Here is a 113,957-nt window from a genome sequence, read left to right on the forward strand (position 1 = left end):
GCACAAAAGCCCTGGACCAGATGGTTTCACAAGAGAATTCTACAAAGCTTTTAAGGAAGAACTAACCCCGATTCTTCACAGACTATTCCAAAAAATCCAAAAGGAGGGAGAACTCCCCAACTCTTTTTTTGAAGCCAGCATCATCCTAATTCCAAAACCAGATAGAGACACAACAAAGAAAGAAAACTTCAGGCCATTATCTCTGATGAACACAGACGCTAAAATCCTCAATAAAATATTGGCAAATTGCATCCAACAATACATCAAAAAGATCATGCACCACGGCCAAGTGGGATTCATCCCAGGGATGCAAGGATGATTCAATATTTGTAAATCAATAAATATAATACACCACATAAAGAAAAGCAAACACAAAAACCACATGATCATATCAATAGATGCAGAAAAAGCATTTGATAAGGTACAACACCCATTTATGATAAAGGTACTCAGCAAAGTGGGAATAGAGGGAGCATTCCTCAATATAATAAAGGCCATATATGAAAGACCTACAGCCAACATCATATTCAATGGGCAAAAAATAAAAGCTTTTCCACTAAGATCAGGAACAAGACAAGGTTGTCCACTTTCACCACTTCTATTTAATATAGTATTGGAAGTTTTAGCCTCAGTGATGATGGCAAGAAAAGGAAATAAAAGGCGTTCAAATTGGAAAGGAGGAAACAAAACTGTCATTGTTTGCAGATGACATGATAGTGTACATGGAAAATCCTATCGCCTCTACCAAAAAACTGCTTGAACAAATTAATGAATTTGGCAAAACAGCAGGTACAAAGTCAATATCCAGAAATCAAAGGCATTTTTGTATACCAACAATGGAACAGCAGAAGCAGAAATCAAGAAAAAAATCCCATTCGATATAGCAAAAACAAAAATAAAATATCTGGGAATAAACCTAACCAAGGAGGTTAAAGACCTGTATGCAGAAAACTACACAACACTGAAGAAAGAAATCAAGGAAGACACAAACAAATGGAAACATATACTGTGTTCATGGATTTGAAGAATTAACATCATCAAAATGTCCATACTACCCAAAGAAATTTACAGATTCAATGCAATACCTATTAAAGTGCCAATGGCATATTTCACAGATACAGAACAAACACTTCAAAAACTTATATGGAACCATAAAAGACCCCGCATAGCAGCTGCAATGTTGAAAAAGAACAAAGTATGAGGGATTACAATACCTGATATGAAACTGTATTACAAGGCCACTGTAATCAAAACAGCCTGGTACTGGCATAAAAACAGGCACATAGACCAATGGAATAGAACAGAGAGCCCAGAAATAAACCCAAATCTGTACAGTCAATTAATATTCGACAAAGGGGGCAGTAACATAAAATGGAGTAAACATAGCCTCTTCCACAAATGGTGTTGGGAGAACTGGACAGCTACATGCAAAAAAATGAAACTCGAGCACCAAATTACACCATACACCAAAATAAATTCAAGGTGGATAAAAGACTTAAATATAAGCCATGAAACCATTAAAGCCCTAGAAGAGAGCATTGGCAGGAAAATCTCAGATATTCCACGCAGCAATATTTTTACTGATACATCCCCTAGAGCGAGGGACATAAAGGAAAGAATAAACAAATGGGATCTCATCAAACTTAAAAGCTTCTGCATGGCCAAGGAAAACAGTATCAAGATAAAAAGAGAAGCAACAGTTTGGGAAAACATATTTGCCAATGACACCTCAGACAAAGGTTTAATCTCCAAAATATATAAAGAACTCACACGATTCCACTCAAAGAAGATGAGCAACCCAATTAAAAAATGGGCAAAGGACTTGAACAGACACTTCTCCAAGGAGGACCTACAGAGCATCCAGAGACACATGAAAAGATGCTCAATATCGCTAGCTATCAGAGAGATGCAAATTAAAACCACAATGAGATACCACTTAACACCAGTCAGAGTGGCTATGATAAACAAAGAAACAAACAACAAGTGTTGGAGAGGTTGTGGGGAAAAGGGGACTCTAATTCACTGTTGGTGGGATTGCAGACTGGTGAAACCACTATGGAAAACAGTATGGAATTTTCTAAGAAAACTAAAAATGGACGTGCCTTTTGACCCAGCAATTCCACTCTTTGGAGTATATCCTAAGAACCCTGAAGCACCAATCCAAAAGAACCTATGCACCCCAATGTTCATAGCAGCACAATTCACGATAGCCAAGAGTTGGAATCAACCTAGATGGCCATCGGTCAATGACTGGATCAAAAAACTATGGTACATTTACACAATGGAATTCTATGCTGCAGAAAGGAAGAAGGAGCTCCTATCCTTTGCAGCATCATGGATAGAACTGGAAAGCATTATGTTGAGTGAAATAAGCCAGGCGGTGAAAGGTAAATACCATATGTTATCACCTTTAACAGGAATCTAAATAACAAAACAAACAAGCAAAATGTAACCAAAGACACTGAAATACAGAACATGCTGGAAGGGTCCAGAGGGGAGAGGGGAAAGAATCACAGGGGAAAAGGGGAAGGACTCACATGAACAAGTATAAAGGACAGATGGACAATAACTAAGGTGGGGGGCGGAGATTCGAGGGAGGCAGGGAGCACTGGGGGAGGGGCAGGTCTGGGAATACAAGACAGAAAACTGTACTTGAACAAGAGTTGAATAAAAATAAAAAATAAAAAGAAAAAGAAAATCATTACACTTTTGAAACCAAGCTTGTAATAACTAGATAGATAAAAAAACACAAAACAACAAAATCTGCCATTTATCAAATTCCCACTCTGCATGGGTCCCTGAGTAAGGTGACTCAGATCCTCACATGAAAATAAATGGTAAGTGTCCCATTTTCTCTGAGGAGCACAAGGGTTCGAGAAGTATGTCACTCATCCACAATGAGAGAACTAAGATTCAAACCCAGGTTGGCCTGGCTAAAGGCCCATGTTTTCTCAATTGCTAAGACATTTTGAAATTTTCTTATCAATTATGATAAAAGGAAATGATAAGTCAGATACGTTTCAGCAAAATTCTATGTAGGATATAAATGATCATGAACCAATGAAACAGAAGATGAAGAACCGGAGGATCCTTACAGAAGTGGTAGTCAATTGAAGGTGTCTTCAATGCCTAAGGGAGAAGCTATTAGCAATTAGCAAGAACTGCATATTATTTGAATTCGTTTTCAAACACTTATTCTGTCTAGTTGACTGTAACTTGTTCATTCCATAGTGCTTCATCAATGATTAGCAATGTCCCATTGACTATAAAAGAAATAATCTGAGCTCCAGAGCCAAACTCATATTCACACACACACAAAACCAGTGTATGGTACACTGTCCAGGCAAGGAGTGTCTTTACTGAATGATAATCTGAATCTGATCTATGTTAGTTCTGCTGTGCCTTAAACTGATAGGTGTCATAAAGACCTTGTTTTGAAGGTATCTCTTAATAGTTATATTAAGATCAAATTTACTTTGTGTGAACAGATAATCACATTACAACTCCATAACTGCTAGACAACTCTCTTGTGACATCATTTGGGGCAGGTTTTATTTAAACTGCTTCATAAAAGTGAACTCTTGCATTTTGTATATATAAAGTAATATTTAAATTATAAAGAATTAGTGATGGAATTTTTAGAAAGACAGGATGGATATACTCTTTACAATTATTGTAACACCCCCCCCATTAGTGTTTTTAATAGCTATCTGGTGCTCCGTATGCAAATTTCTTTTGATTCTTCCGCATTAGCCACCACTCCCACTTTAGTACAACTCTAATATTTTCCATCCTCCCTTCAAAGAAACACTCAGTCATTTTGTTTTCTGTGTGGACTTTGCCTTTGTGGCTTTATCTTGTTCTATCCTGCAACTCATAAAAATTAGGGAAACGAGTGTAACACTAGAATAATTTCCTACCACAGAGCCAGTTTTAGTGTGTTCACCAAAAGAATATATTATTGTACAGTTTAGAGAGAGCAGATATTTACCTATAAAATCAGGGCTGTTCCCTGTAGGTTGTAGCATCACAAAAGCTTGTGTCTTCAATTACCCAGAGTCTGGTTTCAAATATGCTTTCCTTCCAGGCAGGTTTTCTGTAACAGATCCTGTGCCCACGAGACTCTCCCTTGGGCAAAAGCAAACACAAAGGTGCCTTTGTCTTCCTCTTGAACAGGATTCAAGGCAACAGCCCTAGTTTCTTTGCTTGTGGGTTTGCCAAGCTGTTCAGCATACCAGGAGGAAATAGAGTGTGTCTGTGTTCCTCCCACCTGCCAGACAGTTCAGAATCAAGTGGTAGTATATCTCTGGGTGCCCAATCAGGCCTTCAAAGTCCAGTGTAAAGCTCTTAAGAGGAGTTTCAAAGAACCAATTTTTTTTTTTTTTGGTTAGATTTCTATGGTTTACCTGGCCTTAGTTCCTGGTAAGTATATCATACAGTGAAGGCTCATTACATCTCAAAAAAGGACACATTAAGGAAATATCAATAAATACATAATAACACATTTGCACAGGTTAGAAGAAAAGATACTTTTTTAATTTTTACATATGTAGGTGTCCTATGTAGTATGCCTTTCTTTCTTATAAAATCAACAAATATTGATTGAACTCATAATAACACATAAACCGCATGCTTCATATAGAGAAGGCATTTGTTCTGTAAGTGAACTACAGCTTTTAGCAATTACTGCTTTGTTTGTGTGCAACTTGTGTTTCCTTGGTTAATTCTGCTTTACATCTGCTTTATATCTGCTTTATTGGGCTTTATATCCTCTACCTTCCAACTTGGTTGGCAAAAATTGTCAAATACTATGTGTTGTCTTCTTTGTGACTTTCTGAGTTTGTTTGTTGTTTATTTAATTTACATTATCCATCATGCTATCTGCCTTTTTCAGTTTCTCATTCTAATTCTGAGGCTAAACACTTTACAATGTCTGTCTCCTATTCTCACGTTTTTAAAATCTTACAGCAATTACTCCTAATTTTTAAAGTTTTTATCCCATGCTTAGTGAATTTCATCCTTCATTCCCTATTTTTTTCATTCTTGCTTTTGGGTTTACATTTCGAGACTCTGATCCTGCTGGGCAACCGCCTGTTACAAAACACAGCACGGGAATCTCCTGGGAACAGCCTGTCAAAATTGTCTCCTTGGCGATCAGTTACACTGCTTGGCAGGTGGCGTGTGACTGATCATTACTTGAACAGAAATGTATTAAATGAATATGTGGCCACATTAGAGTCACCTAAAGAACATTCTAGGTGCAAAGTAGCCACAGAAGAGAAAAATACTATTATATCAATCAAAAGCAAAATTATCAGTAAAATCATATAAAATAATGATAAAATGTCAAAAGACAGGCAAAAATACCCATGTTTTTGTTGTTTTGAGACTTACATTTTGGGGAGTTATGAAATAATTTTGTGTACACACGTGAAACAGCAGATAGTATGGATATAACTGTTTAAACTGTGATTTTTTCAAACTGTTTTCTAATTCTCATCATTGTGTTTCTCTTCCATTTTATCTCCTAATGTTCACTACAACTGACCTAGATACCCTACATCAAAAGTATTTAGTAGAAAAGAAAACATATGGCATTATGGGAGTCAAGTGGTAAGTGATGAAAACAACTAGGAATGTTACCCAGGCTCCTAATGAATGCTGGTGTTTCATTTACAAAAAGCAGGTCCCCATAGAGTAACATGGTGCTCTACATTTATGCCTTAATAAAACCAGAAACTATTTTTATATGCATTGAATGAAGAGGAGTAAGGAATTCAATTTTGAAAAGAGAGCAAAGCAATTATATGAAAAAATCCTTTTTTTGAGCAGTGATTCCCCTATAAAACCAATAATTATATTTAATCACACAAATGTTTGATTAAAAGACAGCCAAATGGAAAACATCAAGTGTTGGTGAGAATATGGAGAAACTGGAGCCTTCGTACTTTTCAGGGAGTAATGTAAAGTGATGCAGCAGTTTGGCAGTTCCTCAAAAAAATAAAAATAGAATTACCATATGATCCACCAATTCCATTTTAGATGTATAACCTGGAAAACTGAAAACAATGACTCAAGAAAATAGTTGTACATGATTGTTCAGGGAAGCTTTCTTTGTATAGCCATAAAATGATAAACGAATAAACACAATGTGGTATATACACACGACAGAATATTCTTAGTAATAGAAAGGAATGAGGTATTGACACATGGTACAACATGGATGAATTGCCCTGGCTGGTGTGGCTCAATGGATTGAGTGCCGGCCTGTGAACCAAAGGGTCACCAGTTTGATTCCCAGTTAGGGGCACATGCCTGGGTTGTGGGCCAGGTCCCAGTTGGGGATGCACAAGAGGCAAGCACACATTGATGTTTCTCTCCCTCTCTTTCTCCATTTCTTCTTTTCTGTCTAAAAATTAATTTAAAAATAAAATAAAATGTGAATGAACCTAGAAAACATTATTATGCTAAATGAAATAAGTCAAGAAAAAAGTCACATACTGAATGATTTCATTTATATGAAATATCCAAAATCAATAAGTCCATGAACTCAGAAAGCAAACTGATGATTGCAAGGGCTGGGAAGAAAGGAGAATGGGGTGTGACTCCTTAATCAGGAAGGGGTTTTCTTTTGAGATGATGGAAATATTTTGGAATTGGGAACAAGTGAGAGTTACACAACATTGTGAATATACTAAATCCTACTTGTTCTTCCTTCTCTTTATTTTCTGTTTTAAAACCACCAAATTCAATATATAAATTTTTTAATGATAGCTACAAAAATTTAAAATACTGTTTATGATATTATATAGGGTTTAAACATAGCTCCATGATATATTTAAAAAATGTTCCATTATTCTCTAGCCTAAGAAGACCAATGGTTTTCTAATTTCTTTTAGCACAGAATCCTGTTTTTAAATTGAATCTCAAGGAAACAGAGATCCAAGATGGCAGAGGGGTAAGTAGAAGCTACACTAACTTCCTACCAGGACCAAACTGGAATTACAAGTGAATTTTAGAGAAATCTTCTGCAATAAGCAACTAAACAATGGCAGGGGAGAAGCCTTATTACCATGGACAGACAGAAGAAACAGCTTCACCACAATGTGACTGGTACTGAGTGCAGAGGAGACACAAAAGATCTGGCTGAGCTCCCACAGGTGGTAGCTGATGGGCTGGAAGAACATTTCAGTGGCCAGGGGCGTCTGCTTGAGGAGTGTGGGGTCTAAACCCCAACCTAGGATCCTTAGCTTACAGTATCAGAGCCTGAAAAGAACCTAGATAACATCCAGCTGTGAAAAGCAGCAAGGCTTCTCTCTGACAGAGTCAGACAGCTGGAGACTCAGAGAGCCTTTAAAGGGACAATGAATAAAATCTTATTTTCAGCCAATTTACCCTGGGTTCTGGCAAAGGAGGGGCAGACTAGACTAGAGACACTTGAGGAGATACTAGGGATGGTGGCTTCGGAAGAGAACAAAATGAGGAGCTACCAGGATCCTGGTGAAGACTCATCCACCATACTGCAGTAGCCATCTCGCTCAGGCAGCTCACTCCCCTCCAAGTATTATCAGCCTGAGAGAAGCAATAGCTTTGCCCACAGAAATTAATCTGCCCCATCCTATGGTGTTTATGCCTCACTGCTGATTACAGAGTAAATAGATTAACAACTGAAGGAGTCAGCCATAGGTGGTAGATCACTGGTAGTCTTGAACATGCTGCCTAAGGCCAGGCTGGGACACCATCTGTCATCACCAGAGGCAAATCCAGGGGAAAAAAAACTGCACCTGCACAAGAGCATACAAGATATGGTAGGCAGAATGACTCTCAAGTCAGCAAGCCAGAGGGAAGGATCCACCAAAGAACAACCCCAAAATAATCAAAACCCAATTACAACCAAAGAGCAAACATAAACAGCATAAAGGCATCCCAAGAGCATCAGGTTCAGGAGATCGAGGAGGCTGGACAACTGAATCCCACAGGTCTTCTACCATAGAAGGTAACATGATGAAGATAGGGAATCAAAGCAGATCAATCTAAGAAGGACAGACAAATAAGAACAGTCTCCCCTAAGATGGAGAGACAAACAAACAACCCTCAATTTAAAGAAAAAAATCCCAGAAAGAGTTCTAAATGAAATAGAGGCATATATATGATCAGACATCGAGTTCAAAATAATGGTTATAAGGAACCTCAATGAGCTCAGGAGAACTACAAAGAACTATAGGTAAACTACAAGTAATTTGCTGCAAACTACATCAGCATGAAAGAGAACATGGAAGCTATCAATAAGAGCAAGGAGGAAATGAAGAATACAATTTATGAACTGAAGAACACAGTAGAAGGAATTAAAGGCAGGCTAGATGAAGCAGAGGATTGAATCAGCAAGCTGGAAGACAAAGTAGGAAAAAAATCCCCAGACAGAGCAACAAAATGAAAAAGACTCAAAATAAAAGAGAAGGGTTTAATGGAGCTGCAGGAAAACATGAAACATAATATCCATATCATAGGAATACCAGAACGAGAAGAAGAGGACAGCAAGACATAGAAAACCTTTTTGGAAAAGTGAGGATGAAAAACTTGCCAAATTTGATAAGAGAAAAAGTCACACAAGCCCTTGAAGCGCAAAGGATCCCAATCGACATGAATTCAAATAGACCCACTTCAAGACACATCATCATTAAAATGGCAAAATTCCAAGACAAAGAAAGAATCTTAAAGGCAGCAAGGGAGAAACAGGAAGTAACCTACAAAGGAGCCCTAATAAGGCTAGCAGCTGATTACTGAACAGAAATATTACAAGCTAGAAGGGAATGGCAAGAAATATTTCAAGTAGTGAAAAGCAAAAGCCTGCAACCAAGACTACTCTATGCAGGGAGGCTCATTTAAAATGGAAGGTGGAATAACAAGCTGCCCAGACCAAAAAAAAAAAAAGGATACAAGAACACAATCTACCAAGCCACCATTATAAGAGATGCTAAAGGGAATGCTCTAAGAGGATGGAGAAAAAGAGAAAGATAGAGGAGTACAAGTGCAAAGCATAAAAATGGCAATAAGTACCTATCAATAATAACTTTAAATGTGAATGATTAAATGTTCTAATCAAAAGACATAGGGTAGTTGAATGAATCAGAAAACAGGACCCACATATATGCTGTTTATAAGAGACTCACCTCAGAGCAAAAGATTTCCACAGGCTGAAAGTGAAGGAATGGAAAGAATATTCCAAGCAAACAGACCTGAAAGAAAAAGCTGGGGTACCAATACTTATAACAGACAAAATAGATTTCAAAACAAAGGCCATAAAAAGAGACAAAAGAGGATATTATATATTACTTAAGGGAACAATCCATCAAGAAGATATAACCCTTGTAAAGATATATGTTCCCAACATAGGAGCACCCAAATATACAAGAAAAATCTTAGAAGACTTCAAGGAAGATATTGATAGCAACACATTCATAGTAGGGGACTTTAACACCTTATTATCAACAATGAATAGATCTTCCAACCAAAGAATCAACAAGGATATTATGGCACTGAACAACACTCTAGAGCAAATGGACTTAATTGATATTTAGAGAAAATTTTACACCAGGGGAGCAAAATATATACTCCTTTGAAGTGTACATGAAGCAATTTCAAAGATAGGCCACATAGTAGGTCATGAAACAAGCATTGACAAATTCAAGAAAATTGGAATCATATCAAGCAGCTTCTGGGATTGCAGCTTGAAACTGGAAACCAACCCCAAAGTAAAACTCAAAAACATTCCGATTCATGGAGACTGAATAACATACTGTTAAATAATGAATGGGTTAATAATGAGATCAAGGGAGAAGTCAAAAAGTACCTGGAAACAAATGAAAATGTTTGCACAACAGCCCCAAATCTATAGGACACAGTGAAGGCAGTACAGAGAGGAAAAGTCATAGTATACAGGCTTACCTAAAAAAAGATATAAAAATCTTCAATAAACTACCTAACCTGACACCTACAAGAACTGGAGGAACAATAACAAACAAATCCCAAAGCGAGTAGAGGGAAAGAAATATTCAAGATCAGAGAAGAATTAAATGACATAAAGACTAAAGAACAATTCAAATGATCAACAAGGAGCCGGTTCTTTGAAAAGATAAACAAAAGCAACAAGTCTTTAACCAGACTCATCAAGAAAAAGAGAGGACCCAAGTAAAAAAATCAGAAACAAAAGAGGGGAAATTACAAATGATATCAAAGAAATACAAATGATTGTCAAAACTACTACAAACAACCATATGCCAAAAAATTTGACAACCTGAGCAAAACAGACAAATTCCTAAAAATATGTAATCTTCCAAAACTGAATAAAGAAGCAGAAAGCCAGAATAGACTGATAACAATTAGTGAAATTGCAAAAGTAATCAAGAAACTCCTGGCACACAAAAGCCCTGGACCAGATGGCTTCACAGGAGAATTTTATCAAATATTTAGAGAAGAGTTAACTCCTATCCTTATCAAAAGTACAGTACCCATTTATGATAAAAAACACTCAGCAAACTGGGAATAGAGGGAGCATACATCAATATAATAAGGCCATATACAACAAACCTACAGCCAACATCATACTCAATAGGCAAAAATTAAAAACTTTCCCACGAAGATAGAAACAAGACAAGGGTGTCCACTTTTACCACTTCTATTCAACATAGTACTGGAAGTTCTAGCCACAGAGATCAGAAAAGAAAAAGGAAGTGCACCCAAATTGGAAAGGGGGAAGTAAAACTGTCATTATTCACAGATGACATAAAAATCTTAAACAAGACAGCCCTGGCTGGTGTAGCTCAGTGGATTGAGCGCAGGCCTGCGAACCAGACGGTCGCGGTTCGATTCCCAGTCAGGGCACATGCTTGGGTTGCAGGCCAGTTTCCGGCAGGGGTCAGTTCCCTGCAGGGGATGCACCAGAAGCAACCATACATTGATGTTTCCTTCCTCTCTCCTTCCCTTCCCCTCTAAAGATAAATAAATAAAACATTAAAAAAAATCTTAAACAAGAAACCATATAGGCTCCACCAAAAAAACTACTCAACCAAATAAGTGAATTTGGCAAAATAGTGGGATACAAAGTCAACATTCAGAAATTGAAGACATTTTTACACATCAAAATGAAGTATCAGCCTGGGTGGTGCAGCTCAGTGGATTGAGCACGGGCCTGTGAACCAAAGGATCACGGTTCTATTCCCAGTCAGGGCACATGCCTGGGTTGCAGGCCAGTTCCCAGCAGGGTCCAGTTCCCAGCAGGGGATGCACAAGAAGCAACGATACATTGATATTTCTCTTCCTCTCTTCTTCCCTTTCCTTCTAAAGATAAACAAATAAAACTTAAAAAAAATTAAAAAATAAAATATCAGAAAAAGAAACTAGAAAAAAATTTACTTACTATATCCACAAGAAAAATAAAGTACCTAGGAATAAACTTAACCAAGGAGGTAAAAGACCTATCCTCAGAAAATTATGGAACACTGAAGAAAGAAATTAAGGCAGATATAAACAAATGGGAGAATATACCATGTTCATGTATTGGAAGAATTAACATCATTAAAATTTCCATAATTCCCAAAGCAATCTATAGATTCAACACAATTCCTATTAAAATGTAAAGGAGATACTTCACAGATTTAGAACAAATTTTTTTAAAATTTATGTGGAACCAAAAATAACCCTGGATAGCCTCAGGTATCTTGAAAAAGAATAAGAAAGTAGGAAGTATCATATTATCTGACACCAAACTATACTACAAGTCCACTGTAATCAAAACAGCCTGGCACTGGCATAAGAAGAGACACACAGATCAATGGAACACAATAGAGAGCTCAGAAATAAACCCATGTCTCTATGGTCAATTAATATTTGACAAAGAAGTCAGAAGCATAAAATGGAGTAAAAATAGCCTCTTCAGCAAATGGCACTGGGAGATCTGGAATGATATATGCAAAAAAAAAAAAATGAAACTAGACCACCAATTTACACCATACACCAAAATAAACTCAATATTGATAAAAGACTTAAGCATAAGCCAAAGCACCACAAAAGTCCTAGAAGAAAACATAGGAAGCAAATTTCAGATGTCCAACATAGCAATATTTTTGCTGGTTCATCCTATAGGGCAAAGGAAACAAAGGAAAGAATAAACAAATGGGACTACATCAAATTAAAAATCTTCTGCACCACTAAAGAAAACATCAGCAAAATGAAAAGAGAACCCACATATGGGAAAACATATTTGCCAACAATACCTTGACAGGGACTTGATCTCCAAAATATATGAAGTATATATACAACTCAATGACAGAAAGACAAAAAAATCCAGTTGAAAAAGGTCAAAGGACTGGAACAGATACTTCTCCAGTGACATACAGAGGGCCCAGAGACATATGAAAGGATCACTAGCTCAGCATCACTAGCCATCAGAGAGATGCAAATTAAAACCACAATGAGATACCACTTCACACTGGTGAGATGGGCCATCATAAACAAATCAACAAACAGCAAGTACTGGCAAGGCACCCTGTGGGGGCAACTTTGCCTGCAAAGTCCCCCTGTTTGCCACGAATGAAAGTGAAACTACCAAGATGTGATCTGCTTGGGGAGGAAAGGTGGCTAATCTCTCAAACAAGGGTCAAGAGCCCCTTCCTCAAGGGGCTTTTATTAGGTTCATTTGCACAAGAATACAGGTAAGGATCAAACAATAGATAGCATTCAAAGAACTCTGAGGGCTTCTTCTCAGTCAGAGTCAGATAGCTAAAGAGCCATAAAACTTTGAGGAACAAACTTTTTGCTTGGACCCTTATCATTTAAATGAGAGCATTCTAAACAAAGCAGGTTGCACAGGATTTTACACAGTCTTTCTTAGGCCTGATAACCCTAGATCCCACTCTAGTGGGCAAAGAGCTGCCCCGCTTTCCCCATCATACTTTTGTAGGTTTAAGTGGATTAAATTCAGGAAGCGCTTCTCTCAGAGGACATGGGGACTGGGGCTATGTCAGAATAGTTGGGGGGTGAGGGTCCATCATTCCCTTTTTGTTGAAGCCCCCCAAGTCCTTCTACGATGGCCTCCCAAGTGATCGTGTCTGGCTTAGGTTGTCCCTCCTCTGAGGGGTAGTACCCGTCTCTGACTAACCGACCAATCATTGGAGGCTGGGGAGAAGCAGAAGCAGCGCTTGCTGCCAGAGACAAGTTTTGTCTTCTTAGTGGCTCGCATTCTGGGGGGTCACTCACTCAGCCTTAACCATGAGGGCACTTACAACTCTTGAAACCAGGCAGAGCAGTTCCCAACAGAACCCTAGTGTACTGTTGGTGGGAATGCAGACTGGTGTAGCCACTGTGGATAACAGTATAAAATGTCTTTAAAAAAACCACAGGTGGAACTGCCTTTTGACACAGTAACTTCACTGCTGGGATTATTCTCTAAGAATCCTGAAACAGCAAATCAAAAGAATCTATGCATCCCCATGTTCATAGCTGAATTGTTTACAATAGCCAAGTGCTGGAAATAGCCTAAGTGCCTATCAGTAAATGAATGGATCAAAAAATTTTGGTGCATTTACACAATGGAATACTACATAGCAGAAAGAAAAAAAAGGAACCCCTACCTTTGGAAGAGCATGGATGGAACTAGAGAGTATTATGTTAAGTGAAATAAGCCAGGTGGCAAAAGACAAATACCATATGATCTCACCTTTTACAGGAACCTAATGAACAGAACAAACAAAAGAGCAAATAGATCCAGAAGCATGGAAATAAGGAAAAAACTGACAATGACCAGAGAAAAAGGGGGAGGAGGATAAGGGAGGAAAGAAGGAGAAGGGCCTAGTTATTGAACAAGTATAAATGACCCATGGACATGGACAACAGGGTGGGGATTGATTGTGGGAATGGGGGGCAGGGGAGAGCAAGGGAAAAAATTGGAACAACTATAATAGCACAACAGTAAAAAAAGTAAAATAAAATACAAAAAATAAATTTAATTTAATTTCATAGAGAAATCCAATATATAAAACAAATAAAAATAGAACTAATCTATTTGTATCTGCCTTTTTCCAAGTGTCCTATCACATCAGAACACAGTTTGAAAAGCACTACTTCAATCAGTTCCACAGAGTATTTATTGACATTTCTTGTTTTACTACTTCTACATAATTTGTTGGGCCTATTGCTACAAGAAAGGAAAACACTTCTTTTTAGTGATACATGGACTCAGGAGTTCCTTTAGAATACATTTAGTAAATTACTTCTAGAGAAGTAAATAGTACTTTGATGGCTCGAAAAAGACCATCTAATTAAAAAAAAACTATATCTTATTCAACTCTTCTGTTAGGTTTTGGACATTCTGTACACTTTGGTTCTTTTAAGTTTGTTTTTATGTCCATCAGGATAGGTCAGAAACCCATTCTTGGTCCCTTTCTCTGTTTTTCTCTATTTTTTTTCACTAATAATCTCACAGATCATCTGCCAGTGATATCTTCAACTAAGCACATATGACTGCAAAACTGTTGGGAAATTACCAGATAATACATAGTTAATTACAAGAGGAAAAGGCAAGGACTGCATCCACTGATCTAACTGAAGCCACCAGGAAGAATTCATTCTAACAAAATAAATCTCCATAAGGCCTGGAGGAAGACAAAAATTGAATTTATTGTAACTGTTTGCGTGAAAATGTATCAAGATGTCCTGCCAAGATACATCCTAGTAAAAAATTCAGAAGCTGACTGAAGTTTACTCTGGTGGGGTCCAGGACATCTAACTTCTGCAAGCATCAGAAGCTGCAAATCTTTCCAAAACTTAGTGGGGGCCAAGAAATTACACATGACATTACTTGCTGCCCACCTATGTTACGGTTAAGCCATAAATGAAATTATTTAATACAGAATAGTTAACTTTGGAGAAGTCTAAGTCCTTCCGCCCTCCCACTCTCTTTCCCCTCGCCCTTCCAGCAGAACACTGCTTTGATGAGTAACTCTGGAAAGCTTGTGTCCACATTATCCTCCTGTTGTGCATGCTCCTCTTCCACCTAGCTTCTCTCTTATCAGCATTCGTAATACACATATGCAATGATCTTTTCATTACATCCATTTGGCAAAGTGACAATCCCAGATCAACATAACTCCACCTAGTTTTTCCCTTATGAGAGATACTGAATTCTCATAATTGCATAAATTGGCAGTACGGCAAATTCATGGTGTCCAATCCTGATAGAACAAACTCATCGCTGACTGTCAGTCACTCTAAGAGTCATTCTCTAAATCTGTATCATGTGCCAGGGGACATTCCATGCTCTGTTGATACAGCTTTAAAGGAAAGGGTCCCCTCCCTCATGATACTGACATTCCAATTAAGGAGACAAAGTATAGTCAAGTGAACCTAGAGAAACAGGTATTTTCAGTTACTGTTGAATGCAAAAAATGAAGTCACCAGGATGATCTGGTAGAGACATGCGGAGACTGACACTTTTTCTCATGGTCAGGGAAGTCCTCCCCCTTTAGAGAAGGTGACATTTGAGTTCAGCTAGCAAAGTCAAGAACACACGGAAGCCACCTGTGAGAAAATAACCGGATTTGCAGTAGAATAGGGATGTGTAGGACGGGGAAATGAGGCCAGTGAACTCACAGTAGAGTATTCAACAGTAAGAATAGAGTGATCAGAAGTAATTACACAGATCTTGTAACCCATGGAAATAGTATTCTCAGTATAAGGTGTGAACCATGAGGACTATGAAGGGCTCTTGGTGGCTAACTGGACTCAAATTTAACAACAACAACAAAAGCAGAGCATAGCAGCCATTTCTGCATAGGAGTTTCGTGCAAACTGCACTTGCCAGCAAAGCCTCTGCACTAAACTCTGCTTCTGTCATCTGAGCCGGCCCTTACAAAGGAATTCCTGGAGACCTATTTCAACCAGTAGGATTGAGGCTTTTTCCCATCAACTGGAGCTGCACAGTTCTGGCCAATCAGAGCCAGCTCTTTTCTGATCGATCAGGGACCAAGTATGACGACTTTTCTCTGTACAAGCCTGCTCCCCTCTGGCTAGGAAGCACAATTTCCACTAAACGCTGAATACTGTGTTGCCTCTGCTGGAGCTGAAACACTGAGGACATCTCTGCAGGGTACATACATATAGTTCATACACATACTGTACATACATATATATCCTAGCTCCAAATACTGAGAGTGTTTGGAAGCAGTGATTAACTCATTATTAAAGAAGAAAACTAGGATTCAGATTTTGGTTTTTAAGTACATTCTTTCATTAAAGAAACCAGAATCTCTTGGAGAAGCTGTGATTCCAGGGCCATGACAGGAAAAATGCAAATGAAGCCTAGAGCATCTTGTGGTGCCAGAATGTACAATCATCTTAGAAGGAAAAAAGAAAAGAAAGAAAGATGGAGATCAGTTTGAAAAGAAATGAGATCCAACCTGAACAAATTTTTTATTGAATTTATTGGAGTGACAGCTGTTAACAAAAATACACAGGTTTCAGGTGCACAGTTCTACAACACATCATCTGCACACTCTGTGTTCCCCCCCTGAAGTCGAGTCTTGGTCCATCACCACTTATGCACCCTCTACCCTCCTCCACCCCCACCCTGGCAATCCTCACTCTGCTATCGGTGCCCATGAGTTTCATTTCTCTTTTTTTCCCCTCAACCCCTCCACTGCCCCCCTCCACCAGCTACCCACCCCCTCCTCTGACAGCAGTCAACCTAATATCCATCTATGAGTGTCTATTCTGCTTGATGGTTCATTGTGTTCATTAGATTCCATGTGTGTGAAATTATATAAAAGAATTTTTAATGGTCACATTTGGATGTATTTATTTCCAATAGAGCCACCTCTACTTATTCTGAAGTCAGAGAACTAGCCATCCATAATTTCTCACTTTTTAGAGTGTGAAATTTCTTGCTTTTTAGATCCTGACTCAGAATCTCCCCAAAGTTCTGGATGATACAAGCCAAACACTCAGCAGACTCATGGGAACAGGTCAATAATCTGATATCCTCTAGTCCTTTGAGAGAAAAGGGGAGGGGGTGAAAATGCTGTAGTACTTCACCAGCTTTTCTCAAAGAAACTCTTTCTTTCCTGTTCATTTATCTTCAAACCTTTAAAACTCAAATGAGGATGATATGGAGAGAGGTACTAGGCTAAATGTTCAGAACTGATATTTGATTACCAACTTTACTTACCCTGAATAGATATCTAACACACCCCTATGAAATGTGAAAATATTTGTAACCTGTTATGATCTCAAACTAGCAACAAGTTCTCAAACACACAACAAGTTCTAACACACCCCTATGAAATGTGAAAATATTTGTAACCTGTTATGATCTCAAACTAGCAGCCAAGTTCCCTTGGTTAAACTTGAGGCCCAAATAGTCCCATTTTCTTATTTAGCAAAAAAAAATAAACTTGCCTAAGAAGAATTCTTTTCTGTTTTCCACAACAGACCTGAAAACTTTCCAAAAATTATTGTGGGCCTCAATAAAGGCCCTTGCTTTATTGGAAAAATTAATCTACCAGAAACTACCTCAATTTTGCCAACTCAAATACAAATATACCTACCTGCCCCCACTTTCATTCTTCCTTCCACGGAGTGCCTAAACTATGGGATGCATGTAAACCATACCTAGATACATAATGACTATTCAGAAGATTACAGACAAGGAAAAACTTTTATAGGATTCCAGGGTGGGGGGGGGCGGGCACAGAAAGGAGGGATATTAACAAAGGATGAAGGGTCAACTTTGAGTTTCTCCATAGTCACGTTGAAACCTAACAAGGTCGTAGATAATTTTCTAAGATTGCTGAAAGAAAATTCTTTTAAAATGACAGTTTTAAATCAATCTGTACTTAAACAAGGGTGAGGGTAGAAAAAAGATATTTTAGTCATGCAAAGTAGAAAAGAACTATGTTCCTGTGTTCCTGTACACTTTCTAAGAAAGCTGGAGAAGGTGATCTATTAAAACAAATGGCTAAAAAAAATAATAGAAAACATGGAATAAATTGTTTGGACAGACATGAAGGTAATTCTGACCAAGAGAGTAATGAAACTAGATTGGAGGGAGAAAAACCCCCTGAAATTGACAGAATGATTTATGAATCTGATCATTTAGGAAAACATTTATACAAATGGCAAAGGGTTTGGGGCTAAATTACTGATGAATATAGAGAAAACTAAGCAAGCAAACAAAGATGATTTTTCACTCCAGAGAAAATTTGTCTGTGACTGGCATCTGCATAGTCATCATAATAAAAAAGAAATATTAATCTAATCAAACACATGACATAGCTGTCACTGTAGGTTTGATAGTGGGGTGGGTATGTGTCTGTGGGCACAGGTGAAGAAAGTTAAATACTCATCTTGCACAGTAATCAGGGATCAAATAATTCCTAAAACTGAAATATTTAGGAGTATAAACATGTTCTTGAAACTGGAGTTAAGTACCACAGTCATCAATTTAAAGTGACTAAAAGTGCCTATGGGGGAAAAAAAAAGGTGCTACAGGGGGCCGGGGAACTGCTTTTTCAGTGTCACCAAGCTTATGCATTTATTTGTCTTTCAAAAATTTCTGCAAGCAGATGACAGCTAGTGGGAAGGTGTTTAGTGGGTGGAGGGATTGAGCAGAAAGGAAAAAGGACTCATGGACATGGACAACAGTGTGGTGATTGCAGGGGGAAAGGGGGATATAAGAGGACTAAATGGTCATAGGAAAATATACAATAAAGATTAAATAAAAATTTTTGTATATGTAAAATTTTAATAAAAGTGAAAAGCAAAACATAATGAAAACAAAATATTACCGAAGACTTACAAGGTTTTACTCCTCATAGGACTCACAGGTAGTAAGGGAAACAGGCAAGTCATAAACATATAGATAACATAATGAAACGAGTTCTGAAAAACACTAGAGAGAAAAGAGTGTGTCTGATAGAGACCAACTCGGGGAGGTCAGAGAGGATTTCTCTATTTCTCTAAAGAGGATAAGTGTAAATTAAACAAAAATAAAAAGTCAAGCATGGAACATAGCTGGGGGTGGGGTTGGAGTAATACTCCATGCACAAAGAACTGTCAACTAAAGACCTTGAAATAGGAAAAACTTGATATTTTAGAGAAATTGAGGGAAAGCCTGAGTATTCATATTGGCTGTAATGGAAATTTTGAGATGAGTTAGGATAAACTAACTCAGGAAGAGATTATATAAAGCATGGATTTTATTTATAGATAATATTTACAATAAATTAGAAAGTTTAAGTAAAACTTAATGTTATTACCTGACCACAAGAGTAAAAAGAGCTTGGTACTTATTATCTTAATATAGATAATATTTAGAATAAATTAAGAAAATTTAAGGCAAGTAAATGTATCTAAAGACCAACCTGGTGGTCATGTGGAGGATGAATTGGACACAGGCAATACTGAGTTCAAGAAGTCCACCTAGGAGGTAGCCCAGGCTAAAGGCAGCAGTAGCCATGGAAATGGAGAGACATAAAATATGCTTGAGCCAGAATGTCCCAAGTTAGATAGTGGATCCAACCTGGTGGCTGAAGGAAAGAGTGTGTTAAAGAGAGCCCTCAGATTCAGGTTGGAGCAACGTGGTCACCATTTATTAATATAGGGAATGCTGGAGGAAGAATACCTGGGGAAGGGAGTGTGCAAGTAGAGAAACAGTCCTTTCTGCACCATTTCAATTTCAGATGCCGTTAGGTACTCAAGAGGAGCTTTGAATCTCGCAATTGAATTTGTGAATCTGAAGTTCAGACAAATCAGTCAGGGAGCGATCAGGAATCAGAAGGCATAAAAAGCCATAGGAATGGGTAAGATCTGCTAGGCTGAGAGTGGGAAGATGGAAAAGAGGACGACTCTGTTTGAGCTCTGAGTGATTGCGTAAATTGGAGTTCAGAAGTAGAAGGGGGTCAGAAGAAGACCACCAAGAGAGCACCGTGATGTGGGAGTCCAAAGTGGGAATTATTTTATGGTGAATAAAAGGGAACTGTTATGTCCAGTGCTGCCCAGTGGTAAAGTTAAGAAGAGGACAGAAATGTGCCCTTTGATTTTGGCAGTATGGAGGATCTTAGTGGCCTTGAAAAAGGGAGTTTTATCAGAGTGGTAGATGCAAACAGGTAGCCAGAACTAGACAGATTGGAGTGAGAAGGAGGTAAACAATTACAGACAATGATGGAACACAGAGAAAGAATGAGTTCCTAAAAAAATGTTTGTTGAATGAATCAGATATCCAAACAATCAACTGGTCCCTCAGTAAATGGAGAATGGTGAACAGGCCACAGGATGAGCTATGAGGTGGGCAATGACAAAGGTCAGGAAGGGCCCATGTCATAGGAGACTTTAGTGTAAGTGTCATCATCTAGACATTAGGTCAGTTGCATACTAGTAACAAATGTCTTGTTTTATTTTCTAAGTAAAAAAGTTTTATATAAAGTTAAAAATTCAGAGCCAATATCTTTGCTAGAGTTGGAGACATTGAAGCCCAGAGCTGTTAACACCTGGTTGTACTTTAGAAATTAAGTTTGTAAAAGCAAGTTATTCTGAGTGCTTCCTGAATTTCACATTTTCATTTGTTTCTGTCAGTCATACAATTTTAAAGCTGCAGGGGTCCTGTATTTGTTTCTTATGGCTGTTGTCACGAATTATCACAAACATGAAGGCTTTAAAAAACAAACTATATTTTCTCTGGAGATCAGAAGTCTGAAATCAGTACCACTGGGTCCAAATATAGTGTCAGAGGGCCATGATCCCTACAGAGGCTCTAGGAAAGAATCTGTCTTGCCTCTTCTAGCTCCTTGTGACTCTGGCATTCCTTGGCTTATGGCTGCATCAACCCCTGGTCACATTGCCTTCTTGCTCTTCTGTATTACATATCCCTCTGTGTTCCTCTTATAAAGATGTTATGATAGCACTTAGGGCCCTACAGGTAAACCAGGGTAATCGTACCCATCTCAGGACCTTTACCTTAATCACATCTGCCGTATTGGGTAACTTGCACAGGTTCTAGGATTCATGACTGGGGAGGAGGAGCATCATTTGGCCTACGCAAGTCCTCAGAGATCACTTTAAATAACTCTCATTTTTGAGCATAGTATGTAAGATAGTGGATTTTGGCATCACACATGGCTCACACCCCCACTCTGTCATCTAGTTCAGTGTAGTGAATAACATTTGTAGTGAATAACAAATGCAGTGATCTAACGTTTTTTAGTCTTTCAATAACTTGTTAGGTACAATAAGGGTGACAATGTCTACCTGGTAAATTCATTCCGAGTTTTAAATTGTTACTATATATAAAATGTCTTAATATATTGTTAGTGTTGATATGTCACTTTTCTGCCATGACTGGTGTGGCTCAGTTGGTTGGGCATCATCTCAGAAAGCAGAAAGTGGTCAGTTCAATGTCTGGTCAACATGCTTGGGTTGCAGGCCTGTTCCTGGTTGGGGCAACCGATAGGTGTATCTCTCACACATTGATATTTCTCTCCCTCTTTTTCTTTTTCCTTTAACTTCTCTCTAAAAATAAATAAATATTTTTACGTGTCACTTTTGTAAGCATTTAAAAGAAGTAAACTACGAAAATGTTTTTAGCCCGAACTATAGTAGAATACAGTGACCTTTCCTGCTGTCACTAAATATATGAATCAAAATGTCCTGCCCTAGCTGGTGTGGCACAGTGGTTTGAGTGCCAGCCTGGGAACCAAAGTGTAGCAGGTTCGATTCCCAGTCAGGGCACATGCTTGGGTTGAGGGCTAGGTCCCCTCTAGAGGGTGCATGGGAAGCAACCACACATTGATGTTTCTCTCCCTCTCTTCCCCTCTCTAAACATAAATAAATAAAAATCTAAAAAAAAGGTCCTTATAGCTATAAAATTAATAAATTCTGTAAATTCATATGAACGTGAGAATTACAAGGCACTATTCATGTGATGGATGGACAGTCACAATTTCACTTTCTAAATGACACTGAGGCATTTCATTTTTAAATTGCTTTTTTGAGAGATGAAAAATAAACTCACATATCATCAACATAGCAATGTCAACTAAAATATACCCTTGAGTCAACAATTCTGGAGCCACCTTTATTCAAGAATTATATTCTATGGGTCTTAATGGCATGTTTAAAATGAATAGGCAAATGTTTGGCAATACTGACAATAAGGTACTGTGTATTGCATGAGCAAATAAAAAATATATTTAAGGCAATAACACATACTGTATGAGAATGTGAGGGCCCATGACCAATCATGTCAAATACAACAGACAGGTCCAGCAATGGGGAAGTTGACAGCATACTGTTATCAGCAGACGTGTGCAAGTGACTGTATAGTAGTACTCAGAAAGCGGCAGCCATCATGCTGTGTGAAGATCAAAACACAGAGAGAAAGTTCTCGTTAAGGTTTTTATGTTGGAGGCAATTGTGCAAGTGTGTTATCAGCGCTTTTAAAAATGCGCTTGGCTAGAGAAGGCAAATTGCTTGGTAAGAAGGTAGAATTACACATTCCCCACAAACTATGCATGAGGAATGATCTCTGCATGATATTTTTTAAAATCTGTAGTAAGTGTTTTCAAATATATACAAATATAAAAAATTGCTTGCCTATATAAATAAGTTATATTGACTCTAATATCATCTCTTCCAAGGAAATTCACCCTCTTGGAACAATTATAAGTAGAGATAATAAGGATATAAATATAATGTTATCCATTCATATTAACATGTACATTGATATTGAGCATATTGTATATTATATATTAACTAAGATATTGTATATAATTGGCACATATATGTATACAGACACATATGCATATAAATAATCATATATAGGGCGGCCATAAGAAAATTCTACAGGCTGAGTGGATTGAACCACAGGAATTTATATTATCTGGAAGCAAGAAGTCTAAGATCCAGATGTTAGCAGATCTGGTTTCCCCAAAGGCCTCCCTGTTACCTTCCAGGTGGCTGTCCCCTTGCTGTGTCTTCTGTGGGTGTGTGCTCCTCTTCCTACAAGGACACCAGTTAGTGCTTAATGCCCAGTCTAAAGGCCTTCACTTTAACTTAACCACATTGTAAGTACCTGATTTTCAAATACAGTCACATTCTGAGATACTAGGGGTTAGGATTTCAACGTATGAATTTGTTGGGTGGGGCACAATTCAGCCAATACATTTTATATTTCTTATGTGAGTAACCACATAATTGATAGAGTTGAATTATATATTTGCTAAGTTTTCTCACTGATTGACTTCAGTGTTCCACTTTAGATTATAGAATGTCTTAAATAATATGAAACAGCTTTAGATACATCTTAGATCTCAGCTCTGACAATGGTAGGGAAAGAGTCCTACGCTGTTACTTCAAATTCTCCTTGGAAAATTTGGACACTTGAGGGAAACTGCAAGTGTTGAGGGCTGGGTGTGGCATGCTCACTGTCAAGAGCCTGACACCCCAACAAGTCTCATGAGGGGGGCTCCTCAGCATCCCCCCCACACCCTGTGGATCACGGCTTTCCCTCCCTGGTGTGACACTCCAAAGGAGGTATCGATAAACAGCAGCAAGTCCATAGATAGTCTTTTCTATCTGATTCTCCACGACAGAACTAAACTCAAGGGTGAAAATAACAGGGAAATACATTTACCTCAATGTTAAGTATACTATATGGGTCTTAGGATTAGCTTCTTATGTATACTACCTCTCTTCCCATCCAACAGAATTTGCAGTGGCATGTAGGGAACTGGTTTGTTTTGGTCTGGCAAATGCGACTCAGCTCTGCATGGAAAACCTACAGAAGCGATGTGGTGGGCAGGCGCCAGACCCTCAAACCAGGGTTTCCCATGGGAATTAGGCCTAGAAAATGCATTCAGACTGTGATGGCTTGCTCTTGCTGAAACTGCGTCACCCGGGTCTGAAACAGTAGATGTGTATTGCCTATCTCCAAGGTAGTTTCCAAAGCCTGTGTGAATTTCCCCAAGGACAGAGCTCATCAGCTCGCCACCTTTCCCTTCTGCGTGTTATTTTCATTGCACCTAAAATGTAGGCAACGATATTCTATGTAATAGAGAATAAATCCTTCTTTGATGTAAAACCTGAGAAAAATAAATAAAAGCCTGTCTAGGCAAGGGTCGGTGAGCTCTCCTCTTGAGAGAGTGGCCGTGCTGTTCCCTTTTTCTCCACAGGACTGCTGTAGTCTGTGCATTTGTTCTCGTCTTCAGCCACAACAGGTGGACTCTGCTGGCCAGAGGCTGCCACCGTGGCAGGGTAATCCCCAGACTACCCTCCATGAAACTCTTCTCTTTATAATTCTGTTGTTAATGTACATTAATTGGATAATTGGCACACTGTCTAAGTTCAACGGATAATTCCTGATTTCTTTTCTCCCAGAGAAACCTGTGAGTAAGTAAAGAGCTGAGTGCCCTTTTGATATCTAGAGGCATTAAGGATTTCTAGAAGCCCAAAGACTATGAAATACAATGAAATAGTTTGCATCTCATTCTCCTTCAGCTTTTCAACATTTTAAGAATTTCTAATTATAAAATTAATCATTTAAAATTGTCTAAAGAATATATATATGCATAGCCCATGGACACAGACAACAGTGTGGTGAAGGTCAAGGGAAAGGGGGACAGCGGATGGGTGGAGGTGGGCAAAGGGTGGAGTGGCAGACATCAGTAATAGTGTGGTTACCGAACAGCAAAGGTTTGTCTGCCTGCGGCCACAAAAGCCAAACTCATAAGGTAGGTGTTGATGCAAAAGGAAAGAGGTTTTACTCCCACACTCACAATCAGGAAGAAAGGGGGATGCCGGGTCTCATAGCTCTTCTCTTCTGCAAACCCCAGACCAAGCCCGGCCACNCATTAAGGATTTCTAGAAGCCCAAAGACTATGAAATACAATGAAATAGTTTGCATCTCATTCTCCTTCAGCTTTTCAACATTTTAAGAATTTCTAATTATAAAATTAATCATTTAAAATTGTCTAAAGAATATATATATGCATAGCCCATGGACACAGACAACAGTGTGGTGAAGGTCAAGGGAAAGGGGGACAGCGGATGGGTGGAGGTGGGCAAAGGGTGGAGTGGCAGACATCAGTAATAGTGTGGTTACTGAACAGAAAAGGTTTGTCTGCCTGCGGCCACAAAAGCCAAACTCATAAGGTAGGTGCTGATGCAAAAGGAAAGAGGTTTTACTCCCATGCTCACAATCAGGAAGAAAGGGGGATGCCGGGTCTCATAGCTCTTCTCTTCTGCAAACCCCAGACCAAGCCCGGCCACCCTCAGCAAGACCGAAGTAAAAGGCAGTACCCAGATTCCTGCTACATTTCAAAGTATCATCCTTTGGAGCCCGCGGGTAGCTACTAAGTGGTTACCCAGCTTAGTTAGTTCCTAGCTGAGTTAGTTCCTAGCTGCTGTCCAGCTTCAGGCTCCCTTCGGGGGGCTGCCTGTGGAGCTGGGGCGTCACAGGTTATGCCGCTGCTTAGGGGCACAAGGTCACGTGCTTCTGGATGAGAAAGCACGCGAACACATCCACAAATGCTTCGCCAGGTCAGGGTAGGGACACTTCCTCCTGGGCCCTGAAGCTGCTAAGGCCACTTGGACCATGTAGAGGACAGGTTAGTGCATTCCCCTGGAGCAGGTCCTGAACAGTGGATGGCAGGTGGGAGCAGAGCCCATTTCTTTTCCCCTGGACTGTATCTGTTTTGAGTGTGGGATGGCAAGTTGCTTTCTCAGTATGACAAACTAACTCTCTAAACTTTCAAACACTTTGGGTGGGTCCACTTTCCATCCAATCTCTTCTTTTCCCAGGCTAGACTGACAAGCCTCTTTGGTCTAGAACCTCCTGTTGCCATCATTTTGACTTCAATGGTGCATGTGCCTGCCTTCCTATGGTCCCCTCACAGGAAGGTACTGGAATTGGGTACTGGAAGGTCAGGAGGAAGGGGGAAAGGGCCTTTTCCCTTATCCAATTGCCAGTGTCTAGCTTTTGGTTCACTCTGGGTCCTATCCATTTCTTTTCCTAGCTTTCAGTGTGCTCAGTCTAAGAACCACCCCCCCCCCCCCCCGCGCCCGCCATCACCCTCTGGCCAGGCGGGGAGGCGCCCCTGACTCTGCTGTTTCCCATGGCTGCCTAGCTTCACTGACTCGGGGACTGGGGCTACACCGAGGCAGCTCTGCCATCTCGGAGCGAACTCTCCATTGCAGCTGGGCCCAACCAGGGCTCCCACTGGGGGAGGTGGCTTCCTACTGCTTGAGGTGTCCATCAGGGTTCCTGCGGTCTCTGGGCCAGGCAACGCCGGAAGCTGAGCATCTGGGCTCTGTGCCTCACCTGTGTGGAGGAGCACCCCTCCCCCCTGCAGCTTGGCACAGTTTGTCCAGTGTTGGGGGGCCTCAGCTCTCCCAAAAGGGGAGGGCCAATGGAATGGGTTGTCTATCCGGAACAGTATCAACAATAATTTTTAATACATTTCCTTATAGTGATTTTTTTTGGTATAAAGCAGTTAAGTTCTCCTCAATATAAGAGCAACTATGCACTGATGCATCCTTTTTTATTTTTTTCAGAGAATTAACGGTGCAATCCATTGTGTGGATTAAGAGCCACAATAGCTTATGGAATGCAAGCAGATATTTTGGAACAATTTCAAAATAGTTCACTTGTTCTGATGTATCTGCTCTTTGTATTGTCTCTTAATCCATGACAAATCAAGTGACTAGACCAAATTAAGTGAAGACTTTTTTTAAAGATTTTTTAAAATTTATTTTTAGATGGGAGGGGGAGGAGAAAGGGAGAGAAACATCAGTGTGTGGTTGCCTCTTGGGCGCCCCCTACTGGGGGCCTGGCCCACAAACCCAGGCATGTGCCCTGAGTGGGAATAGAACCTGGGACTCTTTGGTTCACAGGCCCATCCTCAATCCACTGAGCCACACCAAGCGGGACTAAATGAAGACATTTTGTATTCCCAATGATTTGGAAAGGCCCTTTCCCTGGGGAGCTGCTGTCCAAGAGAGAAAGGAAAAGGTGCACAAGGGAAGAAATGGCCGAAGAGGGTCGAGTGGAATGACTGAATTCCATTTCCCAAGCGCTGTGTGCCCTGTATGGGATCTTAAATTCAGGAACCATGTATTGCTTGGGGGAAGGGAGGGACCGTTATTAGGGGAAAGGGAAATGATGTAACACCTGAATTTGTGGACTGAGATTCATGCTGCTTCGTCTAATGAGGAACCCAGAAACTCTTCAGATCCTTCATTAAAGGTTTTTATGAAAGTTCCATTTTCTAGACACAATTTTTTAAAATCTTTGACCATTGGTGATTAGCTTAATTCTCAACCCCTTTCTCCCTTCCCTAGAGGCCCAGCAGGTGGGGATGAGATTTTTCAACCCTCTAACCACGTGACTGGTTCTTCTGGCAACTAGCCCCCACCCCGGGCTATGTAGGGGCTCCGGCCTCTAGTCATCTAATTAACATGCATTCAGGCAGGGGGAAAGTGGTGTACGAAAAACTGAAGATACTCCTCAAATCTTGACCATTTAGGAACTCGGAAGAGTTTTAAAAGCTTTGTGCCAGAAGACCAGGATTAAAAACCAAAATATCCAGCCATAAAATATGAAAAATAGAGGCATTTGTTGAAGAAGATACAAGAAGCATTGTACACAGGACAACGATGCCTCAGTCCCCTTCAAAGTGGGCACCTTGGGACCTCACACGGTTCTCCCAGTGTATCATCCACTTCAAAATGTTAGGTGGCAGCTAAGAACGAGCAGCCAGAGGGGAAATATAGGCAGAGACCTCACCATTACAATGTAACAAAGAACTTCATATAGGAGGCTGGAAGCAAAGGGAAGACAGGTCCCACCAATTAACTCAGCAGTCCTGAGCTTGGTTTAGTAAGTTTGCTGGGTGTCTGAGCATTGCAAGCAGAATAACACAGGAGAAGGGGAGAATCCTTGAGACTGCCGAGAAAGGGGGCCTCTGTAACCTTACTGAGATTGCAGGGTGCTCTGAACATCACACGAAGGACTTGCACAGAAGGAAGAGGGGGGCCTGGCTGAGAAAGGAGGGAGCCTCTGTAACAATTTCACTAACTAAGACAAACAGCCTTTACTAGCCGAGAAAGAAAGCCTTTGTAACTACATTATTCCCAAGACGGAAGGAGAGGGAACCTAGAAGCCAGCTGAGGTATAGAACCCCTGAACCCCAAAAGCTGGTGTACTTAGATTAGCAAAACACCCACTTATAGCCTCGGCTCAAGTTTATAGAATAAACTTACTAACAAACTTACTAACAACTTTATTTCTTTCATACATGAGACATTTAGACTAGCCAGGTGCCTGCCTATAGCTTTGTGCTCATATGTGTTTCATAAATAAATTGCTATCTCATTTCCACCATACTGGGAAGTCCGAGCTCTGGGAGTCCCTGGGTGAGTGAGGGCCTTGTGGCAGTGTTTGGGATCAATCCCTGAGACATGCAGGGGCCTCATAGGGAACCCCCATCACTGCAATGTGACTTTGGCTCATCCAGGGACGTGAAAAATAAGGACTGGTCACCCAGCACTCTGACGCCCCACCTGCTGTTTTAGATGACCAGAGGAGAAACAGATGTGTGAGAGAGCTGATGACCAGCGTGTAACGGCCTTTGGGAGCCCCTGTCACAGAACAGTACCCTCTGACCACTACTCAACTTCTTCTAGCTGTTTCCACTTCTAACCCATGGCCAGGGAACAGTAAGTTTAAATCATTAACCTGCTGCATCTGTCCCCAGAGGAGCAGTGTTGTATTTGCCAGGTGAACCTCTTACGCCCTACCCTACCCCTTCTCAGACATAAACCTGATGTTTCCTCTAAATTTGTGGGTCCCTAAGAGACTTGCAGGCAGGGGAAATTCCACCTGGGCTTACTCCCCGTTTCTAACTTCCAGGTGAGCAAAGGTGAAAGGGTCAGGCCAGCTCCCCAACCCGCCAGACTGCTAATGACCCAGTCAGGCCAGTTTCCAACCCTGTGGACTGCCCATGACTCAGTTGTCCCGACTCCCTTGGTAGCCCTCGGCCTAATGGGAACTGTCCCCCGCCACGTACAATAGACTCTTGGCGCCAGCCATGATAGCCGGTGACCCTCCTGTACCTGGGAACAGCTTGCCCTTTACCTAACCCATTGTCCTGGCTCACAGCCTGGAACCCTGAGGCACCTGCCTGGAAGAACCAGAAACTAGCCCCTCCCTTATCCCTCACAAACTCCGCACTTTTTCTTTTATAAACCCCACTCTTGCCTTGCCCCCCCCCATCCTGAAGTCAACCCAACTCAGCCCGCCTCTGCAGCATCAAATAAAGGCACTTGGGTCAAATCACCCAGTTCCTCCCACCTCTATTTTTCACGTATTTCTAACAGAAGGCAGCCCTGCCTTGGCTCACTCCTTTCCCATCCATAATTTTTCTAAGGAGCAAAGCAGCTCACTTAGACTCTCTCCTGTGACTTCCTCCACCCTAAGTCTTTCCTTTGTTTCACCGTCCCCAGTTTTGGTATAAAACAAAACAAGGCCGAGAGAAGGACATATTTTACTCATAGGTCTGTAGTAGTGTGGTACACCTCCCTGTGCCACAAAGCTTTTGGCAACTTTAAGTACATCTGTATCCCTGGTAGGAGCTGCAGAGCAGGGCGGTGTCTCATAGGCTGAGCTGCAAGAGGAAAATGCTGTTGGGGACCCCTCATATTCCAAAGATAAAATCCCGAAGGGCCAGAAAATGTACCTACCTCAGGTTACCTGTGTAAGCACTGTCAGGAGAGGCACTGGCCATGGGCTACTGATCAATATGTAATAATAGTCTGTGGACAAAAACATCCCAGGAGAACTCTGAGAGGGCAAATAGAGGAGAAGGTTTTTAAGCTTTCTCTTAGGTTAGTTAGATTCTCCTACACTATCCCATTGGCATCCCATTGGCCCAGAAATCCGTCCCCCATAGGCTGTGGAACAAGCCGGGCTGGGTCACTTTTGTATATACATAATAAGGTCCCTCATTCCAGATTTCAGAATGTTTTTAAGATTTATTAAATATATTTTTAAAGCTCTCTCTCTCTCTGGAAACATCTGGAAGAAACAGTTGAGGATGCTTACTTCGTCCACAAGAGTGCTTGTCAGATTTTGGGGGAATTCGAAGAATTGCTTCTGTGGATATGGACCAGGAGGGAATGGGAGGAGACTCTGAATGGCAGGCTCAGGGAACGGGGCTGGACACACGGGTGTTCCTCCTCCGCAAGAAAGGCCTCAACGGCTGCTCCCCACTCCACCCCGCACTAGCAGCCAGGGACTGATCCAGTGCGTCTGCAGTGCACCACTGTCCCTTCCAGTGCAAACCCTGCGATGGCAGTTACTGCCAACGCTGCCTGCGGGAGCGGCAGACACTATAACTTCTCCAGGCTTAGTTCCCACGCTATTGGAAGCCAGTTCCTCAGAAGCAGAGTCCTACAGTGGATGTGTGCCTTGCTGGGCTCCAGCCTCTGAGATGCTACAGTCTGGTGCAGCATGGGACGTGGGTCCTGAATTGTTTTCACTCTCACTACCGGAGACCTCATCAATGTGGATCTCATCACAGAAGCTGTCGCTTCTCCTGCACAACCTTGCAGAGGTATCCAACCCTCAGCCTACGGGCCACAAACGGCCCAGGATGGCTATGAATGTGGCCCAACGCAAAATCATAAATTTGCTTAAAACCCTTTTTTGCTCATCATTTTTGTTAGCGTTTGTGTTTAATGTGTGGCCCCAGACGATTCTTCTTCTTCCAGTGTGGCCCAGAGAGACAAAAAGGCTGGACGCCCGTGGTCCAGAGCGATCTGGCAGTGCACTCCAGAGGGGGCGGGGGTAGGGGTGGTAGGGAGGGAGAGCACGCGAGACAGCGCTGCTGGGAGGTGGCGAGACTGAAAACCCACGGATGCGCACCCCAGAGAGAATGCAGACCTGTTTGTGTGGCAGGCATAAGCTCCAAAAGGACGGATAAGCAGTCATGGAGAACTTCTGGGCGTGGTCTCGGTGTGCAGTCTTTTCGGAGCAAGGGGGTTCTGCGTAAGGATTCAGAGCGGGAATGCTCCCAGCCTCCCCATCCCCCGCCTCCGAAAATCGGGGACCCTGTTAATAAAAACCTGTGTCCTTCTATACGAACCTTTGTGTCATGTGTATACACGGCGACAACTGACCAAACCTCATGCTGTCCTGTTAAAATTAATCTTTTAATGAATCTGCCTTTTCTGTAGTGTCCTTTCCCGTGTGCTAGGGTGGAGGAAGAATATTTTTAACCAGATATTTGAAAGTTCTTACTTTAGATAGATCAATCAACTTTTAGGGAAGTATCTTATCATTACTGAATCAAACTTTTTAAAAAAATATAAAATGATTTCCCTAATTTTCATGCAATTTTGATGCATTAGAACAGCTTATAAAGTTCTATAGCTTTAACTTCTGCTTGTTTCATGTGATCTGTTATTTTGACATGTATCTTTAATATAATACCTGAAGCATCTACAACTACTATGTTAAAAGTGATTTTTAAAAGGCAATGATCAAGATAAAATTGACTTTAAAATTGATTTACATGAGAAATTCTCTTTTATCTTGGCCATGATTTTTTTCATATCCTTTTGTAGTTAACACTTCACACCCCAGCAAGTTTTTGTGTCCTTATAACATAAAGAGAAGTAAATAATGGAGCAGCTGAGGTTCAATAAATAATTTCCCCTTGCATCTTTTTATTTACATTCCCTCATTTCCTATGTCTTTCCCCAAACACTAATGTGCTAACTCAGGGTAGGGATATGTTCCACTTTTGAAGTACCCAATCCAGCGTGTAAGACCATATTTTTATCTATTTTTTTCTCCCAGTTTTTCCAGTCTGTGAGTTGATGCTGTGCGAGTTTATTCTGGCAATGAGATATCTTTTGTTCTATTGTTTCTGAACTCCACTAGTTGAGTCTGCCTGTCTCCATGCACTGGCTTTAAGAAATGCTTGAACGGGAGTTTCAGTATAGAAAGGTTTGTCAGAGAATCAGCTAACCTGGGGTGCAGGCAAGCTCGTACTCGATAGACTCCCCCATCGCAGGCAGGTTACAGATTATTTTGAGCAATACCACAAGGGACCAGAGGTTAGGGTTTCAGAGCTGTGTTGGGGGCCAATTGGTTGAAGGTGGGGTAAGGGTAATAAATCATTTCTTCAGGTCTTGAAGAAAGCTCTGAGGTTTGCTCTGGCATCCCTCTGGTCTCAATGGGAAAGGAGCAGCCAGAAAAGAGTTTCACTTTATGGCTCAAGAGCTGAAATATAACTTAGGTCAAAATGTTATCTTTAAACTGCCAGATGTCCAGACCTTGTGGCCATTGGTCAGTTTGTAGTGGGGGAATCCCCCTGGAAATGGGGAAGGGTGGCAAAGTACTAAAGACATGCATTGCGGTGGGACCCGGGAGGATACATGAATGACTCAGCAGAAAAGAAGTGCAAAGGACTTATGCTTGGAGATAGGGAGGTGACAGGATGGAAGAGACACACCTTCTCATCTATTTCTGGTATCACTTCTCAAAGTGAACCTGCAGAAAACACAGTTTTGCTCTCCCCTACAGGGGCTGGTTGGACAGCAGCTGGGGGCCCATGCTCTTTAACTGGTGTGCCTGTGTCTCTCCTGGAGGGCTCCAGAACCTGTCCAGCCAGGAGTGCCATGGGCTCTGGGCTAGTAAGAAGGCAGGGAAGGAGGCTTGGACCAGGAGGGGTTCTGGGAGGTGGCTTGGAAGCAAGCCCTGCACCTCTCCTTCACACCAAAAGCCATCAGCGGTGGCCAACCATCCATCACCTCTGGGGGGATGCCCCCTTTCTGGTAGTCAACCACCTGCCTCCAGCTTGAGCATGTCAGCAGCAGGCCCTGTGCTCCTCCCCCGCATGTCAATGGTTTGACACCTGGAAACTGCAGTTTCCCGACTGCCACCGTGCACTCCTCCAGGAGAGACCCCCTCCACCTCCCCTCCCCGACAACCCCAACAACACCTTGCTATGGGGGCCATTATGCTAGCTCCAGCCCAAGCAGAACCTCAAACCCACCACACTAACATGTGGGGCGGGGCTTAGCAGACCCCTAGAGGGCAGCTGCCAGAGGAAGAGGAAAACATACCACTAGTAGGACACCTGCATGCACAGACTTCGAAGGATGAGAAGGACGGTGCTTTGGATGGGACGAGAGATTCCTGGTGCAACCTTGAAATGAATGGGCAGAAGGTGGCAGGGTGATTTTCTCTGAGGTATTTTAAAGGAAGCGGGCTTTGAGGCAGAAACCTGACATCATTTCAAGCTGTATATGAGATATGTCCAAAAACGTCTAGCCATTTTTAATAAACAAGAACAGTTTGCACAACATTGATATAAACCTGGCAGCCAAGGAGAGTGGACTGGAATGTGAATACATGAACAATGATGACTTCACTGTACTAATCAGTGGAGATGATAGACACCACTGAGTGAGTATGTGTCCTGTGCAGCCATGAAATTCAAAATGACGGAGCAAGCAAAGCAATGAACCTGCAACAAGGTTTATATTAAGCTTGGACATTACTCCATGGAAACTACTTGGATGATTCAGAGGCCACAGATATGGGCAACTGGAGATTGGCAGCTTCGTCATGGTAATGCACCTGCTCAAGCATCATGTCTTGTGCAGAGTTTTTTGGTGAAATATCAAATCACCCAGGTAACAGCCCTGCTGTAGCACAGATTTGGTGCCCTGCAACTTCTGGCTTTTCCCCAAACTAAAATCATTTTTGAAAAGGAAGAGATTTCAGACCATCTATCAGATTCAGGAAAATATGGCAGTGCAGCAAATAGCGATTGGGGGAACTGTGTCAGGTCTCAAGTTGCCTACTTTGAAGGGGACTGAGGTGTCACTGTCCTATGTACAATGTTCCTTTTACCTTCTTCAATAAATGTCTCAATTTTTCATAGTACATGGTTGGATAACTTCTGGACAGACCTTGTGTCGTTTAAATAAAAGATTCCCTTTCCTTTCCACCGGACTGTGTCTCCAGAGTTTTTGCCTATAGTTGGCAAGCAGTAGGACCCCACTGGCTATTCTGGAATAGCATGAGGTTGTCTGGTAACAAGATACTGGCTATTGTTTTCTACTTCCTCACAGTTGCTGATTACCCAGAGGAAAGGCTGTATATGAGGGGTGTAGAGAGAGAAATATGATTCCTAGAGCTAGAATTCACAACTAAATTTAATCGAAGTCAAAGACCTTGGTTTCGCTATACATTTTCATAAATTTCTTGCTCTACTAATTCTGTTCATTTTGTTGACTTTTTCTTTGTTAAAACTCAAATCTACCAATAAGCAGTTATTGAGAGCTTGCTAATTATGTCCTCTTCTTCTCTGTGCATTCCCCTTTACCCTTCACAACCTTCTTTCTAGCATAAGAATACTAGCCAATTATTGAATATTTGCTAACTCCTAAACTTCACATTAAATATTTTATATGCATTACCATATTTAGTCTAATAAGAATGAGTGGATAAAAAACTATGGTACATTTACACAAAGGAAACTACACAGCAGAAAGAAAGAAGGAGCTCCTGCCCTACACAACAGCATGTATGGAACTGGAGAGCATTATGCTAAGTGAAATAAGCCAAGTGGTGAAAGACAAATACTATATGATCTCACTTGTAAGTGGAACCTGATCAACAAGCAAACAAGTGAGCAAAATATAACCACAGACATGGAAGTAAAGAACAAACTGACGGTAACCAGAGAGGGGAGGAGAGAGATAATGGAGAAAAAAGGGGAAGAGTCATCAAGAAACATGTATAAAAGACACACGGACAGAGACAATGGTGGGGAGGATTGAAGGTGGGAGGTGGGGATGGCTGTGGTGGGGGAAAGTGGTGGCTGGAAAATGGAAACAACTGTAGTTCAACAACAATAAAAATGCAAAAAAAATGGTATTCTGGAAAATAGGAAAAATAATTCTGATACTAAATAGGAAATTTTTATGCCAATTTATGGATAAATAAAATGAAACACAGAAAAGGAAATGTTAGATAACTTGTGACTGGAATTTGAACTCACCCAGCTCATGCCCATTATGATACCAAACTCAGGTTCTGTTGCTTTTTGCTTCAAAAGCCCATACTTGAGAGGCAGGTGCTGATGTAAGGAAAGACGGTTTATTCAAGTATGGGACACCTGAGAAAATGGAGGACTCCCATGCTAAAACTCATCTTAACAGCTCAGTGCAGGCAGAGGTTTTATTAGGAGGGAGAGGGAAAGCAGAACAAAGAAGTCAGGGAGTGGGGGGTTGAAAGTTCTCTATGAGTAAGTCAGCAGAGTTGATTCTGATTCTGATCTCAAAACTGGTCCAGCAGAGTTCTGGTTTTTATGGTTGAAAGTCAGCCAGTCTGCTGGAACCAGAATGTCAGGTTGCTGTATTTAGCTTCCTTTGACATTTGTCCTTGAACTCTTACACAAATATGCTGTTTATCTATGGGTTCCATATTAGTCAACCATTTATCTTTTACAAAGACACTTTCAACAGGAATCACATTAAAAGAATGGAGGGGTGTGTGACAGTAAGATTCCCCATGCTTCATGGACTGCCTGTCATTGTAAAATGCCTGAGAAACCCTGGGTGTGACCGACCAGCAACTGACTTCAGGCTTTGTTAACAAGCCTGTTAGAACCTGATTAATCTGACACCTAAACCTGTAATTAATTCTGGCTATAAAAATTGTATCAGATTTTTTGATAGATAAATAAATAATGGTATCAGACATTTTAGCAACATTTAAGTAGTCAAACTGTAGTTTACAAGTGATTCTTGTAGCTTTCTATTAGGTGTAAATCAAATTCTATAGATTTAATTTAATTGATACACTGAATAGGTAGGTGGTTACCACCTCCCAGTTATACGAGGGAGATGGTATTAATGAACATTCAATATTACTCTTACTATTCCACATACCTGCATGTATAAATTATGCAATTATTTAAGGCTTTGTTCTATTTGAAGTAATTTTACTGACTTTCTCAGGCAATATGATATATACATAATTACACATACCTAAACCATGTGTCCTTATGAATACTTCCCTCAGACTTCAGTTCAAGCATTAGTGAACAAACACTAAATAAATGTCTGCTGTATGTTGGTCATTTGGCTGGACCTTGCAAATACTATGAATAACAAGAAAAACCAGTGTTAAGTCCTTGTGAAAAAAGCCTTGAAGTATAAGGAATAAGTGAGTATCGTAGGTTTCTGAGTCTGGAATTCTTTTCTCCCCACTGAATAAAGATACTGAATGTCAGTGTTTCATTGTAATAAGATGCAATATGGAGAGAAATGGAGAAAAAATGAAGACAAATGTAACTGAACAACAATTAAAATATATATAATAGGGTTTCAGAAATCTTTTCTTTTTTAAAATTTTAGTTTTTTGCAAAATAGATTAGGTTATTTAGAGGTCTACCTATTCTTTACTCAAAATGTCTATAATTTTAATCATGTTGTTTTAATTACAATAGGCTTTAAATTTGCAGTAAAATGCCGAGAAAGGAGGCTGTAACAGATGTTCTGCCGGCACATGTGATTCCATCTAATACAATCAAGCATTCATCATACTTAGTCTCCATCAGCTGAAATGCACTAGTTTTCAATAACGTGAGGTCTGTACATTCAAAGGGCTCTGGTAGCTTTGGTAAGTTTATTTTTTACTGTGCCGTTATCCTTCAATAGTGGCCAATTTACTCCAAGTATTTCTTAATTCGTTATTATAAATAATTTTATTTAGTTGTGCGTTATTTTTACTAGTTGATTAAAAGATATTGTTTTATACAGATGCAGTCAATTTAAAATTTATTTTTTGGTCATTCGATGTTTCTTTGGACATGAAAGGTATCTCACCTAATAAGTGACATGCCCTTCTAGGTTTAAGCTGGAAGCAATTTTTAAATAATGATGTTAAATTATTTCTTTGAAATGTACTACTCAGATGGCAATTTAACTTAATTTATTCAGATAGTTCTAGAATCCTACTGAGCAGCATATTAGCAATAACATTTTTATTAAAAAACACAATTTCATCCAGATTCAGTACCATATACAATGAAAACAAATGTCATTGAAAAGATAGTACACCCCAGAGAGTGTTTTTAATTATTTGATCTTAGAAAATGTAGGCTAAACATGAAAGAAAACAGAACTATAGGATTTTATAATCAGTATATTCTTTAAATGATGATTCATGGACATATGTGTAAGAAATTGAGGGTAAGAAGGGGAAAGAAGGGTAGGAGAGCAAAAGAGATGAAATGAAATTACAGGAAGAGGAATTCAGAAGAAAGTAGAGAAAATACAAATAGAAACAAAAAGAAGAAAAAGAAAAGAGGAATAAAGAGGAGAAGGAGAAGGAAAACAAGAATGAGGGGAAAGGCAAGTTAAAGGGAAGAGAAGGAAAACACAGAAAGAGAAGCAGAAATATAAAACTTAAAAGACTAAAGCTTTTCCTTTCACTTGCAAAGCTAAGACATTTGCCAGCTGAGCCCTGGCTGGTGTAGCTCAGTGGATTGAGCACGGGCCTGCGAACCACACGATCGCAGTTCGATTCCCAGTCAGGGCACATGCCTGGGTTGCAGGCCAGTTCCCGGCAGGGGACACACCAGAGGCAACCATACATTGATATTTCTCTCTCTCTCCTTCCTTTCCCCTCTAAAAATAAATAAATAAAATCTTTTAAAAAAAGACATTTTCCAGCTGATATTCAGAGGCTGAGGTAGAGAATCAAGCTGTTGGAGAATGAAAGGTGAATCCTGCCTTGAGGCTTGCTTTCACAGAAAGGAGTGAACATGGGGGGAGAAATGTCTGAAGGTTCTGCCAATGGGCTCTGGAGAGAAGCAGTTAGGTCTTGGCTAGTTCTCAGGTACTGTACACGCCATTTGTCTTCACACGAAATAGTCTTGGTTGTTGGCTAAATGATAGCACTTTGAGAAGCTCCTGAGGACTGTGAGGAGTTTTGGAGAAACACAGGGAGCCTAAATCTAGAGGTCAAAGTAAGATGTAAAGTGGGGTAAAAAAAGAACAGAATTGTCTCTATAGTGTAACATCCAGAATATCTTGTTATTCATTCTGAAATTTTTTTCATTTTAATCATGGATGATAGGAAGGATAAACCAGAAGAATGTGCCTCTGATATGTGTTCTGAGATTTTATAAAGAGCATTTTCTCCCAAATCCACCCACTGTTTCATACATATGATGTTATTTTTCTCTTTTCCAAGAGATGCATATGGAAATCGATAAAATTTTACTTTACATCTGAGGGGAAGTATGTTTGCTATCCAAAAGACACCTTTTAAGATACTGATTATTTTCAGCTGGTTATTTTAAGACAGAGAAGAGCCAGAAAGAACTTTTAACCTCCCCCTACCCTACCCTTCCCAAACTGGCTAGAAAATTTTAGATAGATGGCCTGCTCCAGAAAGTGAGATACTGTGATAGATAACTATAGTTTAGTAGGCACTCGGTGTGATAGGCAGGAACTTAGCAAGGCCCTTTAATCAAAGTCCTCTCTGCATCTCATTGTAAAGATGGCCCAGCAAACATTTATTTACCAGATATTTGTTTTTCTATCTCCATGCAAATTGCCTCCTGCCCTTTGAAATCCAAATCTTCTACCCTTGCTTTCTCCTTAGCTCAAGATGGCATATACTGCCTCTGTCCTCAGGTCCCACATTCTTGGAGAACCTCTGTACATATGTACCTCACAAATTTGGTCATTTTCTCCTATTGAAGTATCTCCTGTTAATTTATTATTAACTCCCGCCAGAAGAATTTAGTAGAAGACACTCCCCACAGATAGAAATTTATTTTCCTGTACCTTGTAAGAGATTTTGAGAGAAAAGCATATATTATTCCAAGTTATTTTCTGATCAATATTTATATAGAACATATTTTATAATAAGGGCAATTTAAATTCATTTCAAATCCAGTACTTAAAAAAATTTAAAAATCTGCCCTGGCTGGCGTAGCTCAGTGGATTGAGCACAGGCCTGCGAACCAGAGGATCGGGGTTCGATTCCCAGTCAGGGCACATGCCTGGGTTGCAGACCAGTTCCCTGCAGGCCAACTCCCAGCAAGGAACACACAAAAGGCAACCATACATTGATGTTTCTCTCCCTCTCTCCTTCCCCTCTAAAGATAAATAAATAAATAAAATCTTTAAAAAATTTAAAAAAAAAAAAAAAAAAAAAAATTTAAAAATCTATTGTATTTTCTTTATGTTTAGAGCCCAGAAAACACATTAAACATTAAATACATTTGCCAACTTCCCACACTTATTTAGCAGCAATACCAGTGTAGAAACTTGGCAATCCCATTCCTGGAGCTTAAACTGTGCTTATTAAAAATGTGCCCATTCTGCCCATTTATGCTTTTTCTTTCAATGTGTAAAGCTGCCTTTTCGGACTTCAGGAAGTACGGTGAGCAACCACATTGATGATCACTTTATGCCAGAAAATAATTTTGGGGTCCCACTGAAAGAAAATTTGTGAGAATGGTAAAATTTTTTCTTGTTAGACGAATTGTCAACTTTCATGAAAAAGAGGAGAAATAAAATGAGAACTCGTAACCACAATTTTTGTAATTATGGTGAAATTCTTGTCCCTTTCCTTCCTGGTTTGTGACACTAATGTTAACATTTGTCAGAGAATGGCATTCTGCAGAGCACAATGCATGTCCTAAATTTTTTTCAAGACTTATTCATGATTTTCAAAATGGCAGCTGGAATGAGTAGAGACAGTAACAACTTCCCTACCATAGATTCGCTCTGCTAGTGTTTTACATCATCTAGGATAGAGGGAAGTTGATTAAATGCTATCCCTGTCTAACATCCCAGGTGACTTTGACTCTTCTACACTATTTCATCCCATGTTGACCACATTCTCTCTCTCAACACTGACTAGTTTGGCTTGAGTTTTTTCTCCTTTTCCTTCTCACTACCCTCCTCCTCCAGTTAGCATTCTCTTCCTCCTCCCACTCACCTTCCCCTTCCCCACCTGATTTCAGTTTTGCTCTTTTTTCTTCTCATTCATCTTGCCTTTGCCATGCCATTCCTGCCAAGTGGCTGCCAGAAGCAATAGGGAAAGGAAATATTCATGAGTTTTCTTCCTAAAGTTGGTGTTCCTTTTGATTTTACAAATGTAGGGGAAAATGCTGTTATGATTTTTAAATTGTAGTGACATAGGGAAATTAGTAACTTGTGGTTATGCACACTTCAAAAAGAGAATGGCAGATAACATTCTGCATAATTATTTACTGTTGAAAGGGGCTTCTCCCTGAGGCAGTGACTATTTGGCCCTATTGCAAATAGGTCTTTCACAACCTCTCTTGTCGAGATCATTTTAATGTGAAGGAGTGAAGGCTATCTTGTTGGCAAAACCAAATCAGTGTATTAAAGTATTTAGCTAGGGTAGTAGCAGCTGTCTGCTACAGCCAGAATGAGAATATTTTAGGAAATTTTGATGTCTTCATCAAAGGCTTAGAACCTCTAACAAAGATAATAACATTAGCCAAATATAGCAGATGTCACATTCTAATTTTCTAGATTCAAAAATGAGAAATAAGGAATAGGAGAAAGGAAAATGAGAAATAAGGAAAATGAGAAATAAGGGTTGGTGATTAAGTTGAGTAAAATAAGTTTTACTAAAAATTTAATTAATGAACTTAAGGCATTTAATTTTTCCCCATTTCCTGCACGTTTCCAGCATTTACCGACCTCAGTGACGTTCCACTAGCTGCAGCAGAAAGAACTTTATCTGGGAGGTTGGGACCCGGCCTCATGGAGTTCTAAGGGGCTCTATGGGCATCTGGGGTGGCCTCTCTGTAGGATATTCTTTGTCAACAGCAGGTTAGTTTCTGACAGCTCGTGAAAATTAGTGCACATATATCTGTGAAATTAGGGTAAAAAAGAGCACATGGTCTTGGCATATATTTGATGTATAAGTAGCAACTACCTTTGTGAAATTTTAATATTCTTCTTACACATTGTATAATGTACACATCTAGCCACATCAAATCACTTTTGGAAGTGGGTAGAGATAGTGCAAATAAATGAATTTTTCCAACATATGTTTTCTGGCCAATTACTGTCATTCCTAATTCATGAATGTCAAATAGATTTTTATACATTTTAATATTTTTCACAATTACTGCTTTGCAGATAATGACAGTGACAGCAAGGTAAATGAGGAGAAGTAAATTACAAAAAACTTTGGAAATCATCTGTAATTGTCAGTATTCTGGTGAAAAGAATCTAGGGAGTCAGTTTCTTCTTAGTTGCTACAGTAAGCAAAGTGGTGTAGTATCTATCAGAACACGCACCCTTCGGCTGTGTCATTTAGTGCTTTCACTCTTAACCTGAGTGCAATTGGTATTTATTTGAATCTGAAAAAGAGAAAATTCAAGCCTGTGTTCTAATTCAAACTTTTGGATTTGGATTCAAACGCCCTGAAAATACGCCGGAGAGGACCACCGACTTCCAGGCTGTGTCACTCAGCACTTTCACTGCGATCTTCAGTCAGGTCGATGTGCGTCTCTTCTTGAAGCTGACTACTAACAGGAAAGCATGCTACAACCAGGATCTGCTCTTGGTTGATATTTTTTAAACTATGAAAATAACAGTTTAAAATATTCTAAATAAATGACATTCAACACTTGTTATCTGTAAAATGTGAGTAAAGCCTGGGCTTTGGTAATTTATAAAGCAATCCATGAATAATAAATGTAATAAAAACTCCCAAATTTGACTTTTTCCAGAGTTTGAGATTGCTTGATTAAGCTGTCACCCCAGAGAAATGAATACGATTTTGTGATTGTTTTCTCTAAGCACAAACAGTATAACTTGTTGAAGATTTGCACTGAGCTGAGATAAAAGCGCTCAGGACAAGGCTCTCTGTATCGTTGCTCAGCTCACTGATGAAACCCTGGGTTTGAAACCGCTGGGGCAGCACACATCTCCACCGCTAACAGGGGGGATGGACCCAACCAAACACGCGGCCTAAGAAGGGAAGGCCTGTCGTTTCTGCTTCAGTGTTTCTCGCAGGTGCCTTGCAAGGAATGAGGATAGGCAAACAGTTTCGACTAGTAAGATAGTTACATTAAAAATTGCCTTTAATAAAGACAAAAATATCACTCGACTAGTTTCTAATGTGAAAAAATTAACAATAAACCATAATTATGTTTTTAAAAAAGGTACCAAAGTTCTCTACCCATTTTCTTCATACTTGAATTAAAAGTGCATACAAAACCTTGTTTTTTATATCGCACTATATACAATTTTTATATATTAGATAAATGTTTATATCATAGATGTTAGGTAAATAAAAAATTTGTTATGGATGTATATAACTAACTGAATGTATATATAACTGTATATTTTTATCATTTATAGTGTATATGTACTGTGTATAAAATGTAACTGAACTTCTACAAATTAGAAATTCATTTGATTAAGTAAATTTACATTTGGAAACAGATAACCAAAAAAAAACTTTCTCTAAGAGGATTAAATAGGTGAATCAACCAAATATCAATATGGCTTATTTTAATAATTTCATAATCCCCAAATAATATTAGCCCATTCTTCCAAATGAGATTTTTGACTGGTGCAAAAGTGTACAGATGAGCAATATAGGTACATTTCACTTTGAATATGAACTTCCCACTTCTTGGAGGTAATGAAAGTTTGGTCAGAGGTGCAGAAAAAAGTTGGACTAGTTGTTAAAGGTCCATTCCCATTCTTACTGAGCTACTCATGATGTTGGTATTAGCAAATACCCTCACGTCTCTGAATAATGTATTCCAAATTCAGCACCTGTCGGTAATGAGTTACTTGATATTTTAAAGCAACTTTTATGTGGGATTTCTCCTACATGTCACAAAACACGTGATTGTTAAATAACTGACAAGTGCACGGATGTAAGATTGTCATTGTAATTAGGGCCTTAGTGTACTTGAAGAATTGGCTGGACAGGAAGGTCTGGTGAGACAGGAGAGCTCTGGAATTTGATCTACAAAATAATACTCACAATATTTGCTGTCTCCACAGGAAAATCACCTAGAAAATTCCAATGCTATATTTTTCATTCACAGGTAAGTTTGATCATGATAACTAGAAATACATTGCTAAGCTAATTACCTTACAATATGTTGAGTGGATTTTTTTAACATAGCCAAACAATATCATAACAACTTAAAAATTATTTCAATGCTTTTTAGCTAATAATAGTAATTTGTCATTTGTGTACTTCTAAAAATATTTATAAAAATAAAAATAATATTAATAATTAAAATTCCAAACACCAAAGCATCATTAAATGCTAAATGTTTTCATCTAATTACAAAACCAATGAACTAAATTGTGCATGGCAGTGACAAACAGTTAAACTATTTACTTCCTTTTATTCTGCTAATATTAAAGAATAAACGGGATATTGAACTCACTGAAATCTATGTTGAAATGTATTTTTATAAGACAAAAATTCTGTTTAGTCTGAGTCCTTGGAGAAAGAAGATGCAAAACAGTTTAGACTGTGATGCAACTTTAAGCAGGAGCTAAATAAACTATCAAAACTTGCCAAATATTTTGAAAAGAGCACATTTTCATGTAACAAAATGGAAATTGTCAGTCATCCAGCCTCCACTCGTCAGCATCTGGCTCACAGCTTCTCTGGCTGCTCGAGGCTGTGGCGTGAGGCTGGGGTATTAAAGCCTAGCTATTTTGACTCAGCATGAAACATTCTAATGGGTAATATTCCAGATAACAATACTGTATTTTACATTTGAAAATTGCTAAGGAAATAGATTTTAAAACTTCTTATCACAATAAAAAACTATAATTATGTAAGGTGATGGTTGTTAACTTACTGTGGTAATTGTTTCACAATGCATACACGTATCAAATTATCATGATAATGTTATCATTGTATTAGTTTTAAGTAATACAACTAATACCATGTTTTATGTCAATTATATAGGATTTTTTAAAATTGCTCACTGCACACTTCCCTACAGGGGCGGCTGAGGTTCATCAGGTTGCAGTTTGAAACCCCCTCCTAAATGAGTGTCCAGCCGGTTGCAGGGTGTTCATTCCCCTTGGGGGTTGGTCGTCCTCCGCTCTATGAAGTAGCCTGAGTTTGCTTACCCTGCATCTGCTGCTGGCCCTGCCTGTGGCACCTCATTTGGGCCATTACAAATAAGGCTCCTGTGAACATTTCTGTGCAAGTCTTTGGACACAGGCATTCAAGTTGCAGCAAATTTGAAAAATTTTCAACCTTCTGCTTATAAGGAAATTCCATTTTCCCCTTCAAGACTAGTGGCATTTAAAAATTGTGAGTTTTGATGAGAACATGTAGGGGATAAAAAGTGCTATTTTACATGAACAAAATGGAACTATGGATGGGTAGAAAAAATTGAAGGCAATTTAATAGCGCTCATCAAAGTAAAAAAGTATCATTTGTTCAAGAAATTTTCCATAATTTGCTGTTATATTAGAAAAACTACTTAGCCTATAGATGCTGATTTCTTATCTGTAGAAAGCAATGATAATATGTAGTATATATTTTATAGGCTTCATATGTAATTCATAGGATTATTGAGCATTAAACAAATTAATTCAAAAGTGCTTGTATGCCAAAAAATTCATCATTATTTTTATTATTACCTATAGAAATCTATTCTTAGGAAATACCTTGTCAAATATGTAGGAAAATAAGGGTGTGTGTTAAGGGTGTTCACTACAACAATATTGTCAAAACATTGGAGACAATCTCAATGACTTTTGCTAGGGATTAGTAAATAAATGGTGGTGTACCTGTAAGAGGCAATTCAAGGAAAGGGTGGATGTGTGTGCCTCATTCTAAATTCTGCCTCCATCCATACTAATTACAGAAATTGGTCCATTTATTAATCTCTCTGTGTCTCAGGTTTCTTCAGCTATAAAAAATGATAATAATAATACCACTTCATGAATCTTTGTGAGGAATTGATGAGATAGCGCATGTAAGTTTCTTAGAAAGGAATCAGGGTATAGTGAGCATTGTGCATACTCACTTTAGAGTATTTTGTACCCAGTTTAAAAATCCAGGCAGGTCTGAATGTGCTGCTGAGAGGAAGGTTTACTTTCCCCTGTAGATACTGTATAATGGAGGCAAGTGAAAGATTCACTTGCATATTCTTAAACTTGGGTATAAATGTTCGAATATCTGCCAATTGTTACTTTATCCTCTAATTACAGCAAGAAACAACAGTTCTTTCTTAATTTTGATTACAAGTAAAAAATTTAATATATAAAATTGATTAACTCAACAGTAAGTAATAAATATCAAAATAAAAAATACTTCTTAGTCTTTGAGTAATTTATTTAAATTTGTGAATTTAAGAAATACATGTCAATATTCACATAGGCAAAGAATAACACAAGTTAATGCTTTATTAGAAAGGCTACTGTGACTGACGGTGCTGGGTGATGAGCATCTTATAGTACTTTACATTGAAATGACTTCATGTGAGAAAACAAAAGTAGTTACGCTAACGCATGCACTTTGTTTTCTGAGCCACCGAATCTCTTTAGGAGCATGAACTCCTTCGTATTCAGATTATCCAAAAGATAGCCAAACGACCTTATGAAATAAGCATACTTACAGCCTCAGTCAGATTTAAAAAGTAGATTTTCGCTTTGTGTAGAAAAACTAAACATAGAGCAGATGTGCACGCAAAGGTAGATAAAAACACTGGCTACGCCTGAGGAGGGGCGATAGTCACTTTCTCACACCAACTTATGTGCGGTATAGCAAGTAACCACTGAACGTGGTAGCTGGGGGAAACCTGGCTGGAATCGTTCCTTTTACAAGCCGTAGCCACACTTCCTGCCCATAATTTAATGCCAATAAGGCATCCCCAGTCAAAACCCTATCACAATGTATTTCACTGTTAATATTTGCAGATTCAAATGCAAGCTTGTCTCTTCCATCGACCACTAAAAATCCAGAGATGTGACCACTAAATGACTCAATCGTATACTTAAAAACATATACCCCAAGATATGGAATTCTGAATTTTCCAGTATTTGGAGTATATGAAGATCCATAATTGACCTCTAAATTATTAAATAGAATAGGACCAGGTGTTGTCATCCCATATGTATGAGATGCAAAAAACGCCACCATCGGTGCATATCTGTAAGATCCTTTGGAAAAGTCTGTTAAAGGAAAAAATAGAACAAGTTAATTTTTATGTTTTTACCCTGTTTTGCCTTTCTTTATATCTGTAACATTTTATCTCAGGTACAGACAGGGTTAGATGAAGAAAAAGGTCATTTATCATATTTAACAAGGGTTGGTGTGTCTGAGTGCCTCTCTGTCCTCTTGGCTGAGTTACCTGAAATCACGTAGCATCTCTGAGCCTCAGTTTCTCCATTTATCAGGAAAAAATAATAGTAACATTCTAACTTCCTCATAAAAATATCTCAAAGATTAATTTGCATATTGCTTTGTTCTCTCCAGAGATAAAGGAATTCAAAGCCCCTTGAAGGAATCGAAGCTGACATGATGTAGAAACAATTTTTCCAGCACCTTGTCAAAGAGTATATAGAGGCTAAATGGAAACCAAATTAAGTCATATGTACCATAGAGAAGTAGACAAAAGAAATTCTCTATGTAATTAATGCCAAACATACTAACAAAGGCTGAGATTTAAAAATAGACTACAAACTTCACTTTTCACTTTCTGGCATATTAAAAGCCTGATTTGAATATGTTTTTTGTTCTCACTAAAGAGAATACATTTTAAATGTTGCATATATTTTCTGGGACAAAAAAAATCAGAAATGGTACATTCTTGAAGAAACTTTATAGCAACCAATAATTACAAAAGTAAATGGCCAAAAAGACATCTTACTCTACCCAATTAATTTGAGCATGTTCTAACAGTCCTTACAGTCAAAAGGTGAACAGATGCTCTGCTAGTAAGCACTTAAGAAAGCTTCATTTAAATGGCCATATTTGATATGAATGAAAAGTATATTGTTTAACTTGTTTAAGGAGAAAGAGTATATTATATTTTAGGAAGCTCTGGGGGCAAAAACACCTGTCTCTATTACACTAATATTGAAAATTTCAACAAGTGTACATCAGTGTAAATTTATTTGACAAAATGATGTTTCTACGTGTATATCATGTGCATTATTCAGTTAAGTTTTGGACGTAACAGGTATTAATGCTTCTGAGTCCAGATTAAACAGGCTTAAATATTCGTTCATAAATCTTTCCAAAAACGTTTTGTATGTGACACTGAACCCAAGGGTGTTTGTGTTTTCTTACCTGGGGCTAAAGCATTGTCCTCCATGAGCCTGACGGTGCAGTTGTGACCAGTGAAAGGGTGTCGGCAGGCACAGACAAAGCTGGTCCTTCCACTTATGCACGTGCCCCCGTTCTGGCATGGGGACCTGCTGCATACTTCTTCTGTTACTGAGAAAAAGTCAAGATGAAAGAGGACAAAAGTGACCCATTTTCTGTGATCTCAAATTATAGTTTGCAGCACAATGAGAAAAAAATACTAAGACACAAGAAGAATGGGTTCTCGGGTCCAGGCTGGCCTTCACTGTAGTCACGGGACTTCTTGAAAATCCCTTAACTCTCAGAGCTCTCTTGTTTCTTGGAAGTGGGAATAATTCTATGGTCCATTGCATTTATTTGTGTGGGAATATTAACATCTTGGTTAGCTATTCACAGAATCATGTAAGTTTGAAACTTGTATATGATAAGGATAATTTCAAATAATTGGAGAAACAAAATATCTATTCAATACACTGTACTCAGATAATTGGATATCCATAAAAATGTAAATTCCACATGCATAAAAATACTAAATGTAAAAACACCTCACATGATTGCATTGCAGCCAAATAAGAGAAATATCTTCACAGAGATTTAAAATTTTGGCAAACTTTTTCAAAGCAAAACCAAACCAAACCAAGAAGTTGTAAGAGGTAGAATCCAGAAGTTTGTCACTGAAAAAATTAAACCTCATTTGCAAAAAAGCCACCACTATCAAAATTCTAAGATAAGTGACACATTAAGAAAAAAAAACAAAATAACAGAATAGCAACAATCTAGTGACTAATATCCATAACATGTGAAAAGTCCTGACCAATCCAAAACAACAAAAAATGTAACCCCCTCAAAAAGTGAAAAATAGGTAAGTGAATAGAGCTTGAAAATCACTAAACAAAAGCACGAAAGCTCACAAAAAATTAAAAGCTATTCAACCTCACTACTGATGAAGGAATGATAAAGCATTACCACCAACAGTTTTGTATCACGTGGCGACATTCAAAGAGACAGAAAACGTCCCATCATGGTGATACAAGAGAAAACTAGCACTCACATACAGTGTTGGCTGGAGCTTTAATAGGTAGGACCTTTGACTAGGACAATCAGACAATGTTTACTAGAACTTAAAAGGTTCATTTACTTTGAACCAGAAATTTCTTCTGGTAAAATAGAGACTCCAGACACACTTCCTATGTATTTAAAGGTAATTGTTCAGGAATGCTCTTTATGATATCATTTGCATTAGTGAAATATTGTAAGACATCAGAATGAGCTATGATGGGGGACCTGTTAAATGAAGTGCAGTACCTTTTCACTAAGGAATAGTAGACAGCAGTTTGAGAATGATGACATTCGATTTAGTGAAGACAGTAAGGTCCAGTCTATGCATTAGATATAGGATTATTTTACTTATTTAGAAAGCCTCAAGTTATAGATATGGTTATAAACATAATAGTTATGTAAATGCAGAGAAAAGGTTAGAATACTATTACTGGCCACAATTATCCCTATGGCACCACCTTGTGGTAACAAACAGTACATACATTTCAATGATTTTTTTAAATTTAGGGTTATTTGTTTAACATTTTTCTCAAGAAGTGCAGTCTATAAATATTTATATACATTCTAATTTATATTTAAATAATTCAAATTAACATAAAATATGACCACCACATGCTTCTATTATTAGAATTTTTGGCAAAGAAAATATAACATACAATTAAAAATGATTGAAATTATATTGGTATATTCTCTGCAATATGCCATAAACTATTTTCCCAATTAAGATACATATCAAAATATTACATATGTTATATCTTTTAACAAATGTTTTATGGCCTATACTTCTTTAACATTATTTCTCAACCATGTGAATAGGTTATTAAACTATACCATTTGCCGCTAGCTATCATTCTAAAATCTAGCCTGTTATTTGCTGGCTTTAAAAACTTTAATGATTCTCCACTACCTATACTGAGTTGTTATGTCAAAGCACCGGCTTCATCTTGTTTTATACTCTCTGAATCCAGCACAGTAATCAACTCACAGGCTAGTATTCAGTTATTGTGTTTCACTGGGAATGAATTGACTACGTGGTGGAGCTGAGGGAATACTGACTTATTTATGTAACCTGATTAGCTCTGTAATTTTTATTTTCTTAGATGGGAAAATGCTACTGTCACCTGTAGTCTTTGCACTGCCCATGAATCACTGCCCATAAAACCTGTCCCGAGGCAGGAGAATTTTAGAAACTCTAAGAAATGTATTTTTTTTGCTTGCTGTTAGCTCTCCTGTGAGTCTACATGATCAGGGCCATTGGCTTCTGTTTAATGCCCAGGACACACATTCCATTCTTCTCCTCCTCCTGTCCCATTCCCTTTAGAAAGAGGGTCTTGCCTTTTTCTCTTTTTCTTTGAGTCATTTCAGAGGGTGCCATTTATTTTAGTTTCTTGTAGGGTCATTCACCTAGAGCAGGGGTTCCCTTGAGTCTAATAAGGGCCTGTACTTCCTCTAACGGCTGTGGTAGCTCAAGTTTGCTGAGACCACACACAGTTTACCTTGCAGATGTGACAGTTCACATCTGTCACTGTGCCCACAGAGCATCTGCCTGGGGTACCTCACCCACTGCTCTGCATCTGCTGCTGCATGTGTTTTATATGCCTTTCTTTGCCTTCTTGATGTTTGAGATACCTCTGGTCTCTAGGTCCCTGTCAAAATAATCCACATTACAGTACATAAAATGATGCCTTTGGCTCCTGGAACTGGACATGCTGTGAACTGAGTCTAACCAGAGCAAGCTATGGTAACAACTGTCATAAAGAAATGACCTCACACTTCTGTTAATATCACATAAGCATTAGTGTTCATTGTCTATTTTTGCATCTGTATCACATTGTGTCATAACAGGATTTCTATGCTCCAATGTCGTTGGTGGTATTTAACACCCCATACTTATTTAACTTATTTTAACAAGCATTCACAATTATTACTGATAATTAAATGTATCTTATTGCATTTGACTTTTCATCTCTGGTCTTTGTTTTAACTCTGTACACAATATTTTAACCACCCATCCCAGCTTTGATGTCATTTTCAAAGGTATGTTTTATGTGTTCATCCAAGGCATTGATACAAATACGTTATGAATCAGTGTCAAATATATAGCTTTATAACACACATCTAAAGATTGATTGACAGTGATTTATCAATTGAAACTATTTGTACTTTGTTAGACAATTAGCTACAAATATCTTATGGATCTTATCTGAATTTCATTTTTCTACTCGATTTCTAAAATACTTAAAAGTTGCTAGACACCTCTATAAATTCCTGTGCATATCTGTATTTAATAGGTAATTTGTTTTTGAATTAACAACAAAGTAAGACTTCAACAGAACATTTTCTTTTTGACATCTTTTTCCTATCCCTGTCAAAAGTCTTAATTACATGTAATTCCCTTAATTATTGTATGATATTTGGAAGTTCACTTAATAAATGTCCTTCTTAATTCCAAGTAAGTGTGAACTTTGTGTGGGCTTAGGTCTTTTTACGTCTTGAACTCCGTGTCCCCACTGACCAGCACAGTGCCTGATACAGGGAAGTGCTGACATGGCCTTCTGCAGAGGAATAAACGAAGGAATGAGAGGCTGACTAGATGACCACATCGTTCTTACCCAATATTTTATCGCTTCTTCACAGTTTCTCAAAAAATTACAGTTTTCTTGTTTTAATCAACAAGCAGTGTTTATTTATTGTGCAATTCCAATAATTATTTGTGGTGCTTTAGTTAAGAGCGAGTCTTCATAGCCATTTCTACTGCTTAGTTTAGGCTAAAAGTAACAATCTAGTTATAGATCTATAAATTTCATGATATTTTTCCAAACATTAAAGGACTAAAAGTACTTAGAATTTATAATTTTACAAATATTTTACAATTACACAGATTTGATATATTATTCATTTTATGAAATAAAGTGATTTGATTATCAGGAAGAAAATTACTAAAAGAGTCCGTCCAATATACCTATGACTTCTTTAAAACTCTAAACCGAAAGCGGGATAATTATGAAATAAAGATTTCTCAATCACCAGGAACGTGCCAACTTTAAGATAAGGCATGAACTGGTATTTTTATCTTTTTTCTGTTTTCGCAGCGTGCAGTGGCGTCACGCTCCAATGCCACCCGCGCGCTTTTCTAGAGACAGGGACCCATTTCGAGCATACTTTCCACCACTTTTCCACTTTTGGCTTCAAACCTTTCAAACTCTTTCTAATTCATTTATTTTCTTTAACGCAGATCGGTACAATTAGTAGAATACTTCCGCCAACTCAACACCCTGCTGTCCCGGCAGGAGTATCGTGGATCTTCTAGTGCTCGTCACCCTGCTCTGAGCACGGCTAAAATCATTTTGCTCTGGTCTTGCAATGTTTCGTGGGTCTCAGTTTGTTCTGGATTTTGCTTTCTGGATCCCGATAAATGTGCTCAAGTTACACTTTTCTGTTAACCGTACTTCCATATTTCATAAATATCCACATTAAATTTGAAATGGAAAGCTCTCTACATTTTCAAACCCTTCTGCCTTTGCTAACATTTGCCATTCTTATTATATTATATTTACTTGCTTAATGTATAAGCTCCATGAGAAAAGACACTGTGTTGATTTTGCCACTCTATTCACTCATTCTTTCTCAGTGCCCATCCAGAAGTTACTCAATAGATATTTAATAAATAAAATGAAGAGGCACATAGTATTGATAGCTTCTACTTCATTCTTGTTTTTATTTATGTTATACATAATGTTATATATAATATGATTTATATATTATTTTACTTTTATTTACTATGTATTTGAATTAAAATTTAATTGACATTTTATTGTTTAGTTGTGTTTTAGCATCAAGATGTTATTTTTCATTTCTTTATTTGAACAATCATTTTTCAGCAGGCAGATAACTGATCCCTACTCCTGGCAGAACAGTTTCCAGTGAATTAGCGAGGGGATCTGCCGTTGCCTCTGGGTCGGTTGTGTCTTGCACAGAGGAAAGCCCTACGTGACTCCTCTACATGATTCTGCCCTAGGTAATGTGCCTGCGCAAAGTTTTCTTTCATCCTGGAGTATTTTGTCTGTCATACTATGACTACTTCAATTTTCAATGCTATTATGTCTCCTCATTATCAAAATTGTGTCTGTTAAATAAGGCTTATCCTTCTGGTGCTCTAGAAATACTTCATAGAACCCTTCCACCAACTTCTAGAAATACCAATATTTGTTTATGTTAAAATTTTAAATTCATTGATTTAGTTCCTCACATCTGTTCATGGGTGTACAGGTGGATGAAAATATTATTTCCAACTGTCTTTGCAACTTTTTCTTCAAATTATCAGTTTTACTTTTGTTCTTATTATACTCATCTGTTGTTCTTGATAATATTTTCTGAGATATTTTCCCCAACTTTTTAAATTCTATCAATCAATCAGCTATCTTTGCCAAATCTTTGCCAATCTTTGCCCTGTCTCAAAAAATTTACCCTTCTCATCAAACTATTATTCTTTTATCTTAAGCCATGACTGAGGAGATTCAATGTTTTGTATTTGATATTATCAACTGTTTTCATCTTTCCCTTCAGAGTCATAACCTTCAGTCAAAAGAGGAATAAAAAAACACTGGCAAATATATTAAAATATATCCAACATAATTAGTCCTTAGAAAATGCAAAATAAAATCACAAGATGCTATAAACCTATTAAAATGGTATAACAAACAATATTGACAATGCCAAGTGCTAACAAGATGTGAAGCAATTAAAAATCTCATATATTACTAGATAAATAAATAAATAATATACTAAAATATATTATTATTTTACTAAATGTAAAATGTTGGCAATTCTTCATAAAGTTAAACTATACTTATCTTGCAATCAAGCTACACAACTCCTACATATTTATTCAAGAAAAATGAAAAGTTATGTTCACATGCAGTCTTGTATGTGAATATTTATAGCAGCTCTATGCATAATCCCCCCAAACTAGAAATAACCAAAATGTCCTTCAACTGGTAAATGGACAGTCTGCAGAATGTCCATACAATGAACTATGACTCAGTAATAAAAAGGAATACATGCAAGGCCATGGATGAATCTCAAACACATATATACTAAGTTGAAACAAGACTCAAAAGCCTACACACACAGTATATGGTTTTATTTATAAAATACTCTGGAAAAGATAAAACCGTAAGGGAAGAAAACAGATCTCTGGTTGCCAGTGACTGGGAGCAGAAGAAGGGGTCAGCTACAAAGACACAGAAGGAAATTTGGGTGTGGGGGGTTCCTATCTTAATTGTGGTGATGATTACATGACTAGGCATCTATCAAAACTCATAGATTTACAGAAAGAAACAGCACATTTAACTATGTAAATTATACTACAAACAAATAAACTTGTCTCTTTCAAGCCCCTCAATTTCCTACCTAGGATGTCAAAATTACTGAAGGTGTATGCCAGGCTCTTTATTTTTTTGATTGTAGTATTTGTATTTTTTTAAAATAAATAAATGCCCCTGCTCCTTGATTCCCATTTCATCCCACTAACATTTATAGTTGACATTCTCATTATATCAGGGCTACATGGTTGTAGTAGTTCCAAAATCACTTTTCCTGACACTAAACAACCTCTGTCCATACAGCTTTGAAATGCATTTCGCTAACAGTATATAATGTAAACCTCACTGTATGTTAAAATCTTGTATTTTTAAGTTTTTGAGTGTTCCAGGCAAACTTTTCAGGAGAATTCAAAGTATGCACGCATTTACACATACACACATACAATACTCACTTTCATAGACTGTTCTAGGTAGTATATATTGACAGGCTCTGAAGAGAAATTTGGCAATATTTATAAATTTGGTTTAAAATGTACACGGGTTTTAAACTATTTTACTTCTTGGATTTATCTTAAGAAAATAAAACTAGAGATAAGCACAAAGATTTCTCTAGTAGTACAGCATTACTTAAAATAGAGAAAATTTTGAAAATGCCCTAAAAGTTCAACAGAGAATGCAAGATTAAAAATGTCAGCATGTTCTTTCATGTGGTGAAGAGACAGTATAATCCCCTAGGATGCAAGAGGAGATAGAGAGCCTGGGATTGAGTCCTTGGGCCAAAAATTGACAAACTCTGCAACTTTGTACAAGTTATTCAACCCTTCTAGACACAGTATCCTCATCTGTGAAGCAGAAATAATAGTAGTACCAAGGACAGAAATTATTTTGAAATTCAAATATATTAACTACATGAAGCAATATAAGCCTAGTACATAGCATTAGAATACATGGAAAAAACATTTTGGATGAAAATATTAATCATATAGTAAATGCTTGTGATAACTTCTAATTATTATAATTATTATATAATATGTGTAATAAGATAAAAACTGACTTTATTTGAGGGCTTACTATATGCCAGCCTATTTTCTTTGTATTTTAGGGACATTCCATACTTTCCATAATGAATATATATTACTCATGTAGTCAGAAAAAAACATTTTTAACCCCTCCCCAAACTCCAATTGCCTTCTCACACTGAAGTGTAAGTAGCACTTTGTGGACGGGCATCTAATCATATTCGGACAGGCATGCTGACGTTCTAATCATATTTGTCAGTCGTCCCTGAAATGGCCCTATGTTCTTTTCTGCTCTAGTTCTTATTTCCACATTTTTTCTCCGTTATTTTGTTTACACAAGTCCTCCTTCCATTTCTATGGGATTTTCCCACCTTTTTAAAAAAGAGTTTGAGTTCCAGGACACATGCATTTTCCTTGTTCCAATCATGATTTCTCTTTATTTCTAAATGAGATCTCTCTCTCTCTCTCTCCCTGCCTCTTTCTTCTGCTCTCTTCCCATATAAGAAATCTTCATGTTTATATCTTCAGTTTTATTCTTTTTCTCCAGCTATCTAATTTACTTCCATGTCCACAAGTAATCACCTCTGGATACATAATTTCCAACTCTTATCTGATTCCAGATCCGTATTACTAATGGACTCTTGAACATTTCTGCAGAGATGATCAATCTTTCACGTATCACAGACTAAGATTCTCTCCCTGTGTCCATCTGTGCTTCCCCCTTGACCTTCCTATTTCTAATAACAGAATGATTAACTTCTCAATTGCTGATACTTTATTTAATCTTTGGGGTATTTCTTTATTCTGAGTGTGTGTTTTCAATCAGTTGTTGTTTTCTACTAAGGATATGTCCACATTTAACTAACATTTCCACATTCCATTTTATTCCTACCTCTGTCACCTCATTAAGGTAATGCTTTTCTCACTGTTCAGTCTGAATAATGTATGTACATAATATACCATGCTCTTGCATAAAAAATTCTTTAGCTGGTACCAACAGAATGAATTTAAACATACTACACTCAACACAGTGCGAAAATGATTGAATGAATGAATGCCCAGCTCAAGACCACTGTTTGCATGAGATTTGCCCAAACACCCAATTATTAAGAAGATACTAAACTTTTAAAATAATGAACTATAACATTCATCCAATGTTTAGTGTAGTCTGTGGCATCTTTCTTTTCTTTCACATTCAGAATAGTTTTATAATAACATAGCATTCATAAACACATGACCAAAAATAAAAAAAAACATAAAATGTAACCAAACATCGCATTGCTCCACAGTACATTTTCCACTACCAAATTTTTCTAAAACCAACTTACAAAGCTTCTGAACCAGGGCCTTGCTTTCTATTCCTTTCTTTTCCCAGTTTCTTGCACGTCTCACTTGTTTTCTAACAAATCATCTTATCTAATAATGCTGCAACCTGCTCCAAATATACCACAGTACTCTGATTTCTGTTACTTTTCTCTGATTTTTCTTTTGTGTTAGCATTTATTACCTTTGAACATACTATGTAATTTATATTTTTATTCAGGAAGACAGGGATTTTTTAACATTATGATACACTGAAAGCATTTAGAACACTACCTGATACAACGTGGCATTTAATTAATACTTATTAAATTGAATAGCTATGAATTGTTATGATTTTCTAAAAAGAATAACAGATTCAAGATAGTTTATCTTGATTCTAAGACAAAACTGCTTAAATGAGTTTAAGCATTATATTTTGAGCTGACATAACATTGTATAATAAAAATGATCTTGTACTTTTCCTATATCTTTCTTTAATCAAGGAAAATGTTTTAAAACATTTTGAGTCAGATCTTTTTTCTGTTTTACTTTTTAAATTTTATTTACTTATTTATTTTTAGAGAAAGGGGAAGGGAGGGAGAAAGAGAGGGAGAGAAACATGAATGTGCGGTTGCGTCTCACCCACCCCCAAATGGGGACCTGGCCTGCAACCCAGGCATGTGCCCTGACTGGGAATCAACAAGTGACCCTTCGGTTCCCACACCAGAGCTCAGTCCACTGAGCCACACCAGCCAGGGAATGACAAAGATCTTTTTCAAGCAAAATTCTTAACTTACTATTATGCATAGTTTTATGAACACTTAATTTGCAACAAATGTACCAAGTTTAGATTATATTTGGCAGGTAATGCTGATGTTTTATTATTTTTCACAGTTATTTATTATTTTTCATAACTTCTAATTTATGCTGGTAGTGTTAGAAAATACTTAGATGCTAGCGTCCGCGTAAACTGTGCACATCCCACTACATCTTTGTCTCTTCTCAATGTTCTGTCCTGACTTCCCTCTCCCCAACTACCCCGGAAAGGATGCTGTTTGCTGACTCTGCTTCTTTTTCTGGTCTCTCTGCAGCATGTTTATTCCCCCAGCTTATCTTAATTACATCCAGAATTTTAAAACACCATTCTTCTGTTGATGTCTCTTAAATCTTAATTTCAAAACATAACACTTATTTAAGATGATAAAACCTAGAATACACAGAATTCTTAAAGGAGTGTTGATTAGCCATAAAAAATGACTTCCGATTTTTTGGAAAATTTAGATGTCTATTTTTGTTTGCTATATCATTCTAACTCATGACATACATTAATGTTCTCTGAATTCTTTAGTTCTCCAAATGGTGTAATAATTCTATTGGTAATTTATTTTTGGAGTTGAAGAGATGTGAGTTTAGATCAATTAACAGCGATAACAATAAAGTGCCACATGATTTTTCTCCTAACATGACATTCAAAATAGATTAGAATAATGCAAATTAAATGTATAGTAAAATACTTATTTCTTTTCAAAATAATTAATAAGCTATATATAGAAAAAATGACAATTTTTAAAATACTAAACTATGCTTTCAAACTTCCCATGCAGTTAACTTATGGCACAGCTATTGTTTTTTAAATTTTATTTTCATTGTTTATGCTGTTACACTTGTTCCTGCCTTTTCTCCTTTTCCCCCAGCCTCACCCTTTCCACACCCCAAGCCAACCCCCATTTTGCTGTCGGTGTCCATGTGTCATACATAAATATTCTTTGGTTAATCCCTTCCCCATCTTTCATCCTGTCCCCTCCTCCCCAGTCTCCTTTCTAACAGAAGTCGGTCTGTTTTACATACCTAAGCTTCTGTCACTGTTTTGTTGTTAAAAATACTGTAGCATAAAAATACAGCTATTATTTTTATGCTGCATTTTTTGTCAAGATGCAAGTGTCATGTTCATTAGATGGCTGTGCAACAAGTTCCCACTATGTGACAATCATCCCTGCACCTGCATTTTCATGTTTAATAATCAATATAGCACAAAATGTGCAAGTTTGAATTTATAATGTTTTTAATGACCAGTAGAAAGACATCTATTCATTTTATTTGATTACAGACTAGTCTATAATCCAATTTTGTTTCAAGTCTTTGTTGTCAAAAAAAATTTAAAAAACCGAAACAGTTGAGATCCTTGTTAGAGAAAGAACCCAAGCACATGCAGTGACAATGTAAACAGAACCCAGTGCTCTGTCCCATTTCCTTCTATTAGAACATGTGGTATAGATTTTGGTTGAGATATGAGCATCAAATGCATGGGTTTCTGACTGTTCACCTTATATATCACAGCCACTTCATTGCAAGACGAGATGCAGAAAAGGGTTGCCAATTTGTTGGCATTCTTTCTTCAACTGTCATCTTTCCCATGGAGGGGGATCTAATGAAACACTAGGGGAGTCTCTTTTTTTCTCCCAGGGAACCATGAACAAAAAGTAGTTCATTTAATATTTGCTTAAACACTAATATGCTTTATCAACACAACTGGGGTGGCTATCCCCAGAAGATAGGCTTGCTAATCAGTTCTGGCACAAAGAATACCTTAAAGATCATGAATAAGAAGGGTCAATATAGCAGGCCTGAGAACATAAGTAAGTACGTGAGGAAACCTGCATGTGGATTTCCCCAGACTCTGCTTGTGTCATTTTCCCTTGTTTAGCTGTGTGTAGAACTAGATGCTGGGTCCAAGGAGTGCTTCTATCAGGCCTCCAAAATTGGGTGGCTTTGGAAACCTTATAGAACACATCATAAGTTCTAGATTCAAGCAAATGTCCTTCAAAATTTAAGAAGGTTGTGGTAAACTATTTTGTACAGAGTCAATTTATCAGTTTTCTTGAGGTATATTGGAAAATATTAATTTTTATAGTATGGAAAAGCATATAAAAGGTAGAATATATCTTGGAAAAAAACATTACAAATTTTTGTAGATATTTTCAATGTATGTCAATGCACATGCACTCTATACAGTTAAACCTTTACATTTTGTATCCTATTCTTTTCAATTTATCATTATATAACTATAAGCTCATTTATAAGTGGTATGTTGATTTTAAAGCAATGAATGAGAAAAGTAAAAATAGGGAACTACAGAATACTATGAGTCTGTAAATGATGTTGATGAATGAAAATAATTACATATGAAATATTAAGTAATAAATAATATTACAAAAATACAATATAAACTTTAAATACAGCTAATAAAACTGTATCAGACATTAATAATGAACTTTTATGCTGCATGCAGGTTATTTCCTTGATCTTTGAAATAAACTTGTAAGGTGGGTGTGTTATTCTTATTTTATAAATGAGGAAAGTAAGGTTTAGAAAAATTAGTTATTATAAATAAATATGTTGCCAAGCAAGATTTGAACTTGGTTTCCTGATTCCAAAATCAGTGGTTTTTAGTCATCCCAAATGCCTTTATGTAGAGTTACAAAAATTTAGAAATGGTTTCAAAATCATATAAAACAGTAAATATCCACCAGGTTCTTATTTTTCTTTTAAACTGCTTATATTTACAATAATTATAATTTTAAATGCTATATTTGGTACATGACTAAATCTTTTACAGAATGTAGTCTATCTTAGAAGAGTGAGGCAATAATTATGAATAACAATATTCATTAAGGAGCACCAAATACATTTACATCACAGCAGGATTCAGCTCCTCCTGGTAGGCGAGCAGTCGGCCTCTGCAGGGACAATTCTGACAATTGCTATACAAACAACTCTTCAAAGATGAATTAAAACCCTCTTGTTGTCCACTGGAATGTTGTTTAGAAAAAATATTTAGTGAATCAACTGGAACAGCTTATCAGCATTGGCCTAGGAAGAATCATAATTAGTATAGCTGAATGCAGGAATGCCTCAAATGGAAGTGATAGGGATGAATGCTCTAAATTTTGCCCTTCTGCACCAGTCAAAAGGAGATCTTGTGAGTAACTGATGGTGACTTTCCATGACAACTGCTTATTGGCCATATCTAGAAAATTCGAACTGAGAAGTAGCAGTTTCACTTCCTCCTGATCAGTGCAGAGACACTGGGCAATATTTGGATCCTCAAGAAAGGGAACTCCAGAGCTGGGTGTATTTGCTCTGACTGTATGGAATACTCGGATACAGTCAGACTCCTGAATAGATGTCATGCACCAAACAGAAGCAAAAGGAAGAGCACAGCAGATGCATGTACTCCGCAATCTCTCTGAGTACAGGGGTTGAGGACTGAACCCCAAATCCAACAGAAGAGCAGTCAGGCTTAATCACACACTAGGTGCAGGACCTTAGGCAGGTACTTTAGTTCACCTGTCTGGGGTTTAGTTCACTCATCTTCAAAATAAGAATTGTAATAGTCAGCTCATAGGTATTGTTAAATAATGTATAGAGTAAAATTGATACAGTTCTTGGGATATACTAAGTATTAAATAGTATCTGGTATTATGTTATCATAATATTACTATTATTGGGCTTCAAAGTAAATTAGGTATTAAATTTAAAATTAAATTTTTAAAATACCATGTTTATGAGACTTTTCTTCCCACAAATTGTACTTATTCTGCTGCAATCTAAATAATATTATTGAGAGCTTTATAAGATGATGATGAATTATCTTGTGTTGTTTGTTATATAGGGGAGCAATGTGGCTCTATTGTATTTATAGTGCAATGGCAAAAGTCAAAGAAAATGCAGCCAAATTTAGCCAGTGTTTCAGTGTGTTCCACCCCGGGTGTAAAACAGGATGTCAAAGGAAGTAGTTGATTTTGCAACCGATTTATACTTATAGGAGAACTTAGCCTGAGTCCACTGGCTTCAGCACTGTGTATAGACTTTACCTGCTCAGCTGTGCAATGAATGCCATTAGTTTTATGGCCTACAGAAGCAGAGGTGGCTTAATTAGCATGCATACCTATGCACCCCCTTAAAATTATGTTACTGGTCCTACACAAAGTGAATATCTACCCCACACATGAAAGTAGGTCAATAGATCTTTACTCCCCTGACCACTTTATTATCTTCACTGATAAAAATAAAGAACCGTTAATTTTTAATTTTTAACCTATAAAAATTCTACCTACAGTAAATGAAGGATTAGGGAGCAATATTATCAGGGCATCATTATAAAAAAGAATCAGAACTGAGTTAATTATTAGGTCATTAGGCCCAACAATTATAAGCTCCTAACTGTAGGGAACCAGTTTGTCTGAAGTTGGTGACTGTGACTCAGCCCTGTATCAAAAGCCAACAGGAGCTAAGTGGTGGGCAGGAGCCAGACCCTCAGACCGGTTTTCCCATGGGAAACAGGCCTAGAAAATACATCCAGACTGTTTTGGCTTGTTCTTGCTAAAAGTCCCTTGCCCTAGTGTGAAACAGCAGATGTGTATTGCCTATCTTCAAGATAATTTCCAAAGCCTGTGTGAACTTTCCCAAGGACGGACTGTAATCAGCTTGCCACCTTTCTCTTCTGCATTTGTTATTCTCGTTTCCTTGACTGTACCTAAAATGTAGACAACAGCATTGTATGTGACAGATAATAAGACCCAAGAGAAATAATAAAAGCCTGTCCAGGCAAAGGTCAGGGTGCTATCCCCTTGACAGAAGTGGCCACACGACTCTCATCTTAAGAGAGTACCTGTACCATCCCTTTTTCTCCACAGAACTGCTGCAGTCTGTGCATTTGTTTCTTGTCTTCAGCCACCACACGCAGACTCTGCTGGCCAGAGTCTGCCACACCTAACATGTATTCTTCCTGCTATATGAGTCTATAAGTTCTTATGTTCTATTAAGCCTTTTAACTCAATTAATTTTGAATTAATACTCAAAATTTTATAGTTAACTGCATAGACACAAATATTTTTTGGCTTAAGGAAGAAAAAGACGCAGTTTGCCTGGCATATGATTACACATCCTGTAGATTTAACTGAAACTCCTTTGTAGTATCTACAGGAAGAGCAAGGATTAACATAGTATAGAAAAAGAATGATTCATTATTTTTTCTGAAATTATTATTATAAGAACTTCTAAATATTGAAGTGCCACCTTTCTCTTAGAAACCCATATATCTAAACAGTTTGTTCTATAATTTCACGGGGCAAGGATAGTTCTGGGTCGGATTGATTTAAAGATACACAAATAATAAATACAAAAATTTAAATAGTCAACAAACAGTTCAACTTTGCATATTTTGTGACTTTAAGTACGATCAAATCTTTTAGAGATTAAATATGAGCTATGTTAGGATAATGATCACCCTTTTGTAGTTAAAAAGCAATAAAATACAAAAATCTACCCAAATGAGCACTGCATTGAACAGCAGGTGTATGTGAGAGGAGCACTACCCTCTCCTGTAGTGGGAATCAGCAGCTATTCGTTGCACTGTAGAAATGTTATTTAATGTCACTCGTGTACCAAACATATTCGTAAACCCTTCATACAGGGACTAGTAAGTAGTTAACATGCATTGCACTGAATTTCCCTTCTTCCCAAATTTATGCCCCTTCTTCAGTGTTTACAAACATCTGTTAACAGTACTGCTGCTCTCTCATTTTCCAAATTCAAAACCTGAGAATATTCTAGGCCTCTCCTTCCCCAAGTGCCAAGCATTGAGGCTGTGAACATTTCATTTTTTTTGTTTTACAACGTTGCAGTCTACACCATATTTCTACCAACACACTCAGTAAAATACCTATCGCATTCCAATTACATAAAAGGAAGACACAGTTTCTTCAGAGAGATGAACTTACTGAGGCCATAGAGAAACTTACCGAAACAGCGAGGACCAGAGTCATGGTTGGTTGAGCCTCAGATCATTAATTTTTCCACATCCCTCTGCTTCTGTTGATTTTACTTTCACAACATTTCTCACAACTGTTTCAACTACCTCTTCCTTTGATCTGTCTGCTATTGCTTTTGGCAGTAACGTCCTGACTGGTATCTCTACTTCATTGTTTGCAGGCAAGCTATATATCACTGCTAGCTTCTTGCTTCTGAGGCCATTCTCACCTCTGCCAACCCTATGTTCCAAATTTTCAAAGACCACTTTTTACAAAATCACATTTAAATGCCTTAAATGCCTTACTGTTACAATGAGCGTCCCCCCCAAAATTAATATTTTGAAATCCTAACCCCCAAAGTTGATCATATTCAGAGCTGGGTCCTTGGGACCCCTTAGTGCATGAGGGTGGGGCCTTCATGACTGTGGTTAGTGCTCTGATGAAAGAGACCCCACAGAGATCACTCACCCCTCTCACTATGTGAGGACACAGTGAGAAGTCACCAGCTATGAACCAAAAAGAGACCCTCACCAGAATATAAACAGGTTGGCACCTTGATCTTGGACCTCCTGGCCTCTAAAATTGTGAGAAATCTTTGTTGTTTATAAGCCACCCAGCCTGTGGTCTTTTCTTTGACAGCCAGATAAACTAAGATACTTAGCTAGGTACCCACGGCCTTCTGTAATCTACCAAAATGCAATTTCTGCTTACTTACACATTCAACTTGTCAGTCATTCAACAGACATTATTGAGTTCTTACTCTATAACATACATTTTGCCAGGTAATGCCAAAATGAGTAAGATATAGTCTGGTCTTATTCATCAAGGAGCTTTCTTTAATAACCTATTCAGAGAAAAATGTTCCACAGAGGTGAATTTGATTGTTTTATAAGGGTCTTATCAGAAAAAATGTTAAGAAACATGTGAAAAAATATATATACTATAAGCACTTGTTTTATATTGATGGCTAATTTATATAGAATAGGATTCCTTGAAAAATTCAAGTAATATTTCAGTGATCTTTGAATTACTTAACTATTTATCCAAGTTCAAGTAAGTGCTTTTTATATCTTATGGTCTTGCTAAACCACACAGCTCTACTAAGTAACATTTAAATAGAAAGAGAGATTAAAACCTATTTTTTCACTGATAACTTACCAGGAGATAGAACGTTGTCTTTGTCTGAGTTTCTTTGGGTTCGGCCAATGAGAATAGTGGTACCATTCACCGTTGGTTTCTTAAGTGCATTGGGTTTCTTCAGCAATGACTTTATTTGCTTCTGAGACTTGAAAACATTTGCAAGACTACTAGACAATGATTGATTTATATACCAAGTTAAATTAGATAGAGCAATTTGAGTTTTTATTTCAATGACTGATTCTACAAATTCTGTCAGACCTTTCTGCAGAAGCTGAACATCTGGTGGAGAACCACTTACCCACTTAGGTATGGTAGCGTTCAGTTTTGACACACATGTGGAAGCATTTTGACACACTGTTAAAGCTTCATGGAGAGTTTTGTTAAGTAAAGAGAAGTTTATTGAAAGATGAGTGGATTTTGTTTCCAGGGCCTTAAATCTAGAGTTTAATACCCGCAGTTGGAGAGCCTGGTCTTTCTCCTTTGTGGCCACACTGCCTGGTTTTAGTGAAACGTAATATGGGGTGAGCGTCTTGGTCACTTTAGACTCGATGCCTTGCAACCGTGCTTCAAAATGTTTGGAAACCTTTGTGGCTGAGAGCACTTTCTCCTCCAAATGACTCATATTTTCCTGGTATTGTTTCACTTGGGCAGCAGTTTCATTGATAATTTCATAAATCTTTTGCAAATTGAACTGACTTAGTTTTTCTTCTTTAGGAATCTCTGCAAGGGCCTTGGCAACTTGCAAAACAAAGCTGTATCTCTGATTGTCGTTGACTAAAACCTGAATGGAATCATTTAAACGTTGGAACTGAGGAATAAATGTCAAAATAGTTTCCATATTTTGTGTACATTTATCATTGGCTGTGGGATTGCACTTTATTGTACTTAAAGTCTCTTTTAACACGTAGTTATCTTGAATGAAATCAATGGCATTATTTATAATAGTCATTGTCTTATTTAGGCCATCTTCCAGTTCTGAGGCATATTCATCGATACGTCTGTCTAAGGCATCACTACGACTCTGTGCTTCATTTCTCAGTAAGTTGTATCTCTTTGTCAGCTCTTTGGTAAGAAAATTTAGACTGTTGATAGCATTTGTCAGGCTTTCCACTTTTTTCCTTATAGCTGTTGCTTCTTTTGGTTCTTCATATGCCATTGTCTTTGTAAACGATATTCCCTGCTCCAGCAGGGGTTGAAGGATCTCCATATCATGAGTCAAATCATTTACTTGCTCATTCATTTCATCAATTTTATGGGCCATGGGAAAGAGCACCTCAGCCAATGTCTGGTTTAAAACTTGTAAGTTCTCTTCTGTGTCCATAATTTGAAATTTAATATCATTTCTATATTTGGATAACATGTCTTCACATTCACCCCTGAATAATTCTTTCTCCATTTCAAAAGTAATGGTGAGATTGTTAATCTTGCTCTCTTGGATGTGCAAATCATCGAATATTTGGAGCATCATCAAACCTTGCTTCTTTATATTCCCAGGCAAAGTAGACAGGTACTCAGTGACATTACTGCTAACTGATTCAGCAGCTGGAATGCTCTGATGTGATACTTGTTCTGTTAATTCTTCATGTACTTCCTTCATTTTAGAAAGACTCTTATTGAAGGATTCATAATACAGAACATTCCTCCAGTGTTCCTGCTCTAGAGCATCTTCTAAATGAGTCTGTTTTGCTTCTAGTTCTTTGATAGGCTTCTCACATGTAAGAGACATTTCTTGCCTTAGATTCACAATGTGATTTTTAAGATCTAGTATATCAGTCAAAGTGGCCCTATTTTCCTGCATTAAAATAGACTTTTGCTGGACTGCTATTGAGACCACAGATTTATTTACCTGTCGAATGACATGTTTGGTATCTTCAAGGCCCTCTGATAGTCTCGAGACATTCTGGAAGAGCTGTGCTATAGTCTCTTGCATGCCCTTTTGGAAAATTTTAAATTGTTGTCTAACTATGTCCTTTACCAGATCATTAATGCTGTTGGATTTTAGATCTAGAGAAAGAAGTAATAAAAATAAACAATAAGTGACACATGATTTTAATGATGTAAACTGTAGATATCTCTAAAAAAGATACATTTGAGGCCAAACACTAATAGCACGTAGTAATAAAAATACTTCTTGACTACACTTATGAATTTTTTAACATTTCTGAAGTCTATAGAAGGTGATCACTTTCTTAATTGGTAAGTCTGAAGGGGGAAATCAGTTGCAGTGCAGAATGCACCAGAACCATGAAACTAAGTTTCCTTGGACAAAAGATGTGAGATGACTACTACTGTCCTCAGTCAACAGGCTCTTGTGTGCGATGATTCGAAGTCTAGTTCTAGTCTGTATGAAAAGTAATGACTTTGGGCTTTCTGCTTTAGTTAATACTACTTGATGTTAGGTCATGCTTGTGTTGCTAGGTTTCTAGTAATTAAATTTCTGAGCTTGTTTTGAGGTTAAAAAAACTAATAAATTGACTACAGAGAAAAAATTTTATAGATTCCCAAATGAGGAAAATATGAATAGTCACAATATTCAACAATAGTTTATAATTATAATAAAATAATAAGTGTAATAATAATAATAGGTATGGAGATCAGTAAATCAAATGAAAACAGAAATTCAAGATACACCCTGATTATTATAATATGACATTAATTCTTAACCAAAGGAGAAGAAGCCACTCCCCACTACTGGAGCACATGGTAGCGTCTCCAGTATTAGAAAGCATGGACTGATCACAGCCATGGGTAGTTCTAAAAGTAGCGTTAAAAAGAGGAAATTAAAAAGGGTTCAGAGGGGAGAGAATCACAGGGGAAAAGGGGAAGGACTCACATGAACAAGTACAAAGGACACATGGACAATAACTAAGGGTGGGGGGCGGAAATGGGAGGGAGGTGAATAACTGGGGGGGGCAGGGCTGGGAATATAAGACAGAAAACTGTACTTGAACAAGAATTAAATAAAAATAAAAATTAAAAAAATAAATAAAAAGAGCTTGCACTATTCAGAAGTGTTTAGAATAGAAAATGAATATTTAAAAATGTAAAAAATCAAAACAAAACAGGGGACCCCGTGGGGGGAAAACAAAACAAAACTGAATGAAACAAAATACATGTTACAAAAACAGAAAATGAGAAAAAATAAAATATACATATCCTTGAGACATGTTTATAATACACATGAAGCACATAAAAATGGAAGGTATGTCCATTCTGAAATGTAAGCAATAACAATACCAGTAACAAAATACAAAGAATTTTACACAGCAAGGTCTGAACAATGAGGTATTATGAAATGAGTTATGGCTACTATGAGGCTTATTCAAGAAAGATGATTATAGGGCTAAAATATAGAGCCTCTACATATATAATTTATTAGCAAGTTCCTAAAAATACTTAGAATGCACAAAAGACTTACAGAAAAATTATTATGAAAGACAATTATACCAAACAGAATGATGTATTGCTTGAGCATCTTAGTATTATTTAATCTGGTACTAAGACAAAGCTGTAAATGTTTATATGGATAAACATTTTCCTGGAAATCCTAGACCCTAAAGATCAATGTTGGAAATTCTAGACCTTTAATCTTTAAGATCTAGGATTTCCGACATTAAAAAATATTATCATGTATTTCTAAACCTAGTGACAACTGAAATAAATTTAAAAGGCAAAAAAAAGTAAGTAATTGGTGTCCATATAATAGAAGATAAAACAGGAAGCATGGAACAGTACTCAGTGACGCATGGCGGCAAAGTGCTGAGGAAAGGGTACATTGATTAGAGAAGGTTCCATAGCCGCCATTAAAATAACTTCTACCGAAGTAGTCCTAGCTTTGGTGTTTAACAACATGAATAATGATACCAGACAGGCTCTTTAAACTATTTTTATTCTCCAAATTTTACTTAGCACTTAACCAGTCACACATTTCTAAGATAAATCTTGAGTATATTCTACATGCTACACATAAATCGATATTTGGAAAATTTGATTTCTGACATCATAAATAAAATATGTTAGCTCCACTGAGTGAAGGTGCTTCTTAATAGCACAGCTATTTTTATTGCACTTTCTACAGGACCATTTAGCTATTTCCTGTTTGTTAACATTATCTCTAATTCTCATGACAACTTGATGAAATATAATAAAATACTTAAGATTAGAAATCAGACTTTCTTGAAAATTATAATCTTATCATTTTGGCTTTATGAAATGATTTTCAAGATTACAAAGGTAAAATGAAACCTGAGCATACTTGAATTAATTAATGAATTGTGGACAATAACAATAGGTGTTCAATTTCAGCAAGTGAAAAGCAATGCGATCTGAAAGTCCAAGAAAGAATGACAGTAGTGAAAAATACTGTAATGGGTAAAGATCAGTACAGAATCTTGATCAAAGTGATTAAGAAAATAGTAAACAATGAAAATGAAAATTAGGAGGTCCTTTAGCTGTTACTTAATCAAAAATATATTGGGTAAAGAGTAAAATCACAGAACTATCTTAAGATAAATAAGGTTATTAACTTAAAAACTTGTTTCAGGGTATGAAGCTTTTCAGGTGACATATCTATAATTTATAACTAAAGGAACATCTGTGCTAGGATCTGGTTTTGCAAAAATACAGAAAAGTGACTTATGTTAATAATTTAATGGGCACATCATTTTAACCCTATTTGGTTCTCATGCGTTTCTTTTACTTTCTAAAATGATATTGTGTTTGGTGACTTAACAGATACATTTGATATTAGACACCTTGACCTGACCCTTCTGTGGCTGTGATTTACGACCTATTCATAACATTCAAATACCTCTTAAGAAGTGGGGGCATTTAATTTTGAACACTTCTAGTGCTATTGGCAGATAAAGCAGTGTTTCTCACCTCAGAATTAGACTAAGCAAGAGAAGAGGTTGTGGTTTTGCTAGGCGAGCACAGTGCCTGGAAGAGTGCGTTTAGTTTTTGTTGCCTGTACCAACATTCATTAATTATAAGCCCTCTGATTCTCATAATGGATTGTGCTCAGTACACAATTAATGCATCCTAATGAGGAAGGAATTTTGTTGCTTTATAAGTGTATGCTTTTTTTCTGTGTTGCTGTCAGGATTTTGTTAGTAGGTTTATAAGAAGCAGGTGGCAGGCTTAATTCTCTCAGGTTATGATAACCAAATTTTGCTAAACAAATTTTATTATGGTGGTTATAGTCAAGTCTATGCTGTGTCTTTTTGACTTCTGGTTCATGCTATCATTTCAGGAAAAATGTATTTCTCTCTTATGCTTGTCATCAGTAAGTTCCGGCCACAGGGGACATACTAGAAATGTAGGACAGGTCTTTCTCTCAGTGGCTGGCTTGCTAGTACCAACTACTCACATGATTAAAAACATTCATGGTTGATTCTATACTGGTTATATGGAAATAGAAAATGCTACCTTTTTATATCTTTTACCCATAAACCACAGGTGAAAATAGAAAAAAATTGTGAGTGATGGAGTTGTACAGTCAGTATTCATTATTTACAAACAAAGTGAAAGGGATCAATGATTCTGAAACCTCAAAATGAACAACAAACCCAGTGAACCAAGTGCCTAGTAGCTAAGATACTTTAGTAGAATAGCCACGCTTTATCCAAAACCACTTTGGCTAATTAATTCTTCCTGAACAATCTTTAATTAGTTGAGATGGTTTCTCTTCATAAAAGCCTTCCCTAGTCTCCTGCCACTGGATTTGTTGAAACCATCAATCAGACCCATTGTACCCTGTGCTTAGCACGGCTGCAGCCATTATTCATTATCTACAAATACCTGTGGGGGACAGAATTATGCTGCTCCATCCAAGATATCCACACCCTAATTCCCTGGAATGGTGAACATGTTATCTTACAATACTTGGCAAACAGGCCTTACGAGATGTGATTAAGGTTAAGAACTGTGAGAGGAGGAGATGAGTCTGAATTATACATGTGACCCCAATGTAGTCCTGTGTGTCCTCAAAAGAGGAAGGGGAAAGTAGAAGAGTGGTCTGAGAGACGGTAGAAGGACTCGACAGTTGTCGTAGGCTTTTGAAGGTACAGAAAAAAGTCCGTGAGCCAAGAAATGTAGTGGCTTCTGGAAGCTGACAACAAGCCTGAGTCCTACTACTGCAAGAAAATGAATTCTGACAACTTGAATTAGCAGGGTACAGATCACCCCATTGAACCCCCAGAAAGGAACACAGCCTGCTGCTTTAAAAGCACAAAATTCATTTAGCAGGTTGTTTTTTTGTTGATGGTTCCCATTGCTGTGCAAAAATATTTTAGTTTGATGTAGTCCCATTTGTTTATTTTTCCCCTTTCCTGAGGAGACTCATAGATAGAGAGCAGACTGACAGCTCTTGTGGGGGGGGGGTTGGGGGGGGTAGAGAGAAAAATAAAAAGGGCTCATGGGCGGGGACAACAGTGTGGTGGTTTTAGGGGGAGGGCGTAGGTGGAGGCGGCAGAGGGGCTAAGGGGGATAGATGGTGATGGCAAAAATACAATAAAAAATAATAGCTGTTAAAAATAAAAGCACAAAATTCAGGCAAAGCTGATTCACATTTATAAAGAAATTATTATTTGTCTGACCTGAGGTATTTTAGAATATATTTTATTGATTATACTCCAGGAGCTAGATATTGCATCTTCATCAATGTTACCGAGACAGCCATGAATCTAGCTATTGTGTTAATCATCCCTTAATCTCATCTGTATCCTGAACTGGAAACGACAGTAAACATAAATTAAATATGGTTCATAGTCAGATTTCTTTTAAATATAAAGGAATACCAGTCAGTTAAGCTATAACTAGGCATATAACATCAATAAATCGATGAAATATTTAGTCAAAGATATGACTATCTAGTGAAAAATATTTAGTTTTTTCAAATTATTTCAGAAACTAAGTTATTTAAAAATATCTCATTTAAAAATCTATATCAAATTAATATACCCCCCCATCTAAAGCAAAGATACCTAAGTGACAAAAGATAAATGAGTTATTTGCCTTTTGTCTGAATTGAATGAACGATTTACTTGGTTTTATTTTTACCTTTTAGGAAAGATTGAAATTCCCTGCCTTTATTTTCATTGATTTTCTCTTCTAGGGAGGAGAATGTGTTCCTCACATCCGTCACAGCCGAAGAAATATCGTCAATCTTGTTCTGCAAAAGGGCCAGTTTCTCTGCTTGGTGGTTTATCTGGTCGGTCGTTTTTTGTGCCACTGCTGTGTGTGGAGGAAGAGAAAATTGGAAACATTAAAAAGACATATTTAAAACCTTTCAAATATTATGATAGGTTTAAAGGTAGTTCAAGCAAATAAAGTTTGCACTATATATTTAAAAGTATAGGCTATCTGCAAATGACAACCAGAATTTTATACTATTTAGGGGTGGAAATTTGTAAGAAAGTTTTATAATAGCTGAGAGCTCTAAAATCTTTTAACTAAAATAGCTTAGCTTTAAAATATTTTCTTCTCAGTAGATAAAGAAATTCTGGGTCAAAAAATAAAAATAACTCAACTGAAAATAATTTGCTTGGCACCTGCCTTCAGAGCCAGTGTGCTTGCATTGAATATGGCTAGCTGTGTATGTGCACATATATATGTAGCTGTATCTACATTCTGAGAACTTTGTCCTTTCCTGAGGCATTCTTTAATAGGAGATAGATCTCAGTTTAAATAACTGTATATAGCAAAGATACTTTTCATGCTTTTGAAATGCACTTCAATAATTCAAGGATGATTTTATGATGTTTTATGAAGACACTGAATTTCCTTAGAAAAAAACTCGAGTACAGTTTCTAAGCTATATTTACCTGCATTCTTAAAGAGATCCCCTTAAGTCACACTTCTTAATTTGATTGAATGATTTTGTATAACTATTCCAAATACAGTGAAGAGATGTTTTATCAGTAACCAAACTATGTTTCTAAGAAATTAAATGAAGCCTAAAAGAAATAGTATTTACGATTGGAAATATGAGAACATCTGTAATAGGACAGTTTGGGATCAACAGAAGATCCTTCAACAATAATTCTTCTCTCCAGTCAGTGATCACGGTTCCTTAGTGATCTATCTACTCTAGCCCGTGGAAGGAAGCCTTCTAGCTCCCTTGAAAGAATCACGCCATTCCTTCCACGTCAAGTGTCTCCTATGATTGCACTCTTTGGAGGACAAAAGTTTGAATTTACTTTGGAAACCTGTGACCCCCCAGTAACAGCATTTGCATTCTGTGTCTGTGCACAGAGCTTCAATAGTCACACCGGGTCTCTCCCGGCTGGGAACCTGCAGCTCAGGCAGAGGTTCTCTCAATATGCAGCACCAATAGCCAAGGGTTCAGAAGTATGTTAATGTATCATTAACAAACATTTGACAGCCAAGTGATTTCTTGTTTGGAAGTTGTCGTAAATAGCATTGACAAGAAGTGGGTTAGGGATGATAGTAATTACAATCCGTGACCTGGGTCACAACAATCTTGCTGCTGCTGTCGCTGCTGTCGCTGCTGCTCGGCTGTCCCTCCGCCAACGGCTGCGTGACTCTCAGCCTGGTGGGTGTGTATCAGCTGCTGCTGTTCCTGGGCTAGACAGAAGCAAAAGAGAGGAGAGAGAGTTACACACTGAGACTGCCTCATTTTTTCCAGTCCTGAGCAACGCTGGGGCTGACATTCATTTTCGCGTCTACCGAAGCCTGCCTGGGGGATGGCAGAGGAAGCGGCTCCACCAGCACCCATAGGGCAGTGGGCGAGGGCATTGATGTCGGGAAGTGCGGGCCTCTCATTGTGTTCTCAGGAAGTACTCAGGTCTCCTCTCAGACGAAAGTGGTTGGTAGTTTGGGGAAACTGCAAACTGACAGGCATAAACCGCTGTCTAATGGAGGGGACCTTAAAATCAGCCGTGTTAAAAGCCATAGCAGTTCTGTAAGTTGCCTGCTCCAAGGGCTGCTTGTTTAACAATGCAATTTCCAACTGGTGTCTACCTGGAAATAAGGGAGAACTATGGATTCCTGTAACAGTGCCAAGTAGCTGGTTTTCCCCGGATTTTTAAGAACTACATGGGCTCAAAACCTGATAACTACAAGTAAAAGGAAACTATTATAGGACATGCCTCAAGGGGATCAACCTGTGAAATCAGTGACATTTCAAAAAAATAGAAAGTCTTACAAGATAAACCTTTCTGTTAAAGAAATTGCTTCCCATTTCCTATGAATCAAGTACTATTTAATATGGTGATATAATTTCTTTGGGGAAAACAAGTAAAGGAAGACATTAAAATATTAAACATATGAAGTAATGTATATCTATAATTTGTAGACTTCTAATGAACAAATTTATTCTTTGAAGTCTGCATATCAAACACGAGAAAACAAGTGTTTGGTGTCTGTACTTCTTCCCATGTGAAATTATGTACCAATAAAATGACCCTTTGGCACATGTCAATTATTCTCTCTGAGGTACATGCGGCTGTGACAATAACACTAAAGCATCTCTACTCCATAGAAAGTATATTTAACACTAATTTGAGGTAGTCTGTATTGTCAGATTGAATTTTGTGTTGCTTTTCTTCAGAGTTTTGAACTAAATCAATGAATTTCCATTCTTGTCCAAGGTTTTTGTTTTGATTTTGTTTCTCCCTGCCTTCCCTCTCCCTGCTGTATCACAGATAGTCCTACAGAATTGGATTTATTTGGTTGGATAAGACAATCTGCAGTTTGGGAAAAAGTGTACTTATTTGGGGGCTGCTGTGTGTGGTGGGAATTGTTAATTTTCTGCTAAGTCCTAGCAATAAAGTTCTTATAGTCTAAATTCAAATTAACTCTTACAAATATATCTACTAAATAATTGCACACATTTTTAAAATCAAGATTCCTCCTTAGATAATGTACTAAAACATTTTTTTTTTCTGGCAGCTAAAATCTGCCTACCCAAGAGGATCCTCAGAGCAACGGTTCTGGAACTAGGGTCCTTCAATCAGCCATATTAGTATCACCTGGGAACTTTCCGCTATGCAACTTCTAGGCTCCACCCTGTATCTGCTCATTTAAAAAACTGAAGTGGGCCAGCAATCTATGGTTTAACAAGCTCTCCAGGTGATCCCACTAAAGTGTGGGAACCACGTGACGAGGGTGTAAAGATTAATCTTCCTCAGCAACTTCCCGCCTCCCTACCTCCCCTGTTTCCCTCAGCAGTAAAGGAGTGTTCGTGATACAAATTTGTATTTACAGCAATGGAACAGGTGGGTTCGTCAGGATGAACAAACGTTCTTTTCACGTTCTTACCTTTTTGAGCTAGAGGAACACAAAAAGAGCTGGTGCTTTAAAAGGCACACCATCACTTAACAGAGAGCAGGTTCTTTGTTAGGAAGTCATAAATAAGTAGTGAAAACAGAGACTATATTGTTTTGTGGCACACAAACAAGGTTGCTAGGAAGATTTCCTTTTCTTTTATTAACTTTCACCACATTAACATTTCTTTGCAATAGTGGTTTTTCATCAGTTATGGAAATCAGAAGTACCAGAGAACTTTGGAACATGACAAATGTCAAACAAATGTTCTTTCCAGTTCCCTACTTGAAGATTCTGATTCAGATCAGTTCGGGGGAAGAGAAACAAATATATATATATATATATATATATATAATTTTAAAACTTTACAGGTGATTTTGAAGTACAACCTGCTTAAGAAGCACTGATTTAGAACAACTTCCAAAATTTTCTAATTCTAATAAGTAAATTCATTGCTTAAAATACCAGAGATTTTTATATTACAATTGCCCAGAAATTGATCTTTATAGATTTTTAAACAGTCACACACACTTGTGGATAACAAGAGCCTATGTTGGAGGATTTAGTTTAACTCCAGTGAATGCAAACCCGAGTCTCCTAGCCCTCCCTCCATAGTGAAGTGAGCCTTTCTAAGGAGGAGGCGAAGTAGGCTGGGGTGGAAGGTGCCGGTCCCAGTTCCGTGATTATTCCCTCAGGCAGACAATTCCATTCTCTCTGTTGTTATGACACCAGATCCCTGAGTATGTCCTGCTGAGCCTGGAAGCATGTGGAGAGAGTTGGAGCCACCTTCCCAGCAATCAAACATAGAGCCCACTGACAATTCTGAATGTCGCATAAATAAAAGGCCCTTCCCATGAAAAACCTAGGTTATTATTCATCATTGGCATCTCACAAAGTTCTCCATACCTCACCTCCAAGGTCATATTTAGTCAATATGCACTAATGTGATCTACCAATTATTTAGATGTTCAAATGAAGCCATTCCTGTTGGCAAATATGCAATAATAAAGTGTGATAACTGGTAAATTATTTATAAATATAAAATGAACTTGTTGCTAGTTACTTGTGGATGCATAATAAAGGATATGTCTTGTAGACAGATGCTTCCTGGAATTCCTGTTGTGACATATCTGAGAAGTAAGTATTCTCAGAACTAACAGTCTGCTGGGCTGGGACCATGACAGGCACTACACCAAGTTTATGAAACACACAGTGTTTTAGCAGAATCATCAAATTGTTTGGTGCTTACTTTAGTTTATTTGTTATTACATACTAATTGTTTTCAGTGCACAGTTTTCATAAGTATTATTTCAGAAGTCATAATAAATGATTAAAACTAGTTAGCATGGAACAATTTTTGATATACAAAGTAACAACTGACTTTGTTGTCCAATGTTTGAATATGGCCCCAAGCCTTGCTACCCGACCCTCCTAATCAAGAGACAGGTGGGTCAAGGTGCTCATGACCCTGACTGAAGTGGTGGGACATCAGTGAAAATCAAGCATTTTAAGTAGAGTTGATTTCTAGAGGTTCACAATACTTTGCTAAAGTTTATCATAAATCATAAGGCATTTTTATATTACATTATTATATTCTAATGAAAACAGGTCTCTTATCTCACTGTTTATAAAGTGCTGTATGTTGTACATTGAATGCGGAGATTAGAACAGTGTATTACATTTAGTTTCCTTCTCCATTTGAAAAAGACTGGAAAAGCAGGGAATCACAGCACGCACTCACCCAAGAGTAGGCGGGGTATTGCAAGTATTCCAGGGTCATATTTGGGTGGGGGCACTTTATCCTCACAGTTCCCTCTGTGCCTCACAGTTGAGGTAAGATCCTGCATGTGCAAGAAGTGAAAACAAACCTGGGCACAAGGTCAAGTGTCATCAATAGAAAGGAGGTAACTGAAGAGTTAAAACCTAATTTTCTATTGACCTTAGGGTCAAAAGAATTTAAAATAAATGTCATTATGTGATCTGGAAAAATGCTGTATTTTTACAAACAAGGGAAAAGAAAGTGACATATTAGAGAAAATCAGATTAGAAATAAAATCAGATTAGAAAAAATTAAATCAATGACAAGTCATTTTCTCAGAAAGAAAAAAAAGAAATTGAAAGGGATAAAGAATAATTCATAGACGTGTTGAGTGAAGGTCTCTGGGTTTTTTGGATACTAATTTTTGGTGATTCACTCCTCATGATGTGGATACATCATATATATGAAATATATAATATATTAAATAAAATTTCTCCATAATGTTGTAAAGTTTTGAAAAGACTGATTTAAAATAAAATATAATCAGAAAATAAATAAATAAAAGAAAATATAATTAGAAAAATACTTCAAATATTGAGTGACAAAACTAATGTGATTTAATGCATGCATTAAACTTTCCCTTTGCTCTTAGCTATAGTTATGTTTAAATTAATTGCTTTAGAAGGAATTAGGTTATGAAACTTGTACTGCTAAGGTAAAAAAAAGCAATAAATGTCACACAAAGATCTTTGGGATTCAATTGTCATATGATCCTCTTTTTCCTGGAAATCATAAGATGGGGTCCCTGCCAAGGCTGTTAAAGACTTGAAATGTCTGTTTAACAAATTCGGTAGTTTATGTTATTTTTTTTCTAGCTCTTTTGTTGACCTGAGTTCAGTGCTTGCATTTATCCCAATTTACTGCTCAGGATTTAGCTGGTTGGAGAAGTGCTGATAGAATCTCTGACAGTGGAGTCAGTTACTCTCCTGTGATAAAGTTCCTGGATGACTGATGCTCTTTATTTTTCCGTTTAGCAAACTTTCTGTCTTCCCAAATGTATTCTCTACCACAAGGACTGCCACAGATCCTAGGCTTTTGAGGCAATCTATCGCTTCGTGCACTTAATCACAGACCTTTGCTTTGTCCCACAGGGCATAGATTTCTGGTCCTAAGAAACAGGAGCTGAGACAAAAAGGCATTTACTTACGAACTTCGAATTTTTAAATAATTCCATATATTTAAAAAGTCAAATCCCCCTTTTCTCTTCTCCCAATACAATTACTCTTTTCCTTGCACTATAGACTTAGAGAAGAAAGCAAGGTTGGCAAATGTCAAGAGCTGCAACTTACATACTAGGTGAATTTTCTTCCTTCCTTCCTCCCTCCTTCCTTCCTTCCTAATTATCCAGGTGTTATTTGTGACTGCTTTTTTTCCCAGACTTTTTAGACAAATGGAGGAAGTCAATAATGGCAATTCAGTAATGAAAAAGTTTGCTCTCTCTTGCTTAGAGCCAGAAATGTTGTGTAATTTGATGAGAGGTTTGCAGCTGATCCTCCAATATTAAGTGAATGCTTGCCTGGTTGTGGGGGCGACTTTCCTTGCAAGTCCCCCCACCCCCCGCCCATGTGCCACAGATAAGAGTAAACATGACTGAGACATGATGTGATCTGCTTGGGGAGGAGAAGTGGCCAGTTTCCCAGAGGAAAAAGGCCTTGAGCAGTGACCAGTTTCTCAGGGGAAAAAGGCCTCAAGCCCCTTCCTCCAGGGGCTTTTATTGGGTTGTAATACACAGGAATACAGGGTAGCAATGATCAAACAGTAGATAGTCTGAGTCAGAGTCTGTCAGGAACAGAGTTTTAGGTTTCCCTGCTTGAACCCTTAACATATGAATGAAAGCACTCTTAGAGCAGGTTTCACAGGTTTATCAGGAAGTCTTTGTGATGCCAGATTTTTCCCCAGGACACACTCTAGCAAGGCAAGGAGCTGCACCCCTCCCCATCAGATATTCAGGTTTAAGGGGATTAGAGTCAGGAAGCACTTCTCCCAGAGGACATGGGGACTCGGGCTATGTTAAACCTGGGGGGGGGGAGAGTCCATTGCTCTTTGTTGCAGCCCCCGAGTCCTTCCATGATGGCCTCCCAAGTGATCGTGTCTGGTCTACGTTGCCCCCCACTGTGAGGGGTCTTACCCGTCATGGACTTCCAACCATGCTTTGGGGGCAGGGAGGAAACTGAGGCAGCGTTTGCTACCAGAGACAAGCTTTGTCTCCTGTGGCTCTCATTCCAGAGGTCGTAGCTTGCTCATCCTTAGCCACAGGGGGGTAGTAACAATTCCTAAAATGAGGCACAGCGGTCCACAACACATGGTAGATATAATAAATTTACAGAGATTTAGTAGTTAAATTGAACAAGGCAGTTTGGAGCAACAAAGACATAAGGTAGATTTTTTTTTAAATGAAATGTGATTTTATTGAGCAACATGTTTACAGGAGGAGTTCTTTTTTAAAGAACATTAATCACCACTTGGAAGAATAAGATAGGCAAAAATATAAGAAATATAGGGCTTTTTTGTTTTAAAGATTATAACTTCATTTCATATTAATTTAAGTAATATTTTAAAATAATCTTATTGGAGAAGCCCCATTTAAAAGTGTTAGTTAAAATAGTTGTTATATAATTTATTGAATTATTTCACAGTACTTGTGAAATGAAATGTTTTCATACACTTGTAACATATGTTAGGGTTCAGTTATTCCAATAACTGCACGATTACATTTTTTCCACATTTAAAATATCCGTAACAGACTTTATATAAGCAAAATTTTATTAATTTTTAACCTTTTTTCCTATATAGAGGATCTGACTAAAGCTGACTGGATTATTTTTTAAAGAGATTTGCAAAGAAGTCTTTCTTTTTCCTCTCTAGTCTGGCATTATTTGAGCTTAAATTCCTGTTCTTCCTGGCATTAGAAAAAGCCACAATTTCCTTGTTCTACTTCAGTGCAGTATAGAGACACCTACTGGAAAAGCACATTATTGCAAATTTTATAAAGATTGGTTTAAAAAGTGTTGCTACTAACATTTCAAAAAAATCTCAAATATCATATCACCAAATTAGATTTTTTTCTGGAGACAAACTGTCTGCTCTTCAAAAAGTGTAATAAATGTAAAATACATCAAAACTATTACATTGCCATTCGATTGATGTTCCTCCTTTGAACAAAGTTCTATTCACTTATACTTTTTAAAAATTGGTTTCCTCTTGAAAGTATGACTAATATTTTAAATAAGCTAATCTAGAACTTATTACAATATTTTTGACTTTCTGAGTTACAGAAAAAGGCCATATCTATAAACAGCACATTGTAGAATAGGACACGGGAAGAGTTGTCCCATGGATTTCTTTTTTTTTTTGTCTCATGGATTTTGAGTTACCATGTTTTTTCCTAGCAGGTTCTGGATGGACATACAGAGGCAGAGGGAGAAAGAAAAAGACAGATGGGCACTGAGTAGAGAAGTAAAAGAGTATAGTCGCTGGCAGCTCCAATTTATTCTTATCTATTAATCACTTTTTATATAATTAAAAAAGATCTTCCTTCTGCAATATAATTTTAAAGGGAATCATTATTTTTATTTTGTTAAATTTATTTTGTTTGTGAGGGGGAAACTTGCTGGGGAAGCAGAGATTTGTGAAATTTATGTAGTATTTTAGGATTTTCTGTGAGTAAAATAATCTCCTCTGGATGCGAAGGACTAACACTGAAGTAATTATCACAGTAGTTACATAAGCAGGCTACTCCACACCCTTGAGGGCTCTGAAGGGATTTAAAGACAGATTGTCTACACCGATTATTCTTGCCATACGTGCAGCTGCTTCTCATTTGAGACAGCCTGCAGAGTGTTGTCCAAGGAAACCTGACAATTTTTTCTACCATATAAAAAGAATAAAAGACTGTTGGCACGTATATAAAGTGGATAAAAAGAGGGGTACTTGATATGTAATTGGATGAGAATCAGAAGGAAAAAATGTACAAAAAACCCAAAACGAAACAGAAAAGCCTTGGGATAGATGAGATAATGAAGAATTGTTGAAGGGACACAGGGATACAGGAGTTCTCCATTCTACCAGTACGTATCAGTTGCACTAATTAAAAATCCAGCAGCTTGTACTGCAATAAAACTGAAGAGCAGGCTGGTCAGCGTATTGTAGGGAGCAACTAGGTTCTTTTGGGATTGCAATGATATTAGAATTAATTGCATGACAATATCATATAATGGGCATACTTGCCATCAGAAAATGATTCCAATAGAAAAAAAAAAAAGAGCTTTCCACAGGAGATTAATCAGAAAAATACCTGAATCTGAAATTCTAATTACAGGATTATAGCAAAAAGTCACAGTCTTGGACATGATTGTTGATGGGCATTCAAGATAACAATTTATAAATCTAGTATTAAACAATCCATAGGTTGCTGCCACTTAGAACACAAGGTGTCACTAAATAGTCAAAACTAAAGTATTTGAACTCAATTTAAATATTTCACATAATACTATGAGAAAAGGGAAATGACAGTACATAGTAGACATTCAAATTGTCAACTAGTCTTGCTTCTTGTGTATATATTTATGATGATGAAATTCTTATTTGTTTCCTTCCTTTGTGTAGATACTCTACCAAAGTGATTGATAATCAACTAGAGTTGACACCTGTGCAACATGGGCTTGAACAGTGCAGGTCCACTCATAAGTAAATATTTTTCAATAAATAAACAGCTGGCCCTCTGTATCCTCTGTCTCCAACCAACTCAGGTGGAAAACAATATTTCTGACTAGTGCAGAGGACCCACTGTATGCACTGAATTACTCCACTTCACATAGGGGATGTAAGCATCTGTGCATTTGGGTATCTCTGTGGGAGTCCTGGGACTAATCCCCTTCAGAGGGGTGACTCTGGTTCAGTTAGTGGAGGAGTCAAAAGTTATGCATGGATTTTCACCTATGCAAGATGTTAGCTCCTCAAACCCATTGTGCAAGGGTCAACTATAGTTAAGTATAAAAAACACAAAACCTGAAGCAGCAGCAGTCTCTGTCATCTAGAGCCTACAACACCCTTTGACATAGACTTTGCTCCCTGCCACGTATCTGCATTCAGCCTCTCTCTGCACTAGGAGGTGTAATGACTCTAAATCTCTAGAAACCCATGCTGTGAACAAAGACTTGAATCTCTAGAAAGCATAATAAAATTAATTTTTCTAAGAAATCTTTCTTCATATGAGAAGAGAAATATAAAAACTGATTTTAGGCTTTAGAAATATAATTCTAAGTACAGCCCAGAACTTTTAGCCATCTGTCAAATATAGACTATAAATAAATATATTTTATCACTATGAGTACATCTGTGAATCTCCTGGAAGTCCAAAGTCCTATGAACATAGTATCATACTTGAGTTTTTAAAGAATATGCTAAATGATATTGTTTCCAAATATTTTGTATAGATATATTTTGTTTAAATGTTTATTTTACCTGATTATAAATGAAGTGCATATTCATGCTACACTCTGAAAATATATTATCTTTGTAACATCTCTGAAAATCAGGCTAGACCTGGAGCAAATAGCATTGCAATGAAATTTTTCTTTAGATTCTCATTGAATTGGGCTAGAACAACCATATATATTATCCCTACTAAACTGTAGGGTTCCTATTGCTTTTGTATTACAACTTCCTTTTTTCAAAATATGAATCATAATGGTTTCTCTGCAATTACATTTATTGTTAATCGCAGTCTCCTAAACAGCTGATTAAATACCCCACCATAGTTAATGGTCTTTGTTTGAATATTAATCCATTTCAAATATGAATACTGATGCCATATATTATTTTTCAAAGAGAACTTGTTTAAAGCCATAAGCAAAATACTAGTCACATGCATATTAGGTCACAGCAGGTTACTGTGTGTTTTATCAGCCTTGCCACCAGAAAATCTTTATAATCTCAGTTGAAAAATGGCTTAATTAGGATTGTTTAAATTCACACCATACTTGTACATATTCTTTAAAACTGAATTTCATGTATAAACAATAGTATTTCAAAAAATTAAACTGGAAGAAAAATAGAGGATTTTTAAAATTATTTTTAAAGGGTTATATCGAAGAGTATACTTTCAGGGATAATTTCTATAGTTCATTACTAAAATGGGTCATGTTGACTGAAAATCAAACTGTATGGAAGTCTGACAACCAAGGAGTTAAAAAAAGAAACATTCATCCAGATCAGTAGGAGGAGCGGAGACAGGCCAGCCGGGCAGAGAGGATTCTTGGCAAAGCAGCAGCTGGAGGACCTGGGCAGGTGAGGAGGCGGCTGGCAGACCAGGCAGTCCCCCATGTGCATGTAAATAAACCAGGAGGAACAACTGGGGAGAGACAGACCATGCAACCCAGGATTCCAGCACAGGAAAATAAAGCCTCAAAACCTCTGACTGAAAACACCTGTGGGGATTGAGGAGGCAACAGGAGAAACTCCCAGCCTCATGGGAGAGTTTGTTGGAGAGATCCACAGGGTCCTAGAACATAAACAACCCCATCCACCTGGGAATCAGCACCAGAAGAGCCCACTTTGATTGTGGGCAGCAGGGGAAGTGACTGAAATCCGGCAGAGAGTGGAGCAAGTGCCACTGTTTCCTCTCAGACCCCTTCCCCAACATACAGCTCACAATCCAGTGATATGGGTTGCCCGGCTCTGGTGAACACCAAAGGCTCTGCCCCTTACTATGTAACAGGCACATAGAGACCACAAAAAAAAATGGCCCAAATGAAAAAACAGATCAAAGCTCCAGAAAAAAATACAACTAAGCAATGAAGAGATAGCCAACCAATCATATGCAAAGTACAAAATATTGGTAATTAGGATGCTCACAGAACTAGTTGAATATGGTCACAAATTAGATGAAAAATTGAAGGCTATGCTAAGTGAAATAAAGGAAAATGTATAGGGAACCAACAGTAATGGGAAAGAAACCAGGACTCAAATCAATGGTGCAGACCAGAAGGAAGAAAGAAACATTCAACCAGAACAGAATGAAGAAACAAGAATTTAAAAAAAAAAAAATGAGAAAAGGCTTAGGAACCTCCAGGACATCTTTAAAAGTTCTAATATCCAAATCATAGGGCTGCCAGAGGGGAAGAGGAAGAGGAAAGAATTAAAAACTTATTTGAACAAATAAGGAAGAAGAATTTCTCCAATCTGGCAAAGGACATAGACTTGCAGGAAGTCCAGTAAGCTCAGAGTCCCAAAGAAGTTGGACCCAAGAAGAAACACACAAAGGCATATCATAATTACATTACCCAAGATTAAAAATAAGGAGCCAATCTTAAAAGCAGCAAGAGAAAAGGAGACAGTTACCTACAAAAAAGTTCCCATAAGACTTTTAGCTGTCTTCTCAAAAGAAGCCTTGCAGGCAAGAAGAGGCTGGAAAGAAGTATTCAAAGTCATGAAAGGCAAGGACCTACATCCAAGATTACCCTATCCAGCAAAGTTATCATGTAGAATGGAAGAGCAGATAAAGTGTTTTCCAGATAAGGTCAAGTTAAAGAAGTTCATGATCACCAAGCCGTTAATATATGAAATGTTGAAGGGACTTATCTAAGATGAAGAAGATCAAAAACTATAAACAGTAAAATTATAACAAACTCACAGTTATTAACAACTGAACCTAAAGCAAAAACCAACCCTCCCCCCAAAATACCCCACAAAAGCAAACCAAGCAAACAACTAGAACAGGAATAGAACCATAGCAATGGAGATCACATGGAGGGTTATCAGTGGGGGAGGGGGAGAGAGGGGGAAAAGGTACAGAGAATAGGAAGCATAAATGGTAGGTAGAAAATAGACAGGGGGAGGTTAAGAATAGTATGGAAACTGTAGAAGCCAAAGAACTTATATGTATGACCCATGGACATGAACTAAAGAGGGGGAATGTGGGTGGGAGTGGGTGTGCAGGGCTGAAAGGAATAAAGGGGGTGGATGGGAGTGGGATAACTATAATAGCATAATCAATAAATATATATTTAAAAAATAAAATAAAATAAACAAAATATTTAAAAAATTGAAAGGGTCATGTCAAATGATAATTTGTTTAAAAATTAGGATTTCTGGTATTTTACTAAGACACACTTCTATAGCATATACTTAAGCAAAAAGTAGGATATTTAATCAGATCTCCATTTATTAATCATGTAAAACTGACATAAGAATGAGGGGGGAATTTTAAAGAACAGCTTATGAGATTTGGGGGTGCAATTATTACCTACTAAGTTAGGAAGCTCTGAAAAGGGAACAGTCCTAATGGTTTGTTTAGAAATTAGTTAACTTGTTCAGAGGGAAAAATGAAGCTTTACTGGAATCAGTTGCATATCCTTCAGAAGTTTTATGCTTCTAATTTTTATAACAAAATTTATAGTAGATGATACCTTTTAGCTGACATTTTGCTCCACTGAATCCAGGACAACACTTCCATTCCAATGAGGTAACGATTTTATGTTGCATCCTGTAGACAAGATTTGATGTCCTCTGAGATCTAGAGAGGAGAGCAATTAAAGGAAATGGATTATTTGTCTCATATTAAATTACCAGCTGGAATAATGAATGTAAATAGTTTGGGATGGTTCTGAAATATATTAAATAATAAGCATTCCATGTTATCTGTTGTTATTATTATCATTACTAGTATTATAGTTATCATTAATATTACTTTCAAAGTTTGGTTTCTTCAAACACATTGCAAAATATACTAAAGGTCATACATTTTGGTGTATTTAACTTATACCTACCATTATATTTCTAAAGATAATATAACTTTTCCCTTGATAATAGTTTTAACTAGTTTGTGAGGATAATTTATTTCAATTCTTGTTATTTCTTATGTTGTTGTAGTTAAAAGGATCCTTTTTACTCATGACCAATATCAAAAAACATACAAGGAACTGGATATTAGTAATCTAACTGAAATAATGATTTCCACTATGACTTTCAACTTGAACTTTCTCATTCCTCAAGTTTTTAAATCATACTATATATTATTTTTTAATGTACTATTTCTTTTTGAGAGAGAAGGTGTGAGGGAAAGAGAGAGAGAGACAAAGAGAGATGGGGACAGAGAGAGAGAGAGAGAGAGATCTAACATGAGAAAACATTTCTGAGAAGAAACCATCAAAGAGAAATTAAGAAACTGTAACTTTTTTTAGCAATATACAAAAGAGGACAGACATAAAAATCTGGAGGGCAGGCCCCTTGTAGTACAGGCTTCCCCAACTAGGTGACTATTCTAGGACCCCATCTGTGGTCACTGTACCAGCTGGCATTGTGAGATGCCACATCTAGCTTCAGTGATTTTTTTGAGGACTCTGAAAACATTTAACCATTTCATGATGGGTGACTTATGAGCACACCAGCTCCCCCCATCTGAGTGTTCAGCAGTTTTTTAACAAAAATTACATGATTCCCATGCCCCACCCTTCCTATTCACCCAGTCTAACACCAACTCACTTTTCTTGTTGTTGTTACCCCAATGAAAAAAGTCATCAAAGGGCGGTGTTTTACTGATGTAAGGAAAGATGAGGAAAAAAATAACAAAACTACTAAAATACATCAAAATTGATGAGTTCAAAAACTGTTTTGAGCAGTGGAAAAAAGTCTTGATAGGTGTACTGTGTTTATGTCATCAAATGGAAAGTACTTTGAAGGTAAGTGAAGCTTAAACATGTAAGAATAAATACATACATTTTTATAAATAAATTCCATTTGGGGGGATCTTCCCTCATAAATAGTGAATGATACTCAATTTCAGGCTCTATGTACATAAATGCAAATGTTTTTATCCTTATGACTTCAATATTTAGCTAATATTTAGCTAATGAGTTTATGAAATAGGTATATATTATTTTGTTAATGCTCATATGAGTTCTACAAAGAAACTATTATTATTACCCTGATTTGCTAATGAGGAACCTGAGGGAAAGAGAGATGAAATATTTGCTTGAAGTTCCATACCTAAGAGATCAAGCTGGAGGTTTAATCCGTGTGGTGTGGTTAGCACTCCCTGTGCGATCTACAGTTTGTCATATACATGTGGGGACACTGTTGCCACTGTCCTGCATGAACCTTGATTATGTGAAGGAAAAGTTTTATAACAGACTTGGCTTTGCTTTAGGAGACTTAGGTTTTGAATATCTGCTTGTAACTTGAGAGGTAATTCAAAATGTGTGATGTTATTCTTTAATTTTAAGATGAGCCCTGAAGTTCTGGCCAAGAGAAAGGTGTATGTAGATACACTTCACTTCCTTGCACAACAAAAAGAAGGATACCAACCAATTTAAAAACAAAACAACCAGAACTGCCAGAAAATCAAACTGCATGGAAGTCTAACAACCAAGGAGTTAAAGAAACACTCACCCAGACTGATAAGAGGGGCAGAGACAGGCAGTCAGGGCAGAGAGTAGACAGGCAGCCAGGGCAGGCAACTCATGGCAAGGCCGGGGCTGGACCAGGTAGTCCCACATTCACGTGCAGTTAAGCTAGGAGGAACTATTTGAGAGCAAGACAAATCACACAACCTAGGGTTCCAGAGTGGGGAAATAAAGCCTCAAAACCTCTGGCTGTAAAAATCTGTGGGGGTTGTAGCAGCAGGAGAAACTCCCAGTCTTACAGGAGAGTCTGTTGAAGAAACTCACAGGGTCCTAGAAGGTACACAAAACCACTCATCCAGGAATCAGCACCTAAAAGGGCACAATCCACTTGTGGGAAGTGAGGGAAGTGACAGAAAGTGGGGCAAGGGCTGAGCAAATGTCATTGTTCCCTCTTGGATCCCTCCCCCACATACAGTGCCACAATGCAGTGAGGTGAGTTGTTATGCCCTGGCAAATAACTAAGGCTCCACCCCTTAACTATAAGAGATGTATGGGGACAAAGAAATATGGCTCAAATAAAAGAACAGATCAAAACTCCAGAAAAAGAACTAAATGGTGAGATAGACAGCCTACCAGATGCAGAGACCAAAGCACTGGTAATCAGGATGCTCACAAAAGTGACTGAGTATGGTCACAAAATAAAGAAAGAAAGAAAGGCCATGCAAAGTGAAATAAAGAAAAATATAAAGGAACCAATAGTGAAAGGAAGGAAACTGGGACTCAAATCAACGATTTGGAACAAAAGAAAGAAATAAACATCCAACCAGAACAGAATAAAAAAACAAGAAGTCAAAAAAATGAGAAGAGGGTGAGGAACCTCTGGGATAACTTTAAACATTCCCATATCTGAATATAGGAGTGCCAGAAGGAGAAGAGGAAGAGCAAGAAATTGAAAATTATTTGAAAAATAATGAAGGAGAACTTCCCCAAACTGGCAAAGGAAATAGACATGCAAGCCCAGGAAGCTCAGAGTCCCAAGGAAGTCAGACCCAAGAAGAAACACACAAAGGCACATCATAAGATTAAAGATAATTTTACCCAAGATTAAAGATAAGGAGACTATCTTAAAAGCAGCAAGAGAAAAGGAGGCAGTTACCTACAAAGAAGTTCCCATAAGACTCTCAGCTGACTTCTCAAAAGAAACCTTACAGGTAAGAAGGGGCTAGAAAGAAGTATTCCAAGTCATGGAGGGCAAGGACCTACATCCAAGATTGCTCTATCCAGCAAAGCTATCATTTAGAATAGAAGGGCAAATAAAGTGCTTTCCAGATAAGGTCAAGTTAAAGGAGTTCATGATCACCAAGCCCTTATTATATGAAATGTTGAAGAGACTTATCTAAGATGAAGAAAATCAAAAACTATAAACAGTAAAATGACAACAAACTCACAGTTATTAACAACTGAACCTAAAAAAATAAAACAAAAGGAAAAAACCCAAACAGGAACAGAATCACAGAAATGGAGATCATGTGGAGGGTTACCAGTGGGAAAGGTGGTTGGGGAGAATGGGGAAAAGATACATGGAATAAGAAGCAAATTGGTAGGCAAAAAATAGACAGGGGCAGGTTAAGAACAGTATAGGAAATGGAGAAGCAAAGAACTTATATGTACACCCATGGACATGAACTAAGGGGTGGGGGATGCTGGAGGGTGGGGTGTGCGGGGAAGAGTGGGAGCAAGGGGGGAGGGATGGGACAACTGTAAGAGCATAATTGACAAAATATACTTAAAATATGAGTGCTAAAATTCATTCCATCTCTAAAAGTAGGCTAATGATTTATTTCTACTTATTTCAGTAAATTATATTCAGTAAATAACTTTGTCCAGTGAAATATCATCTCCAGCCCTGTAGCTAAAGATAAATACAAAGTAAGGCAGTTGGGAAAAGAACTCTTTGGAGTTTACGAGGGCAAACTCAAGCAGTTAGTTGCATTATTGTTGGAGTTAATGTTCCTGATTTGGCAAACGGAATTTTTGCTGTATGTGGCTCAGACATAATGGATGAGAAAGTGACAAACACGGCACAAATATTGAAATAATGAGCAAATGGGGAGATGCCTTCAAAGGTAGAGAAAGATAAGAGTTCTGGTTTGCTTAAAGAGATAAAAAAAAGCTCACCTTGAACTCAGAAGGGTGGTATGATACAGGTGTCTATGGTAATATTTTCATTACTAAAGAATAAACAAGGCACTCTTTGTATCTCATGTCAACAGGAAACTGTCACAAAGAAATTAAATGCTGAAAGCAGAACTGGAGCTCAGCTCTCCCAGATACCTGAGATGTGCTTAGCTCTCTGGACCATGAACTGTAGTCGCTATTCCTCCAGGGACTAAGAAGCACCTAGATTTTATGTATTCTTACTGCACAGTGTTCCAGATTGCCGATGTGTCAGATTCATCGCCTGAGTTATTTGTATGACAATTTGCATAACATTAGCCATCATGAGCTGAATAACAATTTTAGATTTTATTGCTGGTTCTTCTGAAATATGCCCAGCTGAGCCACTGTGACTGTATGAATTCAGAGAATTTATCAGTTACTCAGCCTCACATTTTAGGACAATTACATAGATTTAAAGAAAAAATTTAAATGAAAACTGAATAACATGGGTCATTAAAATAGACACAAGAAGAAAGGCCCACTGAGCTGCTTTGCTATTCATACTTGCAATTGGTGGCTTTCCCAGTTGTGGCCTTATTTGAATATAGAATGAAAGGGAAATCAGGGATAAATCTTTAAAATCATATATGAATTTCAAAGAAAATAAAGGATATGATTGTTGATAGAGGTGTTGAGTAAAAGTAATAGTAGTAGTAAAAATAGAAACAAGCATGAGAGTTAACATTTATTGGAGACTTACAAAATACCAGGTACTAGTATAAGCATATCCTTGCATCATTTCACATATTCTAAAAACATGCATAGGAGGCAAATATTATTAGTATATAAATTTTACTTATTCAAGATCATACATCTAGTTTAATGTGGTGATCCTACTATACATATGTATATGGAATGACTAACTTTCTCTTTATATTTCAGGTCATACATAGTTATGATGCAAGAAATTACCATTTTCAAAAACCATGACATACCTCTGGGGACAGAAGCCACTGTTCCAGCCACAAGGCCCTCTCGCACTTGGAACATAAGTAACTTGGTTGTCCACTATCACCGTGGGAGACAGTCTGGTATGTACATAAGCACACCAGTTCCTAAGGAAGAGAAAATTTTTGTTACAGAAAAATAATTGTCAAAGAATCCTTTTTATCAAAGTCAGTTTCATAGGACCATATCTATTAGTGCCAGTACTACAGATCAGATACCTTGAAATATTGATAAAATAGCTTTAAAATATCTAGAGATGAGAAAAACACATTTGTTACTGCACTACTGTACTCATGGAAGGTAAAGGAATACTGAGAGATCAAATTAAATTGAAAATAAATCAGCCCTGGCTGGGTAGCTCAGTTTGTTGGATCATTGTCCTATATACCAAAAGGTTGTGGGTTCATTCCCAGTCAGGGAGAGAGAGATTGATCGCTCGCCTCCCATACATACCTCAGTCAGAGATCCCTGATTGAGGTATGTATGGGAGGCGAGCGATCAATCTCTCTCTCTCCATCTCCTTTCCTGCTTCTCTAAAATCAATTTTTAAAAATTCTTGAATGAGGATTAAAAAAATAACTCAGAAATAAAATCAGAACCTGTGTGGTTTAGCTGAAGCTAAATCAAAATTCAAGATTGCCCTTATAGCAAATACCAGTATTAGGACTGAGATTGATGATTCAGACCTAAATTCATTACTTCTATATAATAACACATTGCATATAATAAGAGATAAATAAATAAATAAATTGTATAAGGATCAAGAAGAGAAAAAAAAACTTTTTAGCAGCAGAAGATATGATAATGAAAAAAGAAACTGAAATCATCTAGATACAAATGATTATAATGAATAAGACAGTTCAACAATGTAGGTAAGATCAATATAAAAATTTTGTAACTAATGAAAAATTTAGCTACATCTTGAAGATCAGTTACAGTTCCATGTTTGAGCAATAAATTTAAAAAAAATGTTTACAATAGCAAAAAGAACAATATTATCTTGTTAAATCCACCAAAAATGGTAAGATTTAATATGTGGAAATTATAAGTTTTATTGAAAAGCAAAAAAATACCCAATGTTTTATGTTCATTCATAGGATAATCCAACGTAAAGATATCAATTCTCCTAAATTTAATCCATAGATTCAGAGCACTTTTATTTTTATTTTTAATGTGATCATTTCATCTTCTGTTTTCTTTTTTTTTTATTGTGGTTTGTTATATTATAGTGTCTCAATTTTTTCTCCCTTTGCCCTTTTCCACCCAGCCCAACCCCATTCCCACAGTCACTCCCCACACTGTGGTCCATGTCCCAGGGTCATTTATACATGTTCTTCCTCAAGTCCCTTCCCCTCTTTCCACCATTTCCCCCTCCCTCACCTCTCTGGTGGCTGTCACTCTGTTCCATGTTTCCATGTTTCTGGTTCTATTTTGTTCATTAGTTTATTTTGTTCATTAGTTTATTTTGTTCATTGGATTCCTGTTACAAGTGAGGTCGTATGATATTTGTCTTTCACTGACTGGCTTATTTAAATCAACAGAACAGAATAGAAAACCCAGAAATAAACCCAGGTCTTTATGGTCAATTAATATTTGACAAAGAGGGCATAAGCATACAGTGGAGTAAAGACAGTCTTTTTAATAAATGATGTTAAAATAACTAGACTGGTACAGGCAAAAAAAAATGAGTGTAGACCACCAACTCACACCATACATCAAAATAAACTCAGTGTATAAAAGACTTAAAAATAGGTTGTGATACCATAAAAGCTCTACCAGAAAACAGGCAGTAAAATTTCAGATATCCCACATAGCAATATTTTTGCTGATAAATCTCCCAGGGCAAGGGAAATAAAGGAAAAAATAAACAAATGGAACTACATCAAATTAAAAAGCTTCTGCACAGCTAAAGAAACCATCATCAAAATAAAAAGAAAACTAACTGTATGGGAGAACATATTTGCCAATGATACACCACATGAGGATTTAATCTCCAGAATATATAAAGAACTCATATGGCTCAACACCAGAAAGACAAACAATTCAATTAAAAAAATGGACAATGCCCTGGCTGGTGTAGCTCAGTGGATTGAGCATGGGCCTGTGAACCACACGATCGCGGTTCGATTCCCAGTCAGGGCACATGCCTGGGTTGCAGGCCAGTTCCTGGCAGGGTACACACCAGAGGCAACCATACATTGATATTTCTCTCTCTCTCCTTCCTTTCCCCTCTAAAAATAAATAAATAAAATCTTTTAAAAAATGGACAAAAGACCTGAATAGATACATCTCCAAGGAGGGCATATAGAGGGCCCATAGACACATGAAAGTATGCTCAACATCACTAGACATCAGAGAGATGCAAATTAAAACCACAATGAGTTATGGACTCACTCCTGTCAGAATGGTCATCTTTAACAAATCAACAAACAAGTGTTGGTGAGGTTGTGGAGAAAAGGGAACCCTAGTGCACTGTTGGTGGGAATGCAGACTGGTGCAGCCATTGTGGACAACAGTAAAACTTTTCTCAGAAAATTAAAAATCGAACCACCTTTTGACCCAGCAATTCCACTGCTGGGAATACACTTGAAGAATCCTGAAACACCAGTTCAAAAGAACCTATGCATCCCTATGGTCACAGTAGTGCTATTTACAATAGCTAAGTGTTGGAAACAGTAAATGAGTGGATTAAAAAACTGTGGTACATTTCACAGTGGCATACTGTGCAGCAGAGAGAAAAAAGGAATTTCTACATTGTACAACAGCATGGTTGGAACTGGAGACTATTATGCTAAGTCAATGAACTTTTAATCAGCCTTAGTCTGATACAAATTTAATAAGCTTATTTTATCATTTTATGTGGAATAAACTAAAAACATAAATTTCAGAAATTTCTGGCTCTGGCTATAAGAAAGCATCAGATTTACCTCCCCTTGGTAAAGATTATAAAGCTGGACAAAGTATCTAAAGCAACACTTTTCAGATATTAGACAACAGACCATGCAGTGATGTGATTATTGCAATAAGGGACACACATGCAGGATGTGAGCTACATATTCAATCTAATTTTCTGCCTGCATTTTTGGGTAGACCCCAAAAGAGAGAGAGTATTGGGTGAAGAAAACAGAGACCTGAGTCTGGACCTGCTGAAGTGGTTAGAATGTCTGGCAAAAGTTAAGTGAGACAAGGGGCTGGTCATTTTAAAAGTCAACATTGGTGATCCTTACGTCTTGGGCTGAATACGGTGCCTGCACAGAGTGGCCTTGGCAAGGCTGGCAGAGAATATTTTGGGGAGCGGCATGAGCTGAACTGAGATCTCAGCTATCACTACGTAGTGGAGGATTCTGACCAGCCGAGGAACAGAGTTCTTACTGAACATCCCTCACCATTCACCTCAAGAAATGAAAAAATCATAAAATATCTTTGAGATAATTTAAAGAGTCTAAATAAGTAGAAAGTTTTCATCAAGTGGAAGACAATATTGTTAAGATGACAATACTTCCTAAACTAATCCTCAGCTTCAACATAACTCCGATCAATATCCCAGCTGCCTTTTTTTGCAAAAATTTAATGTTCTGAAAATTTATATGGAAACAAAAGGAACTCAGAATAGTCAAAGCAGTATTGAAAGAAAAGGACTCACTGCTTACATGGCCCTGGCTGGTGTAGCTCAGTGGACTGAGCACGGGCCTGTGAGGCAAAGGATCGTGGTTCGATTCCCAGTCAGGGCACATGCCTGGGTTGCAGGCCAGTTCCCAGCAGGGGACTCATGAGAGGCAACCATACATTGATATTTCTCTCCCTCTCTCCTTCCCTTCCCCTCTAAAATAAATAAATAAAATCTTTAAAAAATTTTTAAAAATAAGGTCAATTTTGTTAGTATCAAGAAAATGCAAATTAAGATCGTGACAGAATAATATGTTATACCTCAATATAAGCAAACATTGAGAATTTGACAATCTCATCTGGTCAGAGGATATACAGAATTGGAATTTTTCATATACTGTTGGTGGAAGTATAAAGTGGGCAACCACTCTGAAAGAGCAATTTGTTTATATCATGTAAAAATAAACATCCATGTACTTTTGACCCAGTGATTACACTTCTAGAAACATGCTTACCACTGTACTTGTACACCTGGAATCATGTACCCGAATAGAGCAGAAAGCATTATCCATCATTAACAGAACTGAGAGTAACTGAAATGTTCATTTACCATAGAATGGAGGAAGACATTCTGTAATGCTTATTCAATGGATGCTATTCACCCACTAACCCAAGCTTATAACAAAATTGTGTAGTATATGCAAGTTACAGAGGAAATATAGTATGATGTCTTTTATATAAAGTTAAATAATAAAAGTTAATCATATATTATTTAGTAGTATATGTGTGAATGGTAAAATTATATTTAACAATGTATCTACTTTGCATTTATCAAATATAACAGTTTAAAATATGATTAAGAATAACAAATCCTGACTTATAGATTCAGCTGATTTGCTGTTCTGATTCCCATTTTATCAATTAACCCATATTGTATCCATAACTTTCTCAAACCAATTTCTGAAAAAGTTCACTTATAGTTATCATGAATGTTCATTCTTTTTGGCATGTAAGGTGGTATGGGAATATGATTTGACTGCATTCCAAAGAAGTTGAGAATTTTTAAGAGCACCAAAGTCATTTGCCACAAAAATGCCATGATCAGACAAAAAATCCTTTATTAGAGCACCTGTTTTTAGATGATATTTTGGTGGAAGCCATGCAAAATGATATATTTACAGATAGTTCTCCTTTGAAGAAAGTTTGAATTGAAATTATGTACTAATACTATATAGAGAGTTGTGGGGAATGAAGAGGGAGTTAAATGTTAACAATTAAATATATGCCAACACAGAGCATGTTATTTGCTATTGCATAAAAATATTAAATATAAGTCAAATAAAGTAAATTATCAAACACAAATGGATGAAACCTTGTGGTTTTGGGACTATGGAAAATTTTTGTATTGTGCTTGTAATATGTGACATAAGTTACTCCTCTTCCTCAAGGCAGACAGTAGAATATAAAGACACTACTTAGGAAAAGGAGGAGTAGCCTCATTCCTGGTTGCAATACCAGGTATTGTATCATGAAATATCCTATAATGAACTATAGAAAGTCCTCAACAACTATGGGTTGAATGAATGATTGGATATATATGGTTTTTTTCTCCTCCTTTTCAAGTTCCATGATTATTTTTTCCATTGTGGATACACATCTTGTTACATGTAATTTATATTTTTTCCTCTCATCTATGACTTTTTCCTCTCATCTGCCCCCCCTACCCTGCAACCTGGGAGCAGAGATGGTCTGCAGAACATGGCACTAGAGGAAGTGTTATGTGACTGAAATCAAACCACTGCAAGTTTATATCAGTATGAGATATATGTCTCTGAATCAGTAGAATGTAAGAAATCTACTCTGCTTAAAACTAAAAATAATAATTAAAATGATGTGAAAATCAATCTGACTGTTAAAGACCAAAGAGAAAGCACACCAGAGTAGAGCCACAAAAGCGAGTAATCATCTGATTTGGGATATTTAGGCTTCTTAGAACCCAACGTTCTTCTACAAATAAAGCTGAATGTGTCATTCATCCCTCTAAGACAGGACAATTGAGCAGCATCTGTCTTATTGTGCAAGATTCTTTAGAATTAAAGGTTTAAAAATTCAGTTCTGTAAAGACATGAAAAGACCCTTTGGCACGTTTTGTTAAAGTGTGGTAGTACTTGCAAAAGTAATGGAAACAAATAACTGGGAAAAGTGAGAGATAAAAATAATAAAGATTTGAAAGTAAGAGTACTACATAAAGAAATTTTTTTAAAAATAATTAGATTCTTGGTGCAAATCCACTGATCATCCCAATTACAGTGAGTGACTACCTTCCAGAGAAGCGTAGTTAAATGGTATGTCACATGGGGGGTGAAATGTGAAGCAGGAAAATGAGAAGTACCACTCTCCCTACATATGCTGGGTTTTGAAAAAGAAATAGATGCACACAGACAGACAGACGGGCAGACATACATACATTACACACATACAGATAATGTTTGTGAGAATAAATAACAGGGTCATCTTCAGAGATCTTTTAAAATCCTGAGTAGTAAAACAATCTCAAGACTAAAACAGTAGAATAGGCAAAAAATCATCGGTATATTGCTCCTGGCCCAGCAACCTTTGACCCAGTGTAAAATCAAAGGACTATCCACAGCTGAAGAGCCCCTGGTGTGACTTGTAATTAGATTTATGCTATGATGCAGTAAGCTCATGAAGGGATGTTTGACCTATAGATACAATTTTTAAATCAAATTATCCAAAGATAAAAATTTAAAAATAGAAAATTAGGCATGATAAAATGGCGACAGGCAGTATAAAGACAAATGTAGTGATCCAGACCAGCAGTGTGCTTAAATCTAGACATCCTTCATAGTTTTCCAATCTGATTGTGGTGGATGGAGAGCAGTTGCTTTAAAGTGGTGAGATTTCCATGGGGTTNAAGGACCATCCACAGCTGAAGAGGCCCTGGTGTGACTTGTAATTAGATTTATGCTATGATGCAGTAAGCTCATGAAGAGATGTTCAACATACAAATACAATTTTTAAATCAAATTATCCAAAGATAAAAATTTAAAAATAGAAAATTAGGCATGATAAAATGGTGACAGGCAGTATAAAGACAAATGTAGTGATCCAGACCAGCAGTGTGCTTAAATCTAGACATCCTTCGTAGTTTTCCAATCTGATTGTGGTGGATGGAGAGCAGTTGCTTTAAAGTGGTGAGATTTCCATGGGGTTGTAACCCTCCAAGAGCAGACTGCAGTGGGGAGTCTCTGTAAGGGTAATCGCACTGTTGCTTCTGTGCAGCCACATTTACTGAAAAAGCTTGTATTGATTCTTTGGTTTTCCAAATTCATAGGTAAAAGGTTTTTCCTCAGGTGGTGATTTTTCAACCTTTTGCATCTCATGGCACTAATTAAACTAATCACTGAACTTTTGCAGCACACCAACAAATACACTTTTTGGTGATCTGCCAAAAAACTAGGAACAGCTACTGTCGTGTTGGCTGTTGTCATTTTTTAAATTGACAATCTAAGAGAAAAGAGATTAGTGCCTCTGACTGAATTCCCAGGTAGTCCATATTTTAAAAATTCTTTCAAATACAAAAAAAATTTTTAAAATTCTTGCAGCACACTAGTTGAAAATTGCTGCTCCAGGGAAAAGCAGACATCTTTGGTTATTGACAAACTCGAGCTTGCAGAACACACAAAACAGAAGGCAGAAAAAGGATTCTTATCTGACTTATACTACCTGAAATCTTGTGGATAATGAACTAAGAGAGGGATTATAAATACATAATTTACTGTACTTTCGATTGACACATTTTTAAAACCCCATTTTCCAGGGAGGTAGTGAAAAGATTTAAAAAACTTTCACCGATTGGTCATTTGCCACATAAAGTGTACACTGATCTCACAACAGCTCAATCATATCTATTCTCATCTGCAGCAGAGAGCAGACAAGAGAAACAAAAAATGTATTTAAATAATGGCCACAGCAAATATCTTTCTTCAGACAAAAAGACAGTGCTCTAATTTGCACTGTTCATTTATACTAGTCCTTAGAACTCAGATTAATAAACTGCTTGTCATCCTGCCGGTAAAAGAATGAACATTTAAACTTTGATACTGATAACCTGTGGCTTGAATTGACACAATGTCATAAAAACACTAGGTTCTGAGGATACTCACTAGAAATCTCAGTAAACCACCAAAATTCCACCATAAACTAGCTGATAGTATGTAATTTTCTCTTGAAAATTGGATTTGCAGAAGCAGTAAAAACTTATTAAAAACATGACATACATGTTTATTTCACCATCATTGAATCTGGTGGGGATTTAATTGCTGTGTATGGGGGTTTAGCACAAAATTATGTGCTACACTGAAATTTCATAATTTTGCTGTTAGTAATGGTCAGGTAGGTTTTTTTGTTGTTTTTTATGTATGTCTGTGCCTTTGTAGCCTTATAATTAAAAAGTAGTGTTCCTCATAAGATTAATTAGTGACAACATAAATCAATTATTCTTAAAGGATTAATTATTTTCACTTTAAATTAAATTCCATGGCAACTTAGTTCTTTCCCTTAGGCATTTATTAATTCATTAATGCATGTATAGATTGTTAGATTTGTAGACAGCAGTTATTTTTAGGTACAAAGAAAAGAAATGGTTATTTCTTATAAGGATCTTATACTTTTTTAAGTCAGAGAGGCTTGACTGAGTGTTAGGTAAAGCCTGTGAGGCTGATAATGTTTAAAAATTCAGACAATTCAGTAGGATCTTTAATAAAGATAATAGATGGGCCTGGCTGGTGTAGATCAGTGGATTGAGCATGGGCCTGCGAACCACACAATCGCGGTTCGATTCCCAGTCAGGGCACATGCCTGGGTTGCAGGCCAGTTCCCAGCAGGGGACTAACAAGAAGCAACCATACGTTGATATTTCTCTCCTTCTCTCCTTTCCTTCCTCTCTAAAGACAAATAAATAAAATCTTAAAAAAAATAAAATAGAGATAATAGATGTATATATCTTCCCAATTATTTGCCTCAGAGACATGGTTCCATTTTGACTTCTTTCAAAACATGATAAATTCGTCTTAACCAAAACTGTGTGTGTGTGTGTGTGTTCGTGTATATGCATCAGGTCAATAAAAATTTCCTGAAAATGATTTGAGAAGATAATTATCATTTATATTCAATTCATATGATGAAGCTTCCCTCTCAGAAGAAATATATTCAAAATGCCTCTACAGTCTTAAGAAGTTACGAACATAAATATTTCCCAAATGTTATAAAATCTTTGTTTTATAAGAATTTCAATTTAACTAAAAAGAGAAGCCTTTATCAAAGTATTAATTTGAGAGACTAGAAGTTACATGTAGCTTACCAGTCATAAATGAGAAAGTAGTCCAAAGAAAATATATGCAATATGAAATAACAAACATCAGAAATAAGTATTGATTTAGTAAAAAGAATCTGGATATGTAAACAACACATCAATAAAGTATTAGATTTGTTTATATTTATTTTTGGCTAATAGTCTAAAAGCTAAGTTTTACAAATACTAATCTCCTTAAGAAAATTAACTATTTGCAAATAAAAAATCATGTTTGTAATTTATTTTACTTTAGTGTTAAGTGCCCTTACACAGTCTACCTTTTTTCAAAATGCTACATAATATTTATTTTAAATTACATAAATAAATAACTAAAACAAATTAGTTTTATAAAAAAATCATGTAAATAAATATTTGAAACATTTTTAAAGGCAATCATTCAAAGCTCAGATCATGGGAAATTTTGATACTTTAATTTGATGGTTAATTAAGGTTTTAAGAAGAAACCCATTTTTATATACCAACTTCTGCAATTAAAGTCTTTTGTCAGCCCTCATTAATTAATCTTCCGTAGTAGGCATGGTATGATGAATATAATCATGTTTTGATGATAAATGACTGTTCAGTGCCTCAGAATCACAAACTCGTGTGCATGTGCTGTATTCTCAGTGTAAAACTGTAGGAGAATGAGCCTAATGTATCCACACCCTGGGGTGTACCTAAAGCTTCCTTTTGGGATCTAACGTATTTTCCAAGTTAAAGCCAACAATAGTACATTTTAAGAGGTGCATTAAATTAGATATGTACAACATACACATAGAAAACAATTTTTAAAGTTACTTCAATACAATCTTTCTCACAAATTTGTCTTATTTTACCTAGTTTTCTTCCTTTCTCTCTCTCTCCGTTTTTTCTCCCTCCTTCCTCCCTCCCTCCCTTTCTTCCTTTTTTTCTTTCTTTCTCTTTTTATTTCTTTCCCCCACGCTGTGATTTCCACATATTCACACATGAAAGTAAATTGTTTGCTCCAGCAGGTGTAGGGCTTTCCCAGCGTGTGGACCATGAAGTTTCTGGAAACGCAGGCTAATAAGAGGCCATGATATTTAATTCTGTACAGAATTCAGTTTTTCCAAAAATGGACTCTTTCAGCATTTTCCCCTAAATTATACATTTTAATAATATTTTTATATTAAAAAATAAGGTATGGGAATATAAAAATTTCTTGCTTCATTACCTGGACTAAATACTTGATAAATTCTAGCATGTTTAATACAATATGTACTTTAATACAATATTGTAGTCATTTATTGAGCAGAAATATCAAAGGAGTAAAATAAAAGGAGACTGAAAAAATTGAAATATATAATATACTCTATTTAGTATTAGTTTTCACTGCAGTAATACAGGAGATGTATTTATTTTCCAAGGAGACAAAAAAAGACTCTTTAATGGCATGGTTCTTCTCAGAAGTTGGGAGAATATCTTCCTCTGGATGCCAGTAGGCCTGACAATAACTTTGCAAACTGCACCTGCTATAGATTGAATATTTGTGCCCCCACCCCATTCATATGTTGAGATTTAAATCTCAACCCACCCAGTGTGATAGTGTTTAGAAGTGGGTGCTTGGGCATGATTGGGTCATGAGAGCACTCCTGCACGATAGGATAAGTGCCCTCATAAAAGAGGCCCTAGACATTCCCCTCATCTCTTCCACCATAGGAGTCTAGAAAAGCTTGGATCCTGGAAAAGGCTCTCACATCTCAAGGTTGGCAAGCTGATATCAGACTTCCAGATTCCAAAACTGTGAGAAATAAATTTCTATTGTTCACAAGCCACCCAGTCTGTGTTATTTTGTTGCAGCAACCTGAATGAACTAAGACAACAGATAAATTTTATTGATCAGATTTTTTATATCTAAAATCTACTCATAATTCACAGAAATACACAAAAAAGTACATATTATGACAGAATAATTTAAGGTTTTTATAATTTTCAAACATTAATTTTAAAAGTCTGATATTTAAATTTTTCTCTTTATATATAGTCTAATAAAGACTCATTGAACTTATAATTTTACATAGTATATTAGAAGTCACAGTTCATTTAATTTAAGCCACTACTTGCACATACAGCAAAATATGTAGCTTACAGAAAAAGAATAAATCTAAAAATTCTAAGAAATAATGATGCCAGACTTCCCTTATTAGCATGTAATATAACATGTCACAATAGAAAAGTCTGGCCCTGCCAGGTGGCTCGGTTGGTTGGAGTGTCACCCTATATACCAAAAGGTTGCAGGTTCAAGTTCAATCATGGCATACACCTAGGTTGAGGGTTCTGTCCCCAGTCTAAGCACATACTGGAGGCGACTAATCAATGATTCTTTCTTACTTCAATGTCTCTCTCTCTCTCAAATCAATAAATATATCCTCAGGTGAGGATTAAAAAATTAGATAAGTCCTACATCCAATGAGTTAATTAATAAAACGCTTTAAAGGTTTAAACACTTTAAATTTAACCAATGTCAGATGTCAAACCTATTCAGTACAAAAATTAGAAGATCTCTTCATTGGGTGGAACATGGATGACAGAAGGTAAGAGTAGAAATGTGGACAAGTTAGGAGACGAGTGGTAAATAAGGGAGGCCAGGGATAGGATGGTGTAGTGAAGGTGGAGAACAGCTGAGGAATCTGGAATATATTGGAAAGGGCACCAGGAATAATTCCTGGTGAAACAGATCAATGCTGGGAGGGAAAGAAAAAATATCAAAAATACATCCAAGGTTTCTAGTTATGAAACTAGCCATTCACTGAGATGGTGAAGATTCAAATCCAAGTTATGTGTGTGCAGGGGTTGGGGGTGTGGGAGAAGTTAAGTAAGCAGCTGATGTGTACCAATACCTCATTTCACCTCTTATCCTCTCGAGAAAGGCTTCCTTACCCTCAGTGTAGGCCATGCACCTTGTTAGAGACTCATAAGCTTCATTCAACATCGGCATTTGTTGTTACTGTTTTTCCTCCCCACGTCCTTCCTACTGGTTTGTAGATTCCATGAGAGCAGAACACTGGGAGTTTTTGTTCATTGTTTTACCTTTAGTACAAGCACAGTGCTGGGGACAGATTAGGTCCTCAGCAAATATTTGTTCAATGCATAAATGCATTAATCCTAAATTCTTTCTTTATCATGCTTATTTCAAAGTGTTTGATCACTGACAAAAACCCCGCTCCACAGAAAACCACATCTAAAAGGTAGCCAGAGGTCACTGGCTAAGATGAGAAAGAATACAAGATGAGCCAAAATATGCCAGAAAAAAACCTACAGAAAAAAGTATTTATTTAGAATCACTATATCACTGTTATTTAGAATCACTATAAAATTTCGAGAGCAGTAGAAAAAAATCCATTATTTTTTAAGTCTCGAATTATCTCAAATGAGTTAACCCAAATTAACCAGGCTTTATCCTAGAGAAATAAAGATCTTTCTTTTGGGAGGATTACTCTTTATATTCACATACTGATCCATACATTTTATATTCAGTTTGTTAAATATTGTGTACCTACAAATCAGAGACTGCACTGGCACTGGAAATATATCGCTGTACTCAAGAAGATCACAGGTTCATTATAGTACACTTCGGTAGCGTAGTCACAGAAGAATTCAAAGAGAGCTACATAAACAGAGGAGTCATCTAACAGTCTGAGAAGGCTCCTTGAGGTATTACTATAAGGTATAAAAAATGTAGGTGATGGGAGAAGAAGACCAAAAAGGGAACAAAAGTAGGTCTAATAAACATCATATTGTGGACCGAAGAACTACAAGTTTTAATGACCAGAAAGTCACAGAAAATGAGGCTGAGGAGGCAAACAGGAGCCAGAAAAGGATGGCATTGTATGACTAATGGGGTAAGGAATCTGGCCTTTACTCTGTAGGCAAAAAATGGCTTCTAATGGCTCATAAGCAGGGAAATAAACTAGTCATCTTATTTTTCCAGCTGGGTTAAAATTCTGCACTTGCTAAAGGAGTATAATATAGGAATTGCGAGCTATGTCTCTTAAACCAGCTAGCCTGGATTTGAAACTGCCTGAAATGGACTAAGTGACCTTAGTTAAGTTACTTAACCTCTCTGTAAAGAAGTAGATGGATGATGTAGATCAGTGGATTGAACATGGGTCTGTGAACCAAAGGGTCTCCATTTCAATTTCAAGTCAGAGTACATGTATACATAAAAATTTTTTTCAGAACACAACTAGGAACAAATTCCATAAAGTAGTTGCTTTTAATATGATGTTTTACTAATCAAATGAAAATAGGAAGCCTTTTGACCTTAAAAGGCTTCTTTGCATCAACATTGTGTCTATAAATGAGACTGAAGTTTTCTATAATATTATTATTAATTGCACGTTATAATTATCCAGAAGTCTTGAAGACTTGAACCTCATGGAAAGGATTACCAAAAGAAAATCTCAGGCCTGCCCTGGCTGGTGTAGTTCAGTGAGTGGATTGAGTGCAGACCTGCAAACCAAAGGGTTGCTGGTTGATTCCTAGTCAGGACACATGCCTGGGTTGCAGGCCAGGTCCCCAACAGAGGGTGCATGAGAGGCAACCACACACTGATGTTTCTCTCCCTTTCTTTCTCCTTCCCTTCCCCTCTGACTAGAGAGGAAGAGAAAGAGAGAGAAAGGAGAGGAGAGGAGAGGAAAGGAAAAGGAAAAGGAAAAGGGAAGAAAAGAAAAGGAAAGGAAAGGAAAGAAAAAAGAAAAAGAAAACCTCAGGCTCTCTAGCACCTCGGGCTATAAAATCTCTCAGTAGAGTTGATACTTTTCTCTAGAAATAATTTAATATTATTTTCATGGAAAAATCCATGAAATAAAGTATAGTTCAGTGGGTTACATTTTAAATGATTTGTTTCCTTTTAATACTACATTTAAAAATATGATTCATATGTTGGTGCTTACCTTTTATATGGCATATTCCTTGAAGATAGGAATTATTCCTGTTTTTAAAATTCTATGTATCCCCAGAGACTAGCACAGTGTTAGGCATACAGTAAGCAATGTGTAAAGACTAATCCAATAAACAAGGTTTCACTTCAAAAGCTTTAAAAGTGAGGGTTTTGAATTAAATGACTAGGATTTACTTACTGCTAGTATTATTTAGATAAAAACAAAGGCATGGATACATGGCACAGACTGACTGATCTCAGGGGCAGGGGCACGGGGAGACTGGAATAGATGAGCCAAAGAGCTTACACGTGGATATGCATAGCCCATGGAAGCAGACAATGCAGGGAAAGCTGCAGAGGTGGAGGNAATATTATTATTAATTGCACGTTATAATTATCCAGAAGTCTTGAAGACTTGAACCTCATGGAAAGGATTACCAAAAGAAAATCTCAGGCCTGCCCTGGCTGGTGTAGCTCAGTGAGTGGATTGAGTGCAGACCTGCAAACCAAAGGGTTGCTGGTTGATTCCCAGTCAGGACACATGCCTGGGTTGCAGGCCAGGTCCCCAACAGAGGGTGTATGAGAGGCAATCACACACTGATGTTTCTCTCCCTTTCTTTCTCCTTCCCTTCCCCTCTGACTAGAGAGGAAGAGAAAGAGAAAGGAGAGGAGAGGAAAGGAAAAGGAAAAGGAAAAGGAAAAGGAAAGAAAAGAAAAGAAAAGAAAAGAAAAGAAAAGAAAAGAAAAGAAAAGAAAAGAAAAGAAAAGAAAAGGAAAGGAAAGGAAAGAAAAGAAAAGAAAAGAAAAGAAAAAGAAAACCTCAGGCTCTCTAGCACCTCAGGCTATAAAATCTCTCAGTAGAGTTGATACTTTTCTCTAGAAATAATTTAATATTATTTTCATGGAAAAACCCATGAAATAAAGTATAGTTCAGTGGGTTACATTTTTAATGATTTGTTTCCTTTTAATACTACATTAAAAATATGATTCATATGTTGGTGCTTACCTTTTATATGGCATATTCCTTGAAGACAGGAATTATTCCTGTTTTTAAAATTCTATGTATCCCTAGAGACTAGCACAGTGTTAGGCATATAGTAAGCAATGTGTAAAGAATAATCCAATAAACAAGGTTTCACTTCAAAAGCTTTAAAAGTGAGGGTTTTGAATTAAATGACTAGAATTTACTTACTGCTAGTATTATTTGGATAAAAACAAAGGCATGGATACATGGCACAGACTGACTGATCTCAGGGGCAGGGGCACGGGGAGACTGGAATAGATGAGCCAAAGAGCTTACACGTGGATATGCATAGCCCATGGAAGCAGACAATGCAGGGAAAGCTGCAGAGGTGGAGGGACCGGAACCGAGGTGGGGGGACTGGAACCGAGGTGGGGGGGACAAAGAGGGATAAAATGGGGCACATCTGTAATGGTGTCAACAGGAAAAAAGTTTAAAAGCTGGCACTGTTTTAATGATCAATTATTAGGTTTAATTATGAAACACCTATATGCAACTTTCTAGAGGCTATATAAACTTTAATGATATTTTAATCTGAATCATCTTCTTTTGATTATATTTTCTATTCAATTGAAAAATCCCTTGAAGACAACATCCCTAAAATCTTTTCAGTAATTTCCTCAGTGCCTAAAAGTTCTATATGATTGATTTAAAATATTCTATTATAGAGTTTAACAAAACATGGCTAACAGCAATGATTATGGAGGTGACTTAGAAAAGGCTCTCCATAAGTGACATTATTATTTAATAGATCACATTCTCTTATCACTAACCATGAGAAAGTTTAATTGATATCTGTTAAAATGTCTATCATAGACTAAATCTACTCACCCAAGTTGAACATTTTACAATTTGTAACATTTGTTTTACAGTAAATTGGGATTTTTTTCCAAATTTCACCAGGTACTGGTATATGTTTTTAGTTAAAATCAGATTTACTTAAATATTTTAAATTTTCTATAACCATTAAGATAACAATGAATGAAAAATACATAAATATGAATCAATTGGCTTGTATTTCCTCCCATGTTTCTTCATCGTTACATCGACAGCAGCTTGGACACAATGGCTTTCAGACGGCAGGTGTAAGCTACTGTGATTAGCTTGCTTTATCTGTTATAGTTAATAAGGGGTTTAACTCACTTAAACTCCTAAAGCATTTTTTGGTATCATGAAATTATTTTATCATAGGTAAAAGGTATTTGAAAGTTTGGTTTCATAACACTGAACTTTTAGTATTCTAAATATACAGATACATTAGATGAATAATAAAAGAGTAAAATATTTACCTGGACTTTTCAGGGTTTTTTTCTTTTTGGTCTTTTTGAAAGTCTTTAATGATACTCTTCTAAGTTTTGTTTTATAAATTCACTTCAATGATTCAATTTATTGCTCTAACTTTAAATCAAAATCAATTTGAAAAATTGGCTTTTCTATCCCTCACATTCATGATAAAGGCATAACTCAATATAACAGCACTAGTAAAGTAGGATTTGTTGAGCATCTCTCTCTGAGGAATGCATCTAAGCATAGTTCATTAATTTGAATCTTGCATGATTAGCCTGCAAAGTTATATTTTTTCACTTGTACCCCTGATACCATATTTGTATTTCCCATATGAAGAAACTGAAGTTCAGAAAGATCAATTGACTTGCTCAAAGTTATGCATCCAGATAGTACTGGAGCCAGGGTTCCAACCCAGGACAACGTGGCTTGATTTTGACAACAGTGTATTTCCCACAACACCAGGATGTTCCAATGTTTATGTCTGTTTATGTCCCAACTCATTGCTATTTATTTCTTTCGAGTTGTGGGTGTAGTTCTGAGCAAATCAATACACCTTTGAGTTAAATCAACTGCACTAACAGTCACTGTGCTGTTGCATTCTGTGTTAGTAACTATCCCAACTAAAAACACCCCTGCAAGTGACTGACAACGTCAATTAACACAGAATTGCTGACTTCCAGTTAAGAGGGTGGCAAGGTAAACATGGCCTGCCTCCTCGCATCAAAATTACAACTAAATTATAGAACAAACATCACTCAGAACTGGCAGAAAATGAGTTGAATGGAAGTCAGACAATTACGGAATTAAAAAAAACACATCCATCCAGACTGATAGGAGGAGCAGAGACACAGAACAGGCTAATCCCACATACATGTGTGGTAGATGAAAATTCAAAAGGGTATCTCAGGATTGAGAANAGGATGTTCCAATGTTTATGTCTGTTTATGTCCCAACTCATTGCTATTTATTTCTTTCGAGTTGTGGGTGTAGTTCTGAGCAAATCAATACACCTTTGAGTTAAATCAACTGCACTAACAGTCACTGTGCTGTTGCATTCTGTGTTAGTAACTATCCCAACTAAAAACACCCCTGCAAGTGACTGACAATGTCAATTAACACAGAATTGCTGACTTCCAGTTAGGAGGGTGGCAAGGTAAACATGGCCTGCCTCCTCGCATCAAAATTACAACTAAATTATAGGACAAACATCACTCAGAACTGGCAGAAAATGAGTTGAATGGAAGTCAGACAATTACGGAATAAAAAAAAAACACATCCATCCAGACTGATAGGAGGAGCAGAGACACAGAACAGGCTAGTCCCACATACATGTGTGGTAGATGAAAATTCAAAAGGGTATCTCAGGATTGAGAAGTCCTGGCCCCATACCAGGACCCCATTCCAGGGTACCAGTGCCAGGAAAATAAGTCCTCATATCATCTGGCTGCAAAATCCAGCAGGGATTGAGCCACTGGAAGAAACTTCTAGAGTCCCAAGCAGCTCCTTTTAAAGAACCCACACACAAACTTACTCAGACTCACTCCCTTTGAGCTCCAGCAAGGGATTAAAGCTTGAAAGGCACTAGTGGTATACAGGAAATGCCTGGCATCAAGGTGGGAGCCAGGGGACAGCCCTCTCCTAGACTGAAATGTGGGTAGAGCCAAGAGCTAGCAGGCAGGTGCCATATCTGAGACTCAATCCCACCCAATTTACAGCTGTTAACAGTTTCTTTTCCATATGAATGGGTCTTGGCTCAAGCTTCACAACTTCTTAAATCCTTTCAAACAAATAACAGCTGGCCTCAATGAGTCCCCAACCCCTGCACCTCTTGCTAAGAGGCCCAAAACACAACACTAGCAGCAGCCAGGCTAGATTCACAGCTTGGCTTCTCCTGAGGATCTCCAAGTCCAGCACAAGTAGCAGCTATCTCAGATGGCTTAATACCTCAGACAGGGTGACCTCAGGAAAAACACAGATGGGCTGACCTTGGCCTGCACCACCTGGGAAATGCCAGGGCCTGTGTACCCAGTGGACAGCTACAGAACACGTCATAGAACCACCATCCCGCCCCTGCACAGCTGATCTTCCACAGAAGGTAGAGGTTGATGGTTAGTGGTTACATCAATCCTTGCAACTGACTGGCCTGGGTAAATCCCTACCATAGACCTGCCAACAGCAATGAAGGCTCAACTCCAAGAAGAGGGTGTACACACACAGGGCACGCACAGGGCACGCACAGGGCACGCCCGGAGAACCCAGCTAGGGTGATAAGGGAGCCTGTGCCACTGGGCCTTTTAAGACACCTACTACATTAGGCCTCTCTACCAAGACAGGGCATCATAGTAGCTCTACCTAATACATAGAAACAAACACGGGGATCTGCCAAAATAAGGAGACAAAGAAACATGGCCCAAATGAAAGAACATATCAAAACTCCAGAAAAAAAAACCTAAACAAAATGGAGATAAGCAATCTATAAGATGCAGAGTTAAAATATTGTTTGTAAGAAGGCTCAAGGAACTTAGGACGACAACAGCATTAAAAGATCCAGTCAGAAATGAAGGATACACTAATTGAAATAAGGAACAATTTATAGAAAAACAACAGTAGAGTGAATAAACTCGAGAATCAAATATATGATTTGGAACATAAGAAAGCAAAATACAACCAATCAGAACAACAAGAAGAAAGAAGAATCCAAAAAAATTAGGATAGTATAAGGAGCCTCTGGGACAACTTCAAACATTCCAAAATTTGCATCATTGGGGTGCCAGAAGGAGAAGAGAATGAGCAGGATATTGAAAATCTATTTGAAAAAATAATGAAAGAAAACATCCCTAAATTGGTGAAGGAAATAGACATTCAAGTCCAAGAAACAGAGAGAGTCCCAAACAAGATGGGCATAAAGAGGCCCACTCCAGGACACATCATAATTAAAATGTCAAAAGGTAAACAGAGAATCTTCAAAGCAGCAAGAGAAAAGAAGTTAGTTACCTGCAGCAGAGTCCCCATAAGACTGTCAGCTGGCTTCTCAATAGAAACTTTGCAGGCTAGAAGGGATTGGCAAGAAATATTCAAAGTCATGAAAAGCAAGGACCTACAGTGAAGCTTGCCTTACCCTGGAAAACTATCATTTAGAATAATAGGGCAGGTAATGAGCTCCCCAGAGAAGAAAAAAACTAAAGGAGTTCATCATCACCTAACCATTATTATATGAAATGTTAAAGTAACTTATTTAAGAAAATAATATCAAAACTACAAAGAATAAAATTTCAATAAGTACATACCTGTCAAAAATTGAATCTAAAAAACAAACTAAGCAAATAAGAAGAACGGAGACAAAATCATGGATATGGAGAACATTTTGATGGTGCCCAGATGGGAGGGGGATGTAGGGGAATGGGTGAAGAGGTGAGGGGATTAATAAATACATATAGGTAGTTACAGAATAGCCAGGAGATATAAAGTACAGTATAGGTTATGTAGTAGCCAAAGAAGTTACATGTATGCCCATGGACATGAACAATGGCGGGGAATTGCCTGAGCAAGTGGGGGTGCTTGGTGGAGGGCGACAAAGGGAGAAAATTGTGACAGCTGTAATGGCAAAATCAATAAAATATAATAAAAAAATAAAAATAGAATTGCTGCATTTTGTTTGTTTATCTATTCCCATTAGACAAGATAACTTTATCTTCACTGAAATATGGTTTAATTTCACCTTGAACATAAAAATCATAATCTGCGAGTGAGAGAGTTTAACTGTTAGCTTGTAATCGTATAGATCTTATGTTTAGGGAGAAAAAGAAGAAAAGAATGTTTCTTACTTTCCTCTAGTGGTTTCAAAGCTTGACTTTTGATAGTTGGTTCTCTGGCTTTCTCTGGCATCACCTCTGTTGAGATACGTTTCCTGAGGGGATTGATTTCCCAAACTGCCACCTGAGTTTGGAGAAATCACTTGTTGATTCGACTTTCTGGCAAAGCTCTGAAGAAATTTCAGCGTGGAGTTGGAAAGGACCGCTGACTGTGCTCCCGGACTGAATTTGATGCTAGATTTGGATTGGGAGGGTAGAGTTTGTAGCTTCAACACCCTTTCTGTCCTCTGTGTGGATGTGAGGACTGGGCTTCTCACACTCTCCGGAGAGGCACTGGTCTCTGAGGGAAACGGTGCCGACTGTGGAAGACTCTTTTCGGTGGTTCTTTCCTCAGTGGCTGTCTCAGCTGACATGATCTGAGTGGTTGGAAGCACTTGCAGACTTCGTGTTTCATTTAAAGGAGCTGAAACAGAGGTCACATTCTTCTGGGAGTTTTCACCCTTAGATGTAGTCCAAGCCTGTGTAGTGTCACTAAGCCCAAAGCCCCCACTCCATATACTAGAAAGCAAGACAAACAGCTTTACTCCCTTCATCTCAGTAGTTTGAAGCAAGAAAACTCATGTAAAATTGGGAATTTAAGTCCTTCTAGCCTTTTCAACAGCTGCTTCCACACTGAATGTGCTAAGACAGAGCTCTGCCAGTGAGATATGTAGAGGAAACAGGTTTCTGTGTTTTGCAGTGGACTCAGGAAGTCTGATTTCCTGTTACTGTAGGTTTGCTGTGATCTGTGACCTCTGGTAGGATGGATCTATGGAAGCACTGAAGGGTCTCTGACGAGGCTAGGGGTAAATGGGAAAACACAGGCAATTGTTATCAGGAAAACCCACAAGAGAAATATGAAGTAATTTGCTTCCCTAGGTACACTCATGTTTCATACGTTGCTGATTTGGAAAAGGAACTTCATGTTGATGATGGGGAGTGTGGAATTTGTTTGGATGAACTGAATGAAAGAGTTTAACATTTTGTTCTGCTACACAAGGAAATTGAGAAAAAAATTTGTGACACTTCTTTTCCACTGTGCCCCATCAACAGAGCCACATTGTATTCATAAGTGCTTGTACACATGCACACACATAGACAAAACTCTCCACCCTTTCTCGCATCACAGGCTGAATTACTGAAAAAATAGTTAACCCTATTTTTATAAATACACTTCAGCTATAGTGTTATTTGAAGTTAATCTCAATCATAAGTAATAAAAAGGAAGAGCATAAATAATTGAATTATATGAGTATACAGGAATTCACTTGAAATTTGCTCTCAGAACTTTTACCATAGCTAATTAATAGAATGAATAATCAGAATTTTACTTCCTTTGTTTTCTAATTCTGATCTTCTAGTGGTTGGGGATAATTAGTATTTTTACCACTAAGATATATGAAGAAAATGTGAAGTCACATGCAAATACATTAAAATGGGATTATATCTAATGCTTTTTTGCTTTTACTGCAGTAAAAAAGTATACCAGCTATTAGTAATGGAAAACTAAATTGATCAAATGCTTTTCTATGGCTGTTTTTCTAGTAGATACACTTTATGGGATTTACGATTTCACTACTCTATCAAATCTCGGATTCTCAGACTTCAATTGAACTCTCTCATCTGTAAAAAATTCTAAACCCTAAGTTCTCCTCATCAAGGCACCTTCTTCGGTGCTAAGATTATGAAGGAAAGCAAGAATATTCTTGGCTTTCAATTTGTTTATGTTCTATGTAATCTGCAAACTAAATCCATATCTAACTAATTTTCCTGTTAACCTCTGTGCCAGGTGTTAGATACTTGCTAAATATTCAGTCATGCAACATTTGCTTTCAGAATTGGAAAGTGTGAAACCTAGTACCTGTTTGGTCATGCATTATTGCTGACGTATATTGAACTTTTGTTCCTAATCCTGCATACAGGATACCAGGATTTGCAAAAAGACCGTATTCTTTTATGAATTACTAACTACTTGGTCATACTCCTTTTTTCTTCTTAATATTCCCCATTCATTTCTATGAGTACATTGTTGACACATTAGAGAGTATGTTATATAGGGTTATTAAAACTAAAAGACATTGATCAACAGCAACTGCCATTGAATTTGATATGGAGAACAAAGCAGCTACTTCTCAGACACCCCACAGACCAACCTCCCAAACCTCTCATTAGTAAAAGAGCAAAAATATCCAGGAAAAACAATCCAGGCAACAATTTGTTACTAAAAAGAGAAAAGACACTGCACAATTTTCAAAGCACAAATGTAGTTTTTAGTATTGAGAAAAAGACATTACAGCTTCTTTATTTGGAAGAGACACAGGCAACTACCTTTAGCTTAGAGCAGAATAGTAACTGGGAAAAACCTAAGACAAATTTTTCTATTTAATGGTGTACATTTTAAGTCCATTTCCTCAGATTTAGTAAAAGTAGATGAGTAGACTATTGAGAAAATGTACACAGCAACCATAATAATGGCACATATATATCTTAAAGAAAAATATCTTGGTCCTGTTGAGGACAAGTGAACGTTGGTGGGAGAGGGTCACTCTGGATCTGGAACTGAGCAAATAGCTTTCAGTGGTAATAAAAACTGAACTGAGCTAAGTAATTCATTTTGCCTCATAAGGTATTGACCAATAATGACTTTGGTTACCCTCATACTAGCTTACAAAGACCTTGTGATCAAAAGGTTAAAGGCACTGTATCTCATTTTCAACCCACTCAGCCATCTTGTGCTGTAACTCTCCAGAGAATTCCCAGTTCACCTGATAGTTTTCGCTGTATGGATTATCCCTTAATCGAAGACACAAACCGTCAGTGCTCCAGATGCTCTCTAAGGCCTAATCTTACATTCTGCTTTCTGAAACCCACTGATGCTCATCAAATAACAATTCAGGAAAGTAATATTCCTGGGATTACAGCCTGATGAACACTTAATCCATTCTTCTAGCTACTGTAAGTACTATCTTCAGATTAAATTACACTGAGCTCTGTATACCTGCACCCCATCATTCTGCTGTACACCCATTGCCTACTAGATTGTTTATATTTAATTATGTTTTCACCCTGTTGCTGCTTATTTACCTTTAGTAATTTTATAAGACAGAAACTATGAAATGCATTATATTATGTGATGTCATAAGGTTTTTATGTCATTTTTCATTGTAACATAAACAAGATGGAATATATATTGCAAAATGGGTTCTCCCTAGGTGATGAGATGATGTGTTTTTCTTTTTCCCTTATGATAAATTCAAAGTAATTTTCTAATCAGAAGAAAAAACAAGAATGTTTATTAAATGGAAATAAAATATGTGAGCTAAAAGAGAATCTTAAATTGAGGAGTTCACTGTTGGCAGATTGTGCAATGTATTATTTAAAGTCATTTAGTGGCTGTAAGAATTACTACTCTTTCCCTGGCTGGTGTGGCTCAGTGGATTGAGCACTGGCCTGTGAACCAGAGTCACTGGTTAGATTCCCAGTCAGGGCACATGACTGGGTTGCAGGCCAGGTCCCCAGTAGTGGGTATGCAAGAGACAACCACACATTGATATTTCTTTCCTTCTCTTTCTCCCACCCTTCCCCTCTATCTAAAAATAAATAAATAAAATCTCAAAAAAACATAATTCTAAGTTTTTTTCAATTTTATGTTGCTGGAAGAGTATTAAAAACTTGTTATATTTATGTGTTGACAAAGGGGTTTATAAGCATTCAGTAGAAGGACTAGGGGAAGAAAAGAATCAGATTTACATGTGATTTTGATGAGGCAGTGTTGCAGGTAAGTTAAATTTGGCATATTTTTTGCCTATCCCAATCAAGCTAGGTAAGTAATCCACTCTCATTTTACTGTTAGAAAATCAAACTTAAAGAAGTTAAGTAACTTCTAGGGTAATACTGGTAATTGATAGAACAGAGTTATGTCTCAAAATTGAGATAGGGATAATAATCTGATTGCTATTAGTTTGAATTTATGAAATTAGAGGGGAAAATTTGTATTTTTGTAAGTTTATTTTTAGTCCAAACTTTCCAGTTTTTAACTACTGTTGGGTGCCTTTTCAGTTCCCGTGCAATATTGAGACGGATGACATCATCTTACTCACGCAGGGCAGATAGTATACCTCTTTCATTTGCCAGACCAGAATCTCCAGGAGGGCAGAAGACTGCTATATCGCCAAAGTCTAGAACAGTGTTGGGTAGGCATTCAAGAAATGTTT

At 37.4% G+C, this 113,957-nt stretch overlaps 1 protein-coding gene across 1 annotated transcript; it reads right to left on the minus strand.

Annotated features, from left to right (window-relative positions):
- Nucleotides 1-45,447: 45,447 nt before the first annotated feature.
- On the minus strand, nucleotides 45,448-110,394 carry MMRN1 (multimerin 1). The gene is made up of 8 exons (XM_037046099.1): nucleotides 109,717-110,394; nucleotides 89,692-89,811; nucleotides 84,602-84,708; nucleotides 72,554-72,673; nucleotides 71,147-71,320; nucleotides 64,106-66,091; nucleotides 47,417-47,563; nucleotides 45,448-46,296 (listed from the first exon to the last, which is right to left on the minus strand). The coding sequence occupies exons 1-8, from the start codon at nucleotides 110,295-110,297 to the stop codon at nucleotides 45,875-45,877; spliced, it is 3,657 nt and encodes a 1,218-aa protein (XP_036901994.1). The 5' UTR covers nucleotides 110,298-110,394; the 3' UTR covers nucleotides 45,448-45,874.
- Nucleotides 110,395-113,957: the final 3,563 nt, after the last annotated feature.

This window comes from Sturnira hondurensis, unplaced genomic scaffold, assembly GCF_014824575.4.
Source record: "Sturnira hondurensis isolate 20B ecotype Veracruz unplaced genomic scaffold, ASM1482457v3 Scaffold0004998, whole genome shotgun sequence".
Classification (NCBI taxonomy): Eukaryota; Metazoa; Chordata; class Mammalia; order Chiroptera; family Phyllostomidae; genus Sturnira; species Sturnira hondurensis.

Bases quoted from the DNA above. Each gene is read 5' to 3' on its own strand.
- MMRN1 (XM_037046099.1), bottom strand. From the start codon at position 110,297: ATGAAGGGAGTAAAGCTGTTTGTCTTGCTTTCTAGTATATGGAGTGGG. The intron at 84,709-89,691 runs GTATGTCATGGT...TCTCCTCTCTAG, and splicing joins AGTGGCTTCTGTCCCCAGAG to ATCTCAGAGGACATCAAATC. The intron at 46,297-47,416 runs GTAAGAAAACAC...TTCCTTTAACAG, and splicing joins GGACAATGCTTTAGCCCCAG to ACTTTTCCAAAGGATCTTAC.